Raw genomic sequence first — 109,745 nt, forward strand, 5'->3', positions numbered from 1 at the left:
TAGGAAGGGCTTCCCGCTAATGGAGAGTGTCTCCTCTCTGGATTCAGCACTGGATAGTGTTTTCTCCCATGAGGCATTGCAGTTTGATTAGAGTGGCGGTGTACGTTGTTGAATTTTTCATCAGTATATAAATACGCTGAACTCAATTACACCTAGCATGGTCCTCCGGCTGGCTCGCTTTGAGGTGCAGAATTAGCTGGATTCGTTTACATAAGGGACACAAGCAGAGACAAGTTTTCTTTGAATTTAAAGCAGAACTCCTTTGATATGTTATTGCCTTTCATGTGTAAATTAAAACGGCTGAAAAACGTCTTAAACGGCCTTGGGGGTATTGTTTGAACGTTGGAACAGAAATGGAAATTGTCACTGTGTTCTGTGGCGAGGAGGTTCCTCCAAGTCTTTGTGATGAAGAGGAGCTCCTGATGCTCAGAGCGGGATATTAACGCCACGAGATGATACAATACGATCTGCCACCAGGAAATTCATTCTCTGAAATGAAAGAGAAATCCAATTTCCCTTGTATACTACTCATTTGAATATAAATCAAAGGCTGGTTTGCTCCCTTTTCCCTTCCTGTTTTGCCCACTCAAAATTGGAAACATGAAAGTAAGTCTGGGCTTCTTATCCCCGTCATCTCTGAGGTGGAAACTCAAACCAGCGCCGGGCGTTTGGCTGCGATAACAGCAGAATTTTGAGTTTCCTGACAGCACGTCACTGAAATGTGAAAAACATTCTGTATTATTATGTTTTAGTGACGTAATTCAAAGGATTAAATTGTACTTTTCATCCTGTCAGAGGTCATGAAAGAAAGTATAAATCATAGGGTGAATTTTAAGTGGTTTGGATCTGTAGCCAAAACAATTAGCCGATAAGTGGATTGATAGAACATTATTCAGCAAGTATTTGATAATTAATCGTGAGTCAATCTTTGCTCCAGATTCATGACAGTAAACTTAACATCTGTGGCTTCTGGAATGACATGAAAACCACATGAAAAGGCAAAAGCTTTGGCTCCTCTAAACTCCAGTAAATAATCAACAAACTAATCAGCAGATTGATTAATGAAAACAGCTAAACCGAATATGAAGCTATTGGAGGGGTTTTATTGTGATTGTGAGAAATTTGCTGGGTTTTTTTTACACTTTTTTCAGACAATTTATGGACCAAAATGAATCGGTAAGATACTCTTCATAGTCATCAATGATGAAAATGAGTTCCAGTCCTACATGAGAGAAAATATACTCGATTACAATAATTCACATCGTTAGCTGCCATGCAAAGAAACCTTACTTTCTCGCTGAGAGTTAGATGAGAGGTTTGATGCCACTGTTACACTTTTACACTGAATATGAAGCTGCAGCCTGCAGCAGGTTAGCTTAGCTTAGCATAAAGACGGGAAGCGGGGGTAAATGTACTGTTTTCTGTGGGGAGAGACTCCAGGAAGTTAGGTCAGCTTCAAAAGGACTCTGCTCTTTCAGACGGGTTCAGGTCAAGGGTTGATGAGGTCTTAGTCTGTTTCTGGCCTCATTTATTTTTTTGACCTTTTAAGCAAATATTTTTGTCAAACACAGAAACGTGACCGTTTTCCTGCACAAAAACTGATTTAAAACTCGAACTATTCCCTCTAACTCGACTGAATTTTATCTTACTAGCGCACTCTGTGAGTATGTCGAGGAAAGGCGAGAGGCGTCCCTCAGATGATTGTCTTTATCGACTGTATTGACTTTCATCCTGTAAAATTACCCGGCGCTGCTTTTTTATTTGACACTCAGTCACCCCTGGTGATAGATGCCCCCGTGGACCCTCCCTCTTGAGCTGTAGCCAACCATCATTCCTCTTACCGGGGACAAGAACTCTACCTCAGACCAGATCTGTCAGGGACGTCTAATAAAGCACTTTGTTGCTTCATTGCACAGTCGAGCTCTCAAGGACGCCGAGCCGCAGCAGCAGACCAGGAGTGTCCTTCCACCAAAATACCACAACTCCAGGCATGTTGAGGAGGGCAACAGCCCATCAACATGCCATCGTGGACCACCGCTGTCCTCAGGAGAGGCAGTCAGCGCCCACTTATCACGCCTTGACCTAAACTAGTCTGAAAGACACCAAACAGATATAACTGTCTTACTCATATGACAGGAATCCGCATCATTGTAACAGGTCTCCTCTCACTTTTAACTCTGATGCTGCTTCTGATCAGTGTCGTACATTCATCGCTTTCAGTTTATATTCTGACCTTTGACCTCAACTCAGGCGGCTCCACTCTAAAAGATTTTTGTCCTTTTGTCAAATGAAGGCTGTTGAAAACAAAATGATGCTGTAAGCTCAGAAAACATGTAAATGGACCTTTGACTTTAGATTCTCTGTGCACAGTGAAGCAGGAAAAGACACCAAGGTCTGACTTGGTGTGTATATCTATATGAATATGAACAGAGTATTTAAGCTTTGAGTGAACACCTTGATGCAGCCTTACCTTTCAGACTGTTTACCACACAGGTGTTACTGCAATGACAGGTACAGTTCAGTCCTTCCAGAGGCACTTTCATGACCTTAATTATACAAAAGCCAGAAAAACATGTTTACACCTACAAAACGTAGTTAGAGAAGTATCGAACGTTCCAGAATGTTCCCAGGCATGCCGCAAACCTAATTGTTCAGCTTTTAATCGAACACATAGGCTCTGGGCTGTACAGCTGCTGTGCGTCTGGTTGAGCGTCAAAAACTATGACGTATGTGCCCTTGAGCACGGCACTTAGCCCCCGACAGCTCCGGCAAAGTGGCCAGCAGCACTTAATGATTGTGGATGTGAGCGCTGGCAGATGAATAGTGTGTAGCACATCCTCCCCCACAGTTAACCTCACAAGTCGTCGGTGTAAATAAGAGCACGTTCTGGGCTCAAAAAGAAGAAATAAACCCAGGATGAGGACATTTAACGCCAGAGATAACGCTGAAATTGTTTGAGAACTTGCCTTTGATCACATGTGGAGCGGTGAGGCACTCGGATGGTGATTCAGTGCCAGTGGGGGCCGCCGCCATGAGTGACAGCATCGTGTGTCATCTGAGACAGCCTGTAGCCAAACAAAGAGCAGCTCATACAGCATCAGTGCGGACGGCCCGCTCTGAGTGGAGGAGAGGTGACATTGGCTCATAATGTGTGGGAGGGCCGTGTGTGGAGGGGAGGGAGGGGGTGCGCTCATATAAATCGCTTAATGTTTCTTTACGTGTCAGCAGTCACAGTGTCGAACCAGAGGTGCGTGAACTTTGGATGCACTGGCTTTTTGGCGTGCCAGCCGAGTCGACCCTCATGAGAAGCTGCCGCCGAGCGGTCTGTTTGGTCAGAGGTGTGATGCAGTCATGCAGCACATTTCCAGACCATTCAGCCCGTCATCCGTCCAGGTCACCACATTGTCTGACCTTAAACACTCATTTTGATGTCTAGGGGTCAAGGTTTTACCACACCTTACCAGCAATTACTTTTTTAAATTCATTGCTCAAGAAAAATATTAACTGTGTTTTCCTTTAGCCAGAGGCGACATCTTCAAATGTTTTGCACATGTTCCAAAACAGATGTTTTGCGTTTTTGCTTCATGTACGACTGAAAAAACCTGCTCATTAAAACTGCTCCTTATTTCCTGTTGACTGATTAATCAACTGACTCATTATTGTTATATTTGAAAAGGAAGTGTCCCTGAGCTCATGTAGTATCATCCCTCATCCGATCATGTGTTCACAAAGTGGTTCAGGTATGTTTAGGCTAAATCGAAGATCGTGGTTGTGGTTAATAAAAAGCTGAAAGTTTCGCATCTTGACCTCGCTGAAGGAAACGTTTCAGGGTGTTGGTAGCTGCTGTTTAGTAAGTACTTTCCCTCTGTTTGCTCAGGGTGGTGAGAACTGAAGCGCAGACGCATCCGTGCCTGATGAACACGTTTCAACCGAAGCCAAGCCTGATCCCTGAGCGTCATGAGTCTGCTTCATGGAAGTGCAGAGACCAGAGGCCAAAGGAGAGACTGGAAGGAAAAGGCAGGTAGAAGTGCAGTTCCTGGTGAGTTCAGAGGCAGATAGAGGCCGAGCTTATGACGCTACACTGAATGAGTAATGCAAGGCGAAGGTTTGATCTCAAGGCCAAAGGTGTTCTGAGCTGTTTCAAAGGAGAGCTCAACCACACGCCAAAATACAGACGAGAGGCCAATCATACGCAAGAGGAAAATGATGCTCTGGGTGAACGCCTAGACCCAAAAGTGATGGATCTCACCTCCACACACCTGGTTGGTCGCTGCTTAAAGGCCTAGGATTGCTGGGTTGTGTGTTTAGTAAAAAAACTGTTGACTGTTGGTCACAGTCTCTCATTGTGCTGGTTTCAGATATCTTGAGACTATTAGATGAGCACTTAGTTTAGGCTGCACTGTGGAAATGTGGTAAATGTGGTTTTTCCCTCTAAACGACAGTTTTTTCATTCATAATTCATAGAAGAGCAAGTGGAGGAAAGCCGTGGAGACAGACACCACGTCCGTCACTGTTGTGTTTGACTCCCTCTGACGAGCGAGGGAGTTCTGCTCGCTCTCAGCTGGCTGTTTGTTTACAGTGTGTCTGCTTCTCATCTTATTTGGTGTTTAAAATGTGGACAATGTACATAAAATATTCATTATCATAAGTACCATACACAGCTAGAAAACCCAATGATCCTTTAGTGGATAAAGAAGGGTTACCATAGGCCTTAATGTTTTGCAGTGCATTCACTCAGAAAGAGTAAAATCTGTCCTTAATCTAACACAGAGGTGATGCATCTCAAACAATGGGAGCGAGCGCCACACGGTTCATAATGACTTCATTTAAGAGGGAACACATGTACTGCTTCACTTGGAACAATAACAAGTAGGAGGAATTTATTATCGGCTGTTATTCATATGCAAATGAAAACTTATTCTCTACAACAACGCCCTCCTCTTCTGTCTCCACTTAGCTGGGTGCTTCAGCTTTGGTGTATGTGTGCTTGAGTCAAGAAAAGGAAAAAAAACACACCATCACATCCTATATCAATTATGTTGAGTGGTCTCTTCACATTGATTACCAGATAAGAGGTTGAGCCAAATGCTTTGTTCCTGGAGCACACCGTGGGCAGATGGGTTGGCGTATGTCGGTGAAAAGGCTCTGGAGGATCCTTGAGCTCTGATCAGAACAGAGCTCTGCGAGCGCGCCGGCCTGAGGTGAAACGTCCTCTTTGTGGACAAAATGCTCAAACCTTTTTAACAAACCCTTATCGCCGTCTCCCAAATGCCACATAGCCTGCAGCTTCATGCCTTCTGCTGCACTTTCCTGCAGCTGTTTACATCACTGGACAGTCTCATGATTTGTGCTGCCTCCACCTGAAAGTGGACCAGAGAGCGTTTGTCTGTCGAGGGCCATACCACAAGGTTTTTTTCCACATTGCAGCCTATTTACCACAAATTTTACACCTGGAGGGTGTGTTTAGTGATACTCACCGAGTATTGTCTGTGTGCGCAGCCTATTATAAGGTACTCCTCTGTGCCACAGAACACCATTATTGTCCAAAATCTACTAAAAACACATTAGTGTTGCACGCCGTTGCACTGGATTACACCGCTACATCGCACTGCTGCTAGAAATGCTGCGGCTGCAAGTCATCCTCACCAAATGCACTATTTATTCCCGTTTGAGTAGCTTTTGCTAAAAACTACCGAGCCCAGCTGTTACAGTAAATTATTCAGCCTTTTTCAGAAAATGAAACTATATAATTGTGACCCATTTTGAAGGATTTAGGCCCTCAGTTGGAATGATTTGGCTCGAGTGAAACAGGGTAGAGGAGTCAGAAACAGGGAGACGAATGCATTGATGTTTTGTTTTTTTTTGTCTTCATGTGGTGTGTCAGCCTTACCCTTTAAATTCCGATACTAAGGGTTCATTATTGGCTTTTTTCATGTGTTTTTTTGATTGCAAATAACATGAAAATGCTATTTTATTTTACATCAATGGACACTCACCAACAATAATTGTGAGTGTAATTTGTTGAGTCTTCATGATGCCTTGGTTCGCTGCAACCTGCTCTGATCAGGAAACAACTTTCGATTGTGGGGGAATCCAGGTGTAAATGAGCTTTTATCAAAATCATTTGGTAAAAAATTAAGAGCCTTATGTATATTTGACATCTGTGAAACCTGAGTCCAGTAAGCCACTGCAGTTAGCACAATGACAGCGTGATAAAAACACACTGCCGTTGCAGGGTATTGATTTTGAAAGTGTAGGCTGATTTGAACCGCAGAATAGAACATAATTATACTACACTGCATAATTCGAACAACAGAAGTTCACAGCAATCATACATAGATGAATGGAAGCCAATAGCTGCAGGAAAGAAGGAAAACAAGGCTGAAAACACAAACATGCTTTTGAAAAATGGTGCCAAGAGTGTGTGGCTTGTAATAAAGAGGCTAAAATATGCTAAGCTAGAGATGTAACTCTCTATAATGCACAATAATGAATAAAAGTCAGCTGCTGTGCTCTGTCAGCGCAGGACATCGTGAGCCGAAATTCATTAGCAACCAGTTTGAGTTTGTCATCTTTTCACTTGGTGAGGAAAGCCTCGTATGACTCACTCCACACAGAGAAAGCTGGCATTATGGTGAGACAACATGATATTTTCTATTTGATTAAGGTTATTACACTGCAGTCAAGTATGACTGGAGTGTCAGATGCTCTGGAAATGAACCAAGCCGGATGTTCCTCACGCATTATGAATTATCTTTAAAGCTAGAAAGCAGTGCTAGCATCGACTGTTCCCGGTCAGGGTTACAGAGTGACGGGCACCACAGGGGCAAAGCTGATGAAAGTCACATGACCAACCAAAGTAGCTGGAATCTGTGGGTTAGAAAGAAGCCTGTTAGCTTTGATGGTTCAGTCACACTGCCAGGAATTCCTGTCAGAGCTGACGTTAAAAGCAGGTCAGGTTAGGTGTGACGTTAGAGGCTGTTGCATTTTGACTTTACTGATACTGACTTTATTGATATCTGCTCGCCTGACAGACAAGATGAAGGGTTCTTAGCGACATCAGAAGGCTCCAACCCTCACCTTCACATAAGCTGTAGTTGAATGCAGGAGTTCTCCACCCATTCTGGCCTTTAGTTTGTAAAGTACCGATGGTGCTGGTTTGCCCTCGGTTTGGCTCCCAGGTCACAAATAGGCTGCCTCACCTTAACAGTGAAGGTTTGTGGGTCTTTATTCAGTCTTGAATAAAACCTGCAGACATTACTCAGAGCTGAAAAGAGGTACTGTACTTCAGTCCAAAGTCAGTTTATTTATTGTTAATATTCTCCTAAAACATGCTTTAACTGAATATCACCCCAGGGTAAAACATTAAGGCATCGCTCTCTGTAGTAAAGATGCAAATAGGACCTCATCTGTCAGCGTCAGGTCTCTGTAAACAGAACTAGAAATTATTTTAAGATGGGTCACAATATGGAGGTTTACATAACATTTTTTTTTTTTTTTTCTGCTACCATTATTATGAAAAGCACAATAACCAATTTTATCAGAATTTGTCATTTGGATTTGAATCCAAAACCAAACCTACGCCTTAGTTATGTGTGCCTGGCTTTATATTCTGTATTTTATTTGGAATTCAAAACATGTCAGGAGCTTCAAATTCAGTATTTTGAACCCATTGCATTAAGCCTTTTTTTTTTGGCCTTGGCGTTAAAACTGACCATTGATCCAACAGATCCAGGTTCAAGTCCAGCCGGGAAGCTTTGCTCAAAGTCAGCCTCTGTCCAAACATGCAAGACTGATGCTAGATTTTGGACAATAACGAAGCTCTGTGGCACAGAGGAGGAAGCTGCATACACAGACGATACTTGGTGAGCAGATCAGTTCATAGTTGGTTTTGGTCTTTTGTGAGATTTGTTCGAGTCTCAATAAACAAACCCTGCAGGTGTAAAGTTTGTGGCACATAGACTCAAGTGTCCTTGACAGACAAACTGTCCCTGAGCTCAAGTTGATGCCTTCATATTGTTTGATTTATCATGACAACAGTCCAGCGTGCCTGATGTGAAGCAGAGGCAAAGCTTGATGAATTACTTGAATGATTAATTAATGTTGAGCTGATCAGCTGATCCATTAATTAACGTGTTTCAGCATTAAAGCAAAGAAAATCTTCAATCCTCTGCAAACCCTCCTGCATATCAAGTTCACCTTGGGTTTCCTCCCTGAATGCTTAGTGACTTACATATAATGTTGACCACTGCTATTAACATCCATTAATAATATTTTAGATTCATTGCTGAATAATTGATCTGATTTCAGAAACTCTGACCCTGAGAATCTGCAGAGAGGCAGCTCTGGCCTCCAGGTGACGGGGAGCAGCTCACGTCTCCACGCCGCCTTTCATCCTCTTCCACCGGGTTAAAATGTGCGTAGCAGTTCACTGAATATTTAGTCACACTGGGAGCTCTCGCAAACCCTTCAAATGATCGGTTATGAAATATTCAGACTTGGTCTCTATGGGGACGGCGCAGGAACACAGCAGGAGCTCTGACATCTGATTGGGCGACAGAGTTTCCCTTTGGCTCGCTGCAACTCTGCATTCACCTTTTACACAGACAAGCTGACATTAATGGATACCCTTCATGCCTTTCAAGCATGCAATTATGGTGCAGGCAGTCAGGAAATAGAGCAATTAGTAGTTTAGAGAGGTGGGGGCATTGTAACTGAGTGAACTGTTATCCATTACCTGTGATGAAAAATAACATGGGAATAACCAGGAGCCTGAATTACAGGGCTCTGCCCAAACTTTTAATCAAAATGGAGTTATTCACGATGTTTGAATGTCAGTTTATGCTTTTTTTTAATGTTTTGGATTTGCTTTTGAAGGCAAGTTGTGGGGATTGAACGCTTGAGAAAAGATAAATAAAGTACAGAGTTGCAGCTTTGCCAGCTGGTGAGCTCAGGACTGCTGTTAAGACATCAGACGTTGCATTACTGATCTATAATTAAACATACAAACAGCCGTTAAACTCACCATGTTTTGAGAGGAGTTAGACGTGTAAATACAAAGGAGCTTCTTTGAAATGTTCTTAACGCACTGTAGCCCCTGAAGCAAGAGCGCTCCACTCCAGTCCTAATATGTAGAAATCTTTACAGGCAAAAAGATCACATGAGATGATCGAGAGTGAAGAAACTCAAACTTTCAGCTGGTGGCTCCTTAACCGGCGTCTTTGTGCAGCTATCGTCACCGTTCTGTTAACCTTTCCCCTGCTTTTCTGTTTCGTTTTCAGTTTTTAGAGCCCTGAACACCAGAACACTGGAGTCCCACAGGCCGAGTCGTAGGCAGCTAACAACAGCATCCAATCTGTTGCATTATTTTAGGGTGTGAAAATCCCCTCTTAGTGTGGACAGAAGGAAGACATGCTTCTTTCAGACATTGAAGATGTAGCACTGAGGGCTTCATATATGTGTTAAAGTGATGGCGGTTTGTCACTTAGACATGTTTTACGTTAATGTGCTTCATGCAAACATCAGACATTAACAGAAGAGTCACAGCGTTGTTCTGTTCGTCGGGACGCTTTCAGTTCCTTATTTGCTCTCATGATGTATGGAAATGTTTTGCTGGATATTCAGTTATTCATTCATCATCAGTCAGATCATTACTGTGGGTCGTCTGAGCCTATTCTGCCCCCGGTTGCACCGCAAGGGGGAACATTTCTTACAGCCTGATCTCTCCCCGATGACTGAAAATGGGCTTGTTCACACTGTTTATTAAACTGAGTTTGTGCATAAGAGATTAGGATTGAGGGAGTATCACAGTGATCGCTGAAGGCTGCTCTACATGCACATTCCTCTCAGATTAACGTAAAGGGGTGAACATCGAGAGTGACTTTGATGGTTTTGAACCTGCCTTCTTGAATTTCCCTTCACTTTGTTCTTCACAGACTTCCAGCAGTGCCCTCGGTTTCCCTTTATTGTGGCAGCAGTCGAGAGCTTTGGCTGTCAGTGCAGCTTGTTAGCTAACGCTGGAAAGAGGAAGCAGTCGGGTTTGCCAGCATTTAAAATAACATCCCTGTGTGCTTTGGATGCCGAAGCATCGCTCGCATCCAACAAGTAACTCATTCAGATTCTCATTCATTCATTTATCCACCCGTTCATTCAGCCAGGGGCTCACAGTGAGGAGGCTCATAGGTTAGGATACCTGCTGTGGTTGTGTCTGCAGACATCATTCACTTCTCTCCTCCTCCTCCTCCTCCTCCTCCTCCTCCTCCTCCTCTGCAGTGCTGCTGAGCTTTCGGACGCTTCACCTCGAGACGCCGTGTCCTTGTTTACGTTTGTGCCTTTTCGATGACACCGCTCTTTTACGTTCTTAGCATGAGATATTAAAGCTTGTTACCCTCCATTCAGAAGCAGCCATTTGCTGCCACTCATACTTCCCCACAATGACATAATCCATCAGAGTAAACATGTGCTGTTTCGGTTAGACTTTGTGTTTTCATTAGTGTTTTTTCGGTAACTGTTTTCATTATCAGTGCTGCATTTTGTTCTCCGTCAATCACCCATCGCCCACATGAGCAACCACATGTCTCCTCCAGGAACCTCAAAAACAAGGCATGCACTAACACCACTAATACCTGCATTTAGGTACTTGCGGTTTCTGAATAATCATATGTGAACTCAATAATACCATTCTTCTAACATGCTCAGCACACACACATACAAAAACACTGGAGCACCTGGAAATCTCATACCTCAGCCCTGGTACGCTGAGAAGACGACATATTATCCACGAGTGACGACAGCTGGTCGTCATTGTCTCTGAACGTTTGCAGTCTTGATTGTCCCTGTTTCCTGCTGCTAGCATTAGCAAACTGTTTAAACTCAGCGCTGTGTTGTTTCTTCAGATTTTTTATCAAACTTCCTCTTAAAGGAGCTGCTTTTCAACCATCATGGTGACAGTTTAGCAGAGCATATTTTACAGTCTGCTCTACTTTTGTCACTTATCCTAAAATATCTCCAACCTGCTGACGCTGCTCCTCCTCCACCAACCCTCTCCACTGATGGGATTTTAATACCATGTTGCAGTAAAGTGGTATCCGGTGCCTTTGCATTGGAGTAGTTATATGATTAACACGACGAGCATGTGAGCACAGTGTCAGTTCATCCCTATGAAAAACAAATCGCCTTAAAAATTCAGCTGTCACATCCTTGTTTTATTTAAGCTGGGACAGCTGCAACAATGACTAACTAAATATGTAATAAAACCTGGTGCATTGTGAATCAGTTTGTGGAAAAGCAAACCCAGACACAGTAAATCACTGATTTGAATGCAGTTTTATCCAGCTGACTTCTCCCCAGCTGTTGCTCCAGACAGATCAGTATTCAGTGTTTCGGTGGCCGTGCACACCTTTGTCTGAATCCTAATTCTGCACCCAAAAATCAAACCAAACACCCTCCACAGAAGCACCAACTCTATTGTCACAACAATAAATAATCGAGACAGATGAATAATTATGGCAAAGGGGATCAATTCCAATTCAAAGTTTCTGACAAGCTAATGGATGGAGCTCAAATTCGGCCGTGCTGCTGATGTAAAGTGCTGCCGGCCGGAGATGAAGAAAAAATCTCAACGCTGCCGCTATGATCCACTACATTCCCTCTGTGATTGGAAATCTGATGATATATGGAGGAGACGGAGGGAAAGTATTGACTTTTTTACCTCGCACAATCATCGCTGCCATTGCATACCTCAAGGTCCTGTATTAATCATTCATTGCATCAGGAATTAATGCTGTTTTCAGAGGTGGAAGAAGCCCTCACATGCTTTACTTAAACAATACCACACTGTAAAAAAAAAAAGTACAAATACTGCATTGTAAATCCTGCTCAAGTACTACACAATAATTATTTGCTAAATGTACTTCAAATGGTAAAAGGGAAAGTACTCATTCTGCCAAACACTGGCCTGTGTAACCGATATATTGCTTAATATTACTGTAGTAGATTGTGAATCCTGATGCAACAGCGTGTAAGCAGCAAATTTACTGTTGTAGCCGGTCAAGGTTGAGCTCATTTTAACTGCTTTGTAGTTGAGTCAGTGGCTCTCACTGGTGGTCAAGCCCCTCTGAAGATCACATGATAAGTGTGAGGGGTGCTGAGATGATGAGTGCGGTTGGACTGAAGGAAAAACTAAGCTCGGTTACATAAATCTGTATTTATTTCTGGAACTTTCTGTTTTAATATTCCTTCTAATAACCTGTGTCAATCTGAATAAAAAAGAAGAAAAGAATATAAAAAGTATAGGAGAGTTTTATTTCTTGGAGACCTTTAGCAGGTGGGCGGCACGGTGAGGCAGCAGGTAGTGCGCGTGCCTCACAGCAAAAAGATCGTGAGTTTGATCCCGGGGCCTTGCAGGGCCTTTCTGTGTGAAGTTTGCATGTTCTTCCCGTGCATGCCTGGGTTCTCTCCGGCTTCCTCCCACAGGCCAAAAACATGTTCATTAGGTTAATTGGTGACTCTAAATTGTCCTTAGGTGTGAGTGTGAGTGTGAATGGTTGTCTGTGTATATGTTGCCCTGCAATCGGCTGGTCCAGGGTGTACCCCGCCTCTCACCCATTGACAGCTGGGATAGGCTCCAGCCCCCCGCAACCCCGAAAGGGATAGTCGGTATAGAAAATGGATGGATGGATGGATGGATGGATGGATGGATGGATGGATGGATGGATGGATGGATGGATGGATGGACCTTTAGCAGGTATTAGCTTTTGGTGAGGGTGGGTCACAAGAACCAGAAATGATTAGAAATCACTGGTTTAATGTAACAATGTGTTGGTTTCATATGTTTAACTGAAGAGCAGCAAGTGACGCCAGTTGTCAGATAAATGTGGAGTAAAAGGTATAAAGCTGCAGAAAATTGAAATACTTAAACAAAAAACAAGTACCTCAAAACTTAAGAGAAGCAGAGCACATGAATAAATGCACTTAGCTGCTTCCCACCACTGGCTGTTTTTTATGTGAGGGAAAGAGAGCAAACTGGGAGCAATGAGCTTTAAAAACTCTCAAATTCAGTCAGCGATGACGTGAATCAGATGGAAACATTACAGCAAGACTAGACTTTGTCACTTGTGTTTGTAACTGTGGCTGTTACTCATCCTCTCTCTGGCTGCGAGGCTCGACATGCACCAAGTTGTCATAGCTCTGGCTTTGTTTGGCAGCTAAATATGATAAGATCTTCTGTTTAATGCATTCCAGATGGAGGAAATAGTAATTTGCATCCGTTATCAGTGAGACAAGTCGAGGCTGTGTCAAACGGCTTGAGAAAATTCAATCTCCTCCTCGCTCCCCGTCCTCCTCCCCCACTCCTCTGTTTGCGATGGTCTAAAGTGTCATCTGTCGACCTAAAATGCTCTCAGAGCAACTTGAACTTTTAAAACAGTTAATTAAGACTTGTTCTGACACATTCAGTGTTGATTTCTCAGGCAGGAAATCCATATTCATATTTCAGGGAGAAGAAGGTCACGCAGCGCAATGCCAAGAGACCAGTCACCCGTAGATGTCTTTGAGCAGGACTTTGCAATGCCTCATCAATTTTTAATTGATTTATTCATCTATTCATGAATTAGCTTAGCTTGTCTCCAAAGCACACATATCTAAAGTACACACCAGGCCCCTGATGTGTAATTGCATTCCCTCTTTGTATCAATAGTCAGCTGACTGTCACTCATCATCACGGCTGCTAATGGTTCCGGGTTGTTCGCCGCTCGGAGAAGCTGACGAGGAGCTTCTGCACGTAATGAAGTCACTCCCAAGAGAGGATTGTTGGAATTAGAATTAACAGATAAGTTCCCAAGACGAAATACGGCAAATAATGCCTTTAATCAGGCATGTGGGGAAAGCCAAGGCGCTGATGGGTCTGCTGGGCGCTGCAGCCTCTTTTCTGTTTGAGTGGACTCAGCACTGACAGCTGCTTCAGGCGCCTGCTGCAATCACCATGTTGACTCTCGCTGCAGCGTCAGTGCCTGGTACCAAGCAGCACCGCCCAAATGAGAGGACTTATTTATACCTTAACTTAACCTAAAAAGAAACCTGTTGCACTGCAAAGCTCCCGTTTAAGTGTCATTTCTGTAATCGTGCCAGTGTTAGCCAGCTGGCTAATTTTTGCCTGCAGCCATTTGGCAAGGAAAGCAATGAAGCGATAAGACCCAACTGTAAAAATACAGTAATACCACATCTCAAAGCATTCAGGCTTATGTGAAAAATACATTTTTTATTCATATGTTGTAATATTCGTGGTCCAATACTCACATGTATGTAATACAGGACTATGACTATTTTAAAACAGGTTCTGACTAAATATCCGATCACAGTTAAAAACTACAGTTTAATAATGCGTTAAAGGGCCGTGAAGAGGTTTTGCACATTTAAGCCCATTAGCTGCAAACATTTTCCTGAACACACCTTTCTTCATTGATTTTTATCTCTGCCAGGCAGACGCAGGTTTCAGCTCATTTCACAGCTGTATGAAAATCAACCAGCAGTGACCAAAATGTGCTTTAGATGCATAATCCATCCCAGTGAACATTTACCAGCTTTATTTGTTGTCAAAGCTACACATTATTGCAGAGTAATTATGTGGCGGTTGCCTGAAGGGATGTTCTAAAAACTCTCCATGTGACGTCTCCAAGAACTGTCTGGCGTGTGAGACTCGAGCCGCCAGCTGCTGAACAGCATCATTTCTAAAGTGGGAAACTGTTCACACTGCTTTTCACAGCTTCTGCATTTTCTTTTTATTTATCTTGTAGGTTTGATTTTGTAACATGTAACATGAGTGTGATGCATTGCTGACAGTGACTCAGCTGTTAAATGGTAAAATACTGTTCTCAAATGGGTCAAAGTTAACAAGATTGTTAGTGCTGTGAGTTAAGAGATCAGTTAAAACATGACCTCAGTCCATCCATCCATTTTCTATACCGCGTATCCCTTCCAGGGTTGCTGGAGCCTATCCCAGCCGTCAACGGGCGAGAGGCGGAGTACACCCTGGACCGGTCGCCAGTCGATCTCAGGGCACAAACAAACAACCATTCACACACACTCATTCACACACACTCTGTGGGAGGAAGCCGGAGTGCCCGGAGAGAACTCACGCACGGGAAGAACATGCAAAACATGCAAAAACATGCAAACTTCACACAGAAAGGCCTGACCCGGGAATCAAACCGGCAACCCTCTTGCTGTGAGGCACACACACTACCTGCTGTGCCACAGTGCAGCCCATGACCAAATATTAATCATTAAAATATCCAACATCTGCTGGAAGTCAAAAATAATTGTACAATAATGTACAATTCCTCCAACGCTTACGATGTGTATTTATCTGTCCTCCAGGTTTTATTTGCAGTGAAGATCTGCACGCCATAAATGCATCTCAAGACTGAAAAAACAGATGCGATGGTACAACTCCCAGAGCTAACTGTGGATCTCCAGCAGGGGAATCTGTGCACCAAATCTCACCCAAGTTTAACTGTATGTTCTGGAGGCTGTTAAACAGACAGAGAGCCATATATAAAGGCCACAAATAAAAACTAACAAGAAGGACAATAGCACAACTCCTGATTAGCACAGACACTCTGGTTCCCAGTAAGAGCCGGGCAGATGTTCCAGCATCCCTCTCCAATTTCCTGTTCATTTGAAAGCTGCTGCACTTGAATTAGTCTAATGCTTACAGGAGTATTGTAACAGCAGGGACTCGGTGTTGATGCGCGGTGTTACACGGTGTGATCTAAATGATTTAGGACGCTCACATTTTAAAGCAGCTGCAGAGACACAAACACGACGACACAGAGAGCGCTTCACGCTCTCGACACCAGCACATCTGCCATTCTGCCATTAATCTGTTTTTCATGGCGAATTAGGACGAGTATCACACGAGGACATGGCAGCATGGAGAATATATGTAATCTACATTTGAAGGGGCTCGCAGGCTAATTATAATTGCAAATTGGCAACTTGACTCCTGGCCCTCTTTCGGCGCAGACCCAGTTTGAACTGTTCATTAAAGGCTGCATCCGCTCAAAATTCACAGTCTGCACATCCTCTGACTTCTGTTATTTATTATTTAGATTCCTGCATCTTAGACATACTTCATTTTAGATAAATGTCTTCAACTACAAACACAATAAAAACATCACAGGCCTTTTTTGTGTCCTGTATGTTTGTGCCTCTCTCATCACAGAGCTTCTTAATCCTTACGTTGTTTGAGAAATGATGGAGGATCAGGTTTCAAGCACTTAATTTAATATACTTAATAGCTGCCACTGGTGTGATTGGAGCAGCCCTTCCCTCAAAGCTTTCTGAAATTCTAGAAATCCTGAAGAGCTAATACATTTCAGGGTTAAATCTTCCTCCTCCTCTTTCTCCTGGCTGTTGGAGTTAAGGCCGCTGCGTGCCCGAGACAAGCTAGTTTATATAACATGTCTGACCGCGTCCATGGGATTATAGCACTTCCTGAGGTCATGCCTGAGTGTAGGGCGAGAAGCTGAGGCTCTGGCCATGACAACGGAAGGGAATACTGGGAGACACTTTTGACCCGTCTCCTGTCAAAAGCATGAGTTGTAGATGCAAAAACTGATGGAAGTAATTCTGAAGAAATCCCATCGACGTTCTCACCTCTGACCTTTTTCAGAAGCATCAGATCTGAGCACTTTTTTTTAAGTACACTGATCCCTTAAGAGTTTTTCATGCCCCCAAACCAAAAATAGTAGGAAAACGTTCCCCAGACTGAGTGAGTCTGAAAATGCCAGCCCAACAGTTTAGAGTTTCTGTGGCTGTAAAGTTAAGAGCAGCTTTCTGTCGCAGCTAAGCTAACGTCAGTGGAGCTTCATCTCCATGCAGATGCTGTGATTAAACTGTAATTAAACTGTGATTAAACTTCCTGAAACTGAATTTCAGGAAGAGGAAGAACAGATGTTGGTGTTGTCAGGGGTTTCAAAATGTACGAAAAGGCTGTTTATGTGCTGTTTTCCCTCACATAAACGGCATTTTTTAAATTTCGCTCGCCACGTGTGCACATACTCTGAACTGTGCAGCTGTGCGTGATGCATTGCCTCTTTAAGGCAGACAATCCAAAGCGAGAGAGTGAGGGAGAGGTGGCGGGGAGGGTGCTGGAGGTAGAGAGAGGAAGAGAGAAAGACAAGTGAGAGCCAATGAGAGGCAGCGGGCGCAGACACACTCTGTTTGTGACACCTTGTGGTGGAGAGTGTGGGGGTGGCAGAGATGGAGAGAGAGGGGGGCACCGCTGGAGAGAGAGAGAGAGAGATCAAAGCAAAGAAAGAGACAGAGGAGGAGAAATGAGGATAAGAGATAGCAGCGCTGCAGCGAGAGCGAGCGCCCTGCCTGCCTTTGCAGCCGCTGTTTACTCCACTTTCCCTGAGAGCCGGTTATCCTCCCTCTGCGTGAGTCATGGAAGTGATTTAGGTGAGCGGAGCGTCGCGGAAAGCCTCAGATCAGTTGCTGTGTCTGCGACGTGGGCAGGTAAGCTCGCTATGCGTCCCTCTCTGGCTCTCATTTTCTCCTGTTATCTGCCTTTTTCTTCACTGCCCTCCACCAAGAGGAGCGAACAACTTCTGCAGAGTTTGGTCAGTTTCCCTCTCCTCATCCTCCCCTCAGCACACCCCTCTGATAGACCTCATTCCCTAAATTTCTCCTCTCAGTGTAGGGATCGTTAGTGCACATGCAGGCTGTGCGGTGGGACTGGGTAAAGTGTGAAAGGCATGCTGCAGCTTCTCTCTGACAGTCTGAGCAGCACTTAGTGCCTCTGTATTGACAGGCGGGCTCAGTGGGACTGAGGGTTGGAAGAGGATGAGAGGGAGATGAGTCAAATCTCTGCTTGAGGGACCAGGAGGGGGACAGCATCAGAGGTGATCATCCCGATCTGTTCAAGAGCAGAAAGAAAAAAAAAAAAGATAATCCTACGTAAATAAGCCCTGGCTGCTTGTCAGATTTTACACTGCAGTTTTGTTTGTTTTGTTTTCCGCTTTCGTAACATGATGTGAAAACGTGTGTGTCTCGATTGTGTGTGTGATGGAAGAACCACACTGCACAAGAAGCCAGATCCCTCCCCGGGCATCCCGCGGTGTCCACGCTGACCGAGGCGTGTGCTCGGTGGTTTTCGGAGGCGCACAAAGCAGCTGATTTTTGTGGCTGGGCCCTCCTGAGTGACAGCTGAGCTCTGTCACAGTGTGCATCATGACTCAAGCTGGTAAACTGCAGCTCAGCTTGTGACACAAATCCACGTCCCCTCAGCCATGTGGGAACAGCCTGCCATCATCTCATGGTTGGATTAGAGTGATTTACTGTTGCTACCCGTTAGCCGGGTGTGTTTGTGTGGGGTTTGACCTATAATGGTGCCTAATGGCATCATATGTCATTTCTGAGAGGACGCTGTCTAACGGGACACTGTCGCCAGCCACATCCAGTTGTAATATGGCAGTTGTTATTAATGTTAGCTCTCCTCGTGACCCCCATCAAAAATACTACTGGCAGAGGTGCTGGACGAGAATTAATGGACCTCTTAAAATTAGAAATTACATTTATTGCGGGCTGGATTTACCGTCAGCGAGGACCTCCATCACTCTCTCCAAAAGGACAACTCCAGAGGATATTTTTATCTTTGTTGGCTGGCCCACAAAACAGTCCTCAACGCAGGCCGTGATTGAATGTGCACAATATTAGGGTCATCTCCCGCATATCGATCATCAGCCCCTTCCTCCACATCCCTGTTATCCTGTAGCTTACAAATCCTTTTCAATGACTTGGCTGCTTCTCTTCACCTGCATCCCATCTGCTGTGATTGGTATAGATTTTATACGGGGATCAATAAAGGAACCCAGCTCTTACCTGGACTGACCTCATTCGTGTGCTTTGTGGAAAGGAAGAGCGTCCCTGACGTGTTTTTTAGATTTAGATGTTTTTCTTGCTCTGTGTGAGCTGCCTTGGACTCTCCAAAGCCTTAACCACCTTCCTTTAAATTCAAGACATCAAATTAAAGTTTCAGCATCGCAGCTGGGTGAAATAGCTCACACTCAAGGATCAATAAACAGGCAGCAGCAGTGTGAGGGCGAAGCAATGCGGCTTGTAAACAAATTTAACAACTTGCGCCGAGGCAGGTAGGCTTACAAATCTGCGTCATTTCCTTAATGCCAAACCTATAGAAGGAGCACAAACTGAACTGGAGGGAGAATGATTTCAGAGCGTGCAGGGACAGTTTTTAAGAGCAAGACTAATCTTGAGTGTGCTCTCACTCTTTTCTTCACATACCAGAAACTTTGTGCAGCGATTGTCAATAAAACAAGTCACATCACTCACTCAGATACGAGGCTGCAAATCCTCTCCTGGGTGCAAAATCTACATTGGCCTCACGTGTTCTCGGATGCTCCCTGTGCATTTTCAAATGCTTTGCTACACCGGTATTCACGCCCAGCAGTGATGAGTGCACCTCTGCATCAGCAGCAAGGTGACAAGTCAACAAAAACAAGCCTGTAGCACAAAGCAGGATGTGTTTGCTTTTTCAGATTTGCCACAATCACAATCTTTTGCATGAGCTCTGAACTTTGCTCTTTGCATGCCAAGCATCTGCCTCGACCAGCTCTCCATGGCTGTCCTTGAAAATATTTGCACTTCTGTATCGGAAAAAAACTTTGGCAGTGAACAAATGTCAGGCAGCAGTTCTGTTTCTCTCACAAAAACAAATTAGTAAGATATATTCTTACTTCGGAGGAGACAGGGTTGCACACGGAGTGCTTATCGACTATGTTGTTAGTGAACCTCCAGACAAATTATGATTCAGGTCTGACTCATTAAATATCAACAAATTTACTTTCCATCTGGCAAAACCATTATGTAGCTCCGAGTTAGGGATGTTTCTCATCGCTAACGCAACACAAGAAAGAAGCATAAACCAGCATTCGAAGGTCAAGTTTCATTTCAAAATAGCCAAGAACAACCTCACAGCTCGAAAGTGTCCGTCCATGCTGGAACAATGGAGAGTGTGTTTTCTCATTTTCTTGGCCTTCAGTCGTCTGTCCCCTTTTCAGCTTTCCCTTCGACAACATAAAGTGTGAAAAATGTGGAAGGTGGGTGGACTGCCTACTTTTAAACAAGCAAGCAAAGTCTATGCCGCCATCTGCTCGCTCCACAATTTTGTTTTTAATCAAGGCTGCAGCCTCACTAGAACCACACTCCCTCTCACTCTTGCAGTTTAGCATCTTGCACTGAGAGCGAACAGAACCCTCAGCATAACATGTGAGGTGCATCAAACCCAAGCCAAAATCCAACTTCGGCGCCACAAACAGATGCTGCGAAATGCGATGCGGCAAATTAATCTGAGATTTGCTGCAGGTTGTTTCGTGTCTGCACTTCCTGGGCGACTTATTTCCTCTTTTATTTTTAGAACTTCTCCAACTTTGTGAGGGATTTAGATGTTATTGAGTTACAAAAGAAGGGTTTGTGCTGGTGAAGTGTTAGCAATGATTATACTTCACTTGTCTATGGAAATGCACATAAAAGTGACATTTTCCTCAAGATTTTTGAGTATTTTTTGGGACTTGCTGTACTGTGCAGTCATTGCCTTCAAAATGAAATATTGTACTCATACCTTATTAAAGGGCGATGACTGACAGCGCCAGACGAAATCCAATCAAAGTTTTTATTTGTCTAATGCAAATACAGCATGTGCAGTGAAATGCAGGGTGAAGTCAGGCCAAAAAGGCAATAAAAATTAGGAGCAGACAAGGAAATATAGTTGATATAAGATATAAATATATGTAATGATGTATTGAAATACCTGGTGTTTAGGTGGGCAGTGCATTTCTTCAGTATATATGAATATAAAATGTACTCATGTAATAGTTATAAGACAAACGACATTATAATATTGAGGTTCGAGTGCAAACAGAAACATGCATGCTGTCAGATGATAGAGCTTGTCTGTCACAGAGATGGTCCATAATGAGCCTGTTTTTTATTTTTTGTAGTGTAGTGCTTCGGAAAAGAGCACTTTCAACGGAGGACGCTCTGTTCATGAGAGTGTGGTGCTGAAGTCTGACCGAACATGCACTCCTCTGTATCAAATAGCCAGATAGTTCATTAGAGGGTGTGTGGGTGAAAATGCATTACGGTCTCTTGAGTTATGAAGCAGAAAGTGTCACTGTGTAACGTTCTTTCTTCCTCTCTCTGCATCTTTTCTTCTGCAGGCTGTCTCATTTTATGAGTAAGGATCCATGCCAATCCACCGAACCCTCCCAGACACGGCATACACCCTGACTACATCAGCAGGCAGGTAAGACTTCCAGCTCGTCACAGGCTGTCAAAGTGCTTTCCAGTTCAGATGGTGAAGCGTTTTCTCACCTTGTTTTGTATTAGTTGTGATGGCACATTTTAATTGACCAGAAAATCACCAGAATAAGAGAAGCGGCACTTATCAGTCTGTGTCATTGTTTCATCCAGATGTGACAGCTCTCAGCTTAAACTGTCTGCACACCCTTTGTGCATCAGAATAATAGTGAAGAGCAAGCAGCAGAGACTGATTTCTTTGTTTGACTGATCAAAATTGTCACGTTTGGAAGAAACTGAGGTAAAAAGCTTTAAAAAACACTCAAATATCACTTCACAAAAGGAAGCTGACAGAAATCTGCTTAGCTTAAACAACAGCTGAAGAGGCAAATCACTTGTTTTAAGTTCATAATTCAACTTAATTCAACTTGAAACTTGAAACTGACTGTGAATCCAAACTCTGCCTTATGGGATCAGCTTTATTTTAGAGATGCCGAATGAGGAAGAGCTGCTCTAACTACTTCTCTTAACTTAATAACTTGTGAATTGTTTAGTTTGTAAAATGATAGAAAATAGTGAAAAATGGCCGTCACACGTTCCTAGAGACAGGTGATGTCATTAAATTGCTGGTGTTGTCTGAGAAGCCAGAGTTCAGCTTTTTGCTCGATGAGTGACTTCAACCATTAGTCAGTTGACAAAATTGTTCTTAATTGATTTTCCGTGAGTGAGAAATGCATTAATCGACCAACTAGCGACCAGCTTGTGAAAGGATCACACCCGCCGAGACACCGTCAACACATTCTGACCCCCGAGTGCTCGGTACTCCTCGGTCGGACCGCGCCCATCTTCGATCTTGGCTTTCATTTGATCTCACAGATGTCGTCAACACCTCCGGCGCCGACCTGTTCTCACAGCAGTGACCTTTCAACAGTTTTCAGTTGTTCTATGTCATTCAGTATTCATGGTCTGGCCAAACAGCCGATCATTTATCTCTGGCCAGTGAGGACACAGAACTGCATCTGTGGTGTTTCCCGCTGCAGCAGGTGTCTCCATGTCCACATTTTGCCACGATATCGCTCACACACTCACACACAGATGCCCATAAGGTGAAAACAGCTGGTAATCATTTAAGCGCTGAACTCACTTTTTCAGCTTATTTCAGTGTCAAACTCTGGCATGTCCTCCTGTTAGCTGTAAATCTGTTTAGAAGGCTGTGATTTCAAACTCTGCCCAGAGTTTGAGTGAACTTTGATCATGAAGTGCACGATGAGAGTCAAAGGAGAGCAGCGCATCTTCAGCAGTACGCCTGTTGTCTCCGTTAGATTAGCGTTTTATTTTCTCTTGTGTTTCAAAAGCGTTTGATCTGCCTCCTTCTAACTTTTGACAACTCAGAAGAGGAAAGCCTACAGCAGTCCCACAAGGCTTAATTATCCCTCAGACTGATAACAACCTGGTAAGAATGGAGGCCAAGAAGAGGACAGGAACTAAGAGGAGATAGAGATGGTAGGATTAATGTAGATTGCCTGATATTACCTGGCCTCTGATCAAAAGACTGTGTTGGCAGGCGGAGCACATAATCCTCTCCATTTCTCTTGTGGAAGCCAAAAACTGCTGGTGCTGTGTAGCTCAGTGGCCAGAGCAAGACATCCCTGACCAGCCTGTTCCCAATGGGAACACTCATCCTACTGCAAATACATATCTGAAGGCGTGAATCACATTAAAGCTTTCATCAAATAGCACAGGTCAGAGTGCCAACCTCATATTTTTCCTGCAGTGTTGCATTTTTATATATATTTTTGGCATTTTAATAACCAAGTCCATTCTTACATTTGCTCCATTTTAGTCATATTCTCTGTGGATAGTCCACAGAGGCAGCAACTCTGCACAAATTTTCCTCTTTCATCATCATGCCGTTCTGAAGCACTGCTCAAAAGTTGGATGTTTGCTGAAGGACATTCTAACATTTTGTATTAAAGAGAGAAATGCTTGAAAGACAAAGCTGCACCAGAAATTAGACGTATGACTTGCATGATATAAAAATCCAAAATCATGATATCAATTTATTTAAAAAAAAAAAAAAGTATATTGCTTTAGTAAAACATCACAATTTCCTCTTCAGACAAAATGAATTTGGATTTTCTATTTTATCTCAATGTCACCAGAAACGATAAATAGGAAAGAGACATATTGTCGAAGGCGTTTGAATCTGCGAAGGCCTGATGTATATTCAGAGAGGAGCAGACACATTGTCTATGATGAGGACTCCTACACCTTGTTAAAGCGAGAAAAATCACTCTGCTGCAACTCCTCACTAAAACAGTCCAACAGGGCCAATCATGAAGCCTTCCACACCGATAATAAATCCTGCTCGCAGAAATGGTAAGCTCACTGTGCAATCAAACATGTCTTTATATCCTCTGCTGGAAATAAGATCACAAACTTCGCTCTCCATCAGGTCTTATTGGGTGCTGGCATTGATGTCGCCAAGAAGTCTTAAAACCAGATGCAAAATGTGGTTTGCATTCCACTTTTTTGGCTGGAACATGTAGACGTTTTCCTGTGTGCTTTCACCCCCCTAAAACAACGTTTATTGTTTAAAGGCCTAAACATGCTCACATTTGACTACCTAAACTGAGCGAGGCACCTCAGCAGAGTGCTTTAAACTCTGTGATGTTGGTTGTTGCAGATTTATAAATCAGAGGAAATATCACTTCTACGAGGTCTGACCTGAAAAGCAGCAACTTTGTCCTTTAGCAGAGATGTCGTCATGCTAAGCTGCTTAACAGATGAAAAAGCAGCTTTTCGGTTGTGCACTTGACAGCACTAATCTGCTCCCAAAAAGAAATCTACTTAGGATTTTGTGTTATTATCGAATAACGATAATCTTCAGTTATTATATTGTCATAGTTTGATATTCCTTGTGTTTGGTTAAGTGGGTGCACAGTAGAAGAAACAGTCATTTTCACTGTGTGATCCACCTCCACACTGAAGGTTAACTTTTAGAGACGGTACCAAATGATGATATATGATGATATCAGATACGAGAAGAGGTGAGCTGAGTGTCCGTGTCTAATGACTCAAATATCCACTTTCACCTCTGTTGGCAAAAGTAATTATGACAAAGTCATGTGGGCCTGGAAGAGGACCAGTGGGAAACACACCATCCATCTGACGGAGGAGATTATTTTTATTCTGATGAAAATTAGTGAGGTTAAATGTCAAAATAAAATGCTGTTTTAGAGCATCCTGACCAACTGTGATGCTCCTGAATGACACAGGGAGGGATCAAATAATGAAACTAATGGGATATTTGTCAGGTGGGGAAATCTGTTTTATTGTACTGGAGGAGCAGAAGGGATTGTTCAATAATCGGCAGTCTTTTTATTGATTATTGGTTTGTGTAAAATACATTTCATACAATTTTTTTTTCCTACAATTTTTTGCAGGCAAAAAAAATATTTCTGACCCATGTAGTCTAAATTTTATATTGCATTTGAAAATGGCAGAAAGTCTCAGTATCACTTTCACTCGCAATACTGCAGCAATACTACATAAAGTTTCCAAAACAAGATCTAAAACTGTATTAAAATATTACTTAAGTAAAAGCGCAGAATTATTAGCAACAAAAGTAAAAAGTATAAAAGGTAAAAGTGCTCATCATGAAGGCAGGATAACCAATATCAGTATTATAATAGATTACTGCTAATGTTGCATTACTGCATCTTAAAGTTGTAGCTGGTAAATGTGAATCTAATATAACTACTTAACATACTTAATTTAATCAATAGCAATGCATCATATTTTCTAGGACGATCACATGTTTTGTATGTCAAGTCTTCATCTGTGATAAGACCTATTATTATCACTGTAGTGGTCAAATGAAGTAGTAACTGGCCTTATTTTCCTTTGAAATGTACCTCAAAATTGTACTTAAAAAATAGTACTAATAACAATGAAAATCAGCGTCATCTTATTATCTTCTTATCTTATGTCGTAGCTTCCAGAAAAGAATCCCCACAAAGCAACACAACCGTCAAATTGTCCCAACACAAATTCATATGAATAAATAATAAGCAGTGGTATCATGGTACATAATGAGCAATAACTGAATCAGTTGCTTAAGAGCTCAGTAATCAGTAAGTGTGTCATCAATTTGGAGCCAGAAGGACAATCAGATTGGAGCTTATCAATCTTCCACTTATATCAGCAAACCGGTGAACCGTGAAGAGCACACAAGTCAAATTCCCAACACATGCTCCGTGCTGTGCTTGTGGGAATGACTCAGATCAGGGATTATTTCACTAATTAGCAGGGATATGCTCCTCCTCTTTGACACAAACTGAGGCCCATCAGTGATCGGATCAGATAAGTGTTTGACATTCAGAGCTTGCTTTTACCTTGTTTTGCAAATCCCACAGAGGATTTCATCACAGGCTTCTGCCTGCCTGCGAGTGAGCTCTCAAATTCAATTTTCCTCTTTTCCATCTCTACCCTCTCAGTTGCACCGTGCTGCAGCAGCGTTGGTCCGACTGTGGGTACGGCACAGTGTCATCGTGCTTTTGTCTTCATTAGAAAACTGGGCAGAATACCACGGCTGTGATTTCCACGCTTGCTCTTCAGCTGTCATGTAGCTGTAGTGCGGTGGATGCCAGATGTAAGCTAACTCGCTAGCTAACCCCGTTGGCCCTGCTCTGATCAGTCACAACAGCTCCTGGAGCTTCTCTCCATTCTCTCTTCACTGATTCGCTCACTTCCCTTTGGCAGTTTGTTCAGGAAAAAGTAATTCAAGAGGGAAAGAGGCTTCAAGCTAAGAGGTGAGCTAACGGTCTGTTAGCAGACTTGTTAGCCTGTTAGCTTAGAATCAGAATTGGCTTTATTGGCCAAGTTTGTGTGCACATACAAGGAATTTGACTCTATATCTTTATATCTATCTATTGATATCATATCTGTATCTATATCTGTACGTGTGTGTGTGTGTGTGTGTGTGTGTGTATGCGTGCATGCGTGTGTGCGTGCATGCACTGTTCGATTCCTCCTAGAAACTTTTGTACCTCTTGGACGACTGATTAAATTGCACAGCGGCTGACCTCATGCACCTTATTCAGGGAGGACATTTTGACATGTTGCTGTAAGAGAAAGCACGTGTGTAAATAATCAGACTAATGATGGCTGAATTCCATTCAGCTGCTTCAGTTTAGTGGTCCTGGTATTGTGCATGACAGCAGTTTTTTTGTCCTTGCCCTCGACAATGATACCACAAAGTGTTTTCTTATCTGACACCTCCCTTTTGCTTTTGAAACAGCGGTGTCTCAGGGTGAAGTCTGATGATGCTTTGTTGGTCCAGCCGCCCATCCCAACCTCCTCTTTGCAGACTTTTTTCTGTAATTATGTCACCTGACTTCCTCCTTTGTCATAATTACGACAGCCAACAGGGCAAAAGGGGCACTTGAACATAAACATAAACATATGTTATTGACGCTTGCTGATGCTGTCGCACAGTAAAAGCTGTGTGGATGTACTGTGCACTAGTTACCTTTAATCGATACTCTGAAAGTTGTCCGTCATGCTGCAGTGAACCATCACAACCTCCTCAGGTTGGTATAACTGCTTCAGGGCCATTTGTGATCATGAATGTGGAAATGTTTGCCGTTTGAGGCGAGATTTAACACACTTTAGTTTTGTTGTCTTTGAAGCCTTTGGAGCAGATTTGGCCTTCAGCTTCCATGAAAAAATAGAGCTTTGAAGGGCCGTGTCCTTCTGAGGATTCACTGTGTGTATTAGTTCGCAGCTGTAGATGTGAGTAAACTCATTTTTCTCTGCACAGTTTCAATGTGGTGATGACATTCTTCCCAGCAGCCTTTGAAACTGGACTAAAGATGCTGAGATTTCTCATCACTCCATCGCATACTGTAACTAAGCTATGCAAAAAAAGGTAAAAATGAAAGTGAACAGTATCGTACAGTTCCAAGTAGACATAATACTGCAGCAGTTTTCATCTGTCAGCTTAAGCAGCCATGCATAACATAAAGTAGATTACACTCACACTGACAGGGACTGTAGGTTTGTTAATTGCTCAGTGACTTTTTGTGATCTTTGTTCGTCTCTTTGAGTTATTCTACATAAGATGATGCGAGGTATGAGCCGCTGCCACGTTTAAAATGTCCCAGCAGACAGTGACGTACAGAACACAGCTACTCAAGTCTTAATAAGCTGAGCTTGTCTCCTCTGAAGGCAGCAGGCTTGCCAGGCGTCCCCACCTTTGGAGGACCCAGTCTCATCGTTTTCCCGACAGAACCTTTTGATCATTGAAGAAGACGGCAACACGCAGCAAAAAGCAGCTTTTCTACCAGAACAGGCACCAAACAAACAGCACACACCTCTGAATTGTCTGTTATGAGTGCTTTGGAGCAGCCGATCACTTCAAAAATATTAATCAGCTTGTGTTGAAAATGTAATTCGACCTGACATTATTGCATAATATATCCCATTACACTTCAGCTGGTGTTTTCTTTACTATTTGATTACAGCGCAGTAGCTCATGGGAGCTCATGGGTTGAGAGTTATTCCATTAGTGAAATGCTATTGTTGCATCATTAGTTACAAGTGTGAACCATCACTAACAGCATGATTTTACACATTGCACTTGTATATTTTGTTTTTATATTTTATATTTTGCAACCCATTCAGAACATCATTATTACTGTATGCTATTATTGTAGCATCAGTTACAGCTACATGCATGTTACTGCTGTTACTTTGTTTTGTGAAATACTGGTGGTACTGGAACAAAACGCTTGCTCCTGCAGCGACCCACGATTAAACTCCAGCATGGTGGTTGGTTGCATCTGTGGATGGGAAGGGATTAACTGCGTCGTATTGATGTGATGATCGGAGGAAGGTTAGAGTGTTTTGTTGTCTCTTCGTTGGATGTTTAAGTACTTCATGTATGTTGTGATGTACTCGCTAAATCTGTTTTCATTACACTTTGTTGTATTTTCTTCCAATCAATACGCCAACTTTTCTACCTCGATCCAGTGTTAAAAGGTTTTAGAAACATGTTTGCAGGTAGGATTTTTCAAATTTTTCCACTACTTACAGGGATTTGTTAATGAAGTATGAGATTTCTTCTTCTTTCTTCTCACAGTGGACCAGACTTTCATTCATTCATTGCATCAGCAGTCAGCAGTGTCTTTGAACGAGAGACATGTCAGCGCTTGTCCCACAAAAGAAGTGGAAAAGTACTTTTATGAAACTGTGCACTTCATACATTATGATCTCAGTCAGAAAATGAGATTTGATTTGACCTTCTACATGAACGCCAGGCTCAATAAATACTATAGCTGAAGAATAAGGGATATGAGAAGGGTATTGACTTAAGAGGCAAAATTAGAATTGATCTTGTGAGCACAGGGAAGACTGTTTACACTTCCTGCAGTGGATTGTTATGCTGGTAGTCAGAGTAAACCTCCGACAGAGTCAGCCTCTCATTATTCTTCCAGATAGACATGCAGCCCTTAGATTGGGATTGAAAGTGACTTAAAAATCTTAACCTATGAAGCTGAGGTTGTTGCAGAGGTGCTTCTCTGGTCCTACGGTCTCAAGCAAGGCAGCTTCTCGGTAAAAAACAGTCACAGAGAGAGCTGCTGCTCTCAGTCAAGAGAGAAAATTCAGCAAAAAAACAAAAAATGTTTTCTTCCAGCACATCTGCACTTTAAAGTCTGAAGGATGCGCTGTGAGACTGAGCGCTGTCCTCAGCTCAGCCTTTTAAGAACACCAAAACAAAATCCCATCCAGAAATATGCAGTTTTAATGTAGATGAAATTCTTTAATGGCATCATTTTGTATTCCAGAGCTGCGAGGTTATGTATTAACTCACAGATGATGTAATAAATTGTACAAATTGAAATGATCCTTTAAATAGTTTGCTGCAGTGTGAACAGAGTACGTTCCAGATAATTGAACACCACCTCATTACTGAGACGTTATTAATTCACTGATGGTGTTTCACATGATCTGGCTGTTGATTAATTTAGCCTGTGCCGTTTGCATGTGTTGTGATCTTTTTACAGTGTTTTTATTGTGGTTGGCACAGAATGTGGAGTTATTTTTGTCTTTGAGGACCAAAGAAGAAAGGTTGGAGGATTTCCAATTTCATCCCCTCGGATTAAATCTGATTCTCCTTTTGTCTCTGCAGATTTAAATCATATTCTTTCTTTCTTTAAGATCTAATTTAATCTAATTTAGTCTAGTGCAATCTAATGTGATCCAGTCCAGTCCGATTTTATCTAATGTAAAGGAATCCAATCCAATTCAGTTTCTGAACAAATCAGAAGCCTTCATATGACATTTTCAATGTTCAGGCTCATTTTGTCCCATTTGTGACATTATATAGCGGAATTTAAAAAGGGTCTTCTTGGTCGTTTCAATCAGTAGAATCAGAATACAGAGAAATATGTTTGAAAGCTCCAGAAAAAGCCAGTGAGTGCACCTTTTGCATAGGACATAGGAAAAACTTTTGCATAGGACACTTATTATGATCCAACTGCACTGAAGGATGCACTCCTCAAACCACTTAAAAAAAGTGGCTAAAGAAGAAGAAGAAGAAGAATTTCCTTTATTCGTCACATTTTTTACACACAACATGCAGTTGAGGAGGAAAGTGTACACGCCATGTGTATGTGAAATTCCATCCCGCTAATTGACTCATCCATGGTCAGTCCTTTCTCCACGGCAGACCAGGAGCGGTGGGCTGCCAGTCGACCAGCGCCCGGGGACCAGTTCCTTTTCGTCACCATTGGTCAGGTGGTGATCTTCTTGTATGTTTTTAGTGGGGGTATTTTTATGGAGGACACCCCAGGTGAACACGGGGAGAACATACAAACTCCACACAGAAAGCAGAGATAGCAGAGAAAAAGCAACCATTGAGTCATGACGATTGAGACTCAATCCTTTATTAAACTTCAAATCAATCCATGCAGGAGTTGTTGAGATATTTCAGTCTGGTCCAAAGTGGTCCGACTAACTGACGGATTGATAATGCCGTCCTTAGAGCCACGCTGCCACTATGTCTTCATGTTCAATTAAAGATGTGCAAGAACAGCACTGAATCTGCAAATCTAAACTTCTCAGGCACAACAGGATGAGACAGGAGAAACCAGGATCAGATAAGACAGGGACATGTCGGGGACAGGAAGTGCTGCGAGTTTGAGCGGCAGTGAAGCAGTAAAAGACTAGCATTACTCATCAAATGACGATTATTTACATCAAACTGAGATATTAGAGGAAAACAGGAGTGTGGGTTGAACACGAGACGAAGCGAAACTGAAACAGGACGCCTTCCAAGAGCGAGTCAGCCTCTCGCTCGTCTGATTGATGAGTATTCTGGGAAACATCATTTCAACTCCCGGTGATCTCCAGAGGATTTATTAGCATCCTATTATGTTCATCTTATAGTAGCAGCTTCTCTGGTACACTCTTGGCAGGCACCTGAGTAATGATGGCTTTGTTGCTCTGCGCTCTCAGGCTACATTCACAACATAGCTTTTCAGGCTCACATCCAAATTTTGGCTCCTTTTTTTTGGATCGCCAGTCTCTGCTCGGATGTAATGAAATAATCTTCTGTCAATATGAGCTGACAGCGATGTCAGGAAGTGTTCAGAGAGTAAGAAAAGCCTCCAGACTTTCACTCGCTGTCAAATTTACACCCAAGTCGGTGATAACCAAGATGATGACGGTATGTCAAGTGAGGGATGGATGAGGAACAGAGTGGAGTGAACGTGAGCTCTCAAGTGCCGATGACATGTTGAGGGCAAATCATGTGAAAGCTTTCCTCCTCCACCCTGAAAGATACACCATGAATTAGACAGTCTTCACAACTGTGCTTAAAATGCAAGAGTTGGTTGGTTTGGGCGAAGTTTCATCAGCTGACTGTGTTTGAGCTCTGGAAGTTATCACAGCACCGTCGCTTGATGACTTTTTGCTGGGGCCTGTTTGTCTTCTGTTAAGTTTATTTTGCTAACCGTGAAGTGTATGCCAGATGTCTGGATGAGGAAGCGTCTATCTATCTATCTATCTATCTATCTATCTATCTATCTATCTATCTATCTATCTATCTATCTATCTATCTATCTATCTATCTATCTATCTATCTATCTATCTATCTATCTATCTATCTATCTATCTATCTATCTATCTATCTATCCACAATAACATTAATTAAAGTGTTGATAGTGAAATAATAGCTATTGGAGTAATTATATTTTAAAAAATTATGCAACACTTAGTCAAAAAGCTTAAAAGTCTGACATGCCAAGAAACTCAAGCAGGCTGAGAGGTTGCAAACAAACCAATTAACAGTAAGATATCGTCCATTGTTAACATCCATCACAGCTTACAGACCCACCCATCTTTGGCAGGCTTTCTGTAGTTTGGCATGCTAACAGTTTTCCTGTGTAATGAAGGATTATTACTGACATTTTATGGGTTCACTTTTGGTTTTATACGTCATTCAACTGCTGGTGTTTCTTGCTCAAGGTCTGACTTCTTGTAGCAATGCTGGTTTCATAATCCCCCCACAACGTGTACCAAGTACTTTTTGAGCTGAAAGTCACTGCTGTAGTGTGAAAATGGGCCATGTGTAGTCTGAGTGGGCGACCATGCTTCTCTACTCTGAACATCATCTACATGTCAACATGTGGATAACATGTTTCTTTCTACAACCCAGATTCCAGAAAAGGTGGGACTCAAACCAGAATGCAGTCATTTGCAAACAAACTGTGTTTACAGCCAAAGCCCATGTGTTCATCTCCTTTATCCAATCATGTGTTCACAAAGTGGTGAACCTCTCTCCATGATATTATTACCTGTTACCAATCAACCTGTTAACCTGTGGAATGATCCAAACAGGTGTTCTTGGAGCGTTCCACATCTTTCCCAGTCTTTGAAATATGTTGCTGTATCAGATTCAGAATAAGCAGATATTTACGAAAATCAAAGAGGCTGATGAGGTGAAACATTAAATATACTGCCTTTGTGCTGTTTTTAGTGAGTATATGTCAAAAAAGGGTTAGCTAGTCATCACACTGTTTGACGCAGCATCCCAGCTTTTTTTGGACTCGGGGTTGAATCACACGCTGCCTCAGATCATCACTTTCTTTAACGCTCATCAGGGAAATGGAAGTCTGAATCGGGACACGTTGATCTGCGGTGTGAATCTCTGCTTTCCTTAATTATCATATCTCTGAATCATCACCTCGTGGAAAAATAAATGGAGAAAATTTGAAGGGGCCAATTGAGCTTCAGAGCAGAGCTTTGTGTGCTCTGACACCTCTCCCTCCTCCTCCTCCTCCTCCTCCTCCTCCTCCTCCTCCTCCTCCTCCTCTCTCCAGAGCTGAGCTGTGGGATGATTTTACAGCGAGCGGTATCGTTTCAGAGTCACAGAGATTCTGGGCGTCTCAATGCCGCTCCGCCGCTGAGCTCGCGCTGATGTTTCCATTACACTCGTCACCATGGAGACCAACATCTTCCCCCCATACTCCTTCGCATCATGACAGTAAATCCCCCTGTTTCACACGTATGTACCTCCCAAACCAGTGGCAGTGAGACGGTGCTGTCTGCTTCCAGCACAGATTTCCCCCGCTCCTGCAGAGCTGAGAGGAAGTGATGGGCTTTGAGAATTCTTAATGACTTCTACATTTCCCTCTCAGGCCATTTCATTTCAGATGTGAAATCTCAGTTCCCCCTGCGGGCAGATAGTCCGTATTTTGCATTTATGCAGCACACAATGTCACGCGTCCAAAGTGACAAATAGCACGCGTCTCACCTCGGGGCATTGTTGACTTCTCACAGGAGGTGCTGTTTGTTATTGAAAATGTGGTTCAGACTAGCTTGACACTTCCCAGTACCCCCCTGGTGCTTTCTTGTTGATAGAATTTTATTATTGGCAAGTCCTGGGTGATATCATATCCCTTGGCCCTATTGCCCCACAGCAAGTGAAATGCAATAACAGGAGAATTGATTATATGTGGACCACAGAGCAGCACTCAGAAAATGTGTTTACTGTAGTCTCACTCTCGTCTAAATGCCAAGAATCAGCTCTCAGCAGACGCTCCTCTGCCCGATGAATGATTAATGAGTCAGAGTGCTTCCATAACTGGCCTCACAAACAAATTTCCACCTAGGTGGATCAGCCGTGTGTCAATTCTTTGGCAGCAAAAAGGGAAATACAGGAACTTATGTTCGCAGAATCGGGCCTGACATCTCGCAGCGGTGAATGATTAGACTTAAATTAAACTTATTGATGCAACTGATTAATATTTTGCAGTCAAGGTAAATCAAAACAATGCATATTCTTGAAAAAAAAAAAAGCAACCAGAGAGGACTAAAAACTACGCTAAAACTATGACAGAAAAATCAGGCTGGTCAGTCTGCAGACACACATCAGGATGCATGCAGGCCCTGAAAGATCAGATCCACTGCTTTTTCTGCTTACACTGCACTATACAGTAAGAAGAAGGTCTGCCTGATATAACTGTAAAAAAAAACATAGAATGAGGACTTGCTGATAAACCCTCCAGTCCTAGAAGTCATACAAAGACCTCACACCTGCCCAGCTGAATGAATCAGAGGCAGAGAGTAAAAGATATGAAAGCGATGTGGAGCAGAGAGATGCTGAACCACACCTGCTCAGCCTTCAGACAATCAGTCAGTCAATATTTACTCAAATTCTGTCCTCAAGTGCAGTTTAAAGGACTGATGAGGAGACTTTTTTTTTTTTTATTTCTGCACTGCAGACTTCACATGAGATAACCAATAACATCCCCAATATTTCTTTTTAATTGTGCCTTCAATGCTGGCAGTTTTATTTCCAGTTCTTATTTCTGGTTTTGGGTATTTTAAGTACACCATTTGACATTTTACCACTATAACTTCCATAACTAGCACTCTGTCTTTTAAGTAAAGGGTTGAGCACCTCCTGCATTGCTGGCTGACACTCCCATGCAGCGAGTCTGACATACAAACAACCTTTTACTGTCTGTCAGAGCGCGGCAAGTGAAAGCAGCACCACAAAGCTTAATGGAGCTGAAACAGCAGAGAGTAACGACTCGTTGTCTCTCTCCATCTGACGCTCTGAAATTTCCCAATGTGTCTTTGAGCAAGGCACCTGACTCGAGTCTCAGCATACGTCTGAGGCCGGATGTTGACGAACTGTCCCTGGATAAATGAAGAGACGACGAAAATGTTATCAAAGTGATCTGTCCCTCTGTCCCCCTCACCAACATAACAGCACCCACCTTCTGTCCACCGCCCCTCACCCAAACCAGTCATTTTCTGTCATTCAGCTCAGCTTTGACATCACACTGCTGGACAAAAAAAGCCGTCTGAGTTAGTCATCGTGCCCCACTGCTGATCCTGAACGCTACATAATGATCAGACAAGCTGTTTGAGTCCTGCCTCAGATAGACGGAGCGACACATGGAGTCAAACACTGTGACAGTCGAGACACTTTCTGCATCTGTTTCATCCTGTGGGTATCTTTACTGTATTATCTTTAAGCAGTCCTGCCAACCCTTCTCTCCTGCTGTCCTCCCATTTTCACGGAAATCTCCCATATTTCTAACCTAAATATAAAAGTTTGCATGTTAAAGGGAGGCGTAGCGGCCTGTTTGATGCACAGCAGCTGGCGGTCTGTAGAACATTAGTTGTACCATCCAGTGATGTGAGGGGGATGGAGTTCCTGCCAAAAAGGCTAAAAGTTTGTGTGTCTCACCACACAGGAGGAGGCTCACTTGTTCTTAATGAACAGCAGCGGTGGTCAAAGATAAATGCAACACACAGATTTTAGTTTAGGGAAAACCAAAAAATCTGCAGAGCATGAGAGCGTCCAGGAGGTGCAGAGACATGCTCCACCTTAACTGATATCAACATCATAACTAATGTCACTGCAGGATCATGACTGCAGCTGATCAAGAACAGAAGAGGTCCACAAAGGCATCCTGACCAGCTGCATCTCTGTGTGGTGTGGAGGCTGCAGTGCTGCTGACTGAAGAATGTGAGGAGAGTGGTGAGGACAGCAGAGAAAATCATTGGGACTTCTCTCCCCTCCATTCAGGACATTGCACCTAAACGCTGCATGTCCCGCGCTGGACTCTTCACACCCCCACCATGGTCTGTTCTCCCTGCTGGCCTCTGGAAAGAAGCTCTGCAGCATTGGGTGCAGGACCACCAGGTTCTGCAACAGCTTTTTCTCTCAGGCCATCAGACTGCTGAACTCTGAATGAGTATTTTTGCCACCTCAGGTCATTACATACAACATTACATTGCATACTTTCAACATACCTGTACATATCACTACACACTAACACAGAATATTTTTCAACCCCGTGCTGAGCTTGTCGCAAACGAAATTTCGTTCGGGGTGCGCTTGCTGTCTACTGAATAAAAGCTGTCTAAGTCTAAGGATGTGGTGGAGACCGGGGCTCATGTCCTGTGTGGACATATTGTCGTTATGTTGTTATTTTCAGACTTATTACGTTCAGTTTCTTTTTTGATTTTCAGCTTCGTGTCATGGGTTTGTTCGGTGTTCACAGCAAAACTACTTGGTTAGTTCGAGAAAGGGTAATAGTTTGGGTTAAAGGAGACCCTTTCTTAATGTTAACCACGTTGTTAAGCTTTGACATCATGACAGCATGACCGGTCAGTTGAACTGATGGTAAATGAATGGAAAATAGTATTCACTGACTTCATGAAGGATCTAGTGATGCTTGGTTTGATATTTGAAAGTGTTTGCCTTGTGGTGAGTTCAGGATTCACTGCGTGTCACCTTGTCTAAATATAAGGAGGAAGTGGACAGTGGTTAGGGTGGTGGGACAGTCCAGGGCAGTCCAATCCCAGTGCTTACAGACATGTTTTAATATAGGAAAAACATGAATAACAAAGCCATTAAAAATGGACTCTTTTAGAGCACGTCAGGTTGTATGAGACATGTTTCAGATGCCCTTTTCCTCTGCAGCTCAGCTGAAAACCTGTTCATTGCGTACATTTAAAACAGTGTCAGCCATGTTGTTCTGGCTGATGAGCGATCAAAGCAAATGAAAGGCAGCCTTTTTGAATGACACCGCGGTGTTGAAATCAGTGTAATGTTTTTCAGGAGACTGATTAAGTTATCCTGAAACTTTCCTCTTCCTGTCTGAACTCTATGTGTGTCTGAGTTTAGACACAGACGTTTGGGTGTTGTTGCAGTTTGTTAGCGATGAATAAAACAAGTCAAAGTTGCTGCAAATGATTTCTCTGAAAAATTGTATAATGATGTAAAAATAATGAGTGTGAATTGTGTCTTAGCCTGTGGCAGTGCAAACAGACACTGACAACCTCTGCCTCCAGTAACTTGACTGGTGTAAACAGTTTCCAGACGAACATGAATATTTCATCTGTGTGATGATTTGATCAATGCTGTTGAGCATCTTTCACAGTTACTGACAAGAGGCTAAATCGCATCGACCGAACCACTGTTTCACAGTCTTCACAGACCACATGCTTCAGCTCTTGAGGCTTTTATGCTTTGTGATTTTGGGTGGTCCTGGAGAAAAGTGGAAAATCATGAGAGACACATGATGGAAACTTTGATTGTCTATCCCAAACAGGGGCTTAGGTTGCACTGAGAGACATTTTCACAAGATTTAAAGCTTTGGATGAAGACAGGCTTCACCAAATTTTGACAAAAGCTTAGATCAAATTCTCACAATGTGATCGCTGCTGCAACCAATTACACTACTGCATGACGTGATTCAGAACACGTTATAGACGTCCGCCCCCATAGAAACCACACTGGTGTCTTTATTCTTATTCTTCTACTTTTTTAAGTTGAAAATAAACAGCACTGTGGCCAAAGCTTGTTTGTTTTGCACAGATGGATGATGGCAGCTGATGACGTGTCACTGCGTTCATGTATTTTTAGTCATGGCGGCATGGATCTAAAGAACAGCAATTTCTATCTGCTGTCCAGTTTGATCCAGATGGAAATATTCACTGAACGAAGAATCGGTTTAAGTAGATTTTCACATGCAGTGTGTGGAATTCGCCTCGGTGTTTTGGTGCATAACGGTAACAAGAGATATAATAAGAGAGGAGAGAAAAAAAATACAAATTTTCCGCAGAATGTGTCAAATATTTTTAAGTGAGGAAGGAATGTGCAGACGTGGACGTTTTGGCTTCTTCAAAGCTGCTTGAAATTGAAGGAAATGGAAATGTCCTCAAGACCAAACCTTATCTGACAGCTCGGATCACGACAAAGACGTTTCACTGCGAAACATCACCTAACTTTCAAACTTTCTCTTAGATTTATAGTGAGAGAGCATGGAATTATGATTTCAGTTGAGCACATGCAGGTTGAGAAATCAGTATTATCTGCTGATGTAATCATCATAATGATCAGCTATCTGTGTGTATACATGATATACAACAACGTAGAAGACCAGTGGAGCCAGAGGATTAAAATGGGAGTTTGCAATTTGAACACTGAAACTTGTTAAATTGTGAACTGAAAATGAAAATGGTTCATGCAGTTAAAGCTGATTTTTAAGAGGTTTCATTTTCATAGCAGGCGTCTGATTACCGCTTCCACCTCCAGTGGGAACCCGCACCAATCATACACTCAACATCACTTGTAATCACATTGACTGGTAACATCTCACATCTATTCTCAGACTGCTTTCAAAGAGCCGGTTTACCTGGATGAAAATAAACAGGATTATTTGAGCCTGAAAACAACATGTGAGCCTGAATCAGAGCCACATTTGAAGGACGGTTTGCCCGAGTAAATAAACCTTCCAATAACAAATAAAAAGTGCCAGGGACCTTGCAGAGCCACGCATGTCGCTCATAAGGACTCTGCATTGAAAGCATCAGGACTCATTTATTTATGTGAAAAACAAAGCTTTAAAAGACACTTTTGTCAGTTTGCTCATGAGGACTGATGTCGCACTATCGCCTGTACATCTGCATCCATGAACCTTTGAAAGCTCCTCTTAGTTTGGGGGGACAAACTCGACGGCGGACGTGGCTCCAGACAGCCGCTTTGGACTGTGGCAGTAAACTGAGTTAAGACCTTGCTGCAGTTTCACTGTGATGCCATTTTCCACTTATACAAATCAGACCCCTACAGCTCAACGTTTGTGTCATGCGGGTTGTCAAGTGTTGTTTTGATCGCAGCTTTTTACTGCTATCAAACGTTAGAACTGAAACTTGCATCACCTGCTCCCCGCTGTGATTCCTTGTCTTCACCCGGCTACAAAAGAAATCACTGCTGTCACTGAAAAGACTCATGACTTCAATTAACTGATTTCTTCCCTTCTCGTTTTTACAGCTGCTTTCTGCTGCTTTATAATATCAGTGCTGATGAGAGGAAATTCTGCTTTCATCTTTCCTTAAAGGACGTACCATCTGTTCCCAACTTTAAGCTCCTTAACTACAAATCATGTGCTTTTTTATTGTCATTATAATACAGTTTTCTTACTGTTCTCGCCAGCCATTGGTTGCTTTTTTTTTTAAAACCACCTCAGTCTGGTTTCTGTCCAGTTTGTGAGTTATTTTGGGTCAATGTTAAATATTCCAACAACTGTGATTTTGTACCGACCATTCATGTTCCCTAGAGGATGAATCCTTCTGTCTGAATCACCTCCTCATCAGCCTCAGTTGCACATGCATGGGTAATGTCATTCCTTCAACATCAACATGTTAACGCTGTCACTGTGGCCATGTTAGCATACTGACATTAGCAGTTAGCTGAAAGCTAAATAGCTAGCCACTAGCATGGCTGTTTGTAGATTAATTCAACGTTAATATTATTTTTTGAATCTTTTCTTCTTTGCTCTTCAGTCCTTTTGACAAATGCACAGGTGCTTTTCATCATATTTGGATTTATTTGAACCTGTTTGTTTTTTATGCCTGTGCATAATTAATGAAAACATTTTACAGAAAAACATGATTTGTAGTGAATTGGCCAAATCATGCATAACCACTGGTACTGTATGGTCCTTTTTTAAGATGCTGTTTTTTGGGAGAATCTTTGCAACAAGGCACTGCATCAACTTCAATCCTCTCTCTGCTGAGAGAGTCGCATCAGCTCTGCACGCTGACAACCAAACATGCAGCGCAGGTGCATGAATATTTGGCACAGGACTTGCAGCCGTGCCTGTTCCCATGCATTTTTAATCAGGCCGCCCCCTCTTGTCCAACAGCAGGAAGAGGGTAACTGCAAGAGCCTGGAGTCTGAGAAACTAACCGGCCCCCTCCACCTTGATGAATAAGTAAACACATCGCACCAGGCAGAGATGCAGTCAGTAAAACTCTCAGCTGGAAGCAAAAGATTTGCTTTCTTCTGGAAGAAATGCTGTTTACTCGCTGACGATTCCTCAGCTCGCTCCCTCTGAACTCTATTAACATTTTCCTCTCAGTCTGGATCCATGCATTAACTTTAATTCTAGCCAGGAGATTGCGTTTCAGCGCTGTCTAAAGACAAATCAGCTTTGATGTCTGGCTGTTGACGTTGTGGTTTTAAGGTTTTGCTTGAGCGTCTTTTTAACAATCATTTTTACATGAACTGAAGCAGAGGGACATCTCATTACAGTCTGTGACAGGCTGTGAGATTTCTCTTGGTTTGGTCAAACGGTGATGTCATGTTCTTCCACGCACCAATCAGATTGTAACAATGAAAGAGTCTGATGACAGTTGTTACGTATGTTGCCAAGGAGAGCGGAGGCTGATGAAGCAGATTATCTGAGAGTCTGCATTTTAAACAGATTCATTTTTAACTCTGGGTGTTTTTTTTTGTCTGATTTTCACTTTGATGGTTGCTTTGTGAGTCAAAATGACTCAGAGCTGCTCTAATCAATATTTGTGTGTTAACCAGGGGTCTGGTGACTGATGAGTTTTGGTGTAATGTGAAAAGGGTCATTTGTAGTAACAAACCCACAGAGAGTTTCCATTGGCTCTGCAGTTCCTCTCAGCTCTGTGGAGCTTTGCAGCGTCTTTCTTCTCGTTGTTAAGTTTTGTCAGCGTGTTGTGTCGCTGCTGTTTTAAGCAGAAAAGCTCAGATGAATAAACTGTGTGCAACCTGATCAGCTCCAAACAGCAGACAGTTAGCAGCAAGCAGGTGAACATAGTTTTAAGAGGCAGATTTCTTTTTTCCGCGCTGTGTTTTGGAAAAAAGAAAAGCTGCTCTGGCCTCTCTGGGTTGAAAGGCACAAGTCTGTCTGACTGCAGCCAGCATCCCAGCGGGGTGGTCTGTTGGCTAGCCAGCTGCGCTGTAGCTTAGTGCCCTGTGCCAAAGTACATCACTGCTGCAGGCCGAGGAGGACAAACATATCGTTCCCACCGGTTGCAGGCCGAGCCGGATCATAGACTGGGTGTTATAGATGTGAGTCGACTTGGAAAACATTCTTTACATCCTGTTTTTCTGGCTCTGACTCAGAAAGAGGACATCCCTGCTCTGAATCCAGGCCTTAAAAACCCTGATTGCCCTCAGGTGAAGCAGATTAGATAAATTTTTTAGTTTTAAAGTTTATTCAGAACTTTGTATTTTTTTAACAACTTTTCTTTGCTTTTCCTTTTTTGCCTCTTTTTTTTGTTTCTGATCAAATAATTTCAACTAAAGGTGCACTTACTGCCATTTAGCCGCTGCTTGTGACTACATTTCACAGCCTTCATCACAAATGGAGTTTTAAGTTGTCATGGAGTTGATTCAGCTTTCTTTGCATGACCTGTTGTTATGTGTCCAAAAGCTCTGAAGGTTTCTTGAATATTTAATAATATCTGTTCAGGTTCATCTGCTCCTCATTTATTGAGGGGTTCATCAAATCATTGTGGCTCCAGTGTAAACAGACCTTACTGAAAATAAAGGCTCAAGGTTAAAGATGGGCCATATTGCAGAAAGGTGTGAATGTCTTTCATATTCATTTCAGCAAAATTAAACGTATTTTCAGGGTTCATTCAAATGAAATTACTGACAAAGCAGCAGCAGCAGCAAAGCGTCCTCATCAGTGACTCTTCATCAGCAGCTTTTCTGCTGCCGGTTTTCCTGCCACACCCACACACTCCGACACACAAACACAAAGACGCCCCAGCTCTGCAGCCTCCATGTGGATTTGTACACTGCTTGGATGTCAACAGGCAAATGAACAATGGTGTTTACCAAATGGCTTTGTTGTTCAACACCCAGGCTTATTAAAATGGCATCTCATTAGAGGCCCTGAGTAGCCATTTTATAAGGGATTAATTGCATCTTTTGAAAGCATTTTCTCCTCATTATTATTCTGCATTGCATATGGATTTGCTGTGACCGTAACAGCCCTACATATTCATATTACAGGAAGCTTAGAAATGGTTGGGAAATGAGCCAACAGGCGGAGCCGTGTTGGTGAGCAGACCGACGCTGAATTTCAAACACAAGCTTTTCTGCTCTGGATGTAAAACAGGCTCAATGTGTTTCCTGCTAAATTAATGAAATGTCCAACAGTATGTCTTCCACTGTCCGTTGGCCTGATGTGCCTCTTTTCACTTTGTGTGGTCAAACTCTGGAGTATGCTGAGGTCCACAGTTCTTTCTTGACCTTGTTGACAGCAGTTGAGAAAGCTTCATAACACATGAACTTCATATGAGTATAAAATATGTAACGTGTCACATCAAAAGTTTTGCATCCTCTCTAATTAAAGTTAAATTCAATGGAGTTCATGAAATACAACCCCGGGACTGATTTTGGATCGTCTAACCTGATCATATTTGAACTCTAAAGTTCTATAAGAACAAGACGAATGGCCATGCTAGCTGCTCTGTGAGGCTGTGCAGGAGCTAAATGCTAACGTCAGCATGCTAGCATCACACAAGGAAAATGCTAACATGCTGCTGCTTATCAGTTGCGGGTACCATCACCACACTTCATGACAGAGTCCATCCCATAGTTGTTGAGGTATAAAGTCTGGATCAAAGCGTTTGACTGTCAAACAAACAGCACAGATGTACCAAAGACTGTTTGTTCCTTTAAATTATTCAGTATAAAAAAAATATTTACTGCACATAAAATCCGTCCCCGATCCTGATTCCTTCACTGTTTTTGCACCCTGTGCTTTAATAAAAACTAAAATGCAGCAAAAATGAGTCATAACGACCTCATTAAAGCATCTGACTGCAAAACAAATTAACTATTAAAAAAGGCTTGATAACTGAACATTTCAATAAAAATGTGCAATGTGCTGAATTCACTGTCATGGCCACATCTGCACAGAGCAGAGGCAGCCTTCCCTCAGACGGTCCACAGCATCTCTTCTTCACTGTCACTTTTCACTGTTTCCCAGCTGTTGTGCCAAAATGTTTATCCTGTAGATGCTGTTTATCTGCCGGCTGTGACTCCACCTCCGTTTCACAGCAGGGAGATGAGAGCGTTATTGCCATTTAAATGTTTGTGCTTCATTTTCCCGTCACTGGCTTTTTAAACTCTGAAAGAATATTTACAGGATGGAAAAAAGAGCAGAAGACTGGTAAAGAACAGAGATCACATCAAAGATAATATTATTTTACAAGAACTGAAACCATTGATCCTACAAAGGCATTATGTGGCTTTATGTTGAGTGTGCTGTGATATTTCTCATTGTTTAGCAGATACGTGTCTTGATTCAACAAATTTCCAGTGATTTTGACTGATGACCTGCTGGGAAGAATACCCTCTTTGATCGATATAGAGTCTTGCTATTTCAAAGTGGTAAAATACACACACAAAAAATCACACAAGTAAAACATTCAAAATGAGCTTAAAATCCAACCATAAAGGCTTGAATAGCTTTACTATGGAATAGTAAACAAAATCATAAACAGATGCAACATATTTTGTCTGATTATAACTGAAAAAAGCTTGAAGTGTGTCAGCATCACAAGCAGAAGAAAAACACTTGAGTCCAAACAATTGGATGTGGAGACAAAACCAAAATAAACTTCAGTATTTATTCCCACAAAACCTTTAAGTTGCACATTCTGGCCTGTTCTTACATTCTGTTCACGAGTAAAAGGCTCCTGCAGTCATTTCTGTTAACTTTCATTTTTATTGATTTCATCGGTAGATCCTGACAGATACTGGATTATTTAGACTAAATTGATATTTGAGAGTTTCAAAACCTGGTGATGATCCATGTGTCTGCCCTAAATATACAACATAAACAGGAACTTTCTTAAAGGAGGCCTGAGTCTTTCTGCAGGCTGATTTTTGTTCTGTGTGTTCGCTGAATGAAATCCCGTTCCACCGTACCACCATGCAGCACTGTTCCAGCCTATCAGCTGTCACCTAAACGTGTACTGAGCAGGATGAAAAACACACTTTTTATGGCTCTTGGATGGACATCGCTATGCAACAGCAGCAGATGACCTTAAAGGGCCATTCCACCAAGTTCATGTGAAAAAAGTTCTCAAAATATGAAGACTCCCAGTCTGAGGATGAAGGAAAATGTGGTGGTGTGAAGTCAGAAAGAAGTGGGATTAGCAGACCTCTGCAGCTCGCTCCTCATGCCTGCCCGAGGCTAACAGCTCGAGGCTGCTTTAGCTGCTGGTAGAATAACACACCCAAATCCCCAACTGATCTGACTGTGGTCGAGTTGCATTGTGGGTACTGCAGATGCCATGTATTGACAGGAGAGAATATGTGGAAGATAAGAAGATATCTGTGGTTCTGCTGCAGCAATTCCGCATCTGAGAAAAATCTTTTAAACATATCTTTGGCCTTCCTGCAGTGATAAGCAGATAATTCTATGTTATATCTGCAGTAAGTAGAACACTCAGCTGGTAATGTCAGTCAGGCTTTTTGTTTCCTGTGTTTCTAGCCTTAACTTGAAACTCATAACAGTGAACTCAGACTTGTGATCTGAGTATCATTATTTCAAATAATCAGATTTGTAATCGCTGATCACGATCGCCTGCAACGTGCAGCAGCACAGCACCAGTTATTAAACGAGACTTTGGCCTGAAGCAGACATAATTCTCTTCTTCTGAAGCGTGGCACTTTGTGTGCAGCAGGCCTTGAGTACATGTAAATTGCATCTGGAGTGTATTTACCTTTCAGGTCAAAGACGAACATGAAAGGCTTTTGCAGTCCCAGTGGTGGCGACTGTAATGAGGATGGCTCTCCTCAACAGTCAGTGCTTTGACCCACATTAGCTCTCTGCCCGAGGCCCACTGAGGCAGGATGGAGATGGAGAATAATAGCTGGATATCGTGTCTAAGACGCGCATTGTATATTAAATTACATTCAGTGAGTTCCACAAGACTGTGTGAAGTTCATAAACTAGAGGGGATTTAAAAAAAAATCCATTAAAAGCCCTCTGCACAGATTCCAGAGCACATCTCACAACTCTAAGCCTGACCTGAAAGGGTCTCACTGCAGAAGCACTTTCATTATGACTGTTCACGTTGCAGTGGACTTTGAACTTTGAAGGAATTTGAAGGAACATCACTGGTTTTACTCTGTTAACCCTGTTTATGCAGAAAAAAAATAAAGATAAAGCAGCAAAACTCAAGTGTTGCAAAAGTCACAAATAAAAACAGACTTGATGAAAGCACAAATAAAGAGATACATTCACCTTAAACATTCACCCAGAAAGACCAAAACCAACAGTGATTCTACTAATAAATATTGTTTGTGTGGCTAAAGTCTCATGTCTTCTTCCTCGGCAGAGTTTTTTTGTACAACCCTGATTCCAAAAAAGCTGGGCCGCGGTGTGAAATGTAAATAAAAACTGAATACAGTCATTTCCAAACAAACTAAATCAACATAAATCAATGAGGCTGGTGAGGTCAAGCATTAAATATATCGTCTATTGCGCCTCTGCAAACTTCTTTCCTTACAGAGCAAATAAACTAAAGCACCACTTCAAATCATCTGAGTCCGTTGAGTCAATGATGTGAGCCAGCTGTCATGTAGATACATCACTGTGGAGTCTCACGGCGTTTTGTCTCAGCAGCAACAAGTGTCCCATCCATCTTTTCTATTTCTTCATTTATTCAGGGACAGTTTTCACTGAGAAAGCCGAGTGTGTGTCAGCATTTTATAGTCATATGCATTCCCAGTGCCACCACCACAGTCTTCTTACTGGTGGAGAATTTTGCTGCTGCTACAGACACAGATGGGGATTAAGTGCCTTGCTGAAGGGCACCTTGATGGAAGCTGTTGAATTTAAAGCATTACTCATTCATTTTCCACAATCAGACTTTCACAGCCGGTCTGGTTATTGACTCTGAAACCCTCCAGCAACGAGCTTGTCTCCCCTAACATTCAATCAGCCTGCAGGCTGTCAATTTTTTCAACTTCCTGCTCAAATCAGACTTCTTTGGCCGTCGATCTTCATTTCAGGATGTTTCCAGTACATACTGACAGAGATGGTGGAAAATCCATGAATGTGTAGAATCACATTAGCAAAGATGTTTTGTAACTCACCTGATGTCGCCCTGCTTCCTTTGACCCCTGTGGGTTTCCGTCTTTGTTGCATCTTGTCGCCCTCACATTGTGACAGCTTTTTCTGAGTTTTCTGTCATAATGGACTGAAAACGTTGACTTTGGATGATCCTGCAAAATCCTGGATTATGACTAATGCTGAAGCTTAAATGAAGTAACTACAAATTGATAACAGAAAGACTATTTTTGGAGCTTGAATCATGTCCCTGTACACATTTACAGAGAGGGGGTAACAGAAGGAACTGACACACACACCTCCCAAATTTCAACGTTGCATCATGTGGCCCTGCATGTCAAGCAAGCTGATCGGTTGCATCAATTGCTGTTGGGAGGCAGGTTTGAAATGTTGCATATACAAATGTAAATGAAACAGCCTCTTTAACGACCATGATTGAAAAGCTTTATTATCTATCAGTGCAGGCGGTGTCCTTGGCTGGTGCATGGCTCATGTAGAGATGCAGCACTTAAAAGAACATCGGATGCACATAAAAAGATGACACGTTATACTAACAGGAGTAAGAGTTAAAGAGTTTAAAGTTGACTCGTGGAAGTTAAAAGAATATTCAGTGCAGTTCATTGTTAGCATGTTGGTAGCATTAGCATTTAGCTCAAAAGACAGCTGTGCCTAAGAAGAACTTCAGTCGCTGTAAACTCTGTTTGTGGTTCAATTCACAATGAAGAACATCCTGTTTAGTCTCCAGTGTTTGGATCCAAATGTATTAACAGACCATAAAGTTAAGGTGGCTCAGGCATCAGTTTCGACCATCATTTTCTTTAACCTGCCTCAAGTCCCCCCGGCATTGGGCTAGAGACTGGGCTAATTCTGCTTGGAATCTAAAGAAACATGGCTGTACAGCTCTGCACTCTTCAGACTGATCAGAAAAATAAGGTATTTTAAATAACATGTTTCTATGGGGGGCTGCACGGTGGCGCAGCAGGCAGTGCGCGTGCCTTACAGCAAGAAGGTCGCAGGTTCAATTCCTGGGTCAGGCCTTTCTGTGTGAAGTTTGCATGTTCTTCCCGTGCATGCGTGGGTTCTCTCCGGGCACTCCAGGCTTCCTCTCACAGACCAAAAACATGCTCATTAGGTTGATTGGTGACTCTAAATTGCCCCTAGGTGTGAGTGTGAGTGTGAATGGTTGTGTGTACGTGCCCTGTGATCGGCTGGCGATCGGCTCAGGGTGTACCCCGCCTCCTGCCCGTCGACAGCTGAGATAGGCTCCGGCCCCCCCGTGACCCCAAAAGGGATAAGCGGCGTAGAAAATGGATGGATGTTTCTATGGGAGGAGATAAAAATCAAAAGCCTTTCAGCTGCAGCATAAACAACATGTTTACAGCCTGAATGTGCAATTCAAGAGTAGATGTCCATAATTGAATCAATTAATTGCCGCAGTACTTGAGCTTTTAAGGACAGTTCAACCTGTACCTATAAATCTAATTTGTCCTCAAACTGCTTGGATTTAGATCCTGGAAATATTAATGCACCAAGAAATTACTTGTTTGAATCATCCAATTCAGTTTGCTTTAGTTTTCATCCAGAAGATTTATCTGTAATCCAAGGAACCGAGGCTTGTACGACCATCAAGTACCGTTGTAATTCCCCTATTCTGTGAAGTTTACATTTTAAAACAAAAGATTAATGGACAGGACAAATCTCCTCTCATTTTCTGTCCAGGACAAACTGTTGTTAATGTGCACCAGTGAAGATAAACCCTCCAAAGGGACAGATAACATTTTTTTTTATGTTGGAACTCATTGGTATTCCCCTCTACCTGTTATTATTTTAATGGCTCTAATCTAAAATGACTTCAGTCGTAGAAATGAGCTCACCGGGCACACACGCTGATAATTTGCTGAGGAGAAAAAAAAAACTACTTGGCAGAGAAGCATTGTAAACAAAAGTAAATAGACACAACAAATGGTGCTTATTTATTCATAGACATACCTTCATTTCCATATAAATGTACGTGACCTATGGGAGGCTTGTTTGTTGTTTAGATTCACTCAGAGAAAGCAAACAAAAATCTAATTTCTTCGCAGTATTTTCTCTTGCAGAGAAAGCATGTGGCCATTATTTTGCCTTGTTAGATATTCTTTCGTCGTCTCAGTATCTGATTTTGCAGGCTGCTGTCTCAAATAGTGCTGTGTGTGTGTTTGTGTGTGTGTGTGTGTGTGTGTGGAGATACTCTTTGTGAGGACTCTCATAATATTGACTCACAGCTGTCATTGTGTTTCCACTTACTCCTGCTGCAGCATCTCTCAGCTGCCACCGTGGAGCTTTTTCTTCACAGAAACACAAAATGGCTCTCTTCTCTGGCAGATGGCAGATGATCCCCCCCCCCCCCTAAAATGGAACTCGAGAAATGAATAACACAATGAATAATGAGTTGTTTATTGAGCTTTTTGGGGCCCGGCAGCAGCCGCACGGGCCCATGCCGAAATTGTCCCCCTCACCTGGGAGCTAACAGCTTTTCACATCGAAGGCTGCGTTTTTATGTTACGCAACATCAGAATTAGGGAGGGCGTCGTGGGACCAGCACTTTTTTAGATGAGGTGCCAAATAGAACAGATAGTGTGCAGAGTAATTCTATTTTACTTAAAAGACTGTCAGAGTAAATATCACTCTGAACTGGGCTGGAAGAGTTTGTTTTTCTATCAAAGTGAGTTTTCAAGCATCATCTGGGCACGCAAACCCAACAGATGACTGACGGTTCCCCCTGTGAGCGCTTAGATTAACGACCAGAATGATCCATTATTAGATTCATTTTGCTTAATCCAGTGATAAACCTGAAAATCAGCCTTATGTATCTCTGTGTTAGTGCCGTTGGCCACATCTGTCATGCTGAGCGCCTCATCATAACCCAATTAAAGATGAATATCCATCCGGCTTTTTGACTGATACCTCAGGGCTGCAACTAATTATTATTTTAATTAAAGCTTCTCCAATCAATATTTTTACATTAACAATGGATCAAGTGACTATGTTTAATGTGAAAGGAAGGCTCATAATGATGAACCAGCAAGGAATTATCATCCAATGTTGCCGTTTCTCTCAGCTCTATGCTAACGTTTTAGCATCTTTTAGCTCGTTGTTTTGGTTTTACAGCCCACAGCTTAATTGTTTTGGTTCACTCTCACCGTTCTCAACAACCTGTCCACACGACAAACAGCAAATATTCAAAGTTAAGGACTAACTGGTGAACGTAGTGGAGCGTTTAGCACCTGAATGGCCAAGTAAGTCCTTCAGGTAGTGGTGATGACCAAAAAAGAGATAAAAGGAGAATGGATATTGGATTTAAACTTAACTCACAGCCAGAAACAGACTCCGTGAATGTTTGCCTCCCTGTGTGCTGGATCTATAAATTGGCAATTGGTAACAAACACGTTAGTCAAAACACCTTCATAAGGTCAACGTTATCTTTTCAGTTTGCTCTGCCACCCCCAATGCCCATTATTGCTACTTTAGTAATACATGTATCTTTTTTTAATCATCGATTAATCGTTTAGCCTATAAAATGTCAGAGAATACTGTGAGAGCCCATAATGACATGTTGGGTGTTGTGGTGTAGTTATATGGTCTATACTGCGCCTCAGTTCAGTTCCAGGACCGGCAAAACTGTAAACTGTCCAATCAAAGTGTAAATAATTGCTTGTTTTACCTGTTTAACCACCAAAACTCAGAGATATCCAGTAGCATCAATACAGAAAAAGAGAAATTCTGACATTTGAGAAGCTGAAACCAGTGAATTTATTGGAATTTGTTGCATGTTGAACGACTTAAATAATGAATCTGTTGTCCAAATTATTGCTGATTTGTTTTCAGTTAACTGACCACCTGAATCATCAACTAGTTGTTTCAGTTTTAAGATACTTTCGTCACATATTTAAGCTCTTTTTGTTTCAGTAAAATATCAGTTCTCCTCTGATTAGTGAGGCATTTCTGATTCATGCTTCTTGATGAGAGCAGGTGATGAGCTCTTTTTTATTCCATTCACAGAAGCCTTTGCATAATCCTGAATATCAATATCACTACCCAAATGTCCACAAGGAGTAGATTAAAGAATATTTAGCTAGCCATGTGTACACGCTCTCACACATCTTTACTTGCTTTTGATGACCAAATTTCTGTTTCATCTTTGACTTCCTGCAGCGAGAGACGTGATAATGAGGCTAATGTGGAAGTCCATGGACAAGATGAGGTGTTTCAGGAAGAGATCCATGTTCCCCTTCCTTGGCTTCCTCATCACCTTTCTTCTCTTTTTCAACCTTTATATGGATGATGGATACATGCTGGTAAGATTTTGCACCGCTGAAAGGTCGATACTCGGTTTCTAAAACATTGTGATGATGATCTTTGAGTGCTTCTGTCCAATTACTGCTCTCGACATTTTGCTTTTGCTCACTTTGTAATTTTAGGAGGCTGAAAAAAGGCAGCTGGGAGAGACACTGATGCATCCTGCAAGCTCTGAAAGATACGGCCACACATTCAGAGATCTGTCTAATTTCTCTGGGACCATCAATGTGACGTATCGCTACCTTGCAGGAATTCCTTTGCCACGCAAAAGTAGGTATTTCTACTGAGATGATGCTATTAGCGCTAATATTAGTTTTTGGTGTCCGAACATATTGAATCACTGTCAGCATGAAATATTTTGAGATCCACAAAGAAGTAACTGAAGTGGTTTCTGTTCACAGAGTATCTCACCATCGGTTTGTCATCTGTCAAGAGGAAAAAGGGAAATTACCTTCTTGAGACGATCAAATCCATCTTTGATCAGTCCAGTTACGAGGAGCTCAAAGAGATTGTGGTTGTGGTCCACCTGGCGGACTTTGACCTGGTCTGGTGTGAGAACCTGGTGCAGGAAATCACTAGGAAGTTTGCTCACCACATCATAGCCGGACGCCTATTGGTGATCCACACTCCAGAGGAGTACTATCCGTCTTTGGACGGTTTGAAAAGGAACTACAACGACCCGGAGGACCGGGTCCGTTTCCGTTCAAAGCAGAATGTGGACTACGCTTTCCTCCTCAACTTCTGCACAAACCTCTCTCACTTCTACATGATGTTAGAGGATGACGTGCGCTGCTCCAGGAACTTCCTGACGGCACTGAAGAAGGTGATTACCTCCAGAGAAGGTTCCTACTGGGTGATGCTGGAGTTCTCCAAGCTGGGCTACATCGGGAAGCTGTACCACTCCAAAGACCTGCCGCGTCTGGCTCATTTCCTGCTCATGTTCTACCAGGAAATGCCCTGCGACTGGCTCCTCATCCACTTCAGGGGTCTGCTGGCCCAGAAGGACGTGATCCGCTTCAAGCCCTCGCTGTTCCAGCACATGGGCTACTACTCCTCTTACAAAGGAGCAGAAAATAAGCTGAAGGACGACGACTTCGAGGAAGACTCCATCGACATCCCTGACAACCCTCCTGCCAGCCTTTACACAAACATCAACGTCTTTGAAAACTACGACGCCACCAAGGCTTACAGTAGCATCGTTGATGAATATTTCTGGGGGAAGCCTCCTTGCACTGGAGATTTCTTTGTCATAATCTTCAATAAGTCAACTAAAATCAGCAGAATTAAAATACTGACAGGCACAGAGGACAGGCAAAATGACATTCTTCACCACGGAGCTCTGGAAGTAGGACAGAAGTCTGTGGAAACCAAACAGGGCAGGCAGTGCTCATCCTACATCACGTTAGGAGAGTTTAAAGGTGGAAGCATTGAGGTGAACAATGTGGACCACAAGATAGGCTTTGACATCGAGTGCGTACGAATAGTCGTCACTGCCAGTCAGAAAGAGTGGCTGATCATAAGAACTATCAGTTTATGGACCGCACAACCTGTAAGCCAGTTTAAAAAGTAGCACAGGAAGGTTTTAAATGATCATCTGTATGTACAGTATCTACTTTGAATGCAATTTCTATAAGTTCATTTCGGACTACTTCTGGGAAATATGTGTGTCTGGGATTCAAAGCAATCCATATTTTCTTGGGTTGTTTAGAGAAAGGCATAATGTTTTCAATGTGATGTATTAAAATGACCAATCTGTACAGTATGGAGCCTTTATACTTATCTTCATTTTCCTAAAGTGAAAATCTGTATATAAAATTGTTCCTACTTGACTGCTTTCTTGTTTTCATTTGTCATAGCATCTAAGGGCCATTCCACAAAATCTAAGCTTCAAAATGTTCAACCTGAGTCTTGTAAGTGTGCTGTTTTCTGAGTTCAGGCAGACATTTTTATAGCTGGGTTACCAAATGTCTTCAATAGCTGCCCAGAAACTTTTGTAAAACGGAATAATAAAGTGAAATGAAATAACAATTCAGTGTCATCAGGCGAACATTTTTCAGGGCGTCATGCCCCTAGGCTCAGTCAATCGATGGCTGCCTCTCATACAGTGTTTCTAAGTCTGAAAATGAATGAGGATAGGTTCAGTGTTGCACTTAAGACTTGTTTCCTACATCTAAAGGACTTGTGAGTAGCGGAAGCACAGCTATGAGAATAAGCCTGAGGACCCACCCGGAAGTGTGAGAATATGCAACCCCCCCCCCCCCCCCCATCATTTAATTTCATTTAATATGAGTCATGACTTTCATCAAGTCAAAACCAGATGACTCGTTCATCCTGCAAATGCAGCAATCAGTTGATAATATCTTGGCAATAATTACTTGATTCCTAAAGAAGTGAAGGTAAATTAATACATTTTTTTAATGTGATGGCAAAGGTTGACAGTGTTAGCAGCTTCATTTTATTTGTCATTATTTTAAAAACTCGCTGATATATATATATATATATATATATATATATATAAATATAAAGAATTAGTATGAGCTCTGATCATGAATGTATTATAAGATCTTATCTCTTAACTTCAGCCTCGGTTTAGTTTTGATTGGGGACCTTTGCTGCCATCTGCTGGTATATTAAAAACTAACACAAAGAGATTCACTCAATTACTCCTTTGAATGTGACCAAATGTCCTAATTCTTGGTTTGAAAGTGAAACAAATTCACATATAACTTGGTTATAACACCATAAATCAATATTGTTATGACAGCATCAATTATTACAATACAGTAATAATTAGCAGTTAATGTAGTAGTATGATTTTACCCATTAATGTGTTTTAATTTTTTAGGTTAAGTGTTTATATGGAACGTTAATCCAATAAGAGAAACAGGTTATTGCATTTTATGGAAGCAAAGAAAAGCTCAACTGAATTTGCTATAACTTTAACAAACTTATTATTATCGTTGTTATGTAACCAGGTAATCTCATGGAAATCAGCATCTTCTGTGTACAGAACAAACAGACAGCCACACAGATAATTCATAACACACATTATACATTTTTACAATTAGAAAAACAGTTACAAGTGTGATTAGAAATATGTTAACCTTACAAAACATTAAAATGAAATAAGACAGTTCAGATTTTTAGAAGCTCATTCCATTTGTATGCAGCACGGTATTTGAACCCACTTTTGCCAAGTTCAGTGAGAGCCAGAGGTGCAGCTAATGTTAAAATGTCCTGTGACCTGCATTGTAACGACTGTATTTGAATGCACCAGAGATGTAGATGCACTTTAACTTGAATGAACTTGATTAAAATGAAAGGATTACATCAGCTGCGTTTCAATCTAAAAAGAAACATCATATTTTTACAGGTTATAACATTTTACAGCAGCAGTTAGAAGCTTTGTAAATCTTACTTAACTCACAACAGTGACATATACTGAGGCATCCTGCTCTTGTGTCACATCATCAGTTTTATTTATATGGTCCTCAAAGGGATTTAGAATCCAGGAGACATTCAACACCCTCAATCTTAGACCCTTGATTATGAGAAGGAAAACTCCCGGCTGCAAAACCTTTAATGAAAATAAAGGAAATAAAGCTGAGGAAGAGCAGTAGAGGACAGATTCCCCTTCCAGGATGAAAAAAACATGCCACAGATGTGTATAAACAGAAATAAAGTCGTAACATGACATTATGGAGGAACAGAAAATAATTAAACAAAGTGTGAACATACAGTGAATGAAAACTCTGGGTCTGGAGACAATCGCGTCCCTCTTGTCCTCGGGTCTCAGAGACTTACAGGTGTCACTTGTGCTGCTGCCTCCTCTCTGTGTGAGTTCCCTTCAGGTGTTGTGGGTGCCAGTATAAAACAGATGGCCTGGCTGCAGATGGAGCCAAACCTAAAATGAATTTTCTGGTGAAAAATAGACTTTCCGCCAGGGAAATAAGTTCACTTAACTTCTCTAACCCTGTTTGTTACAGTGACATTTCATTGGGATGCATCAGACTTTAATCTGTTTTACATCACCGTATCAACATCCTGAGTCTCATTTTCTTCTCATATTCTTAAATTCTTCTTCACATTTCAGTCCACACATAGTCCTGAGTTTCTTTCTCTTTTACTCTGACGTCTTCCTCCTGAATCATATCATCCTCTTATATGTGTCCTTAGGTGGTCTCATCTGCTCTCCTGCCTTCCAGTCCAATCCAATTTCCCTCATCCTATTTCTCTACTCATTATATTCTCTACCTCCCCTTGTTTTTTTTAACCACCTGCTGCCTCCTCCTCTCCTCCAGCCATATGTAATCTGAATCAATCTCTCATTATCTCACTGCTGCAGTTAAAGAAAAAGGATGGTGAACTCTATGCTCTCCAGTCAGAGCACCATGGCATGAAGAAAAACAACTCATTACAAAACAATTGAAAAACAAACAAACAAAACCTTGATTTGTGCTCTGACTCTTAAATAGTGTGTATCTATTTGATACCACTTGGACTTTCACCTCAGAGGGGACAGTAACAAGCAATAAGATGTCAGTAATTTAAGCAGTAAAAACTATAGGATGTCTTGATTCTGATGATGGATCATAGATTAGATGTTTTAGTGACTGATTAAATTTGATTGTGTCAGTTTGTGTTGTAAGGAATAATCCGTTATTTGTTTATGACTGAGGACCAAACCATTATAATCATTAGCTCTGATAAACTTGCAGTCTTGATGGGTTGCTCATCTTAACAGTGGCACAGATTGTACCAGAATTTCAAGTGAATTTGGCTTAATTTTGCAAATTTCATCTCAATAAATACATTTAAAAAATGTGAATGAAGGTGGCCATAAAGGTTATATCCATCCTATCATATCTGCATTACAAACTCCCAAGATTCATTATTTACTCTGAATCGTGTTAATTCAGTATTTTGGACTGAGAGAGTGACATCATGGAGCATCTTTGTTAACAAAACGAATATAGCTTAACAACAAAGAGACCCCATAATCAAAAGAGTACAGATCAGAGTATTAGATATACAGGAAGTGACAAAAATAAATAAACAAAAACAAAAATTTTACTTATGTACAAAAAGTCTGCCTCATTAAAATCAAATGTATTTTTCTGTAGGACAGTTACCCTTAACAAACATAACGCAACTCGTTAAAAAAAATCTTTAAAAAATCACAGGGAAGTGAATTCAGTACTAATAAATAATACATGAACTGTAGAGTGACGTATGCGTCACCGTCATCAAACTGCGCCCGTGGTGTGTCAACACAAACAGAAGCAAACAGCGAAGCTAGTGGTGAAGTTTGAACGCCAACTGCTGCCTGTAATGATGAGTATCCCTCTCCGATAACGACAGGGGATCATACTTATGTTTCTTGTGCCTTTTCCGCCCGTCGCTTGTTGAAGTTATGTGCAAAGTAATGCTGCTCCTCGTTAGCAAGCTGTCGTTTAGAAGTATTACGCTTTTGCTAAGATTAGCATGTCGTGTTTGAACTGAGGTTCATTGCTGGCTTCTGTGTAAATTAATGGCGTCTTAAACGAGCTTTTGAAATGTTTTCAAAACAAGAATATTGCTGTCATTGACAAACATTTAACCTTTGCACCGTTAGCTACCTCACTAATCAGCTGGACGTTATCACATAATGCTAATATAGCTAAGTCAGTTGAAGTGCAGCCCTCGTGTGAACGTTATGCTTTTGGTTGTTTTGTGAGTTTTTATTAAAGATTGAATTGTGGTCGGTTTTTACTCAGATTTAATATTTCAGTGCTGTGGCTTGCTGTAGAAACAAGTGCTACTTGTTTACTGATGTGACAGGATGTGTTTGTGTGTTCAGCTCAGTGGTTGTTACTTTCAGTTTGTTGATAACGTTGCTTCACGAGCTATCTGTTTGGTACAGATTCAGTTCAACCGTGGCTTTGGCTTAATTAACTGTGCTTTAAAAATTAGCAGATTCAGGTGAACTGAATCCACTAACTTTCTTCAGGATGCATATGAGCTACATGTCCATTAATAATCGCAGAGTCCTTTCAGTCTGGGCCTGGTTTTCTAGGTTTTGATTTGGCTCCTTAGCTTTAATTTGAAATCTTAATGATCTGCAGTCACACTTTAGACCATAGTGTGTCCATTTGTCCATCCCATTCTTTTTCACTATTATAATGCCTCATGCACAAAGCCAGATCCAGATGTCCAAATGTCAGAGCTTTGAAAGTGATTTAGAGCCAATCTGATAAATTTAGGCCATTTCTACAAGACTTAGCAGTATTTAGACTAAACCACAGCTTCTGATGAGAGATCAGTCCGGTTTAAGATACTGAGCTCTGGGTTGTCCCAGACTGTTTCCAAATGTTTCAGTCATGGCTGACATATCAGATGTTTTCAGTGATTCAAATTAAACTATTGAATTGGTAAAGGCTAGATTTCTCCAGAGAAATAATCACATATAAACAAAAAAGCCTTAACTTTTAGGTGTGTTTTCCCTCCAGGCCCTTCAAAAGTGAATGAACCTTCTGCCAGTGCTGTGTTGTAAGTGCTGCTGCTGCCGGGATGGGCCAGCAGCTCTCAGGTCAGGCGGTGATGACCCATCTGCCTGAGAAGCTGGTGAAACACGCTGGACTCGTACGTGACAGCGGCAACCTAACTTACGAGGAGTTTCTGGCAAGAGTGGCTGAACTTAACGACGTGTAAGTCACAGTCTGTTCCGGACACATTCTGTAGCTGTTCACTCGAACAAATAAATGTCCATCAGGAGTAACAGATGTTCAATCATGCAAACATACAGCTGTTTTCCATTTGCTTTAATGTAGTGGAGGGACAGTGGAATGAACACATTTAATTTGGAACAAACAGTTTGAAGCAGATGACTGCGAGGAATGCTGACTTGAGTTTACTTTTACTTTTTCTTTTAAGTGACTTTCTTTTTGGCATCTGGAGTACTGTTCTGATTGAGACCTAAACTCTGCACAGAAAGCTTCAGCACCATTCCACCAGCTAGGAATTGGCCCGTCTTACTCCCCAGGCTTTAGGGCCTGCCTCTGCTGATTTAATTTTAGCTTACTAGCTCTCAGAGATACTAACGGAGAGGCAGGATAACATTGTAAAAGTGAGTTTTTCTCAGTTGTGACAAAAGAAAGTCAGATGAAATGAGACAGGATTTGTGGTCATTTATCTAAACATGAAGATGTTTGGATTTGCAGCATGTAAATGGCTGTGCAGAATATCATCACATCTGGGAATATCCAGTGCCATTAAGTGCAGGGTTTGGATCTGACCAGATCCATTTTTTTAATGGATCTGTACTGACTGTGTAAAACTTAGATCACAGCAGAGCATTCAGAGTGAGTGAACAGCATCTAAACAGCAGAGTGCACACAGTAAACAACAGGCAGCAGTTTTGGCCATCATTCAGCGCGCATGTGTGTGTGCGCGAGAGTGCACATGTGCGTGTATGTGTGTGTGTGTTGCTGCGCTCGTAAGCCTTACTGAGTTGAACATTCCCTCTCATCTCTCTCAGTACGGCCAAACTAGCTGCTGGACAGCAGAAGCACCTGCTGTTTGAGGTGCAGCCAGGATCCGATGCCACAGCCTTGTGGAAGGTGGTTGTCAGGGTCCTCTGTACCAAGGTGAGACCAAAAGACCTTTTTCACATACATCACATGCCAAGAAGAGCATCTGCCCACAACTTTGATTTTGTGTTAGAGACTAAGAGAGAGAGAGGGATAGATGCAGGTGGAGGAAATGAATCTGTATGTTGTGTTCATGTGCAGGAGAAAGTGTGAAACTTGTTCACATTAATCTTGACCCTCAGCCCATTTATAGACTTTATCATTAAACTATATCAATAATAATAAATTGAATTAGTTGTTCACATTTTAGAAATCAATCAGACAGAAATTAGTGGAAAAGTCAAACATTCAGGTTACAGTTTTATTAAACCTAGTAGTGTTTTTCAGTATACTGACTCCTAATTGTTGTTTGTCTTCAGAATACATAATTATCACTCATTGTCACTGCACCATTTGTTCTGGCCTTGGTGCCCTACATGTTGGCCACGATGCCTCAATACATTTGCTTTTGTCAAAGGCGCAAGTGGCTTTGCCCTAAAAATGACTGTAATTCCAGGCCTGCACCTCGGCTATCTTTCTCCACACCACTCATTCATTCACTCTCCTCTAACAGCAACACCATTCTCATAACTTCTTTTAAACAAGCAATCTATAAAATAAATACACATATACAGGGAAATACAGTAATAAATCTCGTTGGTTTTGGTCTAAAGAATAGAGCCAAAGCTTTTACAGTTTTATATCAAAAGAAAAGCAGCCCTAACACTTTCTCCATATATGTGGGACTAGTTACTCAGTTTTCTTCTTCATGGAGGGCATGGTGGGTATGAAGTTATTGCAGGCAGAAATATTGCATTTTGCTCCCTCAGTATCGGTACTCCGTTGTGGTTGAGTCGTTCTGAAATTTGATTTGAATTGAAACACACTGTTGAGTTTGTGCAGCACCTGAGGAATAATTTACAGCAATAAGTGAAGCTGAACTCGACCAAACAGAGACATAAACTGAACTATGAGTTTTTTTCCACACCTAATTAATACAACACTGATTGTAGAAAAACCTTGTTTTACTGTCCCAAGCTCAAATTCTGATGTTTAGACCTAGAAATCACAGAATTTAAAGATTCAACAGCTTGACTTAAATAAGAACATGTTTTGGCTATAAAAGCGCTTATTGGTGCAAAATTCTGTTACAGTGCGTCGTAGGCGTTGTGTGATTTCCTTTACTTTCTCCCAGATCAACAAGGAGAATGGCATGGTGGAAGCATCGCGCATCATGAACCTGTACCAGTTCATCCAGCTGTACCGCGACATCACCAGCCAGGCAGCTGAGGTGCTGTGTGCAGAGGCCGCCACGGAGGGCCCGTCTGCCCAGCTCCCCTCCACCGACTCCTGCCAGGCCAGCATGTGGATGGGCAGGTAGGTGCACACGAAGTGATCCCCCAAACAGGCAAAGACCCCATGACCAGTGCCTAATTCACCTCAATGCCTTCTTTTTATATTTAGGAAGAGTTTTAATTGGAAAGTCGCATTGTCATTACAGTCAGTGTTTCCAATCGAGCCATTTGTGTGCATACTTTAGGTATCCAATGCATTTTGTACTACATTACATTTACACTGCTACTGTAGGTCTCCTGAAAACAAGCTACCATACAAGCTCCTGGCGTTTTGTTCCGACTCACGGCAGGTGTCAGTTGTAGAAAAGGGGTTCTCAAATGTCACACAGGCTGTTAAAATGATGGATTTTACAACTTGTTTAGCAACAGAAAGGCTGTTTATCCCCCTGGTTGGATTCCCACCCATAGGAGGAGCTCAGGAGGCTGAGGGAATCATTTTTAGATTTTCATGCATTTTTTTTATTACATTGAAGGATTTTTTTTTCAGGCAAATCTTTTGATTGCAAACCATCAACATTCATCCCACATCCCCACAGAAGAAGGACACTCTGATACCTCCACAATCAGGATATGCAAATCTGCTAGCACAAACTTCACCATCTCTGTTGTTGCTTCTTGTGAAGTATCAAGTTCAAACATTTCTCCTAAATATCTCTGATGGAGCTTTTTGCAAACAATTAACATTTTGATGTGAGTAATTATTTGTGTAATAAGTTTGTTTTTGTGTGTTAGTTTGAGAGACATGTCAGATACAATGTACATTGTATTTTCAATGTTTTTCAAATGTTTTTCACTGTTCAAGTGAGTAATACATTAGTATTGAATAAATGTTCACTGTGACCAAAAACAAAGAGATGTTTTGTGAAAACTGGGCCGGTAGTTTTTACATAATCCTGACAGACAGACAGACAAACCAACAAATCTGACTGAAAAATCATCTTCGGTAGAGATATTTGGAAAAGGCGGTGCCTTTCTCCTTAGAAAATAATTAGAACTTCATCTCATTTCTGTTTGTGTGCTGTGCAGAGTGAAGCAGCTAACTGATGAAGAGGAGTGCTGCATCTGCATGGACGGAAAGGCTGACCTCATTCTGCCCTGCGCACACAGCTTCTGTCAGAAGTGCATTGATAAATGGTAAAATGATGCATCCAGCTTCTGGTCAAATTATGTGAACAAACAGCAGCAGTGATGATTACACACACTCTTCTGTTCCTGCAGGAGCGGGCAGAGCCGAAACTGTCCCATCTGCCGTCTGCAGGTGACTGCTGCCAATGAATCGTGGGTAATGTCTGATTTTCCCACAGAGGACGACATCGCCGGCTACATCCTCAACTTGGCTGATGAGGCGGGCCATCCACACAGGCCTTAATGCACACAACATACTGAGTCAATTAGATGGCAGCGGATATCGACCCGTACCCAAGTAGACTTTACGTGTTGCAACACAAAATGTCACCTTCACTGAGGATTTTTTTTTCTTAAAGCTAACAATGCAGCAGGGTTTCCTACTCCTTATGTTCTTAGTGACAGGATTGGAAAATGAAGCCTGGTCTCATTTAAGTCCCAAAAATCCCAGGATGCTCTTTGTAACCCAAGTGTTGTAGATGTGGTGCGTTATGGGAACTGTGTGTGAGAATACATTGAGTATATGTAATATATTATAATCTATTAGTTTAACACACAGAGTAACCAGAAGTACAGGTCTTACACTTATTCGTGGGTTCATTTAACCAACATGAGGGAAGATGATCCAGTTTAAAGTTGCCTTTCATGTTTATATGAACGGAACAGAGCGAAGGTTGGCCCCTGTATAGAGAGAGGGTTGATTAGTGTGACACACGTATTCATAATTAGAACATTTGAATGAGTAATTTGACATTTGGAAAAAGCTTACATGCTTTCTGGGTGAGAAATAGATGAGAAGTTCAGTACTGCTCATGTCTGTCATCTCCTCATGTCTGTCTTATAAGGCTGCAGCCATCAGTCAGTTAGCTTAGCTTAGCTTAGCACAAAGACTGAAAACTGCTAAGACGTTATACGGTCGTACTTTTTGACTCTGCTGTGGTCAAACAAACGAGGCATAGCAGGTTAATCAGTGCGCTTCAGAGGTGCTGGACAGATTCAGGTGAGCTGTTTCCTCTTACTTCCCGTATTAGCGTATTTCTTAAATGTCAAACTTTTGCTTTAAGTGCAAAGGTAAGATGGAGTTCCTGCTCAAAATGTAAAACCAAATTCATTTTCCTCCAGTAAAGCTGTTCTGTAGTCTGTGCAATGTAACCGTGCATGCTTATATCCCACATGACATGAAAACTGATGTTCTGATCCAGTTCAGAGCCTGACAGTCGGGACTGATGGTCTTTAGGTGTACACTACTAAATAGTTTTATATCATTTGAATGACATGGCTTTCTGCAGCATTTTATTCAGTGTTGGAAATAACCACTATTTGCTGTTTATGCTGTTCTCTCTTTTTACATAATATGTTTAATTTACTGTAATTTTATAAAGGTTATTTTAATATGATTGCTGTAGAAGTACTGTAGTTTTCACTTAAAACAAAACAACCAGTCTTTGCTTTGCTCTGCTTTGTCATGCCTATGATTAAAGATAACTGATTTATTGCCATAGGCAGCTTTTCAGGTACAAATTAACTCTTGTACAATTAAAGTAGAATTTATTTTAAATACATATTTCTGGCTTGCTTTGCAGATTGTAGTTAAAGAGAATGTGGTTATGATTTATGAGTACTGGATCCATCCTGAAGTATTTCATAAAATGTACAAATGTATTGAGTTTAAATTTCATTAGAGTGATAAATTTCCATTTCATTGAAATCTAATGCATTATTTAAGGTGTAATGATTGGAATTTGATCACTTTTAACAGATAGCCTAACCGCTTTTTCCAAGTTTGAGACAGTCACTCCACAATTATTCAGGAGTAATGTGATATTAGCCTTTCATTTCTTGGATGAGATATTTGATTTACGTTCATTTGACACACCATAAACTTTTGTGGTTTTTGGTTTTCATTGCTGACAAATCGCACTTTGAAACCTCACTGTAGCTTTCTTGGTGTTTGTGTACCACAAAAACAGATTAATTAATCTCTGCTGTGGAAAATATTATTTGATGCTGTAATATTATGACATCAGTTGAGATCAGACACAACAAAAAATGTGCGGCTGTAGGAAACTTCACTGAATTCAGCAGAATCAGGGACAGAGTGTGATCTCGTGGCCACATTACTGCATGGTCCATTCAAGATTTACAAAACAAAGTCATAAAAGTAAATCAGTATTATATATTTAATATTTAAAGAATAAGAAAATGTTACATTTGGCTCCATGGCCATGTCTCACGATAGATTAGTATAAAGCATCTGATCCTACATATGCACTTCGTATGTAAATTTGCTGAATGGAGAGAGGTGTAATGAAAATGACTTGATCCTTACTGTATTATCCTTAATAAAGAAATAGTCACTTTTTGCACTTTATGGCTTTGTGTTGTGTTGGATTAAAAGGTTGAAATTACTTCTCAATGTCTTTTAACGCTTGAATTTATTGAAAACAAGTATTATTGGCAACAAAAAGACATTTATCCATCTTGTTTTAACAATATTAAGCAATGAAAAGTTAAATTCTGTCATGCATACTAATTTAGTGTGATTACTACTGTGTAATTCATTTAGTATATACAAAATGTTATAGAAAACAATATTTTTTTCAATACTTTGCATGTAATGTGACCCAGTGACTCCAAATAAATACCACACACTATATACTGGACAAAGTACATCTTAATGTTGAATTTTAGTGCTCATTATAATTGATGGAAATATTTTCATTGAAAATGATTGATTTTGAAATAGAAGAATTGCATTTAAGAATTGCAACAAACTAGTGTACTTCATCTAAAACACAGCAGTCTTTCATTTTCACTGTTTTTATTCAGTTTCTCAGATGCATTCTTTGAAGCTCAATGCAACACTGTTTGTTACACAGTTTTTGTTATGTTTTTTTTCCAACAAGTTTTCACAACAACCAAAAATGGAAAACACTGTAGTAGAATTACTGTGAGGTTAGAAATTACATCAACTCAGTACTGTGCAAACAGTGCTATACTTTACAGTACAGTACATGCAGTAAAGAAAAAATAAAACAAAAATTACTCTTACCCTAATAACACTTACTTGATTTATGTTGATGAAAACAAGTTTTTGTTGCTGCAGCGGGTGGAGACGGATTGCATTGTTTGCTCTGACTATTTCTACAATGGCAAGTTCCTGCTGTTGGGTGAACATGCTTTGCGTCCACCCCCAGAAGGTCTTCTAGCCATTCTGTAGGAAAATGCAACCATGAATTGTTATTGGTTGGGTTATTTGGATTGGATCGTGCTGCAGGTGCCAGCTGTTACTGAACTTGGAAAATCCAGTTTTTCATATTGTGCACCTGCAAAGTGGAGCAACATGCAGAGCCATTTAAAGCTTTCCTCATTTTTATCCGTAGGGCAATTTAAATCTTTAACTGCATCACATTTTGCTTCTAGGTCTTCCTGTTTTACTTATTAATGGTTTTTACAATTTAACTCTAAGTTTTATGCAATTTTCTCTTTGGCTTTTTCCATGTCTAAGTGCTTTTGTTTTTATTGTTTTACTTGGCTACATTGTAAATGAGGCCTTACCTCAATGTATTTCCGAGTTAAAATTAAGGTTGAAAAAAAAAAAAAAATTACATTAACATATATACTGTACTTTACTGTATATACCATACACAGTACTGAAACAGCTCAATATAATCACTGCATGTTTCACAAAACTTTGCTGTATTTGCAGTACTGTACTGTAGATTGTACACAGTACTGTAACATCTCAGTGGTACAGTATCATGTACTATACTGTACTGTATCACAGAACTACCAATTTTTGTTGCAAAAGGAGCATTAGCCAACTATTGCTTAGCTGAGGCCATTTGTGGCTGGTTGGTGTTCAGTTTTGTAAGTAAGTATTTTCAGGTGTGTGTCAAAGTATCTCCAATTACCCAATGTGTTTTATATTTTGAATGGATGTGTTTTCCCAGTGGTACCCTGAGATTTCATTTATGAACAAAGTGTCCTATGTATGAAATGTGTGGAGTGTGCAGGAGCAAGTGTGTTGCATAAAGGAGCAGGTGTGTTTAGGGTATGGTTACGCTGTGTTCAAGGTATAGTAACAAAAACTTCAAGTTTTGTTACTTTGGTCTAAGCATGTGTCAGTAGTGTTCAAGCAATGGCAAAAACTGTAAAATAAGCATAAAGCTACAGTCAAAAATTTGTCAAGACTATCTACATTGAAATTAGGCATAAATTATTAATATATCTCACCATGGTTTAGTCTTTCAGAAGCAGACACTTGAGGTAACTCAGCTATAATTATTTGTTTTTAGTTTCTCTCGCTTTCAGTTGTTGACTAACTTCTCTCTCAATGTGACATTTGTCCCCCAGCATTTAAGTTAGCATTGGCTAGTCAGCTTTTCAGTTTTAATTGGCAACAGCTAAGATACAGTTAAAACACTTGAATGATATATCAATCATCGCCTTTATCAAGAAGTAGGAAATAGTGAAGAAACTAATGATTGTCACAGGAAATTTGTGAATGTTTCATTTTCCTTTTTGCCAGCAGACAGCAGATGACTACTCACTAATATTAATGTAAGCATCGCCATTGATTAGGGGCTTGTTACAAGCTTTTTTTTAGGTTTTCAGGAGTTCAGACTAAATTTGAATGAAAAATATTGTCATGGACATGCATAGGTCAAAAAAGTATTCAAAAATGTTTTTCTGCAACCTTTATTTACATATGAAAAACTATTAAAAACATATAAAAGAAAATAACTAATCGCTTTGTCTTTACAGTTGATAGTCATGAGTACAACAAAGCTCTCAAACTACATTTAATGTTCAGTCCCCTTTTACTTCACTTCCATTCACATCTGACAAAATCATGCAGTTGTCTGAATTCAGAGTTAACCGTAGCACTGAAATAGTATTGTTTTCTTTTTTCTACACTTCATTTCAGACCTTTAGTCAAGATAAAGTCCTTTGTAACATGCATGCCACCATGTGCGGCAAGCAGTGAATAGTTTACAGTTGTAAGAGCCTCTTTCTTTCTTTCTTTCTTTCTTTCTTTCTTTCTTTCTTTCTTTCTTTCTTTCTTTCTTTCTTTCTTTCTTTCTTTCCAAATTTAGGCTTTGTGGCTGATGCCTTTTCATACATCCAAATTCATTGGTACACTTCACATCCTTTACAACAAAGTAAACCTCTAGCCCAGTAAAATGAGGCACACAGTGATTCGCAACATAGATATTCATAGATACAGTATTAATATGGTCTAAAAATCAAGTTTTGTCATGACACGACACAAGTCGGCCAAGCACATTTCTGCACCAAGATCAACGTAAAATAGTAAAAACACATTTTTTTTCAGATCTGGGTCAGGACATTTCACAATAATATGTATTTAAAAAAAAACATGTGCCGTCCAACCTATGCCCCTCCATCCCTGAGGACGTATTCAGGTGCAGTTTGTGCTGCTGTGGTCAGTCACTCAGTTGGGTTAGTGCCAACATCTGTCTTCATTGCATCCACGAGAAAACTGAGCTCATTGCACAGTGTCTCATGGCGGTAGGACATCCGGATTTGTGCCACGTTTGTCCGTCGAATGTCATTGCCCTCCGGTCCATCCTGTAGGTAGTTGGAACCAATGAAGTGTTTCTTCTCCTAAGGGTGAAAAGGTGAAAGAAGATGTAGAACAGATATTGCACAGCTGTGAAAATCTTTTCAGTATGTGGCAAGCTCTTTTTTAGGTAGGGGTTCAAGGACCTCAGCATGACTGATGGTAACAATTGTGTGGTTGAATTATTGACCTTTCTCTTTGTGGACAAGCTGTCTAACTACTTCATCAAAGGCATGACTGAATAATATTCAGTAATTAGGGCACAGTAAGAATATGAATGTTATTGCAAGACACAATTACAGGGACAGACACAGGGTTTAATGGACTTTTCAAATAACCAAAGCTGGGATTGTACAACAAAAGTGCTCCTCATTATAATGCAGGTGGGACCAACATGATATACTGAGTTTGATTAGTAATTTGCCCATTAAGGCAAAGGTTTTGTTTAGTCTGTAGTGTTTTTTTGTTTTGCAGCGACATGAAGTAGAGCCCAACCAATAAATTTAGATGGGTCAATGTACTGATCCATACAGTTTAGAAAGAATGTCATCATTACATAGTTTGGCCACCAGAGAGCACTGGCAAGTTTTTTTCAACTGTAAAACGTCTGTCTCACAATGAACAGTATCTTTGTCACAGGACTTAAGAAATGTTATGTGCTCATGTAAACAAATAGAACAACATCATTATCATTATTTGTTGGTATTGGCATTTCCAGCTCACTCACTCAGAGACATACAGTTCACAAGACTAGCTCTGTTAAACTTTTAAGGATGCTAAAAAGTCCAATATTTTAACTGACAACCTGTCAGCCCCAGCAGTAAAGAATTGGACTGTTTGGCACTGCCAGCCTGCAGACGTTTATAAAGGTAGTCATGTCAGCTTACTGTGAAATTTTGAGAGGAGTTTAATAGTGTTCTCATCATCATCTACCTGTATTTTAGATCCTATCCCGACTAAGCTGTTTAAAGAAGTATTACCTCTAATTGACTCTTCAGTTTTAGACATGATCAATCTGTCTTTATCAACAGGCTACGTACCACAGTCCTTTAAAGTAGCTGTGATAAAACCGCTACTGAAAAAGCCTACTCTTGATCCAGGGGTTTTAGCCAACTATAGACCGATATCCAACCTTCCCTTTCTCTCAAAAACTCTTGAGAAAGCAGTTGCCAATCAGCTGTGCGACTTTCTAAACAATAATAGTTTATTCGAGGATTTCCAGTCAGGATTTAGAGTGCATCATAGCACAGAGACAGCACTGGTTAAAGTTACAAATGACCTTCTAATTGCATCTGATAAAGGATTTGTCTCTGTACTAGTCTTACTGGATCTTAGTGCTGCATTTGACACCATTGACCATGGCATCCTATTGCAGACACTGGAACATTTCATTGGCATTAAGGGAACTGCGCTAAGCTGGTTTAAATCCTACTTGTCAGATCGCTCTCAGTTTGTACGCATTAATGACGACTCCTCTGTGCTCACTAAAGTCAGCTATGGAGTTCCGCAGGGTTCTGTGCTTGGACCAATTCTATTCACCTTATATATGCTTCCTTTAGGTAAGATTATCAGGAAGCACTCAATAAATTTTCATTGCTATGCAGATGATACCCAGCTATATTTATCAATGAAACCGGAAGAAACCAGTCAGTTAAGTAGACTACAAGCATGTCTTCATGACATAAAGACCTGGATGACCTGCAATTTTCTGATGCTAAACTCGGACAAAACTGAAGTTATAGTAGTAGGCCCTAAACATCTTAGAAGGTCACTTTCTGATGACATAGCAGTTATGGATGGCATTGCGCTGGCCTCCAGCACCACTGTAAAGAATCTGGGAGTTATCTTTGACCAAGACATGTCCTTTCACTCCCATGTAAAACAAATTTCAAGGACTGCCTTTTTTCACCTACGTAATATCGCAAAAATCAGGCATATTTTGTCTCAAAATGATGCAGAAAAACTAGTCCATGCATTCGTAACTTCCAGGCTGGATTATTGCAATTCTTTACTATCAGGCTGCCCAAATTCGCTGCTGAATATTCTCCAGTTGCTCCAGAACGCTGCAGCACGTGTTCTGACAAAAACCAGGAAGCGAGATCATATTTCTCCAATACTCGCCACTCTGCACTGGCTCCCTGTAAAGTTTAGAATAGAGTTTAAAATTCTCCTCCTTACTTACAAAGCCATAAGTGGCCAGGCACCTTCTTATCTTAAAGAGCTCATAGTACCTTATTGCCCTACTCGAACACTGCGTTCCCAGAATGCAGGTCTACTTATGGTTCCTAAAGTCTCAAAAAGCAGAACAGGAGTCAGAGCATTTAGCTATCAAGCTCCTCTCCTGTGGAACCATCTTCCAGTCTTTGTCCGGGAGGCAGACACTGTCTCTACATTTAAGAGTAGGCTTAAAACTTTCCTTTTTGATAAAGCTTATAGTTAGGGCTGGCTCAGGCTTGTCCTGGACCAGCCCCTAGTTATGCTGCTATAGGATTAGACTGTTGGGGGACATCCAAAGATATACCGAGCTCCTCCGTCCTTCTGTCCCTCTCCATCCGCACGCTCTCATGTCCTACCACGGCGTGTTACTAACTTAGCTCCTTCCCCGGAGTCTCTGTGCTTTGTCGTCTTGCAGGTTCCCATGGACAGTGGCTGAATCTGGATTGTGGATTACAGCTGCGTCTCCTGCCTTGGCCCTGCCTGACATCCACTGCAACTGCTACTGCTGTTATTACATCCACTGTCACTGTTACTGTGACTGCATGTCTGTCTCTCTGTCTCTGTCTCTGTCTCTGTCTCTCTCTCTCTCTCTCTCTGACTGCTTTTCTTTCTGTCTGTCTGTCTGTCTGTCTGTCTGTCTGTCTGTCTGTCTGTCTGTCTGTCTGTCTGTCTGTCTGTCTGTCTCACTCTCTCTCTCTTGCTCTTCCTCTCTCACCCAACCGGTCGAGGCAGATGGCCGCCCACCCAGAGTCTGGTTCTGCTCGAGGTTTCTGCCTGTTAAAAGGAAGTTTTTCCTCGCCACTGTCGCCAAGTGCTTGCTCATGGGGGAATTGTTGGTTTCTTTGTAGATAAAAGAGCTTGGTCTGTACCAGCTCTATATGGAAAGTGTCCTGAGACAACTTCTGTTGTGATTTGGCGCTATACAAATAAAATTGAATTGAATTGAATTGAATTGAATTCTCTTTCTTCACCCTTTTGAATTTCTCCAGCCCTAAAATCCAGTCATGCATCTAATTGAGCAAAAAAGTTGGCCTTTACCTGGTGTGAGAGTCCGCTCTGCAATACACTGTTTCTGGCTATCTCGCACAAATCACAGGTGCTCAGCTTCCACAGCTGGGCTGCAATGGCATACTCCTCCATCAAGGCCTCCTGAAAGGGTTCAGAGGGACGCCTGTCATAAATTGTTACCAGCAGCATTTTAGGTGTGATGTTGGTTTTTGGATCTGGTGTAAAATGTGTTTCACTTTTAAAGTGGGTATGTGTGACGTATCTGTATGAAAATAATTTGTTTATGTGTGTACTTCTGTTAGAACTAGCCATTTATTCAGCAAAAATAGTGAAATGTGCCATAATTTCTCAGGTTGAGCTGCTCAGATGGGAGGCTTTATTGTTTCATTTTGTCATGATTAAGTTTGGATTTTGGACTTCTGGTCAGATAAAAGACACCTAAAGATGTGACCTTAGTCTCTGGGACATTTTGTGATATTTTTACTATTTTTTGATATTTTATTGATCAAACAATGAATTGATAAATTGAAGAAATAATCAGCTGATTATTTATGAAAAATAAGCTTTACCTACTATACATATATTTGTGTTTCATTCTACTTTAAGTAAGGTCCTGTCACTGCTGCACCATGCATTATGCAAAATCTTGATAGACACAGTTTTATGTGCCGTATTATTCAAACTGAGTATTTGATTAGTTGCGCACATATCTGTGGACTAGTGTCACCAGGACAAACACTTATTTCGACTCTAAACTCTGATGATGAGGAAAATGAATTGTCATGTGATCCATCCTCCTTCTTGTGGTTCAGACCTTGGTGTAGTGGAACTGCATGGGGTCATCGGTGGACAGTGACACACACAGGCCTTTCTGCAGAAACTCTCGTAGAGGGTTCTTGGAGTACTCCAGGAACAGGCTGTTGTTGCTGAGCGGGGACATGGCGATTGGTACCTGGGCCAGGTAGTACAGGTACTGCAACACTGGACTCTGAAGAGGAGGAGGTGCAGACACCACACAAATGTGAGTAACGCCACCTACAGAAATACATGTCACTTTTAAGTGTGTTTATGAATCAAAGCAACTACTTTCTCACAAAAATATTAACTTTGTCCTGTGGATGGCTGGGTTTTAGTTTTGTTTCTCTGTCTTTGTGCCAGTGGTATTTTCGGCCAACGGCCGCATTCATGTGAGATGCCAAAGCAGTGCTCGCTTCTGAGTTGAAGTGTAAAAATTAAAACAAGCAAACCCTCTTGGTTAGCACTTTGCCTTTGGTATCTGTGTGTTTGGCAGTAAAACAATGGGGATGATTGTTGCCATATTTTGCAAAATAGCAGCACCTCAAGCTATTAACATTCAAAAGTACTAATATGGATTCAGAACTGCACCTTCTTGAGGTTGAGTCCATGTGAGATGTTGTCAGCCGTAAGGAAGGCGGTAACCAGGTGGGTGATGGAGCCGGCCTCGCCACAGTGGGGACGAAACTGAAAGGTGTTCAGTCCTCGCTCCCTGTGGAGGGACCAGTAATGATACTACATGTAGTGCTAGTAGTAAAACATGTATCATCATTATGTTCATTTCTTACTCTTATTTAGGTCTATGTAAATCGCATATTTTCATTGTTGCCTCCACCTTGAGGAAACATTTAAGTCATGTTAAACAACTTGAGAATATTGTTGCATGCATGAACATGTAGGACTTACTTTCGCAGGTTGTTGAGCACCATTATGTTTGCATACATGTAGAACAGGTAGTAAGTGTAGGGAGGGTTGTCATCTGTGGTCCAGGCCTCAGGCTTTGGGCTTTTGTAAGAGAACATGTGGTCACTGTGTTTGGACTCATCATCCACGCTGTCAAATCCTGTTACCTACAGGAAAGCAAAGAGCACACTTGCAGAACGAATATTATACAACCACGCATGTTTCTTCAGTGGTTCACAAATATGTAGTTTAATGTTGTGGTTTACGGTTTGTCCGCTCAGTTTGTTTCCAAAGTGTTTCTGAATATCACAGAATAATGTGGATATAGCTGCTGTTTCACTTAAAAAGTGTCCTGTTTGCTACAGATTCCACCCTTCATAAAAAGTACTTACGTATTTCAAGAATACATGTGTTGCTTTGTGCTTTTGCGGATTGACTGTAGCCTCAAAGAGGGGGAGGAAAATATTCTCCAGCATCTTTGCGTAGTGTGGTATTAATTTCTTTGACCTGAAGATGTCACTGCAAGACAAAAGAAATCAAATCAGCTCATCTTCCCATTCAAACAACACAAACGTTTTAGCCTTTGCTTACTCATTGAGAACAGCTCATTGAGTAATACAATTATTCCTAACTTAATTGTAAGGTTGGAGTTTAAGAATTTAGAACCAGAATTTTGGTAACACTCAGTTAGAATTTATCTAATGGAAGAAATGCAAAATTAGACATGGAAAAATATGAATCCTAAATTAATTAGCTGAATTTCATAATCCATTATTTAGATAAGGAAACACTATAACAGCTGTGAAGATGAGTCACCAGTTTATTAATATATGAATTACAGTCATGGCTGCAATACTTTGGCAACAGTTCTTGTGATCTTCCTTTTTTAAATTTCTTAGAAAACATTTGAATGAACTCTCTGTTCAGAGAACCGTGCCGGTCTTTTTGTAAGAAATGGCCTGCCTGCTATAGGTTTCCACCGCTTGCACTGAGCACTTACTAGATCCTGGGGACCTGGATCATCCATCTCATGTTGGGTGAGTGGACCTTATGCTGGATGAACCAGGTTGCCAGGCTCTCCCACTCGCTGGCAGAGCGGCCATAAATCGACAGACGTGGCTCAGCATGCTGGTACTTACTCTCCTCCAGCTCTTGGGCTACTTCCTGAAACAGATGCCAAACCACAGGAAGCTGGTGATGTTTGTTGATAAAGCAGAAGCGATAAGGGGTAATAGCTCACAGGGCAGATTGCAAATAATTCACATCCGTGCTGTTTCTAAACACCAACAAAAGCAAGAGTACTTTATGCTCCAAAGAAACATAGACATGATAGAGACTTCATGTACTAAATGCACCCATGCACTACTGAATTTTTTAAAAATATCTTTTGTACTCTGATCCCCCCCAAAATATAATCACAGCTGTAATTTGTTATGCGGTATGTGAGGATGTGAGGCAGTTTATATATATTGTGGTTTTAGCTGGCTATGGTTAACTAACATTAGCTTGCTTGCTAACATGGATGAATTGCCTAGAGTTGCAAAATGCCATCTTGAGTGGATAATGCCTGCTTCTACTTCACTGATTTCTCCCTGACCCTGATTATCATATTTGTTCATGGAGTTAATTAATTTCTCATAATTCCAGTTTGGCTATATCCAACTTAAACCTGAGCAGAAATCTAATTAGACTGGATAATGGAAGCACCAGTGTTCAGGGCCTTTAAGTGATGTTAGTGCTTTAACTCATACTACACCTTGATGAGACGTGCAAAGTATTCTCCTTTGATGTAGTTGTCTGTTTTCAAGTAAATCTCTCGCAGTTCGCTGGCTCCCACAGGGTTGTATTTTGAGTTGAACTTGTCAAACCGATGAAATGTTTGTCTTCCCTAGGAGAGTAAATCGTGAGAGAGTGAATCTTGTGTCTTGAAGAGCACATTCTCATTCCAACTAAGTCACTGTTTTGATTATTTTCAAATTACACATTAAGAAAAATTTGCATGGAACATAGAATCTGATTGCATGACACCATATGAAATGTATGAACACCCATAATTGCATCCTTGTGTCAATAAGCACAGGTTAGTGAAATGAGCTGTAGCTATTTTGAAATGACAAATTCATTCTTTGCAGGCACATGGAGTTATTATGTGATTACCTGTTATTTCTTTTTGTACAAGATAAACCTGCCGTAGGCCTCAGCATTCTGGCAGAAATGTTACTGGAATTGTTTCTGTTTTTAAGAATTGACGGTCATGAATTTGTTCTTACAGCGTGCACGTCCAGAGAGTCCACAGTGAGGTCGTAGGGGTCCATGTTGAGGCTGTTGAAGACTTCCTTGAGTGTGATCTTCTGACTGCCCTTCTCCAAGATGACACGATCTGCCTCTGTCTGGTACGTGGTCTGTATAAACTTCAGCAGATGTCTCTGGTTCATGCAGGCAGCAGCGTGTATATGTGTGTCCACCTGTGTTTCACATAAAGCAAACAGTGACAATGTGCAAGATGTTATTTGAACAAATTTACTTTAGATCTATAAATAACAATATCTTCTGCTGTAGTGAGACAGCCCTTCAGCTCAAGGGCTCAGGCTGAAACTATGTCGGCCAGATGAGTTGTATCACTTACTGTTACTTTTTTAAAACAGTTTCCACTCTTAAGTTATCAGTTGCATACTGAATAGATGGAAAGTAGATAGATGGAAGTACCAACCAACCTTCCTGACGTTGTAGAAATCTCTGTGTGGAACACCTTTCAGCTCTTTTAGCTCTGCCATTTCATTCAGCATTTCATGAAGGTAGAATTTAGAGGCCAGGAAGTTCAACCGTCTGTGACAGTAGGTTTTCCTGTGAGGCAACACAGCATAAGCTCAGCAAAACATGTAGGAAAATTAGATGTGCCTTTTTTTTAGATTTTAGTTTTTAAGCACCACCCTGTTGGCTAGTTCTCTGCTCCAGGCATACTGTCTTGACAGTTCATCGACAGAAAGCCATTCAAACTGTCTTTGTAATGTCTATTTGGCCTGTTGTTGTTGTTAAGGATATTTAAAACACTTTTGTACTCACGTTGGGCCGTCGGCTATCATTGCGAGGACGTGACTCAGGTCTATGGCAAAGGTCTCAAGGTCAGGGTATGGGAGACTGTGAGGCTTCTGTTGTTTCAGGGCCTCGGCATCGTCGTAAACATGGACTATGCCATCCTTCATCTGCAGCTCGTAGTTAAGGTTCTCAGGAATACCCTCCATGGAGTATGGGTCCTCCCCTTCATGAGGGAAAGGCCAGATGTCTGCAGACGAAGGAAACAAAACAAAAGGGCAAATGAGGAATAGTCAGTTAAACTATAGAGAGTGCTTTACAGTAGGAGTTATATGGACAAAAACTTAATTGATCGGAAATGTTTTTAACTTGATGTTGCACTCCATTTTAAATATTTATTTATCCTATTTTATTCCTTCCTATTTTTATTATTTACTTGATAGCATGTTATTATCCCAAAGCTTCCAAACTTACTTCATTTAGTTCCTACATTTGAAAACCTTTTTTTTTCTTTTACCTTGATCCAAAAATTTCATTCATTTCCTTGATCCATTCAAATTTTACATCCAATTCTACCACCAAGCTGGAGACTTTAAGCTCTGTGAGTGGATGTTTCTTGCCACAATGCACTGTGGGAAGTGTAATTGATATCTACCTTTTAAGTTTTTATGCACACAGGCTTGTACCTCAAACTTTTTATCAAAGAAGCAGATTGTTTTCTACTAGCCAAGAGCGATGCAAGGCAGCGGTGGCTCTCTAGCTAACTGTTACCCAAGATCAGGTGGGGTTGGCTGGCTGGCTGAGACTTAGCTATGTGGCACAGTCCTGGCTTTGGTTGTGTTGTGGCATTGACTCATGGATTGACAAATGCAGTTTGTAATCTTTTGTACTGATGATTTAACTGGGAGTGTTTCATGTCAACTGAAGCCATACAAATGCTCCAACTGTTAGTCACCGATCATTGTCTAAGGGAAAAATGAGCAGTTCCTCACACTTTGTAGCTCTATTTGATGTGCAAGAATAAAGACTGGACTAGTTCTCTGAATGCCCATACCTGGCATGATCTCATCCTCTTCCCTCCATTTCTCATTTTCGGCATTGCGGAGGAACTGGGCAGTGGTCCTGGGGAAGCGGTGGTAGGCCAACCTGGAGTATTTCTCTCTGATGAACAGCGCCCCAAGAAGACTTTTGGCAGCCTGCTCATAATCCTCAACTGTGATCTGGAAAAGTCATATAAAGTTTTAGTCTTCTAAAGAATCTACAAACACCTCATCCACCCAGACCTCATCCATTCTGTTTACCCCTGCACAGTAATCTCCACTGATGATTACTCTCTGGAAGTCTGCAATGCTTTCTGGGAGAATAGGTTCGGGTGTGGGTGGGCAGACCATTGTGGACACTATAGACTGGGCCCAGTCACCACTGACGGGTATCTGCAAAGATACCGACTGCGAACGCTTCAACATGAAATTCTTCTTTCTAGTGACACACAAGAGAGAACAACATTACTGTCCTGACAATCGAAAAGTCCGTCACAAAAAATAGCAATCTGTAGTATTTGTAGGATTTCCTTCTTTTGCCTGGTGATTTAAGATGCAAATGATACAGAGAAAGACATAATTTATCAAACATATTTCAGTTTCCTACCTCTGAGCAGACTCCTGGGACTGCTGCTCAGCCAGCTCTTTCTGCAGCGCCCGCTCCCTGTCCTCATGCAGTCCGATGGGACAGTCCTCTGGCATGGTGTACATGGCCAGAGCATCCTTGGTATCTTCCTCTTTTAGAGCAGAGGCGAACACCTTCTCTGCTAGCACTCGCACCTTCTCATCCACCTGACTCATTGACATTTTTGGGAAAAGCCGTGGCATTTCTGAGGGAGTTGAGAAGGTTTGAAATGTAGTGAATACTTTTTTTGTCTTGCCAAGAAAGATTGGCTTTAAAAAGGTATCTCAGAACAAAGAGTATATTTCAGTTCCTATTTTACAGTGATAAAGACTGATCAAGAGAGCTTAATTTTATGTACAGTGAATGCTGGTTTATGCCAATTGATAATGTTGAGTGATTTCCTTACAGATAAAATGTAAATTGACCTGCTGGTGCACATAGTTTAATGTCAGGTGAGAAATTCAATGGAAATAAGAAAAACTACAGACTCTGTTTCACTGGTGCTGGGCAAAGATTAAATTGCAGAAATTACATGCACGTTCCATTGTGATATTGTAGAATAATCGTGATCACTGGGAAGTTAGTTACATCAGTCATTAGCGGTAGCACTGTAGTATGTTGTGGTTTGTGTACTCAGATTACAGTTTCAGTGTAGTGACATTGTTTTACAGTTTGAGCAACTTGCTAAAATGTTGGATGTCATCTTAAATGTGCTTAAATATGGCAGCACTTACAGGAGAAATAACGTTAGTGGTGGCAGTAAACCCAAGATAAACACGAGACCTGCAAATATGTGTTTGTGGTTGGCGGTGGCGGGGTTAAGGGATGAACTTGGCACGTTTGGCCACACCTCATCATGACTCGCTCCAGTAAACATGTCTTGAGTGGCTGACTTGTGTTTCAGTGAAGGCTACGTGTTTTGCCAGCGTGTCAGGCAAGTTACAGTAAACACAGTCAATCACTGTCCCGGGTGTCCGAGCCCAATAGTATGACCTCTTAACCCCCCAGACTAAGTGTCACCCTCTCTGTGCATTACACAGCACTGGGAATGGTATGTAACACCGAGAGTGCAGAAAACATCTTTCTTCCACCGTCTGCAATTTGCCTGCTGGTGCATGTGGAACATAGCACACAGTTGCTTTGATTTTAATACCATGACATTATCATATAGTTTAAGTACTATGTAAACTATGAGTTTGTAATTTATCCGCATCAATGACTGCTCTATTAGGGGCCGGGATTTATAGAAGCTTGGTTGACAATTGATTGCCAGTTGAGTTTATATTGATGCTTTTCTTTATTGTTAAATTTTTCCATGCTAATCTTTTATATTAGTCAATTATTTTAATCTCCAGCTCAATCTATAAGTTAGTGTTTTTGTAGAAACTCTAAACTGGATAAACTCGGGAACAGTAAACTAAGTAAACATTCCCAAAGAATCTGCAGAGGAGTATTGATTTGGATTTTTCGAGCTTTTACTTTAAATGGAAAAGGAATGTCTGACCCTGCTGTGGTTAGACCTGCAGTTCACATACCATCATTCTGCTTCCCTAGACATTTTGGTAGGAAAACAGTCGTGTTTGTTTGTATTGAGCTGATTCTCTTACATACCCATGGCATGAACTAGTGTCCTATTATTAAACTCGAGACCCTGTGAATTTATATTTTCATCTGAAAAGTAAAAAAAGTAAAAAGTACTGTTGCTATCCAACATCCCATAAGCAGTGGAGATGTTATGGAGATGGCTATTCTGACCACCATGTCATCACTGTTACTAATAATATTAATGTTGCAGCCAGCGTCGGTCTCGTTGCCAGTTCCTGCCTCGATCACTGTGGAGGTATTTGAATCAACAAGCACACGACAGAATTTGCAGTACCGAAGTATCAAGTGGCAAACTACTCAGCTGCAGACTCACATCTTAAGTGGTTTACATGCAACTCTATCTGTCTGAACGATCCTATCTCCTTCACAGATGGCACCATCAACATTTTGCACTCATATCGGTACATTTCTCTGCCTGTTCTTTGGCTCTGAAGCGGTCATTCTTGACGGGCCTCTCAGCACGTGTACCCTATTGGAACAGCTGAGCAGCCTCTGGGATGACCTTGACCTACATCCCCCGTTATAGAAACCTGACTCACATGAGGCAGTCTGGGATGGGAGAGTCTTTAACATGTAATAAAATTTAATATGCAGATTTTTTGGGGGAAAAATGACCCTTTATCATGTCTAACATATCACACAACTTCTTACATCAATAAAATGCTTCAGTAATTAACCATATTTGCTATTGATAGTATATTTGCCCCCTTTTTCCCCCCTTGGTCACTTTTGGCTTAAAGCTGTTCTCTTAATTTCAGGAAGTGAGCCGTCCATCAAATCACCCCTCCTGGGTGCATCAGACCATAGACATTTAATGAAACTCGCGATAAGTGGTAATTGTCATCACATTGCATCTCAGTGTCACTACACAGCTCCATGATCAGTAGAGGAAGCTCGACCTGTCTCTTACCTTCTCCTGTGATTTTGGCCATGTTTGAGTCTCAGTCTCTGCCTGTTGAGTCAAGTATTTCAGCTTGCATGTGTCTGCTTCTGTCTCTTCTAGACTCCCTAGCACTTAGCCTGTGGCTCCACTATTTTCATATGTGTGCCACTTGTTGTCGTGTCTCTGAGAACACTTGATGGTGTTGCTGAAACCTCTAGTATCTTTCTTGTATGTGGGATGCGTCTCTTCTGGGTTCTCACTCCGACTGCGTGACTCAGGCTTTGCTCTGCTGTTTATGTGGTCCAGTGCTTGTATGTATAATGCAGCTGCTCGTTGTTGCTGTCTTGAGTGTCTCTCTCTGCCTCTATTTTAGGGTGTTGAGAGCGTCATGGCGGCAGGGGCTACTAATCCAAGCTGGTATGTCACAACTGGCTGCCAACATGTGAGCAGCTATCTGTGAGATGGGGCAATAAGGAGGGAATGAAACTGTGGTTCTAAGGTCCTGGGAAACTACAGATGAAAAACTCTTACTTTTTCCCAACTGACAGAGTTAAATATAGCTTTGGCCGTTTATCATAAAGACAGGCTATTTACTGAATGTAAACAGTTGGATTAGTCCATTATTTGCCAGAAGAAAACAATTCTGCATTTGGCAGGTTGAGCAAGCATGGGAAGATTTCTACAGCTACAGCCAGTGTGTTTACAGCAGAAACAGACTATTTTTTTGACGAGAAACTCAATTTCCTTAATCTGATAAGGGATTAAGAGAAGCACAGTTGAAGCCATGTCCACTAAATGCTTAGCTGTGTTTTGAAAGTGATTAATTCATGCTCACATGTGCATGAATACTGAATCACTGACTGCAGTGCAGAAAGTGTATCCCTGTATTTCAAAAACTCAGTCCAGTCTAACTAAAAGTCAAGCAAATTGTTTTAAAGGAGGGAGGATTGTAGTGGGAGCACTGGCATGTCAGGTGTGACTGTGTGGTCATGGAAAAATCCTTTACATGGCTCACGGGTCGGGCAGGGAGGCAGGACGTGCTCTGCAGAACATGCTAGAGCATTGATAGGTATGATGGAGTGGAGTGTATTTTCAATTAAACTATTATATTATAGAAGAATGAATTATTTTCTTTTTTTTTTTTTTGCACCATCTGGGCCAGTGGGGAAAATGTCAGGTTGGACACTGTAGTTTTAGATTACAGTAGAGAGTCAGAGTACAGTCATCGTATCTTAACATAACATGTTGCCAACCAATGACACGCAAACATTTCCCTGCACAGTATTTAGTACTATATATATGCGCTAATATCCATTACACTATCCATTACATTACACTGTTTCACTGTCAGATAACCCAAAGACAATGTATGTTTTTCATATTTTGCTCAAATGCAGATTAAAATGAAATTGAGTCTTCTTCAGTAGGCAATATTTTTATACTCTTTTGTATATAATATACATAGCCTCTATTGTTGATTTTATTTTGTGTTCATTCATTGTGTTTTTGTTTTACTTGTTTTATTCTTGCTGTTGTAACAAGTGAATTTCCCTGGCGTGCAATCAATGAAGTCTTATCTTTTAATAAGATATTGGAAGAAGAATGTTGAGCAGGCTTGTACAGTGAAATTCTTGTCCAGCACCGATGACAGAGTTGGATTTGTTTGTCTCTTTGATTTGCAAACACTGCACTGATTAATGGTGAACTGCAATAACTGTTTAATAAGTAGAAGTAAGAGTTGTGATGGTGTTATGTCAGTGAGACCATTGTTCTGTATCAATGTGTGTGCACCTGTGTATGCTATGTTCATGCCACACTGGAGTGTGTACTCACCTCTCCCAAAGCAGGGCACTGACTGCTGCTTACAAAGAGGTGTGTCACTTCTCTTCATTTTAATCTGTATTGACCCAAGAGAAACAAAGTTTTGATTAACAATGGAATAATTCATAGTTCAGTAGTACCAACTGAGGTCATAGATAAGTGGCTCCAGTGTGGTACAGTATGCTGACTTTATATTATGTACAGAGAGGCAATGTCCTGCACCACTTGCGGGTTAATCTCCATTTCACTAGTTTTTCTTTGCCAGTGTATTTTGTCGTAGAGATCGTTTTATCTCTTTTCCCGAAAAGCTGAAACATGACACTAAATTTTGAGTGCCTCATAGTTCAGCAACAGCTGTTCCACTGAAGTTTTGATAGGGTGTCTATGGCCAAAATTGATGTTAATTGCAGCTGGTGAATGCTATGAAAAGAATATTTGTTTCACCTTGGCTATAACAATAAATCAGATCTCCCTCCACTGACTGAGAGTGGTGCAGAACGCTGCTGACTGAATTCAAAGAAATATCAACACATGGCTCCAGCAGGCTACACTGGCTGCCTGTTGAATTAAATATTTATTTTCTGGCTTTTAAAGCATCAAATGGCCTTTATCCAAATTATTTAAGGGGTTTATTGACTCTGTCTGTGCCCATGCATTCTCTGAGATCAGTGGATGCAGCTCCATTGGTTGTGACTAAAGGTGACCTGGCCTTTGCTGTTCGAGCCCCCAAACTAATATTCACAGAAAACCCCAGTGTGTTTCAGCTTCTCAATAAGTACAGTAAAGCAGCCATCAGTGGAACAAGACCACCCTTGCTGATGGTAGAAGAGCAGACTAGAGATCAGAAGTCAGATATCTGAAATTCAGTTTGAAATTTTTGATTCATATTGATTGATATTCTCGAGTGTTTAGAAAGCATTTTTTTGTTTTCGTTTTTCCACTTGAAATAAATGCTCTCAGCTTTGGCCAAATTCTTTCACTTTAAACAAAAAAAGGTGTCAATACTCAAGATGGATTTTATATTGACATGTGAGGTGGATATATAGGAGCAAAGCTTTGAAGCATTCCTATTTTTTTTTTTTTTTTTTTTACTTTTTCTGCATATTATTTTGTGCTTTTCCCTCCCTTCATTGTTTTAACACTGTAGTGTTAAAAAGCTGGAATGTCAGGTAAAAAGAGCTGGCCTTGAAATAACACGTTTATATGCACATAGCAGGAAGTGTTGGTTCTTTATTTCCTGCCTTGGTTGTGTTGGTTTGTGTGTGTGTTAGTTGTTGTTCACAAAGTCAGTATGTAGGGATTCTATTTCCCTGTTATATGACTTACATAACTTGACATTTGTATTGACTACGCTATTGTAGAGAGACAAAGAGAGACTACATTTATGTACTGCCTACACACAGTGTGATTTTTCAAAGTGGGCCACTAGTGCAACTAAACTGTGACTAAACAGTGGCTGATGTGAGTTGTCCCAAGTCTGAAGTGACCAACACCTGTGAGAGTAAGAGGTAGAAAAGAGGAATCCTGGCTGGCTGTTTGGTTGAGAAGGTTTCACATTAGATCCAGTGTTGACAGGAATTTCCTGTATTTTTCTGTCACAAGAATTTGCACACCGCCAGCCATTGCGACATAGAGTCACACTGCGCTCTTTTGTATGTCTGAAGGCTCTGCCCTCAACACGTCGTGTCACTATGTTAACATCAGTTGTTTGTGGGTTTGTGTATATTTAGATATTCAAATTTCCCCAAATGCATAGTATGTGAAACGTTACAACACAGCTGATGTAGTATGAGGGTTTAGAAGGTTCATGAGTGTCCTGTGACTTGTGCTTGAAAGTAACGCTGGAATGATTCAGTTCTGATCACAAGACGTCACAGATATGTTAAGAAAACATGGAGATACTTAACAACACAGGCAACACAAGTAACCATGCTGCTTAAACAACTTATGTGATAATTCTCCACTCAGTAGGCCAGCAGTCAATGTAACAAATATTTATAGAGCATAGTTTCTCAAAGTGCGGCCTGTGGGTCAGTGGTGGTCCCCTGAAACATTTTGGGTGGCCCTCAAACATGACATGAAATACATGCATTATATTTTAATCATCTGCAAGCAGTGTATGGCCGTTTTTCGCTCATATCGCACTTGTGCTCACTGTGGGCTCATTGTCACTGCAGTATGTAAGTTTTGTACGTCTCTGGAAATGGCACAATCGTGGCTAGAGGAGAACTCAAATGTTTTTTGTGGTGATTATGACAAAGTTAGAATTCCATCAATAATAAGTGCCTCTGGGACATCAACACCTATTGTGCCAGCCACACCTTGACTCATGTGACCCTAACGACTCACATGATGCTGTGGAGCTGTGTTCCTGCAAGAGGACAAATGTCTGGGACTTCCCACCAGTCAGTTAGAAGTGAAAGAAGCCTTTGGGATTACAATTAGTCATTTGGCAGATGCTTTTATCCAAAGCCACAGCCACACCTCCTGAGCCACAGCCACCCCTGTGAGAGGCTAAACGTCTGCTAGAACCACAAACAAGTCCAGTTACCTTTAATATTAAAATTTTTACAGCCTCCATAAACCTTCTCACTTGTTTTCTCCTCCTGGCTGCTGGCTCCTCCTCCCAATTCATGTGATCGCAGTCCACAGTGTCGTCATTCTGGGCTTCTCAGTTGCGCTGAGGAGCACAGAATTTTATGTTTTTGGCAGAATCTGGCTGGTGCAAACGATTGATTTTTGGTGAAATTTTAAACAAGACATGTAGAATAAAGTGTTCTTGATGTAATATCACTATTTTAAGGTTAAATTTGGTTATTTTTCCTGATTCTTATCACATGATTTGTTCAATGCTAGCACTGTTAGCTAGTGGTTTTGGACATCTCAGCAGGTTAATGTGGAAGTGGGATGCAAAAGCCAGCACAGAAAAAGGCTTTATGGTTGAGGAGAAAAGGAGTTTTAAGGAATAATGGATCAGCTCTTAGATAAAGTGATCTGTCTTATCTGCAAACAGGTGACTTCAGAGCTCAAAGAATTTAATGTTAAAACATCGTTATGTGACCACAAATTTTCCTGTGCAGCCCTCAATCGTCAGCTGGCTCCGTAAATGATCACTCAGTCATCTGACCTTTAAGAGCCCTGCTGCAGAGGATCACACAGCCAGTCTCAGGCCACTCTTTCTTGTTTACAACTGGATCTTAAAAGGCATGTTTAGACTCTTAAGGGACGTGCCTGCACTGCAAGTTCTGGCCTGGTAATGGAATGCACTGCATTTGCCAACTGACATCCAGAAAAACAAAACAAAATATGACTAATGACCAAACATTTACCAGGCAACCAAATTAAGGAGTACTTGTTTGTGCTGAACAGTTGAACTTTACATTCTAATCTGTTGAACTCTTTCCGTTGAGTGTATGGCTATTTAGTGTTTTCACTAAGATAAGCACCATGGCTGTTGTTATTTCTTCCTTGTTTTTTTTTTTTCTCTTCAAGTTTGACACATAAAGGATGACTGCGTGTGTTTGAAGAATCTGTGAAACTGTAGAAATAATGTAGACACAAAGACAACAAAAGTTGTTCAAACATAATTATTACAATTGACAAAAGTGTATTTTTCCAAAACTTCTAAAGATGCATGTCATTTTTTCCTCTCTAGCAGTGATAGTGTCTTTCTTTTAACTTGAATTAGGATAATATGTTGTTCGGTGTGCATTACATTTTACTGTCCTTATAAAGACATCATATGAAGACATTTTTAGCCATGCTTTGGATGGCAGTTTTGGTCAGCGGGTGGATCAGTTAACCACTTTGGTCCAAACTGAAATATCTTAACAACTATAAGATGATTTGCCATTATATGTTGAACAGCAGTCATGGTCCTCATTGAGGATGAATCCTACTGACTGTGGTGATCCCCTGACTTTTCTTCTAGTACCACCAGCAGCTTGACACTTTTGGCTTTTAGTGAAATATTGTTACAGCTATTGGTTGGATTGACAGGAAATTTTGTCCAGATATCCGTGGTGCTCAGAGGATGAATTCTATTGACTTTGATGAACCCTGGACTTTTCTTCACCATCACCACCACAAGGTTTGTGTTTGTTTGTGAAATGTTTGTGACTGTAATTAATGTACTGTATACGTCCATAACTATTGGATCTTTGAGTGCCATTGTCAGGTCATTTTTGTCCGGCCGAACACCTTCAAAATTCATGACATTCCCATCATCCTCAGTTGTGTTTAGTACTAATTGGGATAAGTTATCATGCTTACATTCTAGACTAAAATTGTGAACATGTTAAACATCATACCTGCAACATTACTATTTTAGCACGAGCACGCTAGCATGCTGGCATTAACATTTAGTTCATGCACAGCCTCACAGAGCTGCTAACATGGCTGAAGACTCTTGTCATACTGTTACTGTTGTTCTCTCTTTAGAAGCCCATACTTTAAAATGGCTCTATTGCTTGTGGTCCAAGATAAGTGAAAAGTGCTCATGGAAATGTAAACTACAGCCATTGAGTCCACAGTAATAAGGGACTGGTTGATTCTGGCTGGTGTTGAAATCAACATGTTAACTGAATAAGTGGAATTGGTTTGTCAACAGAACTGAATTGAAAATTGAAGTTTCAGCTGGATTGTGCTTTTTACCTTTCCAGGTAGGCAGCTTTTGCCCCCCCAGCTTAGTCATGTCCACCCAACTGAATCATTGACTTCAGTGCTGACTTGTTTGTTGTGCAGAATTGCCCCCCCCCCCCCAAAAAAACAAAAGGACATTAGACTGAAATGATCATTCTTCATCTTTCAGTGCTCTGATGTCACTATGTACAGTGAACAGTATAATAATTAATTTTGCAAACACTCTTAAGGGCCTGCTCACACTTTGATGAGTCCATGTTAAACATTCATGTATTTTCTTTAGTTGTAAAAATAGAAAGAGGGTCTGTCATTTGTTGTAATTCCTTGAAAATACAAATATGTGCCCCTCTGGACTAACACAATGACAGCTTTCTGCACAATGAATGGTTCACAGCAAGCAGCTGCAAGTAGAAACCTGAAAAAGAGTGGTGCGAAATGAAAGTGTTTCAGTTAGGGACAGATTAGTATGTGCATTTGCGCTCATCTTAGATGTAGGAAATGTGACAAAGTCTCTAATGGACGTCAGTTCACTTGTGTCTGGACTATGTGAACACAAGAAGAATGCAAACAGCAGAATATACTACATAAACTGCAAAGAAGAAGAGCTGAGGCTGAGAAGTGAAAACCCTGCAGCTGTTTGGTGTGAAGCAGTGTGTTTTAACACAGTACAACTTCTTAATTTTTAGTCTCTGAAAACAACTACAAAATATTTAAATTAATCTATTCTAATATATTTATATACTTTCCAGTCTGAAAAACAAATAATGTCGGACTGAAAATCATCTACTGCTTTTCAGAAATGTGCGTCTTTGCTTTAGAATATTTGATTTGTATTAACCTCCAATGTAAAATACAGCTAAGGTATTTCTGTGAACAGAAACCACCAGACAAAGAACAACAAGCGCTAAAAGAAATGCAAGTGTGATGAAGATAAGATGTGGCCGGAGATGGAACAGCTGAAGAACAGCGGTGTACTTACTGTTTGTAGAACTGTGCACAATGTTAACACCTCTGGAGACCGTAGAGACCCTTTTTACATTTCACAGGACAGAAGACGAGTCTTAACAGGGCAGTTTTTTCCAGCATGCAGAGGCACAGCAGATTTACTCACTGCCAGTCTGAACAAATGTAACGGTTGAACAGTTTACAATAAAGACTTTATAGCGCTCGCAGAAGGTTTGAGGAAGTGATCTGCATCCGCGTTGCTTAGTGCAGTAGAGGAAGTCCGAGATGAAGCTTGTATTTGTACAAGTACTTCTGTCACTTGTTCAACAACATGTAAACTATTCATAGACCACACCCCTTCTTGTTTATTCAGGATGTATTTCATTGTGCAGGCACTTAATAAATATGTATATATATATGTGTGTGTGTGTGTACATGTGTATATCTATGCATAAATGTATGTGTGTGTTTGTAAATATATATATTTTTATGTGTGTATGTATGTCCGTATATGTAGATATACATACGCACATGCACGCACGCACACACACACACACACGAACACACACACGAACACACAGTATATTGTACATTGTATATTGCATGGTTACTTCATCAAAACTCTACAGTACTGTTGACAAGGTAATTCCTTAGTCTCAGTTACCTTTCAGTGCTTATCAACAAACAGTAAAAATGATCTCTGTCAAAGTGCTTTTCATATAGAAAAAAGGATCATTACCGAAAGTGAGTACTGGGAATTTCCTGAAATTTGTTTTGGCAAAGTTACTGTCAATGTTTGTTGATGAACATAAGTGGCACAAATGTGTTGACAGGCTGTCTCCAGTGTCCCATGCATGCTGTGGACTAGGTGCTTTCAGAGTGCTGGAGAAAAGCTTACAACACCACCATCTGGACAGTAAAGGGAAATCTTCCATCCCTCTCATAGCCCCTGGATGGCTGCACCATTGTTACAGTATTTCTCAAAAAACAGTAGTATTTTACATTGTATTTTAATTCAGACACAGGTAGATTCCATATACTTAAATTTTGCTGAAGTGACTGATTTACAGTTATTGCATTTGTAAGAGTTTTAGTGGCTTTTGGCCGAAAAACAGTTAGTGCTCACACAGTGCCACATTGTGTTGCTTTTTCTGGCTGCCAGTGAAGGCACAAAAAGTGATCATGTTTGCATTCTACTCTGAGGCGTGAGTGGTTTAAGACTTGATACTTGAGCATGCATCATCACTCACTTGGTTCCTCTTACCTCTAATGATCGATTTTACAGAAGTACAGTTTTCAAAGTGTTGGAGTGTTACTTGAGATCACAGCAGGGTACTCTCTGGGGAAGAAAACATTTCTGTCACTCACTTCTGTTATTTTTCATTTTGACTGTAGCCTGACTGATACTGGATTTGTTTAAAAACAAAACAAAACATGATATTGGTCAATGATTTTTTAAACATAAACACTCTTGACATAGATAGATTTGTTTTTTCTTATAAAGAAGTTTGAGAAAGACACACACTTGACAGGACATTTTGCAGCTGAACAGGCACTGTGTCACTGCTCTCTGGTGGACAAACTATATAATGGAGACAGTTTGCAAACTTAACTGAAACCTCCTTTGACATTTAAGTACTGCAATTTCTTACTTATCGGCCGTTTATCAGCCTGTGTCTAATTACAAGTTTAGTATGTCAGGAATTGCTGAGGACTACAGTTCCTCCCACTTGGCATGAAGATCGAAGCAAAGTGTTGACACTGAAATGTTACTGCATTAAGCGGTGCCTTGTGAATTATATGCATGTGGTGAATTGTTCAGTTCACCCAAATAGTTCTGCAAAGAGCTTCAGTCATGTTCTTTTAGTTTAGTGTGCAGGATGCTGTTAGAAAAGTTGATTATAGTAAGGTACTCTTTATTTTTAATGTCTTGGCAAACAGACATTTTCACATTTCTTTATATAATAATCTACTCATTCCAGTGGAGGAGATGATGATGTTTTAATGAAAATAACCAGATTTGTAGTGAAATTGTTTGTAATTTCAGGACAGTGTGACCGCTCTGCATATTATCAGTGGAGGTCAAATTCCACAGTGATTAATAATCTGTATTTCATCCTCATTTGAGTGTTCCTGGTTTGACAAGGAGCACGCTTCTTTTTTTCCTCTGCATCCATCAAAACTCAGATTGTCTTTGCCAAAAGATAATTCATTTTGTGAAATGCCGTGTTTGCTCAATTTTAGGAACATGTTGACCCAAGACAAATTTAATTTCAGTGCATGCATTTCTTTGGCAGAGTGTGGCTGATAAAGCATGTGTTATTTTTAGAATGGAATGTACACCATTGGTTCGTAGGTTGTACGCTTCTAAAACTCACACATACCCTCATAAAATGAGGAGGCACACATGCTGTTGCCTATGAGCCTCCTAACACTGGCACATTCATGCACAAGCAGAATATTTGATGTTAGGCCACCAAATAATGCCACAGTTGATTCAAGATCTTTCCATTGTTGCATTCATTCATTTATTTCAAATACAAGGACACCACAGCCAGCTGAAAACAATTACAATTCCCACCGTGATCACCACAACAAGACATAAATCATGTCATCATGTCAGGTAATTTCAGCTGAACTATGAGTAAATTAGCATTTATTACAATCAAATAAAGAAGCACATGAAGGCTTTTAAGATTAAATATTTAGTGTAACCACAGAAAGTGCTTTGTTGAAGCTGCATTGACTTTTGAAACTGCTTGGCCTGTAGTTGTTACGTTACCTACTGTAAAGCTAGATGGCAGCACAACACTTTTATTAGCTCATCAGTTCTTCTACTTCATAGCAAAAAGAGACTCTCCATCACTTTCCATAACTTCCAAAGTCTGGCCCAAAACTAATTGGCTACTTTGCAGTTGTTTTTAAGTTGCCATGTTTGACTTTCACACCCAAATAGCTGTAAAATATGTCCAATATGATTAATTCCCAGTAAGGTATAATCATTACTATAATGTTTAAGCAATTGGTATAAGACGCAACTTAGAAGAGACATAATTCACATGAAGAATACAGGACAAGGTAATTATTTACACAGTTAAAATACATACTTCATTGAAGTTAAAATCCAGAAAGAGACATGTTTAATATGCATTTTGCCTGTATAAAAATATAGTTGTGTGCTTAAATATAAGGTGGCTTTATATATCCTCATATACAAGCTGATAATTATATATTTTTAACTATGTATGGGCTGAGTGCATACTGTATTAATTGCACTTAACAAGCAGTTCATTACATTGAGTTCGCTTGTGAAAGGATCCTGCTTGTTGCAGTTTGGAGTCCAATATTTTCAGTTTGTTGAAAAAAATCCTCCCCCGCTGCGGCCTTGGTTCCTCCTCAGTTCATGGACATGTCAGGGTAGATCTTCGGGGATTGTCTTCTGTCTCATTTGCCAAGCTCATTTTGGAAGCTGAAGAAGAGATAGACATTCTTGTCAAGTCGCACGGGTCTGCCTTGAATTCATCCATAAATCACACACAGACCCGCTGAAACCTGCACCCAAGCATGCACAAACAGTATCTGTCATTGGAATCTCCCTTTCATCCAGAGTGACCTGAGCAAATCTTCCTTTGCAGGACATTACAGATGTAGCAGCCGTACATTCTGCAAATCTAGTCATAAATCTATGGAATAAAACCTCTGAGGGGACTTATCTTCATTTGCTGTGAGCAAATAACCCCAACAAGGATTCTCCTTTGCCTTTCCATTCCTGTCTTAGGCCACTGTGCATGCGCTTTTGTGTCTGCAGAGTCGCTGACCAGCTTCAGTGCTCTGTCTTTGTCTTCCTGTCTGGAGGGCGAGCTGAGCGACGTCCTGAAGTGAGCGCCGGCGTCGGCGGCCATAGCCTTTTGAGCCCATCTTCCTCTCAGGGGCATTGGTCTCTTTTTGCCACTGATTAATCTGGTGCAGTCGGTGGAGCAGGTCGTGGTATGCACATGTGACTAGGACACAGCCGGATGATTTGGATGATGTTGACCTCCTGGGTCTGATATTTAGCTCAAAGCTGGAAAAGCAAAAGACATATTTATGCTCCATATTCAGACTGTTTTTCAGGCTTGTTAAATCTGACCTGGCAAGACATAATATGTTGACAGGGTTTAAATCCAAATTGTCATCAAGATTTATCTGAATTCATGTAGATTTATCAGTGCAATAGAGGATAGATCATCCAGTCTTCAGTTACCCATCTTAAAAATATCTGTTTTTTCTCACACAATGGACATTAAATTTGGAATTCCAGACATGAACTTTGGCACCTTCAAACACTTAGTAATAGCAGTGGTGTGGGGGTCTTTGGTAATCTATGTGTATGTGGTGGTGGCTCGGCATAAAAGAGGGCTGCCCTCTGGTTCGATTCCAGCTGGCGATCTTTTTGCATTTCATACCCTTTTCTCTCCCACGTTTCCTGTCTATCTCTACTCTGCCAGCCATCAAATGAAAGCAAAAACGCCTTCAAATTATGCAGCTGTTCTTGTTACCTTGATGGAGGTGAGACAGCTTTTGCATTCCCGTCCTGCTGAGGTCCAACATGAGTGTCAGAGTGCTGCTGATTGGCTGTCACTAAACTGTTGCGCAGGTCTCTCTTCATACGGCTCTGCAGCCATTCTCTAAACCTGTGATGAACAAAAGGAGGTTGTGATATCAGAAACTGCCACTAGTTCACAGAGACAAAGTGCAGGGTACAGACATAGAGCAATATTATCATAGCATGACACAGCATCACACACCCAAAATATGAGATGATTGAGATGAGATGATTTCCTTTGATACCAGTACAGCTCATGAAGTTTCAAGAATGTTCTTGGATCAGATAGCGTGATCACAAAGGAAGGCCGGTCTTGACTTGTTTCTAGAAAATATTATTTGATTTGTGACTATCAAAAATTGCCTGATCAACAAATCTGCCATCCCGACATATCAGCTGATATTAGCTATCAAAGATGTACTGCTATCAGCAAATATTGTGTAAATGTCTAATGAGTAATAAGTATCTGCAGCAGAGGCATGCCAAAGACATGTTTGAGGTACTTTGGAGACAGTGTCTCTGTTGCATAGTTTGTCCACCAGAGAACACTAACAAGTTTATTTTTCAATTGTAAAATGCTTCGTTCATGACTATCATAATTTTTCGCTGTGTTCAGGCATTGGCTGATACAGTCATCAGATGTTTAAAACCTTTAGATATCCATCAGTATCAGCCTCAGAAATCCAGTATCTGTCGAGCTATAGCAAACCTGAAATTCTCTGACTTTACTGGGATAGTTTCTTCACTTGTTCTTATTTGCTAACAGACATAGCCTGATAGAAATTCCTCTTGTGTTATTCAGTGCGAGCACCTGATTTGGACGCGGAAGGGCAGCAGGATGAGGCTTTTTCTTGAGAATGAACACAATGTTCTCACAGTGCTTTTTGATTAGGCAGCTCACCTTTTTTTCAGGCTGGTGTTGAGGTCCTCTTTGGCACCTTTTACCAGTGGTAGGACGGTGGTGAAAACACAGCAGCAGATGACAGTGTGCAGGGTTAATCTCATTTTGGCTGGGAGCTGTAAGTAGTAAAGATAAAGGCATGATATTTAGGAGGTTGGCTAGTAACTGCTTCCACAACTGATGAATAATTAGTCTAAGATAGCATTGAGACAGTCAAAAAGCCCTTATAGCTACACAGCAGGGTGGTTAAGAATTCCACTGTTTTCAAATTTATCAATTGCAAATAAGTATTAATGGAATTGTAATGCATGTTATAGAAGAAACGTCCAGTCATTAGTTTTCCACAAGTCACTGAATAAAAATTCAAATCTATACTGAACTCCTCGTCCTTCAATTTACATCATTAAATATTTGAAGAATCCTTCAGCAGTCTTTTTAAAATAATCCTAATCTTAAATCCAAACTGTGGAAAAAGTCACGTACCTCAGGCTTTAGCTTGTTTTGTGATGTAGAGAATTTTCGGTGCACATCCAAACGTATTGTGTACTGTTTAGCAGAGTTCGGTGTTATTTCCAAGGCTGTACAGAGTTTTACTATGAGTTGAAGTCTGAAGTTTACACTGCTAACATGAGAGGCTTTATAGAAGGAGGGAGGGAGCTGTACCTGAATGCCAGACCCAGTGGGAGGGACTGTGGGACAGTTCATGTCAACCCCGTCCACCCCACATGTAGACAGTCAGACCAGAAACATGCAGATAGAGATTAGAATCAAGTCAGCAATCCCAAAACTGGTGTGACTGTTGCTTATTAGTTTATGCAAATCTTAATTCTGATTTAAGACAGCCTTTTTCTTTCAGAAGGTGTTGGTCTTTTGCATTTCAAGGCTTTGTAAATTGTTCCTGTTTTTTTCTCTCAAAAGTTTATTTTTGGCTGTGCAAATAGAAGACTTATGTGCACCAAGTCCATTTACATATTTGTCTTGTAACTGGCCGTTTTAAGTGTGCGTTCATGGTCCAATGCGTGCTGTAAGGCAGTTAAGTTGGGTGTAAATGTTGTTAATAGCTGCATTAATTCTAAAGGACATGTGTTTTTGGATGGCTCTGTTTCAGTCCAAGTTAGGCATCTGTGATTTTAATTCGCTACCAAAGGTTAAGTATATTTAAATTAGGACTGAGTTGTTATAGCAACTGCATGCACTGTGAAAATTTAGTGAAGGAACATGTGCTTTACACTGAACTTGTAAACCTCCAGATGACCAGTTTCATCACATCTGAGTGCTACTTGCACCCACCAGTAGTTACTTCCAAGCATTCACAAGGGCGTTGTGTTCTGCATGTGTGAAAATTAGCATGCGTTGTGGGTTTCTTTGTTAGATGCAGAATTATTTTCCCAATTTGAAAATGAATTTTTTTTTTAAGAATCACTGCTTCAGTTGGCCTCCAAGTTCATCTCAAGAGTCAAGGTTGATCACATTTCTGCCCATGGGCTCATCTGCCATAGATACTTTAGACTGGTCTGTTGTCTTAGGACAGTCTTAATTTGCCTCATAAATTAGTCTAATGCAATTTGGACAGTTAAGTCAAAGACTGGCTTTTTTTAAGTCTAAAATGTTAGCCAGCTCTGCCCCCAGGCAATCTCAGTGCGAATGTTTCCAAAGTTACAGTCAGTGGTACCAATTGCCACAAACAAGAAAGGCGAGCAATTAGAAGGAAAAGAGCTTATAGAGACCACATTAACCAGGAAAAATACAGCAGCGAGGACATCGCCAGTCATTTGTGCAGGGATTTTTTTGTCCCCAGGACCATTACTTAGCACAGTTAACATCCTGGTCTTTTAATGAACTGAAGTGACAGTTGATTTAAAGTAATGGAGATCTTCCCAGCTTGCACAAAATCTTTTGCCTCAAACTTGTGTTGACCTGCGCACAGTTGATGCAATCTTAGCCCACATTACAACAGCTACCACCCCCACAGTCATCATCCTCATCGTGTCTGTAGACTAAATTTCTATAAGAAACAGTGCCAATGTCAGCTCTGTTTTGATATGACCTTACAAAACCCACTGACACATAAAGGTTTAACAGTCTATAGAAGCACATGAGTCATGCATTTGGATGCCTTGAATAGATACACACAGTGCCGTCATGGCAACAGCACGGCACGCTTCACAGGCCAAAAAGGGTGATTCAGTGATCCGTGTTTTAACATGAGCCTTTCCAGCTCTTAGATCAGTCCATAGGCTGTTTTGCGTGGTGTGCCTCGTGCTGCAGAATTCCCATATCCCAAAGCAGAGTGTACTATCTGACCAATGTTTGATAAATGTTTTTTCTATCCATCAGTTGCCCCCCCCCCCCCCCCCCCCCCAATTGTTGCTGCAAGAATAGCTTTTACATTACAGGTACAAGAAATCAAGACAATATGGTGGGGACGGATGAAGCTGTGATTGATTTTCACAGTCAGGGGTCAGTAGAACACAGTGTGAGCGCAACATTGGCAGCCACCCATTATGTGATATTATTAGATACTCAGTGACTATTTATATTTCAGCATTTCATTCTGTGGCTTTATTATTACTTAATTAAAAAAGGGGCTGGAATTATAGGGATTTTATTAACTCTGCGCTCATGGTATGTACTGCGTGGTGTAATACCATGGTGCTCATGTGGCCCTGAAAGAGGATCCTCTCTCCCACAGTACTGAGTGATATGCATTTGTTTAAATGTGAGGCCTAAACATTCCTCTTACTTCCTTTACAAACAATGGAAAATCACAGTATGTGTTGTTTTGGAATGGAAAAGTACAGCATCAAATATTTACCATTTACAGGTGGAAAATATCAAAGACAGCGTTCCACATATTCCTATGGTTAGAGAGTTAGAACTGAATGATGTAGCTGTTCTTTTTTCAGTTGAGTTAGCCGCCCCCTTAAAAAACGTGACTTCACAGTAGTTTGTAGACTTTGCGAACAGGCAGAGCTGAGTGACATCTGGTGCTGGAGGATGTTCAAAAGTACCAACATACCAAAAATACACTGGAGACAGCAGAACTAAGGATCTTTTGTATTCTTCATTGTAAATGTAAAACACATATTTTAGATGTTACCAGTGGAATGCAACAACAGCCATAAATAATAAATACGTTCTGTCCTCTTTACCGATAAATAAATAAATTGTCTTGAAATCAGCAGGGGCATCAGCAACGACTGATTGTCCTTTTAGTCGTTGATAGTTAATATGGTCACCAATCGACATATTGCATAGTACACATATGCAGATCATAATTTGTCATTATGTCTTTTTTTAAGAAGTGAGCGGCTGGATATTCTAGTGTGAACCAGGAAAGGGCTTTTTAGTTAATATGTTTATGGAACCCGTCAAAGAAAATGTTATTTTCCCAATCTAATGAAAAACAGTAACTCATGAACCCATTGTGTAAAGATGGGTGTAAAGGTACCTTTCCATTTTAAAAGGATCTAATGTCAGACAGGAAACATGGCAGAGGAAATGCAATCTTCCCCCTGCTTTTGAGTGTAGACCAGACACCAAAAATGGCCAGCAGGGGGCATGGATGATCTGATTTACTGAGACAGGTGGAAATTAATGAGAAGATTTCAAGACAGAATTCCTTAATTTTGCTGCATGACCACAACATGCAGTCGATTAGTCTGTCTGTCGGTGAGTCCACCACATTGGTGCAGACTGAAATATGCCAACAACTATTTGATGGATCTGTATAGACATTCATGTTTCCGAGATGATGAATTGTCCAGACTTTTGTTATCCCCTGACTTTTCCTCCAGTGCAACCATTTATTTCAATTTTTAGTTAAGTTTTGACTGAAATATTTCAACAGCTCTCACATGGATTTTAATGAAATTGAATGCAGATGTCTGTGGTCACCAGAAGATGACTCCCAATGACTTTGGTGATCCCCTGACTTCTCCTCTAGCACCACCAGCAGGTCAGCGTTTTCACTTGTCTTGTGAAATATCTCCACATCTACTTGATGTTGATGTGGTGCAGACACTTGTGGTTCCAAAGCCTCCTACAGGCTTTTGTGATCACTTATATTTCCTCTAGTGTCACCATGGGGTTTACATCTGTGGTTTTGAGTGAAATGTCTTGACGTTTAGATGGATTGCCATGGTGATCTCCTGACTTTTCCTCTTGTGCCATCATCTGTTCAGAATTTTAGTTTGATTAGTACTTTAGTTCATTACCACATCCCTGCAAAAGGAATAGTATTCACAGCATCTTCAGCTGTACGTGGTTTAGTACTACTTAGCAAATTTAACATGGTGAATATGGTAAACATTATACATGTTCAGCATCAGTATGTTGAAATTGTTTTTGTGAGTATATTAGTATGGCAATGTTGGCATTACCCAATAGCATTTCTGTGCCTAAGAACAGCCTCACAGAGCCACTAGCATGGCTCTAGAATGTTTTTCCTTTTTGTTTGTACATAATGTTGAAAAGATGTGCACATGCACCACTCGCCAGAATTTGACTTTAGTAGCTTGAAAATTAGATTTGTGAAACAAACTATTCTGTGAATACGTTGTACCCAGTCTCTTACAGACAAACGTTAGCAGAGTGGAGCACCAAACTGGAGCACAAAGCGAGACCGAATAACATGTACTGCAGTTCTTTACAAAACGTACAAAACAAAAAAAACACAGTCTGTTCATTTTGACAAGTCTTTCACCTCTACAGCATTTTCCTCATTTCCCCGGTAGTAGCATTGGAGTAGAAAGGATATTCTCCATGGCTGAAAACGTAACGTTAACAGATGTTGGCTGTGATGGTAGTCAGTGAATTACATTTTCATATCATTATTTTCATATTGGAGGAAGACTTATGATACTTATGATACTTCCAGGTTAATGCAGCTACATAAATAACATGAAAAATAACTTTTTATTAACTATCACACACCTTTCTCTGCTCTTTTCTATTTGGTCAGACTGGGACCTTCATCAAGGCGGTTAAGATTAACTCAGTTATGTTTCATTTGCAGCTCAGTGGGCAAAGGGTAGGAGTCAATGATTTGGCACACAATGCACCACAAATGGCAAGAGCCAAATAATTGTGTCCCCTTTCTTTTTTTGAATTGAGAATTGTTTTGAATTTGTTCTGAGTCAAATTGTGACACCAACAACCAAAATGGAATTGGCTGCCAAAGATTTCCACCCCTAACAGTTAATCCACAGTTCCTGCCCAGTGAGAGCCTGGCTTATTGCTGTGCGCTTCAGATTTACACCATATGGGACCTGTGAGTCCTGAGAAGTTTGCCAAGGGAATTCCAGCACATAAACTCAGAATGTAATGTCTCAGCAGCTGCCCTGAGAGACTAGTCCATCAGAGCTGAATGAGGCAGGACAGAACCTTTAGTCAGAATCTAAAGTAAATCTTGTGTGGAAATGTGGAGAGTCCGTTTCTCTGCCAGTATTGTTGTGACTGAGGTCATCATTCCATTAGTTCATTCTATGACCCTTCAGAAGATGTTTTTAGTAAGTGTGAGAATGGCAGGAGATACCAACATTTCCTTCTTCACTTCATCATCAGTAACTTCAGTGTAACTTACTTCTTCGGTCTTGAAGCATAGATGGCACACAGAAGGACTCTGTTGTCCACAGTCACAGGGTGAGCAATTGGACAGAAAGACAGTCTGGTGTGTTCTGCCACAGCATGACCTTATTGTGTTGTTTATGATAAGAAGCTTTGAATGAGAATAAAGCCCCAAGGCATGGAATCTGAAACACTGCTGGCTTTGTTTTCTCTTGAAGTTATGGATTTGGGGTTTTTGAAATTTCCTAAAAATAGTCTGAGTATTTTGTTGGGCTGTTCTTAAGTGAGGTTCAGATTAATTTAATCAGAGGGGGCTGTGCTACGTCAGCAGTGATGCATACATTTTACACAACAGATACAACAAAGCTGAGGTTCTTGATTTGTACCTACTGACGAAAAACACAATCAGGGACGAATGGTGTTTATCCATCCAGTTCAGAGACTTGGAGAATCTCCACTAAGGAGGCCTGAAGTTGTTCTTGTGGCTTGTGGTGCCCCAGCACCAGTCACTGTATGTTGATTCTATGTTTGGCTTTTCCTTTAATTTGCTGCCCATCTATACTTTCAACCCTCCCTTATGGTCATGAGACCTGGATAGTAAGCAGAAAACATGAGGTTACACATACAAGTGACCAAAATGAGTTTCCTCTGCAGGGTGTCAGACAGGATGAGGAGCATCTTGAAAGAACTCAGAAGAACTCATTCTCTTGAAAGAAGAATAGTTCTGCTGCTCGTTTGTGTTGAAAGAAGCCAGTTGAGGTGGTTCATGCATCTGATTGGAATGCCAGCTATATTCCTCCATGTGGTCTTGGCAGACCCATAAGACGATTGAAAGATTTCATCAGATCACACTTGGTCTGGAAAAGTCACAGAAGGCTCAATGTTGCTCTCCAACTGCTGGATGTGTAAAGATGGAACTGTGTCCTACTAAGTTTGCCAAATCAAATAAAAGTTGATATGATATGTCAGTGTCTTTGCTGCTACTAAAGGCCAGCAGTTATTGCAGGTTCAGTGTGACTCACCTTTTGCAGCAGTGCAGCACCACTTGGCATTGCAGTGTATTAGCAGATATGTGCAATCGACAGTCCAGGGGCCTGTTGCACAAAACTAGGAATGGGATTAAGCCGGGATATGTTGGTTGTCCTGGCTCAACTTATCCGTGATCCAGTTGCACAGCAGGATAGCGGAAAGTGGGATATGTTATGGGATAAGTTACCATGGAGATTTATTCTGTGGAGCTAGCCTGCTCCAGACCAGGCTAAGTTCCAGGATCTATTTAATCTCATCCCTTATCTCAGTCAGCAGTCATCACAAACTGAAACCAATATTATTTATTATTTCACTGACCACTACACATTGTCATCACATTCAACTAGATCCACTGTCATTATTTAAACAACACAAAACATAAGCATCATTAATTTTAACTTTAATTAATTTCAATCATTGTAGATAAATGATGATTTTAGATGTGTTGCAATCATCAGACAGTTTCCCATAGACTATATATAAAATACACATCCAATATAAATATAAATATACATCAAAGAGTAACATGATGTTCCTTTATTGAATAAGGATAAATCAAAGCATCAGTTCCTTTCCAAACTGTCACACAGTGACTCTACAAGACAGAAAGCACAGAATCAAAGCATATTATACAACACAAGAATAAATACACATTCAAAGGTCTGTATATAATACACCCCACATGTCTGCACACTGAAATAAATGCAGGACAAATCCGTACACAACAAATGAACAGACAAATGAATGGATGCAGGAGCCTGCAAGCTTGTGTACAGCACAAACATCCATCCATCCATTATCTATACCGCCTATCCCTTTCGGGGTTGCGGGGGGCTGGAGCCTATCCCAGCTACAATGGGCGAGAGGCGGGGTACACCCTGAACCGGTCGCCAGCCGATTGCAGGGCCACATGCAAGCACAAACAAACATTCACACTCACACTCACACCTACGGACAATTTAGAGTCATCAGTTAACCTAATGAGCATGTTTTTGGTCTGTGGGAGGAAGCCGGAGTACCCGGAGAGAACCCACGCATGCACGGGAAGAACATGCAAACTTCACACAGAAAGGCCCCGCCTGAACCGGGGATCGAATCGGCAACCTTCTTGCTGTGAGGCACGCACACATAAGAGGCCAAATCAATCTAACTTGATAAGATAAGATCAACTTTATTCATCCCAAAGAGAAATTATGTAAGGGATAATGCCCGACGAGGTGTCCATTATCAGAAATGAATGGACGACACGGAGGCGTGAACCGTCCAACGCGAAGCTCCGCTTATACCATGGTCACTTAGGAAAGAAATAAATACTAAATTAATTATTAATACGTTAATGTTGTTTTTTACCGTTAAAATCGTAAGTTTTTCCACAACTGATTCATAATCAGAGTACAACTACGTTTTTGGAGATGTGAATCAACTGTTTGGATTGTAATTGTGATGTTTCAGCGGAGCAGTGAGCGGATATTTGTGCACTACAGTCTGCAATACTTTGCCACGCTTTCTCTCGTTGTTTTATAACTGTGGCGGTGTTGCCTTTCTTTTTAATTTGGTCCTTCACCTCCTCGTAAGCCTCCATGCGCACTTCTGCCTCCGACGGGGGAAAGTACGCCGCTCTAGTTGCCATGGTGAATCCTGAATCTGTGATCGATGGCGGGGTCTATTTGAGGAGGCCGCGTGCACATACTTATCCAGGATAGGTTTCACCTGGCTTGTTGAATCTGTGTCTGCTTGGTCTTTGTGCAACCGATTAAGCCTGGACGCTCATGTTTTGGATTGGTTGAACTCAGCTCAGTCACTTATCCTGGATGTCCTAATCCTACTTTTGTGCAACGGGCCCCTGGTCCCTTACTTTGCAACATGAACGTTGTAGTTTTGCTGTTGACCTCGCAATTGTTGAGATGGAAGATAATATGATGCCCCCCAACTTTACAGAGTTGTGGTATCTTGTCTTTTGCATTCTAAATGTGCGACACACTCCACCAGCGCAGCCCATTGTGTTTTTTTCTTGAATGTAATGCAGTTTTCGATCAGAACACCTGGTAATAAAGTATATTTTGCTGATTACTGCTGCAGCAGGAAACTGCTGCAAGCAACATGATGACTAGACAGACTTCATGACTTTTGGGCTTCAGCATTTCTGCATCATGCTGTCCCAAAGACTAAATGGATGTCAAACCATCAGTATTTATCCTGTCTCATGAGACCAATTACTGAATTAGGTTGGTATGTGACTATGCTACTTCAAAACTGTTTTAGATTTTTATCCAAAGATAAATCTGGTTATTATCCTTCATCACAAACTGTTGTAGACATGAGTCCAGATGCCAAACTTTAAATCCAAACTGCCACATAAACAGCCAAGTGTCCACTCTTTGCAGAAAAAGCTGGACTCAAAGGTTTACCACACTGGACTTTTTGGTTTACCAAAGATGTCCTGTTTTTGGTTAAAAAAAAAAAAAATTGTCTTTGGGTTCTGAATCTTAAATTTTTTGTGACTGTCCACAAGATGACATACAATGTGCACATTTTGAAAATGATGCATGAGAGCTGACACTGCTTAATTTTTTTAACACTAAGATCAAGGCTAAAATGATAGAGTAGCCCCGTCATAGCACAGTTTTTCATTATTAAGTGGTTAAAAATGTAAGTACCGTGTCATATCAGTGGGGATGGGGGTGCAATTTTTTTTCCAAAACAACCAGAAAGGCCAGAATTCTCAGCATAGTGTTAAGTGACAGATGTTATTTAATCTGATATTCTGATCATTTCGTGCACTGTCGGTATTTCTCAAAAAAGCGGTGTTTATATGTTCCAGTGGTGCGACTCCTCCGTGTTTTAATGAATTACACAGATATCAACACAGATGGCAAATAGTTTTGATTTCAGTGGTTTATACTGTACCCACAGTTCCATTTCTTTTGGCTTAATTGTAGACCAGATGTTAGCTTCATAACATTTCTCAGAGAAGTCAGAGGAGTTTTGCCATTATTGTTGCTTTTGAACAAATTTCTGAGCATCAAATGTTTTGTTTGTCTTTATTTTTAAGAGGTTTTCTAGCTGTAAATGTAGTTACCCAGTGTATACTAGCAACTCTGTGAAGCTGTGCTTAGGCACAGTAGTACGTTGAGCTAAATCCTGAATCAGCATGCTAACATGCTCACCATGACAATTGTAGCATGTGAGGCTTGTCATGTTCACCATTTTATTTTAGAGTGTAAGGATGCTAACATTCACCAACTGGCACTAAACACAAAGAAGAGCTGAGGCTGATATGAATTCTTTCGTTCTCATTCTTTTTGCACATATTAAGCCTTAAACCCAAATGTTCAACAAACTGACCTGACTTGATTAACTTGATGGTGCTAGATGAAAGAGGGGGATTCCAGTTATGGCAGTTCATTCTCTGGGGAGTAGGAACACCTGTACTGTAGGTCACTATAGTCGTGAGGATACATTAACCGGGAACCATGAATGTCTGTTAAAAAATCTGTGCCAATCCGTTTCGTGATACTTCGCTAAGAACTTGACTTGATGATGCGTTTGAGGAAAGTCACTAGTGAATTTTTGTCAGATTTGCTCAAAAATCTATGACTTTGACCAGACTTAAACAATAAATTGTTGAATACAAATTTACAGATGCATTTTGTGTTGATTAACAAACTTTTTTGTTGCTGGTGGTTAGGTGGTCATTGAAGTAAAATGTGTTGAGTGTTGCCGCAGGAATGGTGAATTTGTCTCTGGAGAACTGTGTTATGTGTACTCACCATCCCAGGTACTGGTCCCTGCCATCACTGATGTTTTCAGTGTTGTTTTTTCTTCAAGGTTTGAATGTATGAGGGTCGAGCACAGTTATGTATTTTTTTTAAAGTTATTAGATACAGCTTTAATAACCCCAGGACACATTAAGTCACACTTTCATAATGGAGAGATGTTAACTTGCCAAAAACCTCAAAAGAAGAGGAGAACAGGGTAATATATCAGCACACCAGATTTACTTTTTCACCTCAAACTGACACACGTTCGTGTTTTATAGCTGACGTGCCTCGTGATATTGTTTCTCACTGGTCTTTCATTGTTGCAATGAAAGTGCAAGTACGTCAGGGATCGATTTGGAGAGTCCTGAAATTCCATCGGGTGGGGTGCAGGATGGAAAATGGATTTTGAAAGTCAGATATCTCAGCACCTGGCAAAGATGTCATTGATATTGATCAACAACACTGTCAACCAACCACAGATATATTGTTCATTTAGTGCTGTTGGCCAGTAAATACCTTACTTCTTACTTCTTTGAATATTTATAGGAATCTACGTCTACAATCTGTTCTCAGTGTGCTTTTACTTGGTTTCAAAACACCTCTGTGTGAGTAAGTAAATGATGACACGCACAAAAATGCTTATGCAACAAACTGGCTTTAAAGGCCTAATTATGAGAAAGTCGACTCCCACTTTATTCAGTAAAAGCCAAGTGCGTTTGCTCTTACCAGGCTGTTACCATTACATAGATTAATTATTAATATGATAAAAACAAAAAAGCATTTTATTATTTCCAGCATTTCAAAAATACAATGCTCTTTTAAACAACTTGTCAAGGCGAGTACAGACAAGACCACTCCACACAAAAAATGTTAAATAGATGGACATTGGGGGTTCTGCGCTGAGAATAAAAGGGAAATGTAACTAATATTTGACCAGATATTGCTCAAGTTTCTTCTGTGAAGAAAATGAAGGATTCACTTTAGACCGTCTCTGAGTAATGGCATGAAATATGCAAACACTCCATAAAGTTCCATTATACCCCAACGTCTCTTTGACCTACTTTAAGTGTTCAGTGTTAGCTAAACCTGCCATTTCTGGCACATTGCATCTCTTTTGATGGACAAACACATAATTGCACGTTAATTTAAAAACAAATGTAACAGACAGATATACTTTATGTCTGATCTCTGTTTTGTGATGGATCAAGCTCTATCAGGGTCATTAGGGTTATCAAATGTTAGCTTTAAAATAGCTTTATCAGGGGAGTTAGCTTTAGCAGTCTTTAGCTTTATGAAGGGAATTAGCGTTATCAATTGTTAGCTTTAAATAGCTTCATGAGGGACAAAGCAGACAGTGCTATTTCCTGTAATTTATTGCATACACAAACTCACAGCTATGAGTGCTGTACGTCATAACATACATAACATAGACCCAACAAATTGATAATGAAATTTGTTGCCAACTATTTTTAGAATCAGTTTTATTCTATTTAATGGATTAGTTCTTACAGCTGAAGCGACTACTCTAAATTTATAGTTATTCTTTCTGTGTGTAAGTGTGTGTGCATCTAAAAGTAATAAATTCCTTGTCCTTTGGCAATAAAACAACAACAGATACTCAGTGCAACTGTGAGGATACGCTGGTCACTTCGTACAATTGTTTATCCTTTTTATTTTTGTACTAAGGCAACAAGCAGAGCAAATGTAGATCACATTTCCAAGATGTTTTGGTGCTTAGTCCACATTGTCTTCTCCAATTCCAACAGATGGATGTTCCTCAAGTGGCCCATAAATGTGTTTCGAAAATAGCATGTTTACTATAGTTATCCCTCTGAAGTTAACAGTGTAATTGCAAGTGATGTTTCCTGCTCCATCACATTCTGCTGCCATGAGTCATCAGCTGTCACGGAGGCATCGCATGCTGAAGGGCCACAGTCTTCGCCCGATGCTGTGTCGATTGTGCATCAAAAACCTAAATCTGGCTAGTGTCACTGAACATCACTCACCCACATCTCCCCACTAAGTGATTTAGAGCCTTTGATATGTGACCCTGGGACTCATGTGAGCTAAATGATTGTATAACACTTCATTAGAATTTGGGAGTTTATCTCCAGTTCTGGAGCCAAAGGATTACTGTCACATTGTCCTCATTACAACTTTATAGTTTAATGCATGTGTCATCACTTTCACATTAAGTGGAGAGATGGATTGGGTAACTTGTAGGATTTATTTGACTATTCTAGACATGCTCTTTCAAATAGTGCCTCACCTCTCTTGTTTTAGTGGTTCTGTGGGTTTTTTGAACATTGCTGGCTTCATCTATCTGTTAAAATGAGGGCTTTTTGTCATTCAGACATGTTTGTCTATTATGTAAATGTTCCTCACGGCTAAATGCAGACATGACAGGACATTTATGGAAAGAGACTCAATGGTTGTGGGATATTTGATATCTGGTGGAGTGAAGAAGAGTGCCCTCTGTCCTCCCGTTAGTGATGGATTTTAAAACTTATTTTGCCATTGACGCCTTAATTAATGACCATGGCACCAAGCTCATTGTGTCATCACTGAGGGGGATCTCTTGGGAGAAATGTAATCTCAGATTCACAGTCATGTTTTCATTAGTGTGTAATCACCTAAGAATGAGAGATGTTGTCGTTACCTTAACATGAGGTCTTTACAGAACATGTCCTCTCCCACCAAACACTGGCTCTAGACAGCATCTTTCATGGTTTTCTTGGCCACCATAGGAGAGGGTGAGATGAGAGATGTTCAGTTGGTTGCAGTCTGCAAATTCACCGCTAGATGCCACTAAATCCTCCACACTGGAACTTTAACCATTACACAAGTAACTGCTGCCTGATGATGACCAAGATAGGGCTACAACTAATGATTAATCTGCTGATCATTTTCTTGGTTAATCGTTTGAGCTATTTCTGTTAGTTGACTAATTGATTTGTCCTGTACTTGTTGCAGCTCTAGTCCAACAGTACACAAGCATTCAGTGACAAGATGTCATGTTGGGAGTCTTGGGTAATTTTTAATAGCTCACATGCTTTAAGGAAAGTGTTTTGCTGGATATTCATTCATTTGTCCTTATAGTTGGCATGAATTTATATCTCAAATATAGACAGGAAGTGTAGGTCTGGGTTATTTTTTAAATTCTTTTCTAATGTCTTGAACCATTTATAGTCTGGTTAACATTATAAACTGATCCAAAGAATCATATCATACACAAAACATAACGATAGAATGAAAAATAATTAGCACTATTCAGTCTGTAGATCCACCTTTGAGAGTGCTTGTAACAGAAAAATCAGATTTTTGTGCATGGGAGGACAGAATCATGAGTGTAAATGATGACTCGAGCATGCAAGAGGACTTGCGTAACTACATTTGATCCAGCAATATGAATTCTCACATTTGTAATGATCAGAGCTGCTTGCCCTCAGCTTGAGTTTGCACATAGGAGATTCAAACTGCCAAAACTGAGAGCAGAGTCTCACCTGTTCAGTCTGACAGGGAAGTGAAGGGTCATCCTGTTAGACCGTTCCTTCTGCTTTCAAAACAAAAGCTGCAACAGTGACTTCTTTTAACCACCACATTAAGACTGAGATCAACGTTTGGCATCTAAATGTGTTAAATGACGAAAATCATATTGAGTTTGTTGGCAAGTTATCTAGTTTTTAAACCACTATGGCAAAGTAATGCTGACAGTCAAATTAGATTTTAAATGTAGTTGTTAGCTATTTATCATAGTGGCTGTGCTGGCTTTGTGTTAACTAAACCAGATGTAGGGTTTTCTTACTTCTTATTTCATTTTCATGTCTCTGCACCAGCGACAGCTGTGGCTGTGACATGATATTTTCGGTTTGTCCATTTGGACACATGTCCATCTGCCAATTGCATTCTAGTAAATATGATATATCAGGAACATTTTTATGGAATTTCTTCAGATTTGGCACAAATGTTCACTTGAACTCAAAGACAAACTGATTAGATCTTAGTGGTCAAAGGTCACTGTGACCTCACAAAGCACATTTTTGGCCGTAACTCAAAAATGCACATCTCAGATGGTAAAATGAGGTGGTGACATGTCATAACCCAGAGGTCAACTTTACTGTGACATTATAATGTTCTGCAAAAATACATTCCAGGCCATTATTCAACACCATAACTCAGGAACAGAAGGGGAAATGGTGGCTGTATTTCACATTTGGCCAGGTACAGAGTTGGTGACACTAATCTTGGGTGCACCACAGTTTTTGATGATTGTTTAGAGCTTATTTTTGATGGATTGAAGATGTGTGTGAAGCATCCACGTTTTAGAATATGGAGTTTTGCCGAATACTAGTTAAGATGAAATTAACCTGGTATTGGGTGGCTGAATTACTGGTAACATATTATGTGCTGTGGCTACAATCAGAATCACAGCATTGACAGGCATAGTGTGAATCTGACATACTGAGGTCAACTAGTCAACAATAAGGCCAGAGATATACATGCCTTTTAAACATGTGTTCATGTAGACAACCAGCTGCGTCAAGAATGCACTACATGTGTTACTACAAGATACCATTAAGGGGCACATCAGAGAGCTGCGACATTATAGAAGTTCCACATTTGCATGTTGTAAACAGCTGACATGTCAACACTTGAGGAGGTCACAATTTTGTTAATTCTGAGATCACAGCAGAGGAAACAACTGCGGTGCCGCTGTAGATGGCATCAACTGATGAGAAATTGATATTGTCTTATCAAATGTCTGCCACACACACAAGTTGTCAGTTCAGCAGAGCATCATGTCATCACCCTCTGCTTTCTGGCAACAGGGATGCTACCATCCCCACACTGCCCCTACTGTTGATGTGCATATTGCATCTTGCATATGTGTAGCATTAATTTCTGAGGGCATGACAACCAGCACTTCAAACAGACGCTAGATATGTGAGGCAGCCATTGTGCACACGCAGATGCATAATTAAAAGCATGTATATCACCAGAATTTGGATGAATTTCAGGCTACAGTGCAGATCCACACACCCACAATAATTGAAATAGCAGGCAAAACGATGAGGCATATAGGTATAAAATATGTAAACCACATTATGTGTACTCAGTGCACTCAAAAGCTGACTTTTTTCCTTGTGCAGACTTTAGCTTGAAAAATGGTTGTGAAGTGACCTCTTGCGATCTTAAGCACTCAGACACTGCCAAAACAGCTGGAGAAGATTGAGAGGGCAGTCTTGGAAACAAGGGCACGCATGATTGAGATTGCACGCTCAGAATTTGCTCTGTGTTCTCTCAAATCTTTTGTCGTCAATATACTTGCATAGTTATGTTACTAGGCTCAAGATGGTAAAATTGCTGTTGTGACTTTTATGTAAAATGTGATTTAGGGGCTTATCCAGACATGAGAGCATCATGTAAAATTGTGTTTTTGTATGTATGCACATGTCTGAAAAGGATTTTACGTTGTTAATGGGTGTCCAAAGAATTATCAGTCCTTTTTTGGGAAGTCACATTGATTCAGGAGGACATTCAAGATAAATTTTGGTAACTTGACGAGGCCAGTAAGGGAAGTAGTGTGGAGATGGAGGAGTGGTGAAGCTCCAGGCTGGTGCTTTACTACAGGAGTATCATGACAGTTAAGATTAGGTGCCATTCCCTCCTTTGAGGCATTTGTCTCTTTTGACAGGAGAACAAAGCAGGTTGTGTTGCTCTGTGGTCATAATAGCAGCTTCAGTTTTATCTTGATGACACATTTATCCTGCTGGATGAGAAACTGTGTGTATTTAGTGAAGGGATGATGATACAGGAGCATGCAGGTAATGTTACCCTCGGCATTGCCTCATCAAGCACTTGGCCTTTCACCCGGTAAAGAAGAGCTCTGCTGACTCGTAGACTTGCTTCCTTTAAGCCTGCTGTGCTCAGATATTTTTAGCACAACTTCACATGCTCTGTACAATTAAGTAGGATGCTGGTAAACAATGCTCTGGTATGAGGCCAGCCCTGAACTTGGCTCAGTCATGATAAGTCAGACGGTTTCAACTGAAAAAAAAAAAAAACTTCATGTGCTGGCAACAGTGCAGCACAGTCCATGGGGGTTGCAGAGTTTTTTTTCCACAGAAACACTTGTGTTTTTTATTTGCGCCTTGCCACACATTCTTTTGTGTTCATGGGGGAGGAAGAGGACGAGACATCGACTTTTGAAGTCTTTCTGTCTTGTCACGTAAAGCATTCCTCACAGATAGAGTAGCGCCACAGCCAACCAGTCACCTCGCTGCTGACTTGTTACAGTTAATATCAGGCTGGATAAAAAAAAAAAGTCAGTGCATGTGTCTGTTTTTGTGCAGCTATGTGAGTCTGTAGCACATTTAAGTTGATGGATTTACTGGTGTGCCCAGCATTTGTATGTTTCTGGGTGCATTTTTGTATGTGTAATGAGTGTGAATGTATGTGCATTGAGATGTCTATGCATTTGTATGTGTGTGTTTGTGTGTTAGTCCATTCAGGTGTGGACACCATGCATGAATGTAAGTGTGTGTATTCATGTGTGCATGCATTTGCATATGATTTACAGTGGGTAAGTGTGTATGTGCATGCCCCCTTTTACATGTATCCACAGTAACCTCTGACCTATAAGCATAAAAATACAAATGGGAGGTCAGAGTGGCACACAGCTCACCTTTAGCTTGACTCTTTGCATTGTCAAAAGATATTTATATCTGGAATGAACAATTGAGAGAGATGGGTTTGATTTCCCCGCTGTGGCCTCGGGCTCGGCCTTCCTGTGGGTGCAGAGTCAACCTCAGTCAGATGCGCTGATTGGAGCCAGATCCTTTGTCCCAAATTCCGTCTCCTTGCACCCTTGAACCTCACGAAATCTCTAAACTAAAACCTTCAGTCATTGGTGTAAGTCCCACATTACACAAATCCAGCTCTAATGCGATGTTGTGAAATGTCAGGAGGGCGATGCGGGGAAACATGTGCAGGCGGACAGGAGGGATGACATGCAGGTGAAATAAGGTTGAAGATGAAACTCCACCAGCGAGGCAGAGCCGCTCTTTGCTGCAATAGTCACTGTAGTTGGTGTGAAGTGGAATGCTGCTCTTAATTCCTCACTCTCTGGACCCACTTTCGGTGTTTTTCATTTTTATGAGGCGGAGGAGGACATCTGTTTGCATCGTTGACCCTTACGGGAATTCTCCGGGGACCTTTTAATCTTCCATAGAGATCTATAATGTGAAGATGCAGTGATATGCTATTTTTGTCTACTCTCTTGCCAGATGCTTTCCTGAACTCTTAATACGGCTGTATCACACCCCTGGGGTCCATGAATTGTCATATGCGATACTGCGAAGGAAGTTAAATGTTCTACAGGCATTTTATTGTACTGTCCCAAGAGGACCCCTCTGCTCCGTAAACCTCCACAGGCCCCGGGGCTCCCGAGAACCCCATTCGCTGTAAATACCCAGAATTCCTAAAACTTTCGAACCCTATATATTTTGAATTCCTCTGACGCCTTCAGACACTTTGTAAATTCAGATGCTCTAGTACTTTAGGGGGCACACACACACACACACACACACACACAGACACACACACACACACACACACACACACACACACACACACACACACACACACACACACACACACACACACACACACATATGCGCATACCCCCTGCGATGGATTCCAGATCGGGAATTTAATGCATTTCTGTTTCGCATCACTTCCAAGGAATGCAGCACGCGTGCCACAAGCCTCATAACCTCAGGCCGATGAGTGTGAGGATGTTTAAAAGAGAGGGGGATGATGGGATACAGACGCTGCTGGGGGTTGTGTGGGGAACTGGGAGGGATGGAAGGAGAGGCGTGGGGGGTTGACAGAGCGCATCCGGCGCAGCACTTGGCGTTAATGACAGGCCATCTTCTTGCATAAAGCAATGTTAGTGCAGCTGTGGTATGCGCCGAGCGCATCTGGCCTGCAGATTTTTGGGAACGTATTTTGTGTGTGTTTGTTTGGTCTGTCCCGTCTCACTCAAATTAACGACTGTTGCACGATACAGAGGGAGGATGGAGTGAATTAACTTAGTTGGGGATCTTTTGGGGGGGGGGGGGGGGGTCTGATCTAAAAGTGGATATTTTACAAGGTAGTCTGTTTTGCATAACGTTTAGATACTGTTTCTTTTTGTGTGTGTGATTCTGGCAGTGTTGACACACATTACACATACTGAATTTTGTCGGGATTGGATGGTCATCGTGTGTGAAGCACACTGTGTTGACCTGCATGCAGCACATTTGGAGGGTAGTCTGATAATGTACACACTGAGTTCATCACAGGAATGTTTTTAATGTGTTTCGTGTCATTTACAGCCTTATTTGCCCTGATGCAGGTACCATCCCAGTTTGCACTCTGCACAGAAAGCAAACAATACTTGCAAGTTTCTTTACATTTTGATCCAGATCATCATCAGGCAGGTCTTGATGACGTGGATGAAATCACAACATGATGTTTGATGAGAATATTTTTACTGTATATAAGAATATCAGTCTGGAAAACCCTAACTTTTATTTATTAATAATTAAGTCTACAGAGTAAAACAGTAA

The 109,745-nt window shown here is 41.0% G+C and overlaps 4 protein-coding genes across 6 annotated transcripts; 2 read left to right on the forward strand and 2 right to left on the reverse strand.

Moving 5' to 3' along the window:
- The first annotated feature begins 17,171 nt into the window (after nucleotides 1–17,171).
- On the forward strand, nucleotides 17,172–52,130 carry LOC139337894 (alpha-1,3-mannosyl-glycoprotein 4-beta-N-acetylglucosaminyltransferase C-like). 2 transcript variants are annotated; one of them, XM_070972722.1, is made up of 5 exons: nucleotides 17,172–17,520; nucleotides 21,240–21,325; nucleotides 49,956–50,098; nucleotides 50,222–50,369; nucleotides 50,501–52,130. In XM_070972722.1, exons 3-5 carry the CDS (start codon nucleotides 49,970–49,972, stop codon nucleotides 51,667–51,669), a joined length of 1,446 nt encoding a protein of 481 aa, XP_070828823.1. In that variant the 5' UTR covers nucleotides 17,172–17,520; nucleotides 21,240–21,325; nucleotides 49,956–49,969; the 3' UTR covers nucleotides 51,670–52,130. The 2 variants fall into 2 exon arrangements, with proteins under 2 accessions (XP_070828823.1, XP_070828822.1); XM_070972721.1 differs by having other exon boundaries at nucleotides 49,960–50,098.
- Nucleotides 52,131–56,590: 4,460 nt separating this feature from the next.
- On the forward strand, nucleotides 56,591–62,557 carry rnf141 (ring finger protein 141). Its single transcript, XM_070972723.1, has 5 exons — nucleotides 56,591–56,785; nucleotides 57,616–57,724; nucleotides 58,902–59,083; nucleotides 60,088–60,195; nucleotides 60,280–62,557. Exons 1-5 carry the CDS (start codon nucleotides 56,649–56,651, stop codon nucleotides 60,428–60,430), a joined length of 687 nt encoding a protein of 228 aa, XP_070828824.1. The 5' UTR covers nucleotides 56,591–56,648; the 3' UTR covers nucleotides 60,431–62,557.
- Nucleotides 62,558–65,275: 2,718 nt separating this feature from the next.
- On the reverse strand, nucleotides 65,276–85,589 carry ampd3b (adenosine monophosphate deaminase 3b). 2 transcript variants are annotated; one of them, XM_070972036.1, is made up of 16 exons: nucleotides 85,324–85,589; nucleotides 79,716–79,779; nucleotides 75,377–75,599; nucleotides 75,031–75,208; nucleotides 74,784–74,949; nucleotides 73,760–73,979; nucleotides 73,411–73,540; nucleotides 72,967–73,161; nucleotides 72,453–72,584; nucleotides 71,697–71,860; nucleotides 71,089–71,215; nucleotides 70,700–70,863; nucleotides 70,385–70,505; nucleotides 69,813–69,986; nucleotides 69,029–69,139; nucleotides 65,276–65,817 (listed from the first exon to the last, which is right to left on the reverse strand). In XM_070972036.1, exons 2-16 carry the CDS (start codon nucleotides 79,771–79,773, stop codon nucleotides 65,641–65,643), a joined length of 2,340 nt encoding a protein of 779 aa, XP_070828137.1. In that variant the 5' UTR covers nucleotides 79,774–79,779; nucleotides 85,324–85,589; the 3' UTR covers nucleotides 65,276–65,640. The 2 variants fall into 2 exon arrangements, with proteins under 2 accessions (XP_070828137.1, XP_070828139.1); XM_070972038.1 differs by lacking the exons at nucleotides 79,716–79,779; nucleotides 85,324–85,589 and adding an exon at nucleotides 77,910–77,986.
- Nucleotides 85,590–88,547: 2,958 nt separating this feature from the next.
- Nucleotides 88,548–91,316, reverse strand: admb (adrenomedullin b). Its single transcript, XM_070972904.1, has 5 exons — nucleotides 91,259–91,316; nucleotides 90,776–90,891; nucleotides 89,828–89,962; nucleotides 89,108–89,352; nucleotides 88,548–88,758 (listed from the first exon to the last, which is right to left on the reverse strand). The coding sequence occupies exons 2-5, from the start codon at nucleotides 90,877–90,879 to the stop codon at nucleotides 88,691–88,693; spliced, it is 552 nt and encodes a 183-aa protein (XP_070829005.1). The 5' UTR covers nucleotides 90,880–90,891; nucleotides 91,259–91,316; the 3' UTR covers nucleotides 88,548–88,690.
- Nucleotides 91,317–109,745: the final 18,429 nt, after the last annotated feature.

Source organism: Chaetodon trifascialis, chromosome 10 (genome assembly GCF_039877785.1).
Source record: "Chaetodon trifascialis isolate fChaTrf1 chromosome 10, fChaTrf1.hap1, whole genome shotgun sequence".
Taxonomy (NCBI): Eukaryota; Metazoa; Chordata; class Actinopteri; order Chaetodontiformes; family Chaetodontidae; genus Chaetodon; species Chaetodon trifascialis.

What these genes read in the sequence shown, in the direction of transcription:
- admb (XM_070972904.1), bottom strand. Translation starts at nt 90,879, where the DNA reads ATGAGATTAACCCTGCACACTGTCATCTGCTGCTGTGTTTTCACCACC. An exon ending in GCTGTCTCACCTCCATCAAG is followed by an intron (nt 89,353 to 89,827) that starts GTAACAAGAACA and finishes TTGCTTTTCCAG; the next exon opens with CTTTGAGCTAAATATCAGAC. An exon ending in AAGACAGAGCACTGAAGCTG is followed by an intron (nt 88,759 to 89,107) that starts GTCAGCGACTCT and finishes TCTCTTCTTCAG; the next exon opens with CTTCCAAAATGAGCTTGGCA.
- LOC139337894 (XM_070972721.1), top strand. Translation starts at nt 21,267, where the DNA reads ATGCCAATCCACCGAACCCTCCCAGACACGGCATACACCCTGACTACA. An exon ending in CTGACTACATCAGCAGGCAG is followed by an intron (nt 21,326 to 49,959) that starts GTAAGACTTCCA and finishes TCCTGCAGCGAG; the next exon opens with AGACGTGATAATGAGGCTAA. An exon ending in AATTCCTTTGCCACGCAAAA is followed by an intron (nt 50,370 to 50,500) that starts GTAGGTATTTCT and finishes TTCTGTTCACAG; the next exon opens with AGTATCTCACCATCGGTTTG.
- rnf141 (XM_070972723.1), top strand. Translation starts at nt 56,649, where the DNA reads ATGGGCCAGCAGCTCTCAGGTCAGGCGGTGATGACCCATCTGCCTGAG. An exon ending in GTGGCTGAACTTAACGACGT is followed by an intron (nt 56,786 to 57,615) that starts GTAAGTCACAGT and finishes CATCTCTCTCAG; the next exon opens with TACGGCCAAACTAGCTGCTG. An exon ending in TCAGGGTCCTCTGTACCAAG is followed by an intron (nt 57,725 to 58,901) that starts GTGAGACCAAAA and finishes ACTTTCTCCCAG; the next exon opens with ATCAACAAGGAGAATGGCAT.
- ampd3b (XM_070972036.1), bottom strand. Translation starts at nt 79,773, where the DNA reads ATGAAGAGAAGTGACACACCTCTTTGTAAGCAGCAGTCAGTGCCCTGC. An exon ending in AGAGGATGAGATCATGCCAG is followed by an intron (nt 73,980 to 74,783) that starts GTATGGGCATTC and finishes CTTCGTCTGCAG; the next exon opens with ACATCTGGCCTTTCCCTCAT. An exon ending in ATTTCTACAACGTCAGGAAG is followed by an intron (nt 73,162 to 73,410) that starts GTTGGTTGGTAC and finishes TGTGAAACACAG; the next exon opens with GTGGACACACATATACACGC.